Source organism: Diplotaxodon limnothrissa, linkage group LG7, assembly GCF_057381915.1.
Source record: "Diplotaxodon limnothrissa isolate DT_005_m linkage group LG7, D_limnothrissa_male_GT1.1, whole genome shotgun sequence".
NCBI classification, from domain to species: domain Eukaryota; kingdom Metazoa; phylum Chordata; class Actinopteri; order Cichliformes; family Cichlidae; genus Diplotaxodon; species Diplotaxodon limnothrissa.
In genome coordinates, this window is record NC_140602.1 from 67,260,008 (window position 1) to 67,403,638 (window position 143,631).

The following is a 143,631-nucleotide window of genomic DNA, read 5'->3' on the forward strand; positions in this document are numbered from 1 at the left end:
CAGGCAGGAATAGGACCCAAGGTGCAGACTCCGGAGACAGATGTGAACTCAAAACAACTTTAATGTTAAACTCAAATATAACATAACTGGAAAAATCAAAATAAACTTACACCGGAGGAATGACAGAACACACAGCTAGGAAAACGGTAGATCGCGACACGGACACAGAGAAACACAGGGCTTAAATACACAGAGGGAGTAATCAGGGAATGAATAACAGGAGGGAAATACAGCTGGGGCAAATCAGAACTGACGAGACAAAAGGAAGCGTAAACTGAACACACTAAGACAGAGACCTTCAAAGTAAAACAGGAAACACATAACATAGACTCACATGCAGGCACTACAGAGGGAACAGAGACGTGGGACCAGGGCAGACACAAACACTGACTGAACACGGGGATATAGGAACTAAGGATACATAGAGACGCGAACTAGACAAGGGGATGCAGGTGATAGGGGAGACAGAGCAACTAAAGAAGACAGAGACATAAGCCATAAGACGGAACTCAAAGAAACCAAAAACTAGAATTTATAAATAATAACATTAACTCAAAAACCCTGGGTCGACGACCCAGGCATCCTAACATTATTGGTAAATATTGACCCTTGAACCACATCTTCACACTTCAACAACACTGATACACACTGTGAATGTGTATGCCAGTGTTGGTGGTCATCTCAAGTTCACTGTACAGATAAATCCTGTGAGTCTTTGGCACACCTTTGCGTTCATTGAACGTCTTCTTCCTTTTGATCAACTGATGGTCAAGTGTGTGGTGTTCCTGTGGATAACCAATCCTCCTGACATCACCACCGCGTTGCTTTTATAGGAAAATATGTGAAAGGAAAAATGACACAACAGCAACAAAGACAAAACAATGTTTACAATTAAATACATGAAATACTTTTAGGTTCATGGTCATTCAGTTGGCCAAAGAACCCATCTACTTATACAAAAATCCATGAGCAACACAATGTTTGGAGTAAAGCACTTTTAAGCGGGGGTTAAATATACAAATAGATTAGTAAATAGTGACAAAGTAAATTTATGTTCATGTGTGTGTGTCAGTGTAATTCAATGTAGTCTGATATTTTCAACAAACTTCAGTGCTCTTTGAAAATTCCCCAAAGTATGCTTGTCATGGTCCCCGTGTCTCTCTGGCTGGCTCAAGCTGGCGACAGGTTTTTCTCTCTCTCTCCCTCGCTCCTGTCTGCCTGGGCGGAGCTCGTTACAGGCTCTTGCTCTTGGCCCACGCACCTGTGTGATTGTCACCACCTGTTGCTGGATCTGGCTGATTCTCTCAGTTGCTATTTAATGATTAAATAGCATTGATTTAATTACCCTGAACCCCCCCTTCCTGACCAGGTTACGGTCCTTTCCTGAGTTTCCGGTGTGTTGTGGCGTTTGTGCGGAGGAGCTGCGGCGGTCATTGTGCTGAAGAGAAAGCGTGTATGTTGATTCCCCCCTCTCCCTGGAGCCCTGGACCCCCACCCAACTAACTGTACATATCTATAGCACTGAGATGTTCCCCGTTGTAAATAAACTGTCTTCTTTTGTTTGCAAAGAACTCTGTCGAGTCCGTCCGGTAGCCATGACAGTGTTGTTCAGAAGAAAAAGGAAAAGATGAAATCTCTACATGGGCCAAATCTGAGTCAGGCTAGTTTGTTTATTAAGGATGTGCTTTGTTTCATACAGTAAAACAAAAACAGTTTATTATGCTTTATTTAGTGAGGAGGCAAAGATTTGGGTTTATGTTTAAAGGAGAAAAACGTTGCTAAAGTGAAGTAAAACAGACTGATAATCAAATAAAGACACAGTGCGGAAACGGAACATGGTAAATGGTAAATGGCCTGCATTTGTATAGCGCTTTTCTAGTCCATAGGACCCCAAAGCGCTTTACACTACATTCAGTCATTCACCCATTCACACACACATTCACAACATGATAAATGTCAGTGTTACACATTTAAAATATACCACCATTCGTCTGTGTTTAAGTATCCTAATATCTTAGACCGTATTTAAATTCACTGAGATATTAAATGAAAACGATCCAGCACTTACGTACACTTGTGTTAAACAGATCCTTTAATTTTAGTACAGGTTCTGTAATGTAAGTACAGAAAATTAAAAAGTAGCTCTTCTGATGACATTTCTGGGGTCTCCTCCTCCTGTGTGACCAAACATAACATGTATCAGCTGCTCGCTATCATAGATGGTGTCCAGAAACAATAGGGACTTTCTAAATAACTGCCAAACTTTCAATGGAAATCCTTTTCTTGGTGTGTCTGCGTGTGTATGAGACAAAGAGACAGTTAGAATCCATATTAATTTTATGTGAAATTAAATATTAAATTGAGTGCTTAGAGCAGTCTGAAGCCTCGGTATTTAGCTTAAAGGAAACACTTGTACAGACACAGACCTTTTATTGTTTTAGTGTGTGGCTAAAACACAGCTGACCACTTTTGCTACACTTGCTGAGAGACTGAAATCGTTATTAATCAGGAAGCCTCCATCCCCCACAGTGATTTCTACTTCTGCTTCCAGGATAAAGCAGAGTAATCCAGGCCTGTCAGAGGAGCACAGGGGACCAGGAAAGGCGTGTTTATCTGTCAGACAGAAACAGGAAGCAACGAGGAGCAGTGCCACAGTTCAAGGCGATAGAGGCGGTTTCATTTTCTTATAGCATTTAAACTCGGCACACACCTGCACAAAGACAGGAAGACAGGTAAACTAGCTTTCTGCTTTCTTCTTATCTTGCTCTCACAGCAGGTCTTTTCCCATTTGATGACTCTGTGAAGAAACAAGTTTAAACATTTACAGAAAAGCTGCACTTCCTGCTGTGTAGTGATTCTGTTGTGTGTACGTCAGGATGTGTGCGTACTCCAGGGTCGTTTTTTCTTGTTCTTTGATTTTGTTTAAACTGAACCCTCAGTGAGAATTTGAGGGAAATCTTCTCTGAGTGTCTGCTGCAGCACAGTTTTAACTCTTTCACAGAGGAAGAATGAGGGGGGAGTACATCAAAGTGTTGGACACCTGTTACTTTCAGATTTCTGTTTGAGACTGGATCAGTTTAAGAATAAACATCACGGTTCAGGTAAAAAAAAATCATTGGGTATTGTGTAAGAGCGGTCAAAACAGAGAAGTTAGAGAAATCCAGAGGGACTATATTTACAGGCGCATCTGTGGTTAAGTCTGAAAAAGTCTAAATTATTTCAGCTCTTTAATAGTTTTCATTAGCCATTTTTAAAACGATGGTTGGTTTCTTCATTTCAATTTAGTTTTAATTCATTCCAGACTCTGGAAATCGATGCATCACGTTTCTCTACAAAAACGATACTAATGCTTAAGGAAAAGAGCTATGATTCTAGATCGAAGTTAGACTTGTTTGATTTTTTCTTGTTACTTCAACTCATTAAAAATAAATAATATTGTACTCAGATTTTTTTTTCAGTTTCAGTTTATTCTGTATAAACTGTCCATCCTCTCTGTCTCTTTAGCTTGTCATGGACTTTGTAGATCCCATCCTGTCCATCGCCTCACAGATCTATGACCTGGTTGAGAATGTGAAGGCCAATAAAAAGCGCTGCCGACGTGTTTGTAACCGAGTCAAAGCCTTGGAGAAGCTGGTGAAGTCCATCAAACAGACGCCTCCAGGGGTAGAGAAACCTCTGAGAGAACTGTCCGTCACTCTTCAATCAGCACAGGAACTTATCAGAAAATATGCCTCAGCCAATTTGGTGGAGCGCATCCTAAACTCCAGCAACCATGGAGACGAGTTCAACAGTGTGAACGAACGGCTCAACGATGCCTTCCAGGTGCTGTCTGGAGCTTTGCAGGTGGAGCAGGGGAACATGCTGTATGAGGTATTTAAACAGACGACCAGAGAGAAAGAAGATCAGTTGGATGGGAGGGAGGACGACGCAGAACTGAAGACATGTGAGGGGAAACTGATTATGGATTTGCTTTTGTAGAGAGATTTGAGCAGAAACAATTAACTACTTGGTCTCAAATGTGATACTTGTCCATTGTTATGCAGGGATAAGTGGACCAAGAGAGCAGGATCTTTACCAGAAAGTTTCCTAATTTTGTTTACAGCTAACAAGTGTGTGTCTATGAAGAGGACTGAAAGTCAGACCCACAATCTTAAAATGAGTTCTTGAGTGAATTGGGAGCCAGTGCAGCTGGAGCAGCAACAGATTTGGTCAGAAGCCTTTCAGCAGAGATCTGAACAACCTGCAGACAATCCAGGGAGCTTTTGCTTAGACAAGTAAACAGTGAATTACAATAATCCAAACGTGATGAAATAAGTGCATTACTAACATTTCCCCATTCTAGAGTGATATAATGGGACTTAACATTGCAATATTTCTTACATGATATAAACAAGAGTGAACCAAAGATTTATAAAGAGAGCTGGGGATTTATAATTACTAATAATTAAATGCAGAGAGGTGTATAAACATTTAGTGAGTGAAAAAAAGTGACTGAAGAAGAAACACTCAATGCATCATGGGAATCTCCCAGCAGTCCACACCTATTGCAGAATAACTAAGGGAGGATTCAGGGTCACCTGGTCCAGCCCTGACTATATGCTTTAGCAAAAAGGAAAGGTTTAAGCCTGATCTTAAAAGTAGAGATAGTGTCTGTCTCCCGAATCCAAACTGGAAGCTGGTTCCACAGAAGAGGGGCCTGAAAACTGAAGGCTTTGCCTCCCATTCTACTTCTAAATACTCTAGGAACAACAAGTAGGCCTGCAGAGCGAGAGCGAAGTGCTCTAATAGGGTGATATGGTACTACAAGGTCATTAAGATATGATGGGGCCTGATTATTTAAGACCTTGTAAGTGAGGAGCAGGATTTTGAATTCTGGATTTAACAGGAAGCCAATGAAGGGGAAATCTGCTCTCTCTTTCTAGTCCCTGTCAGGACTAAAAAGTCCAGCCTGGAAGTAATAAATGCATGAACTAGTTTTTCAGCGTCACTCTGAGACAGGATATTTCTCATTTTAGAGATGTTGCGCAAATGGAAGAAAGCAGTCTTACATGTTTGTTTAATATGTGCATTGAAGGACATGTCCTGGTCAAAAGTGACTCCAAGGTTCCTCACAGTGTTACTGGAGGCCAAGGTAATGCCATCCAGAGCAAGAATCTGCTTAGATACCATATTTCTAAGACTTTCTGGGCCGAGTAAAATAACCTCAGTTTTATCTGGAATCAGAGGCAACAAATTAGAGGTCATCTATAATTAACCTTACTGTGTAAAGAAGAACTTATATGAACAAAGTTGAGCCTTTTAGATGGTTATAATTCAAATTGGCATGTGTCAGTTATACTGCATTTGTCCAAAACGGCTGTAAGCTGCTTAGCTACAGCCTTTTTATAAAATCTTAGCAATAAACTGTAATTTTGAGATTGGTCTTTATCTGCCAAGAAGTGAAGGACCAAGCTTGTTTGTTTTGGGGTTTTTTTTTTATCTGTGGATGACAGCATTCTTAAAATAAGGAGGGATTTGGCCAGAGAGCAGTAAGGTGCTGATTATAGTGAGCACTCAGGGACCACTAGCCTGAAAGACATTTTTCAACAAAGACACAGATAAAATGTTGAGAACAGGAAGTTGTTTTTTTCTTTCAAGAAAAAACATTTTCACAATATTTGAGGTAAAGCAGGAGTAACGATATCAGTAATGTTGTCAAATTAGATCCTAGAGTTTGGATGGGGAATCAGAGTATGGCTTTCTCTGTTTGCTCTTCAGTGCTCCTGGACTACATGAAGGATCAGCAAGAGAAAACCAACACCATGCTGAAACAGTTTGAGCATCTTAAAGTCAACGTGGAAAAAGTCGTGGAGATGTGTGAGTGCAGCACATATAGAGTTTCATTACGGATAGAAACAACTAAATCTGAAAAAACAAAGGCCCACCTGACCCCGTCAAAATCAGATGAATTTCACATCTACAGACCCTTAGAGTATATAGGGATGGGTCAGCCTCATAGGGTAACGTGAATTTATTTATTTAAAAGGGACAGCGCAGTTTAACATAGTTCAAGTGCAAGCCATGAAACTGATGTGCCGCACAGGTTTATAGCTACTGCTAATTTTCAACAATTGTCCCTTGTTGGGCTTACAATCTAAATAGATACATTTTACAATAAAACATACATTTTCATAAAACCAAATTACATCATAAATACAATTACAGCTACTCGACAATAATTTTAAATGAAATTAAAATCATTAGTTAAAATGACTACATCTTTGATTTCCCTTTAACCACACTTTAACCTTCAATGTAAAAGATCTAATGTCTGTAATCAATTTGATATCGGTTGGAAGTGTGCTCCACAGATGGCGAGCCTTTATAGAAAAAGCTGACTGACCGAATGTAGATCTGCGATATAATATCTTGCAGTTGCCGTTCACCTTACTCCTAGTAATACGAATACTTATGAAGTATTTAATTTACTTCATAAGTAAATTAAATATTCAGATGAAAAAGCCATTTAAGCTCTTTTAAAAAGAGTGATTAAAAACTTCACATCCATGTCACAAATTAACAACTTGTCCTGTATTCAGGACAATTTTTCCATAACTAACTTTGGCCATTGGGCTCTATCAGTGTCTGACTAAACTGCAGCAGTTTAATGTCTGTGATGCAGAGAAACAAAAACAACGACTGGGAATCTGGATTTTTAATCACTGGAGGAAACTCCCAAAAGGCTCATACCACCATGAATTTGGGCAAACAAAATAAACAAAATAAACAAACTGCTGAACTGTGAATGGTTTATGTTTTGGTTTTTTTGCCTGTTTTATATTGTCTGTTTTACCTTTTTATTATTTGTTATGTGTAGCACTTTGTGAATCTGTCTAGAAAGGTGCTACATAAATAAAAAAAATGCATTATTTATATAATTTACTGACAAGTTTTTTTTCTTCTTTTTACAGTGAATAAGCCCAGCATCACTAGTGTGGACATCCGAATGATTAAACCACAGGAGCTAAAGTACAAACATCCCAAAAAGCCCTTCATGGAAACAGCAACCTCAGAGGTCTACAAAGGAGAATATCGTGGATTCACAGTTGCCATCAAGAGATATATCGACCCTGTGAACACCAACCTAGGGTCTGTGCCACAGTTCAGCTGCATACTGAGAAAAAAAATGATTTTTTTTTTTTTACATAAAATAAGCAGTTCTATATAGTCAGAAGCCACCAATGAACTTAAATTCATTTGCAGACTTTGTTTATTCAGAAATACATTAAAACATTGGCTAGAAGAGAAATCTGTCTCCTAGAAACAAGGATTAAAGAATAATTTGATATGAAGGAGTTTAAACTAAACTTAAATTTGAGCTCAAACATTAGAATACTGTTTACGTGTATTTACATCGGTATGTATTCATTGACACCATAAAGGGTTTTTTTTTACCATTTGCAGAAAGGTGCAGTCCATTTTCAACAAAGAAGTCGACACCATGAAGAGATTTGAGTCGCCCAACATCCTGCGAATGTTTGGTATCAGTATCCTGGGTGAGAATGGTGAGTTGAATGTAGCCTGTCAGTAACGTTGCAGACAGACAGAGGTGGTAAAACTTAGAGTCTAAGTCTTTACTTTGTCCCAGCTGATGTTTGGGAATATATGGTCTCATACAAATGTTCTTATTGAAGGATTCTGGTGGCATCCTCTAGGTCATTTGGTGCCAGTAGGTACCCATGTCATTGCTATCTGTCAGAGCTGATGAGTCTCCTGCAGGGAACAGTGCCATGGAGCTTGCACAAGCACTTTGTAACAAAACCACAGCAGACCCGATGATGTTTGCGTGCTTTTTAGCATTAACTTTATTTACACAGTCGGTCACTGTTTGCAGGAACCTGAGGTGAAGAGACAACTATCTGACAAGGACTCAGGGAGAAGACGCAGACTATATACAGGAACAGGGATAACAAGGCATTCGTAAACTCAATCAAGACATTGTGCTTGTTTGGCAGAGCATATGATAAAGACTGAATCATTCTTGTGGTCCTGTGTCTGTTTAAAAAAACAACAACAAGAGACAAGGAACAATTGGACCGTCCAATTTCCTAATATGCCACAGTTCCTTGTAGCATGTTAAGACATTGGACGGTCAGTGGCTATACTAAAGTTATCTTATGTTATAATGTTTTTATTATAGCATGCTGATGTCAGTTTTCATGTCCCTGTATATTGTTGTGATATCTGGGTAAGGTAAAGTTTTTGCTGATTTTTGCATTTGGTGTGGCCTTGACCTGATTTTCATCTAAACAAATAGACAGACAGGCAAACAAATAAGGAAATAAGCCAATGGGACTGATTACATACCCCCTCCCTTTTGGGGGAGAACAAAAAATGAGAAGTAAAAACAAAGAAAGTCACATGAGAAGCTACAGTCCCCTTAAAAAACAAGTTTTCACAGAACTCTGTGCAGTCCTATAAAGACTTTCTGTAAAAATAAAACAGGAAGTAAAACAGGAAGTAAAATGAAGCAATTTTTCAAAATTATGAAGGAAGTGAAAATTAGAGATTACAACAAAAGATGGGGAAAAGTTTGCTATGAACTTGTAATAACTTGTCCTTGTGACTACCTGTAGGACCCAACCCTCAGTTCTTCATCATCATGGAGTACTGCGAGAAAGGAAGTCTTCGTCAGGTTCTGGACTCTGACTGCAGGCTGTCCTGGATCAGGAAAGCTCGTATGTGTTTCGATGCAGCACAAGGACTCTATCGGTCAGTGTTTCTGCTTTATTGACAAATTATTATATTATAAATAATTATTATAATTGCTTTTTTTTTAATCTTAGAAAGCACATTTAAAAAAGTCCAAACCAAACAGCAGGTGAGTCGCTGAGCCTGAGATGAGAATGTGTAGTTTATGCACTAATGTTTTTAACTGTCATATTTTAGACTACACAATACAGAAGAAAAATCTAAGGTGCACGGGTGCATCAACAGCAGCAAGTTCTTGGTGGCTGAAGGCTACACCGTCAAGGTACTGAGGGCAGTGCATGCTGGGATTCCTTGCAGTCCAAATTGAACAGCAGCAGCACTGATGATGTTGTTGTTCTTTTTAGCTCGGAGGTTTTGAGCTGGCAAAAACAGAGACGTCTCTGAAAAAGGTGAAGCAATCTACCAATGACGACGCAATCAGGTCCCTGTGCTACTACTCTCCCGAGAGGCTCAACAACATCAACCATCCTTACAGCAAAGAGTGTGAGATGTACAGGTGAGCACCAGCCTGGGATATACTTCCACTCACACCAGCATTAAATGAGTTTTTGTTCAGCTGAAATGATGTGAAAAAGTTTTAGCACACTTACTGATTTATTATTTTTGGAATATTTGTCACAATGGCATGTTTAAAATTTTATATTAGACAAAGATAAGTTGAGCAAATCCAAAATGGTGTTTAAGTATGTCACGGTCTTGGTTACGAATGACGGAAGAAGGGAGCGGGAGATCGACAGACAGTTTGGTGTTACGGCTGCAGTGAGGCAGACACTGTACCGGTCTGTCGTGGTGAAGAAAGAGCTGAGTATAAAAGCGAAGCTCTCAATTTACCGGTTGATCTACGTCCCTTCCCTCACCTATGGTCACAAGCTGTGGGTAGTGACCGAAAGAACTGTAGTAACTGGATACAAGCAGCAGAAATGGGCTTCCTCTGAAGGGTGTCTGGTCTCTCCCTGAGAGATTGGGTGAGAAGTTCAGCCATCTGGGAGGGGCTCAGAGTGGAGCTGCTGCTCCTCCACATTAAATAGAGCCAGTTGAGGTGGTTCAGGCATCTGACACAGATGCCTCCCGTGTGGCTCGTCGGCAGTGTTGGGCAAGTTACTCATAAAAAGTAATTAATTATAGTTACAAGTTACTTCTTCAAAAAAAGTAACTGAGTTACAATATTCTAAAAGTAATTAATTACTTGAAAAGTAACTATTGCGTTACTTTAAAAAACGTTTAACCCTCTGGGGTCCAGGGTATAATTGGCCATTTTTAACTACTTTTGATGTTCCCTCCACATTTTACTTTGTTTGGTGTCATCCTTTTCAGCACAACCTCACGTGTCTGAATTTACAGTTATGTTTTCATTGTGACATACTGTATTAACACAATTGATCTAAAATCAGACAAAAAACATAAACTCAGAGTAGAAAAAGTTATATTTTTACTGTAACAACCACAAACATGTTTAATGATCATATTTCATAACTTTAAATGCAAATATAAATGTCAATTTTAAAATCCTATGCACAAGTTTTGCAAACAACAAAGTTATTTGCAGCCATTTACCTTTTACCTTGATTTTTTTAATAACCATTTCAAACTATTTACAGAACAATCAGCTCTTCTTCAATAAGATGCCACAAATTATTTGTGCCACTCCAAAAATTTGTGTCCACTATAAAGGAGAACATCACAGCCTGATACCTGCAGGTCTGACAGCAGCAGGTGTATCACTCCTGTTTCTACCTGGAGACAGCAGTCGCCTCATTGTTCTGACACACAACACAAAACTATCCACAACACTACACACTAACTACACAAGACAACACATTAACTACACACCCCAAACACGCTAAACGTCACAGATTTCTCACATCTCAAAACTCGCTCTCTCTCTTTTTCTGCTCTCTCTCTCTCCGTCACTCCTAAAACTTCCCGTTTTTTTGTTTTTTAATTTTTGCTCATAAGCAGAGAGTGCTCGCCGCGCTGTCTTTAGACAGTAAACGTGACGAAACTATTGAGGAAAAAGCGCCGCGTATATCTTGTTTATCATGACTCTGGTTTTACGTGGCCGATCAATTTATAAACTGGTATAAATCACCTTGTTGCTTTGTCTTTAAGTGGTCATGTGATTGGCTCACCACGACTACTTTATTCTTCCTCAGTCAAACAGCAGCATTCATGCGAATGTTTTGCCCCCTTATGTCCAGCTGTTGTGCTAGACAGTGATCGTGATTACCGTCCGCGGGAGCGCGCAGCTGCTTAAAGCTGTAGCGCCCAGATTACTTACAGCTACTTCCGTGCAACTGATATAAGATGTGGTGAGCTGAACACAGCTTCAACCGTCTGTTTGTTGAAAAATAGTAACAGACCGCATTTTCTTGTTAGTAACTGTAACGGCGTTGTAACGATAGGAATAGTAATTAGTTAGATTACTCGTTATTGAAAAAAGTAACGCCGTTACTTGTAACGCCGTTATTCCCATCACTGCTTGTCGGTGAGGTGTTCCGGGCATGTCTCATGGGGAGGAGGCCCCGTGGCAGACCCAGGAAAAGCTGGAGAGCTTATATCTCTCGGCTGGCCTGGGAACAGCTTGGTGTTCCCCTGGAAGAGCTGGTGGAAGCGGTTGGGTAGAAGGAGGTCTGGGCTTCTCTGCTTAGGCTGCTGCCCCTGCAACCCAGCCTCAGATAAGCGAAAGGGGATGGATGGATGATAGAAACTAAACTGAAACTAAACATAAAAATTTGAAACTAAACTGAAACAAGCAAACTCACTCTGGAAACTAAATGAAATTAAACTGAACTAAATAGAAACCAAATAGAAAAACTATAATATCCCTGATTTACAAGGTGGACCTGCTGGTGTGTTTCCACAACATCATCCTGCTGCATAACCTGGGTGAGTTTTAGGGCATGAACTGATCATGCCCAAATGCTTTAGAAAACGTTCCTTCTAAAACGTTCCTATTTTCATTGTTGTCTTTCAGCTTTGGAATCGTCCTGTGGGAAGTCGCAACCCGTAAGAAACCCTTTGAAGGTTTGTATCTGCTGAAAATCAACTTGTATTATCCTGGTATTAAACACTTCAAATAAGGCAGGTGGACTTCATTTTCTTTTGGGAAGACATTTGAACTGTATTCCAAGACGCTTATTCTGCTCTAAAAGCTGATTGAGCTACTATCTTAATGTCTCTGTATTACTGTAAGGGCTTTACTTAAAAATATACAAGGTGAAGGTGATTGCTGTGGTAATTTGGAGCTATATAAATAAAATTTAATTGAATCGAATTGAATAAATAATGGCACGGCATGGTAATGTCTCACAGAGCTGTCACACCTTGGCACATGTGACAGCAGTGGCCCAGGCCTTGATTCATACCTTGGTTCATGTGAAGTTTAATGACTCACATGCATACAGAAGTGAAATGTCTTCGCAAACCAAAATGAAATCCCATCGACTTCATTTTGAGTGCCTAACACCAGAGGTGGGACCAAGTCATTGTTTTGCAAGTCTCAAGTAAGTCTCAAGTCTTTATCCTCAAGTCTCAAGTCAAGTCTCAAGTAATGTCAGGCAAGTCAGAGTCGAGTCTCAAGTCACTGGTGTAAAAGTCCGAGTCAAGTCACAAGTCTGAAACTTTGAATTTCAAGTCCTTTCGAGTCTTTAAAAAAAAAAAAACGAAAAAAGCATGTTGCAGTTATGCTAAATGTAAATATTAGACCATGTAATTTTTAAATCTGTGTTTTTCTCAACACATGACAAAATAGTGAACTTAGAAAATATACACAAATTGTGAAATTGCACCTCTTTAAAATGCAGCTCAATTAAACCTAGCTCCAAGAATAATTTTCACCGACAGTTCTGAGATAAGCTGCATGTTATTCTTGGATGCGGTTGTAGGACCGGCTTTAAAATCGCATGACAAAAATATCATACACATTAAAAAAAACTGTATCACCAACGTAGCCTGGACAACATTTGCTAGTTAGATGAAGTCAGCTATCTCATCTTAGCATATTTATATGCATATTTATAATTATACGGTTCTTGGAGTGAGTGCATACACTCATGAAGTTTAGTAACTTCAGGTCACTGCAACAAGCCCAGGTACAGTTTACCGACAGATGGGTGCAGGACCTTGAAATGCACCGTGTAGAACGAAAGACCATCGTACGTATCATAAGTTTACCAGTCTCACAAATCGTCGTCATAAATACACATTCCTTAACCGTTTATTAATAGGACCTTTGAGCTCAACGGTAATTAATTAGTAGTGGAAATAATTTCTGGTAGCATCACAGAAATGTAGCAGTGACAATAATATTGTATGCTGTAATCGTACTGGGCAATTAGTGATACAAAACAACTGTTTTATCCTGTGAATAAAAGTATATGTTTTTGTCAATGTACCATAATAACAGAGGCGAAACGCAATATTGTGTCAGGACAATTCACTATTTATGCACAATAAATAAAGGAGCATAGCGCGACAATTTCTGTTCAGCGCCAGACTTGCTTGTAACCTATATCACCAATTATGTTATGAAAATGACGTATTAACTACTAAAAAACACTGACCTTCGTGTAAATGCTTGGAGCAGACTAACCTGTGAGCTGGAGTGTTCTGGGACGTTATATTTGATCTTTGAATGGCTGCAATCCAGTCGCGTCTTTGTTACTTCGGAAACATGGCTCGAACAATTTCTCTTCAACGACGTAATCCGATAACAACCGATCTCTTTACTCGTCGGCTTCCCGTGGCTGTCATGCGACCGGCTATTGCAGTTAATAATACAACAGCTTCTTGACATTTTTGTGTCTCTTTTTATCGCTGTATAACTGATTTTAATTGAAAGCCTGCGTGCGCTAGTACCGCTTGCCACGAGTTCCCAGAATCCTTTGCGGTTCTACCCGTGAATGACGTCACATTTTCAATCTCTATATAATATGCATGTTAAATTTTATATTTGGGGTGAAATATCAAGTCTTTTCAAGTAAACCGGTTCAAGTCCAATTCAAGTCCCAAGTCATTGGTGTAAAAGTCCAAGTCAAGTCACAAGTCTTAGAACATTTTTTCAAGTCAAGTCTAAAGTCATAAAATTAATGACTCGAGTCTGACTCGAGTCCAAGTCATGTGACTCGAGTCCACACCTCTGCCTAACACTACCATGAACCTGAATCACTGAGAACTTGTGCAGTCAGGCATCCGTACCAAGTTGTCTGTACATGTTTTCCAGGTTTTTCAGATGAAGAAATTTATAGGAAGGTGTTAGAAGAGAAGTGCAAAGAGCCGCTTCCCGATGACTGTCCTGCAGAACTGGGCCAGCTAATAAACGAGTGCCGAGACTTCGATAGCTTCCAGAGGCCTTCAGCTGGAGGTGATAATAATAATAATGACTCCATCAGTATGTTCAGTTATCTTTCTGTGACTGTCGGGGTTCAGTTTACTAAATTTCTAACAATATTTTGTCTTCTGTAGTACTGGTGGATAGACTGCGCAGTGTGGTGGCACAGTTAGAGGACCAATGAAACTCTTCATCTGCCTTTCTGCTGGCCAGGCTCATCCTCAGGGGAGGAAATGCAGCTTTGAATAAAACTGGACTTGAACTTGTGGGCCACTAAATTGTATTTATATTCTACCTTTAGGGTACCTGGGTCGTTGACACAGTGATTTCAGTTTTGTACCTTTTTATTAGTGTTCTCATCTTAGTTTATTTTTGTGAAGATTTTGGTTTTTGTTTTGCATTTCTATTTTTTCCCCAGTTCTTCTTGGTGTGTGTTTATGTGGTTCTCAAGTTTTGGCTTCCTTATTCCCTCTATTCTGTGTCCAGTCAGGCTCTGTGTCTGCCCTGATCCCACGTCTCTGTTCCCTCTGTTGCAGTGCCTGCTTGTGAGTCTGTGTCTGTAAGTTCAGTCTGTGTTTCCTGTTTTACTTTGAAAGTCTGTGTCTCATGTTAATGTGTCTGGTTTTGCTTCCTTTGTCTCGTTAGGCCTGATTTGCCCCAGCTGTGTTTCCTTTCTGTTTCCCATTCCCTGATTGCTCCCTCTGTGTATTTAAGCCCTGTGTTTCTCTTTGTCCGGGTTGCGATCTACCCTCGTTTCATGCTGTGTGTTCCGTCCGTCCGTCCGCTCGCTCGAGCTAGCGTAGTGATGGGTAGATGAGGCCTTGTGAAGTGTTTCAGCACATTCCCCAAACTGTATCGATACTGTGTCGACACAGTGTTGCTATTTTGCTCCATACTGACACCTGCTGGACCTTAAATATCATTGCAGGCAACTTACTTGAGACTCACAACAGACACTGATTCAATGACCTAGTCATATTTGTATACACTGTCCATGGAATCATTTTATATCTTTTACATTGCAAATATTGTAGACATCTTTAAATATATTGTGAATCACATTAAGCGAAAATTAAAACGAAAGTATTATGAATGTAATGTTACCCATTTAAATGTAATTGACTCTTCAGAAAATTGACTATTCAGAAAAATAAGTTTATCCAATGTTTTTGCATTCAGTCTATTGCGTTTTTTGGACACCATCTCCCTAGCTTTGGAAAAACACGCTCACAGGGCACAGATAAAGCTGGGGTACACAAAAACTGTAAAGCCAGGTGGAAAAGGTTCAGATAAGATGTCCTCCTAGTCCCCCAGTACGTTAAAGGATCCTCTGATCTTGGAATGTTCCTCTCCAACATTCTCCACAATACTAAGGGGTTGGCTGTCCTTTATAATAAAATTCAGGACTGCCTGGTCAAAAACAGTCTTCCTAGATGCTTGATTTCAAAATAATAAAACACATATTTAAAAAATATATATATATGATGATAATGCTGCTCAATGTCTATATAGGACAACCTGTGTTCATTCTCGGTGTGTTTGTCTCCTCATTTTCATGTTTGGCTCTGTAATGCCTAAACATTGAGGAGGTGCTTTTGTTTGTGTAAGAAGCTCCGCAGAACAGATGCGACATTTAACCTGCATAAAATGAAGTAAATATTTTACACTGCAGGTCACATTGCTGTTTTTCCTGTTCTGATAGATTACACTGAAACAAAGACAGACAAACAGTTACCTTATTTGCAGTTAAAAGATCAAAATGACCCCACACAGCAGAAACATTTCTTTTTCTTTCGGGCTCCGTTTTTTTATGGAGAGATATGTTGTTGTTGTTTTTTACCCTTGCGAGAGTAATTTTGTGGGGTTTTTTGTTGGCGACTCATTCCGTTGGCAGATGCGGATGCGGTACCTTTTAAACACATTTTGGCGAGTTGGCAATGAGCGATACAGCAGCTGTATCGATCACGTGACTTTTTCTTAAAGTGACGCGCGCACCGATACAGGTTTGCTCTGTGAGCTTGATACAAGCGTCGGTGTGTCAGTGTTGCTAGACCCATCACTAGGTTATTGTTATTTTCAGTTTAGTATTTGTATTCTCAGTTTTGCTAGTTCTCTGTTTGCCATGTAGCAATAAATCTGAGTTTGAGTTTACTTTCTGCCTCTGTGTGTCTGTGCACTGGGTCCTCCTTACCACCACTCCTGCCTGCACACAGCCTTCAGTTGACAGCATAGCTGGACTGGCCATCGGGCATACCGGGCATTTGCCCGGTGGGCCGCTGGCGATTTTTTGTTTTTATGGGCGGATGGATTTATTTATTTATTTTATTTTATTTTTTTAGGAAGGGTATATATAATGAAAGGTGTTGGATTGGCCAATTGGTCATGATCGACTCTGGGCTGGACCAATTACAGCCGAGGAGGCTGGCTGCACCCTCCCCCTTCTTTAGCAATCACGTGATTTTCGCGCATTGCATGCCGGGAACTCGTGGCAAAACAATCCAAGTACCGCATCAAATGCAAACATTTGCAGCACCGCAAAACATTCATTCTCCGGTTCCAATACCTTCTTTTTTTTTTTCTTTGCCGCACAAAAAAGGAATGTACAAAACAAAAGGAGAACAATGCCGGTCCGTACAAAGACAGACTCGACGAAAAGACAAAGAAAAGATAGGAGGAAAAAATCAAAGGAGTGAAAGAGTGGACAAAAGACGTCAGCGTGCTGCCCAACTTTCACCACGCTCAGATTTATAATTATACGCTTCTTGGAGTGAGTGCATACACTCATGAACTTTAGTAACTTCAGGTCACTGCAACAAGCCCAGGTACAGTTTACCGACGGATGGGTACAGGACCTTGAAATGCACCGTGTAGAACGAAAGACTATTGTACGTATCATAAGTTTACCAGTCTCACAAATCGTCTTCATAAATACACATTCGTTAACCGTTTATTAATAGGACCTTTGAGCTCAACGGTAATTAATTAGTAGTGGAAATAATTTCTGGTAGTGTAACAGTGTTTATGTGGTATTATTCCACTTGCCACAAATATCAGTGTAATGGGGAAACAGCGCCCCCCCTCTCGGTGTGGCTGGCTGCAGTAATCGCTGCCAGTCTGCCGTAGCTATACGAGAGGTGAGTTGTATTGTTCCGCACACAATATAGCTAAGTAGTACAGACACATAAAACATGTTTGATTAGCTGAAGAGCACCGAGTGTAATAAGTGCTTAGTGGACACATGTCCAACACCAGTTTTATGTACTTTTCATTTGTTTATTAATGTGTGAAACTGTATGCTAAAGCGGAATGCTAATGAGATGTTCTGCCATAGTGTGCTGTGCGGAGTGGTGTGTGGCGAGCCTGTGCACTGATAATACACCGTTGTTTCCATTCAGGTACATCATTTGTTGTTGCTGTTATTTTATTGTATATTAGAAATTGTAATATTGCTGCAGTAATCGCTGCCAGTCTGCCGTAGCCATACGAGAGTGTGCTGTGCGGAGTGGTGTATGGCGAGCCTGTGCACTGATAATACACCGTTGTTTCCATTTAGGAAATAAAGTGGCAACGATCGATCAGAGACTCCTTGTCTTTTTAAAAACACAACGCAGAGTCGAGGAGTCTGTTTGGGCCGAACTGTTGCAGCGGGATGAAGCAGAAACCGGTTACAGTAGCATTACAGAAATGTAGCAGTGACAATAATATTGTATATTGTAATCGCAATGGACAATAAGTGATACAAAACAACTGTTTTATCCTGTGAATAAAAGTATATGTTTTTGTCAGTGTACCATGGTAATAACAGGAGTGAAACGCAATATTGTGTCAGGACAATTCACTATTTATGCACAATAAACAAAGGAGCATAGCGCGACAATTTCTGTTCAGCGCCAGACTTGCTTGTAACCTATATCACCAATTATGTTAAGAAAAATGACGTATTAACTACTACAAAACTCTGACCTTTGTGGGAATGCTTGGAGCAGACTAACATGTGAGCTGGAGTGTTCTGAGACGTTATATTTGGTATATCCAGACCATCCATCGGCTCTTACTTCGGAAACATGGCTTAAAAAATTTCACTTCAACGACGTAATCCGATAAAAAAAAAAAACGATCTCTTTACCCGTCGGCTTCCTGTGGCTGTCATGCGACCGGCTATTGCAGTTAATAATACAACAGCTTCTTGCCATTTTTTGGGTTTCTTTTTATCGCTGTGTAACTGAGTTCAATTGAAAGCCTGCGTGCGCTAGTACCTCTTGCCACAAGTTCCCAGAATCCTTTGCGGTTTTATCCCTGAATGACGTCACATTTTCAATCTTTATCCTGGTGGGCCGGTCTCTAGTCAAAATGCCCGGGCCGATTTTTTGTCCCAGTCCAGCCTTGGTTGACAGAAGATCGCGACCAGAACATGGACCCCCGCAGACATTTTCACCTCGGAGTACAACGCTGAGATGAAGCGGATGGTGAGCCTGCTCGACCGCATCGCCCAATCCCCAGATTTAAGGACCATGGCAGTCGGGCTGAGTGCAGTAGATGCCGTCATTTGACATAACGTCTGTTGTCCTGGTGCAGCCACAACAACTTGGTGTTGAACGCCCAGACGACAATGGAGAGACTGCAGCATGTTGTGCGCTCTGCTGAGAAGGTGATTGGCTCCAGACTCCCATCTGTGCAGGACCTGTATACCTCTAGGACACTGGGGCGTGCAGCTTCACAGCTGACCCTTCTCACCGTAGACACAGTCTGACCTGCTCCCCTCAGGCAGGAGGGTCCAGTCCATTCGGACCAGAACCTCTCGTCATAAGAACAATTTCTTCCCCTCTGCTGTTGGACTGATGAACAATAACCATAAGACTGTTCCCACCACAAACACATGACCCTATACTGTGTTCTCTGCATCTGTTCCATTTTTGCACTGATCACCACCTGCATTCATGTACGTATCAATCTGCTTAGCATTTTTTTTTATTTAAGTGTTTGTCTTATAGTATGTTTCACACAAGGTACCGCAGCAATTTCTTAATGTTGTAAGTCTGTTAAACATCTGGAAATAAAGCCTTTCTGATTCTGATTCAGCTGCACTTCTACACTAAAAGTTTTGGTAAAATGCTCCCACCTAGTGGTGAAAGTTCTCATCATCATTTACAGACAGTTTTAAAAAAATGCACCTTTTTAAATACAGAAAATATTTTGACCTTTGATAAGTTATATAACGGGACTCGCAGACGAATTACTAAAAAAAAGTAACTTAGAGAGAGATACTCCCATACAGCTTATGACAAAATTTAATCCGAAGTGATTGATGGCCCTAATCACGACCTTTTGACCTCCCCCCTCCCCCCCGGAAGTGTGTAATGAGCGTGACGAATTGCATCCGGAGAAGGGGGGGTGAACCCCGGAAGCGCGCCATCTGTTGCTAAGCGTGTCGAATTGCATCCTGAGAAGGGAGGGGGGAAACCTCCGGAAGAGCGCCATCTGTTGTTGGGAAAAAAAAGTTTTTAGAGGGAGGGAGTGCAGCGGGGGAGGAGAATAAAAAAGCAGAGAGGTGGAGTCCGTCACAATTTCTAAGGCACAGACGCAAGATGGATTTCCTTCTGCAGCCCAGCAGCGTTCCTGTGTCCGATGAGATCTGCTCTCCCAAAGAAGAAGGCTTTGAATATGACATATTCAAATACAGCATATTTACTATGGAAGGCCTCGATCCGGACCTTATGACCCTACCGGAAATACTCCGGAAGTGTCTAGTCATTTTCAGACCTGATGCGTCATGTTCCCTAAGCATGAGGGGAGGGGGGGGGGGGGGGGGGGGGTATGGTTCCTGAAGCACAGCGGTGATGCAGCAGATGATTCTGTGATGTATAGAGAGACAGAGCGGCAGTTAGTTTTCCGCAAACTCATAGTTTGAATTCTGTTTCGATATTATGACAATTTTCTCTGTTTTTTACAATAGCGGGTGTAATTTTACTTTCTTAAGCTGCACCGGCGTTTGTAATGGGAATAAAGAGTGACTTCCTGTAGAGATTTCAATAGTATTTTATTTTCCTATAATACAGACGCTGTAAAAAACCTTTAAGATACACCATAGCTTGTGATGAAAAGAAGAACTTTCTATCCGCTTGTAACCTACAGGCTGCCTATGTGTAAAAAATGAATAAATATCCCTTAGTGAATACTACTTTTCCTTTTGAGAGACTGAAAAACAAACCATAATTGCCGCGACAGGCGATCTTGTTTCACACACACACACACACACACACACACACACACACACACACACCGCGGGTCAAGGAGGAGTGAGACGGCGGAAGAGTTTTTTTTTTTTTCTTCATTACTTTTACAATGGGTTTTCTCAATAGATAGAAAATGTTGATCCGCTGAGGAGTCAACAGCCGATATTATCATTGCTTGTAACCCGGTAAATAATTTCGTACATCTCCCAATAAAATAAGCCTTAGCGGAAAAAAGCTAATTTTCGAACAAGTTTATTAAAGCACCCCCCTCTGTGGGAAAGAGTCAACCATGAGGCGAGTTTTGTCAACAGCAAGAACAAGGTCAGACAACTGTTGCCCATAAAGTAAAACAAATATCCGCCTCTAAGTCGTATTTTACCGTTGCAGAATGTGGAAAACAGACAGCCCTCACAGGAGGCACCATAGTTAAAATATTTAAATTTCAACTAAATTTGTAGTAATGATCGGATTTCCTCACTTATCTACACCACACTCCTTGTCCTTGATTTCTTATCGTTTCTTATCGTTCCTCTGTCCCTTAATAGAAACCACATATATAGAAACTATCCTCCCTTTCAGTTGTCTTTTGCACTTCCATATCGCAAAGCAGTTACTGTAGGTTATTTTCTGCTTATGCATTAATGTAATTAATTAACTTATTTATCCTTAAGTAAGGTAATGACTTGAGTTCTAATGCTTTTTGTCTCTTGAGTTAGCTGTCAATGTGGGATTTTTTTCCCCTTTTGTTCAGTTAAAGCTGCCTTTCATTCTTCAACACAGCTTAAACTCTAATAGGTAAGCTTTCTTGTAATTTCTTAGTTCTGCAGGCTTCTTGAAAGACATCCGAGACTCTTCTTTGGATGCTGGCTGCCTTTTGTTTTGTTTTCTGTCAAGATGATCCCACACTGCTTCGATTATCTTGAGGTTCGAACCCTGGAGAAATCAATCCATGACTGATGCGTTGTTTCATCCAGGCATACTTTGACTACATTGGCAGTATGTTTGCGATCATTGTCGTACTGAAAAATGAAGTTGAAGCCAATCAGACACTACGTGGTATTACATGGTCGATCAAAATCTGGTGGAACTTTTCTACATTCATAATTTGATTAATTTGGATAAGAGCTCCAACAACACTGGCTGAAATCCAGCCTCAAAGCACGGTAGAGTATCCACGCTGTGTTAAAGACGGCTATAGACATTCACTGTTGTATCTCTCTTCGGACCTCTTCCATGCATATTTCAAATTTGGATTCATTACTCCATAAGACATATTACAGCTGATTTCTTTTTCCAGTCAATTTCTTGTGTAATTTGGCACACCTCAGCCTTATTTTTCTCTGTTCTCCTTCCTTAAGAATGGCTTATTAACAGCCACCCTTCCAACTCAGATAACTTTTGATGAGGTTTCATGAAATGTTTACAGCACTTGAGTTACTCGCCACGGCCATCCTAAATGCTAAAAACACTAAACTTTAATTCTAAATTACGTAATTAACGTTAACCAGAAAAAACAAGCCAAAGTCGAAATGTTGCTGAGCTGACCTGTGGTATGCTATGTCTTCTAAAGCACGTATAATGTAAACAGAACTGGTCTTTGCACAGAAGCCTGTGGAGCTTCATAATTAACCTCAGTGTGTGAAGAGGACTCTCCATTTAATAATAGCTGTAATAAAATGTTCTGGCCGACGGTGTTAAACGCTGCACTTGGGTCTAGCAGGGAAGATTTCAACTTTTCAATACGAATGAAGGCTGCAAACTGATTAGATTAATGTCTGATGATCTTTTCCGTGCTTCTTCAAGTTTGTAACACCGAACATATTAAAGGATGATGTAAGGCTCACAGGAAGAGTTTAATTAGACACACATTTACTATTTTCTTTATACTCTTTCTTTCTTGACATGTTTAATATGATTACTATCAGAGGAGAAAATGAACCTTGTGTAGTCTAAAAACTTTTTTATTTAATCAAACTGTAATGTTGTTGAACTCTGACGGACGTGTCTTTTAATCTTGTCAACAAATCCTTAATCATCTAAATCTGCCATTTATCATCTTGTAAAATGTTCCCTCTGCTTCTGTTGCACATCTCCCCCGACACTCTCTGCTTCACCTGTCCTGTGCAGGTGGTCCAACCCCTGCCTGCCTCCTTAAACTGGGGTGTTTAAATCTCTTTACCTCTGTTGTGAACTTCACACAAAGTTTGTGGTAACAAAATCAAACTGACGAGGATCTCGTTTGAAAAACACACACACTCACGAGACAAAATAAAAACAGACTGCTCAAAGCAAAAGCAGAGCCCTCACAGCTGGTAGTACAAACACAGTGACAACATGCGTATTAGATACCCTCAGTGCCAAAAGCATAAATATGAAAAAAATGTGATCACCAAGAATATCCTAAAAATGGCATTGAGGTGGGTGTTACAGTAAAGAAAAAAAAAAGTAGCCAAATTTTCATCGGAAAATGTTGAATTTTAGTAAAACAATGCTCTGTAGTTTGATACTGTCGTTACAGACAAAGCAGATGTTTAAAGCCTTTGGACGCACATTTGAAACGCACTCATTCTCCTTATCAGCTGGAAACATTAAAGCCGTAAAATGACTTTTTCGAACGGATAAAAACTATTGAACAGCAGCAATGTTGAGCCTGTTCCAAAATTTGAATGTACATGTGTTGAAGGTGCGGGTCTTGTTGAATTATTAAACATACTTTCTTTAATTTTTCGAGCCACAAAAACAACAACTTTTAATTTTCTTCTGCTTGAGTATCGGCCTCGGGTAGCTCTACTTATCATTGCTCAGTAAGTTGTCTGTTTGTGCTACTTTTTTTCAAGGAGCAGTGGATTATTGGTAAGGGTGACTTTATGTGTTTAGTTACTTAAGTGGAAGTACTGTGGAAAGTTTTACCTTACATACATAGATCTACCAGTACAGCTTCTGAGGTATCTGTTTACAAAATGTTATAATCTATTCAAAGGTTCTTTGCAATTTTACATTGATAAACATTATCCTTAACACATTTGGCCCACATAAAGTACTATGGCCATCACACGGTCATTTAGAATTGTTTAAATAACTCGTGTCTTAAGTCCTTCCATCAAACAGAAAATTTAAAAAAAAAAAAAACATGGTTCACTTTTACATCACAAAATGTTAGAAATATAAGCCGTTCATAACAACCTGAAAGGCTGGGAGTTTAAAATGCAAACCGATGGAAGCAGAAGTAGAAGACTATAATGTCTCAGAGCACACGGTGTCTATTAATGTGTAGACATGTATAAATAAGAGCTTAATAAAGATGCTTAATTTCTTAAGAAATAAACAGGTGGAGTGATCTTTATCAAAAGTGGATGTTGCATCTGTGGCTAAACCACTGTACCCAAAAAAACTTTAAAAATCTACTGTGTGTGAGGCTGTGTAAGTAAAGCTTGCCCTTCACACCCGCGTGTAACAAACCATTTGTTGGGGGTTGTGGATTTGGCACCTCAGCATTGTGAAAGTGGGGAAACATGTTTCTGGCTGTGCATAAGATTCCTCCTTACAACTTAGAATCTCAGTTCTAAATGAAATTCAGATGTTTTTTTAAGTATGGCTAATGTATTATTTGACTTCTAAGGCACGCACACACACACACACACACACACACACACACACACGAACAACACAGAGAAGAAGAAGAGGGGGTCGTTTTACTACACATCATAAAAACGCAATCATTCATCTTCCAACTGTATCTTTCTGTTCTGGCTTTAGAATCATAGGTTGTTTACTGAGCCGTACTTTGGGAGTCATACTGTTGTGATACTGAGGAGAAAAGGGTAAGGTTTGATAGACTAAACCATTACACACACAAAACTTGAATAACCTAAAGAGTGTGTGAGACTGCTAGCTGTGTTGTTCAGCATTAAACTCATCTACAAATGTGTTAGTAAAGAGCGACTTGTACTTCTGTCCCATTAAGCAACGGTTTAACAAATTTCACTGCAAACTATAAAAGGAATCTGGATTTATATAGAACATAGTAGTGATGGATTAAGTGCAGGAAACACTAGTATAAGGTGTCTATTGAACAAATCTCCTTCAGCGTTCAAAATGACCAAAGTGAGGCCTACAGGCGTTTCTCTCGATTGGTTGTGTTTAGGGAAAAAGCAGCTAAATACACTGAGACTGCTCCGCATTGTTAGCGAGTTAACTCTGGATATCTGTAGGTTTTGTCAAACTTGGAGTGAACAAAAGCAGAAAAACAGTAAAAGATGCAGACAGTGAAAGTCTGGTTTATTTCATGAACACAATGAAACATTTTACAGTCCACAGAGCAAAGTAGCATACATGATAAATAGATACACATAACATGAGAAGTAAAACTCGTCGTCTTACCACATGTTATATTCTGTAAACTTAAAATAACCACAGAAATTAGAGTTTAGTGTTTTAAGTCATCTATTAAAAAACATGAGTCAACATTACTGAAGTGACGCTTTAACGATGCGTCTTATCACCGTGTTTATGATGATAAAACATGTTCTCTCGTTAGTAGATGTCAGCGCTGTCACTTGTCATGAAAATGTCCAGAGCCAGGGTTCCTCTTTAATTACCATTGATCATTAATAGGGTCACAAAAGATTTGTCACATTATCCCCATAAACAAAATTGCTTTTATAGAAATCATTGTGATACAAATATTTAGATTCTTGATTCACAATGTGCACGAACTCAAAATCTTTAGAGGTTCATATTTATAAAGTATCGCAAATAATACATTTATACCATTGTATGAGCTACACTTCTTGTAAAAAACTGATTGAAAAAAGCTCCTGTCGTGACCTTCCTTCTGTGAGGACACACACACACACAGAGAGAGAGAGAGAGAGAGAGAGGGGGAAGATCATTAGGATTGGAGGCGTTTTTGGATTTTCACTTATTGTTGGCTTTACAGTCACATAAAATTCATTCCAATTTTTTTGCCTTTGCTTCAATTAAGGTGTTTCTTTAAATCTACAGCAGCTTCCTTTTCAAAAAGTTTACTGACATAGTAAGGAAGTAGCTAGGGAACTCAGTAAGTATGAGCAACAACAGCTTAGGGACTGTTTCTACAATAAAGAGGAATTCATCATCATCCGCAGTTCATCAAAAAAAAAAAAAAAAAAAAAAAAGTGCCATTAAAAACAATTCAGCAGATCCTCAAAGTATGGATACAATCTGTTTTCAGCTGTAGAGGTACGCTTCACGTACTTATCAACATGCAGTTTAGAGGCTTGCATTAGAGTGCTTTGGTACTTGGGCCTCTTTTATTTAGCACGGTTATACCATTGTGTATTTAGCTATATAAATATGCTCAAGAGTCTATTGTATGTTTGTCATGCAATTAAAAATTCAAAAATATAATTTTTAAATCAGTAACTTTGCAAATTTAGCGCGGACCCTCACCCCTCCCTCCGGCTCCCACGGCCCCGCTGTCACCGTAAGACTCATACTCTTCCCCCACGTATGCTGCTATTTCCCCGCGCCCCAATAATTCTTGTCCTTTTTCTGTTGCAGCCTCCCACAGTCCCGTTTTCGGCGTTCCTGCGCGACTCATCTCCCGGTCCCTTGGTTTCTCGAGTTTCACGCGTGTTTTCCTTCTACCCTCCCGGGACACCTTCAGTTAAAATAAAGTTTATTTTCTCATACTCCTGTGTGTGTTGGCTCTGCTTCTGGGTCCAGCTTGTGCGCTGAACTTCGGTTCATGACACTAATAGTTTTAAATAGAGCACCACAAACAACAGGTATTCCTTTAGAAATAAACTTTTCTTGTGTTACTTCTAAAAACTACAGATTCTTAACTCTGCAACAGTTAGACAGAGTTGGTTACAGTTAGGCCCTCAACAGTCAGCAAAACAAGTCATAAAACAATAAAAGAGGCTGCCTTATCAAGAGCATCCCAGCACTGTAGTTCCATTACAATCAGTTTCCTTTATTTTATCTTATCATGTCAGAGGCCAACTGAAACCAAGTCCACCTATATAAAAACACCCCATCAGACACACAGTAGTTTCCTCAGCACTTCACAATTCCCCCCAAGGTATAGCGTTTTAACTTTTTATTTTTTCGGATCCCAGACACAGCGGTGTGAGGTAGTTAGCACACAGTTTGGACGTGTAGAAAACATTGCTTGTTTGGAACACATCAGCAGAGAGGTAGAGTTCATAGCTGTTCATAAGAGTTTAATTTAATCAAACCTCATTTTACGGATCTAAGTGGCTCCTCATCACTAGCCAATTCACCATTTTATTTAAATATCTGAATTTTCGGAATGAGGATCCAAGCGGGACACAGAGGCTGCTTTAACGCACCAGAATGCAAATATAAATAAAAGCCTGACTATCCTGAGAGCCTAGCTGCAGCGAGACCTTTCTTTCACACGGATTCCTGGATGTGCGTTGGATCCGACTTTGCTACCCACACAGAGCGTTTCTGACAGTCGGGCGCTGTTTATACAATAGAGAAAAGCAACAATACACCGTGTTTCTCTGCTCCAAGGTAAGGATGTCTCTGTTATACCCAGCGCATAAATGTCTCTGTGTTAACGCTGATTATTCAAACCCTGTTGAAAATGTGACACATTTGTTATCCAAAAACATTTCCTCTAAATTTGCAAAGTTACTGATTTAAAAATTATATTTTTGAATTTTTAATTGCATGACAAACATACAATAGACTCTTGAGCATATTTATATAGCTAAATACACAATGGTATAACCGTGCTAAATAAAAGAGGCCCAAGTACCAAAGCACTCTAATGCAAGCCTCTAAACTGCATGTTGATAAGTACGTGAAGCGTACCTCTACAGCTGAAAACAGATTGTATCCATACTTTGAGGATCTGCTGAATTGTTTTTAATGGCACTTTTTTTTTTTTTTTTTTTTTTTTTTTGATGAACTGCGGATGATGATGAATTCCTCTTTATTGTAGAAACAGTCCCTAAGCTGTTGTTGCTCATACTTACTGAGTTCCCTAGCTACTTCCTTACTATGTCAGTAAACTTTTTGAAAAGGAAGCTGCTGTAGATTTAAAGAAACACCTTAATTGAAGCAAAGGCAAAAAAATTGGAATGAATTTTATGTGACTGTAAAGCCAACAATAAGTGAAAATCCAAAAACGCCTCCAATCCTAATGATCTTCCCCCTCTCTCTCTCTCTCTCTCTCTCTGTGTGTGTGTCCTCACAGAAGGAAGGTCACGACAGGAGCTTTTTTCAATCAGTTTTTTACAAGAAGTGTAGCTCATACAATGGTATAAATGTATTATTTGCGATACTTTATAAATATGAACCTCTAAAGATTTTGAGTTCGTGCACATTGTGAATCAAGAATCTAAATATTTGTATCACAATGATTTCTATAAAAGCAATTTTGTTTATGGGGATAATGTGACAAATCTTTTGTGACCCTATTAATGATCAATGGTAATTAAAGAGGAACCCTGGCTCTGGACATTTTCATGACAAGTGACAGCGCTGACATCTACTAACGAGAGAACATGTTTTATCATCATAAACACGGTGATAAGACGCATCGTTAAAGCGTCACTTCAGTAATGTTGACTCATGTTTTTTAATAGATGACTTAAAACACTAAACTCTAATTTCTGTGGTTATTTTAAGTTTACAGAATATAACATGTGGTAAGACGACGAGTTTTACTTCTCATGTTATGTGTATCTATTTATCATGTATGCTACTTTGCTCTGTGGACTGTAAAATGTTTCATTGTGTTCATGAAATAAACCAGACTTTCACTGTCTGCATCTTTTACTGTTTTTCTGCTTTTGTTCACTCCAAGTTTGACAAAACCTACAGATATCCAGAGTTAACTCGCTAACAATGTGGAGCAGTCTCAGTGTATTTAGCTGCTTTTTCCCTGAACACAACCAATCGAGAGAAACGCCTGTAGGCCTCACTTTGGTCATTTTGAACGCTGAAGGAGATTTGTTCAATAGACACCTTATACTAGTGTTTCCTGCACTTAATCCATCACTACTATGTTCTATATAAATCCAGATTCCTTTTATAGTTTGCAGTGAAATTTGTTAAACCGTTGCTTAATGGGACAGAAGTACAAGTCGCTCTTTACTAACACATTTGTAGATGAGTTTAATGCTGAACAACACAGCTAGCAGTCTCACACACTCTTTAGGTTATTCAAGTTTTGTGTGTGTAATGGTTTAGTCTATCAAACCTTACCCTTTTCTCCTCAGTATCACAACAGTATGACTCCCAAAGTACGGCTCAGTAAACAACCTATGATTCTAAAGCCAGAACAGAAAGATACAGTTGGAAGATGAATGATTGCGTTTTTATGATGTGTAGTAAAACGACCCCCTCTTCTTCTTCTCTGTGTTGTGTGTGTTGTGTGTGTGTGTGTGTGTGTGTGTGTGTGTGTGTGTGTGTGTGTGTGCGTGCCTTAGAAGTCAAATAATACATTAGCCATACTTAAAAAAACATCTGAATTTCATTTAGAACTGAGATTCTAAGTTGTAAGGAGGAATCTTATGCACAGCCAGAAACATGTTTCCCCACTTTCACAATGCTGAGGTGCCAAATCCACAACCCCCAACAAATGGTTTGTTACACGCGGGTGTGAAGGGCAAGCTTTACTTACACAGCCTCACACACAGTAGATTTTTAAAGTTTTTTTGGGTACAGTGGTTTAGCCACAGATGCAACATCCACTTTTGATAAAGATCACTCCACCTGTTTATTTCTTAAGAAATTAAGCATCTTTATTAAGCTCTTATTTATACATGTCTACACATTAATAGACACCGTGTGCTCTGAGACATTATAGTCTTCTACTTCTGCTTCCATCGGTTTGCATTTTAAACTCCCAGCCTTTCAGGTTGTTATGAACGGCTTATATTTCTAACATTTTGTGATGTAAAAGTGAACCATGTTTTTTTTTTTTTTTTTAATCTTCTGTTTGATGGAAGGACTTAAGACACGAGTTATTTAAACAATTCTAAATGACCGTGTGATGGCCATAGTACTTTATGTGGGCCAAATGTGTTAAGGATAATGTTTATCAATGTAAAATTGCAAAGAACCTTTGAATAGATTATAACATTTTGTAAACAGATACCTCAGAAGCTGTACTGGTAGATCTATGTATGTAAGGTAAAACTTTCCGCAGTACTTCCACTTAAGTAACTAAACACATAAAGTCACCCTTACCAATAATCCACTGCTCCTTGAAAAAAAGTAGCACAAACAGACAACTTACTGAGCAATGATAAGTAGAGCTACCCGAGGCCGAGACTCAAGCAGAAGAAAATTAAAAGTTGTTGTTTTTGTGGCTCGAAAAATTAAAGAAAGTATGTTTAATAATTCAACAAGACCCGCACCTTCAACACATGTACATTCAAATTTTGGAACAGGCTCAACATTGCTGCTGTTCAATAGTTTTTATCCGTTCGAAAAAGTCATTTTACGGCTTTAATGTTTCCAGCTGATAAGGAGAATGAGTGCGTTTCAAATGTGCGTCCAAAGGCTTTAAACATCTGCTTTGTCTGTAACGACAGTATCAAACTACAGAGCATTGTTTTACTAAAATTCAACATTTTCCGATGAAAATTTGGCTACTTTTTTTTTTCTTTACTGTAACACCCACCTCAATGCCATTTTTAGGATATTCTTGGTGATCACATTTTTTTCATATTTATGCTTTTGGCACTGAGGGTATCTAATACGCATGTTGTCACTGTGTTTGTACTACCAGCTGTGAGGGCTCTGCTTTTGCTTTGAGCAGTCTGTTTTTATTTTGTCTCGTGAGTGTGTGTGTTTTTCAAACGAGATCCTCGTCAGTTTGATTTTGTTACCACAAACTTTGTGTGAAGTTCACAACAGAGGTAAAGAGATTTAAACACCCCAGTTTAAGGAGGCAGGCAGGGGTTGGACCACCTGCACAGGACAGGTGAAGCAGAGAGTGTCGGGGGAGATGTGCAACAGAAGCAGAGGGAACATTTTACAAGATGATAAATGGCAGATTTAGATGATTAAGGATTTGTTGACAAGATTAAAAGACACGTCCGTCAGAGTTCAACAACATTACAGTTTGATTAAATAAAAAAGTTTTTAGACTACACAAGGTTCATTTTCTCCTCTGATAGTAATCATATTAAACATGTCAAGAAAGAAAGAGTATAAAGAAAATAGTAAATGTGTGTCTAATTAAACTCTTCCTGTGAGCCTTACATCATCCTTTAATATGTTCGGTGTTACAAACTTGAAGAAGCACGGAAAAGATCATCAGACATTAATCTAATCAGTTTTCAGCCTTCATTCATATTGAAAAGTTGAAATCTTCCCTGCTAGACCCAAGTGCAGCGTTTAACACCGTCGGCCAGAACATTTTATTACAGCTATTATTAAATGGAGAGTCCTCTTCACACACTGAGGTTAATTATGAAGCTCCACAGGCTTCTGTGCAAAGACCAGTTCTGTTTACATTATACGTGCTTTAGAAGACATAGCATACCACAGGTCAGCTCAGCAACATTTCGACTTTGGCTTGTTTTTTCTGGTTAACGTTAATTACGTAATTTAGAATTAAAGTTTAGTGTTCTTAGCATTTAGGATGGCCGTGGCGAGTAACTCAAGTGCTGTAAACATTTCATGAAACCTCATCAAAAGTTATCTGAGTTGGAAGGGTGGCTGTTAATAAGCCATTCTTAAGGAAGGAGAACAGAGAAAAATAAGGCTGAGGTGTGCCAAATTACACAAGAAATTGACTGGAAAAAGAAATCAGCTGTAATATGTCTTATGGAGTAATGAATCCAAATTTGAAATATGCATGGAAGAGGTCCGAAGAGAGATACAACAGTGAATGTCTATAGCCGTCTTTAACACAGCGTGGATACTCTACCGTGCTTTGAGGCTGGATTTCAGCCAGTGTTGTTGGAGCTCTTATCCAAATTAATCAAATTATGAATGTAGAAAAGTTCCACCAGATTTTGATCGACCATGTAATACCACGTAGTGTCTGATTGGCTTCAACTTCATTTTTCAGTACGACAATGATCGCAAACATACTGCCAATGTAGTCAAAGTATGCCTGGATGAAACAACGCATCAGTCATGGATTGATCTCTCCAGGGTTCGAACCTCAAGATAATCGAAGCAGTGTGGGATCATCTTGACAGAAAACAAAACAAAAGGCAGCCAGCATCCAAAGAAGAGTCTCGGATGTCTTTCAAGAAGCCTGCAGAACTAAGAAATTACAAGAAAGCTTACCTATTAGAGTTTAAGCTGTGTTGAAGAATGAAAGGCAGCTTTAACTGAACAAAAGGGGAAAAAAATCCCACATTGACAGCTAACTCAAGAGACAAAAAGCATTAGAACTCAAGTCATTACCTTACTTAAGGATAAATAAGTTAATTAATTACATTAATGCATAAGCAGAAAATAACCTACAGTAACTGCTTTGCGATATGGAAGTGCAAAAGACAACTGAAAGGGAGGATAGTTTCTATATATGTGGTTTCTATTAAGGGACAGAGGAACGATAAGAAACGATAAGAAATCAAGGACAAGGAGTGTGGTGTAGATAAGTGAGGAAATCCGATCATTACTACAAATTTAGTTGAAATTTAAATATTTTAACTATGGTGCCTCCTGTGAGGGCTGTCTGTTTTCCACATTCTGCAACGGTAAAATACGACTTAGAGGCGGATATTTGTTTTACTTTATGGGCAACAGTTGTCTGACCTTGTTCTTGCTGTTGACAAAACTCGCCTCATGGTTGACTCTTTCCCACAGAGGGGGGTGCTTTAATAAACTTATTCGAAAATTAGCTTTTTTCCGCTAAGGCTTATTTTATTGGGAGATGTACGAAATTATTTACCGGGTTACAAGCAATGATAATATCGGCTGTTGACTCCTCAGCGGATCAACATTTTCTATCTATTGAGAAAACCCATTGTAAAAGTAATGAAGAAAAAAAAAAAAACTCTTCCGCCGTCTCACTCCTCCTTGACCCGCGGTGTGTGTGTGTGTGTGTGTGTGTGTGAAACAAGATCGCCTGTCGCTGCAATTATGGTTTGTTTTTCAGTCTCTCAAAAGGAAAAGTAGTATTCACTAAGGGATATTTATTCATTTTTTACACATAGGCAGCCTGTAGGTTACAAGCGGATAGAAAGTTCTTCTTTTCATCACAAGCTATGGTGTATCTTAAAGGTTTTTTACAGCGTCTGTATTATAGGAAAATAAAATACTATTGAAATCTCTACAGGAAGTCAGTCTTTATTCCCATTACAAACGCCGGTGCAGCTTAAGAAAGTAAAATTACACCCGCTATTGTAAAAAACAGAGAAAATTGTCATAATATCGAAACAGAATTCAAACTATGAGTTTGCGGAAAACTAACTGCCGCTCTGTCTCTCTATACATCACAGAATCATCTGCTGCATCACCGCTGTGCTTCAGGAACCATACACAGTAAAAATCGGAGTGTTAAAATAACACTTAAAGAGTTAAATTTAACACTGGTCCCGAGTCTATTTGGTCCCATTCGGAATTGGTGTTAAATCAACTCTTTCTATAGTGTTAAAATTTTAGAGTAAAATTAACTCTAAATAGAGTAAAAATTTAACACTGAGTAACACCGCAGAGTGTTAAATGAACCTAACACTACTAGTAGTGTCATATTATTTACTCTAACATAGTGATAAATTAACTCTATTTGAGTAAAATTCCACTGATTTCTAACACTGAATTGAGTTATTTCAAGTTAACACTGGGGGTTCAAATAACTCTGATGAGAGTTGATGTTACTCTATACTGTGTTATTCATACACTTTTTCTTGTGAAAAATTAGCTCTCATAGAGTAAAATTTTAAATTAATTTTACACCAAGTAGTGTTACTAAAACTCTTCCTCTTCCAGCATGAAAACCTGGTTTCTAATAATGCTTTAAAATATAAAACAAGTAAGCAAAAACCACAACTAGATAATACGTTTAACGGCTTTATTTTGATGTCAGGCTCAAAATATTAAAACATCTCATGTAGTGTACATAAAACACTACACACACAAAAACAGTCATAAAACACTTTAAAACAATGAATTTAGTTCGGCATAAAATGACAATATGGAACCACATACAGGGAGGAATCAGAAGTGCCATACTTCATTTGAAGATCAAATGGTTTGAAGTAACACAGCTCTTTTATGTTCAACACCTTCAGCACCATATTGGGGTGCATTCTGACCTTAAATGCATGATAATGGTCATCAAAACACAGGGTTTCCATCAGTTTTCCACAGAGCAATGCAATGTCATCTTTCACAACAATACTTTTGATCTTATAAAACACTGGAATCTCAGACACTACCTCTGTACAGATGATAAAGTCAGGGCGGTACTCTGTACCATGATGTTTTATCCACTTAGCTGAAAAAACACTGGTAGACAACGCAGCTCCAAATTTTAAAGCAATTTCTGGACCTTCTTTCAGCTCTCCAAGTGTCACCATCTTTCCTGGTCCTAAAGCTAATCTTTCGAGGCTAAAAGACTCCCAATACATGGCCATACAACTTTGGTGTTTCTTGGCCAATGTCATTGTAATGTTTTTAAAGCTTTTTAATTGCTTCTTAAAGAAGTTATGTTTGGCTTCGTAACGCATGCACCACATGTGCAGAATTGGGCCAATATTTCGTATACTGCGAGGGTAATGTATCATGAAGTGATGCTTTGGTAGGAGACTGAGTGTAGGAAATAACTGCTTAAAGAGCTGATGATGATCAATAATTAAATGTTTGAGGTAGATGGTCATACCTTCTGACAGCACTGGTGAAAACACAATATTGACAATTTGTAGAAGCAGAAGTAGAAGATGCCAGTAGCTATCACCCACCTGTACCAAATCGCCAAACATCAAAGGTACATTACGCAATAAGCACCAAGATTGAATTGCATTTAGTCCTAAATCATTACTGCCATCAAACAACTTTACCCTTGGTGGGCGATTTCGCTGCTGATTGAAGCCATAGTCAAAGGCATGTATTCTACCAGCAAGTTGTTCAGCACTTAGGAAGTTCTCCTGAATGTACTGCAGCACAAGTTTCACCTCTAACTGAGCAACTCCCTCCAAAATGTCATGCATGATATCTACAGAAAAATTGTTGGCTGTGTTGAAATATTTAAGTGAATTCAAGAGACAAGTGCGTTTCACACCACATACATGAGGTAGCGTAGGATCTCTTTGTACACTTTCACAGTGCTGCTTATGCATATCAAGAGTTCTTAGTGCAACACCAGAATCATCTTCACAGAACACACTTTGAAAACAATCCTTCTCAAGCAGACAAAAACGACAACAATATCGAGCTGCAAATGACACCACGAACCCAAACAGACTATGCAAGCCAAGATTGTCCCCAGTGACCTGGATTACAGTGCCATGAACCAAGTGTTTAAACATGGGAAGTTTCAGTCCCTCTGTCTCAAGAACTTTCAGATCATTGACAAGTGGCTCAAGGATTGAATTAAAGCCATAACGCTTTGAGTCTTGTGCATGAAAAAGAGCACACAAATGAATATTGACCAACAACGAATTAAAGATTGGAGGAAAATTCCTTAGTGTAAAGTATATTGCACCTAATTTATGTACACCCTTTTTAGAGCCCAGGGGATTTGCAGTTTCAAAGTCATCATAAAACAGTTGAATTTGTAAGGCATCTTTTTCTGCAGAAAATAGGGGACATCTTTTAACATAGGCAGCATCGATTAAGTCTGCATACACACCTTCTCTGGACATATTCCTCGACTTGAACATGTCGACAACATGGTGGTTTTGAAAGATAGTTTTCAGTGTTTCCAAAATAGGAACATATGCAAACCTATCGGTTACAATGACTTGATCAAAAGTCCCTGTGATCTTGTTTCTTCTACTGTCAAATCTTGTGCCAAGCACCATTTCAACAGGTTCAACAGTTGCCCATTTTTGTTTAAAGTGCCTATTTCGTTTAGCTTCTGAATTTAACAGTGTGAATGGGTTTTCAAAGTTTTTGAATGACTGCTCTAATTTCTTTTTACTTGAAGTGTCCTGTGAAGGTAAGCTCTGTAAAGCTGCATCTTTAGCCTGAGTATGAATCTCAAAAAACACTTCCTCCATTGAGGAGACAAAACTATTCACAGTAGATTGGCTTAATCCAGCTGCCCTGAGCTGTGCAACAGTAGAGGCACACATATCCAAAGTGCTCTTATTTGAACTTTTCAACATTTCAGATGTTGTGGGTGTTTCTTCTACATTAGTTGACACCACCTGCCCTGTAGTGATAACTTCTTTAATTGCCACATCAGGCTGTAAATTAACATCAGTGTCAGCCTGTTGGTCGAAATAGTTAAGGTGTTTGGTATTTAAATGTTTTCTAAAACCTGAAAAAGTGCCAAACACACAGCCACAGTCACGCTGGGCACATTTAAGGCGAAGATTTCTTACGGGTAAGTAACCATGGACTAACCGTAAATGCCTAACAAGCATGTTTGAACCAGTAAACTCAGCCTGACAGACAAAACACTTCATGATGGAGAATTAACCTTCAAGCCCTAACGAAGCAACCTTGTCCTTATTTCAGCAACTCTGGGACTTTCTTTGATTTTGCCAACATCTATATTGTACACAGTGGTTTGGATGAATGTGTACATGTTGTGAAGCATGGTGTTGTAAGATGTGCCAAACACAAAATGTGCTTTAAACAGTTCATCAAAAGCACCAAGTGAAGAGGTAGACTTGCATGGTATGGCATTCTTGTCAAGAATAATGAAGAACTGGTGGATGTCATGCTTTTTCACCCCAACAGCCAGGAGGTAGGGTTGAGTGCTGGTAGTGATGGCATCAAGGTGCTCTTGGATATTTGTTCCAGTCTGAAAAGACAAATACAGACAGGCAATAAGAATCAAGTGTTTCTTAAACTGGTAATTCATACCATAAAAATAGAAAAGAAACAAACCTTCTTGAAGACCACAAGATGCCTTTCTGCTTGAGAAGCTGACACCTTTCCTGGTCTCTTCCGACCCTGACCAGATGGTGGAATCAAATGTAATAGCAATAGAATCGCTGAGAGGTCACTGTCCCAGCCTGAAAAAAAAAAAATTGGTTTTATAATAAAGTTGAATCATCCTCATCAATAACAAATTTCAATGCATCTGCATTGACAAAATGTTTGAGTAGACCCAAAATACAAAAGGACAGCTGTTCTGTGACAAACATTATATATCCTGTGAATGTTCTAATTAAAGAAATAACAGCTCACCAATGTCAGCATTAACTTCAGTGGCATCCTCAGGAGAGTCAGCTGCCAGCAAGAGTTCTTCCAGGTCACTGGTAGAAGGAAGCTTTCTGCCTTGTTGGATAATCTTTCTTTTGAATGTTGTTGGCCACCTCTCCAGCAACCTGCCTGATACATCCTCACCAAACATCAGTACAAAATCCTGTTCGATCTGTAACAGGGATAGAGAACAGAGAATTATATCTGCTATCTGCAAAAAATAAAATGTGTTTACATTGTCAACGTAATGAAAAATATTCACCAAGCCTTTGATATCTTTGAAACGTGGAAACACAGACAGTATGTTGCTTGACAGCAGGGGGTCAAGGACCATGTTGTGTCGATAAACAAATGTCAACTTCATCTTCTTCTTGACTGTGTCTTCATCAGCTGAATGTTTCATCAGAGAGATTGCTTCCTTGCACTCATCCTCACTCAGCACGTTCTCTGTAACAAACTGCAACTCTCGTCTGACAGTTGGTCCACCACACTGGTCTTCACCCGATGATCCATCTCCTGGTGCTAGACAATATGAAATACAACTTTATCAAAACTAATAATAACATTTGATAACCATTATTAATACAGAACCACAATTTGGAACTGTATTATACGTTTCCACTGAATTATAAGTGTTACCTCCAGATGTTAATCGCCTCTCTTTAGCAGTGCATCTCTGTATGGTTTTAATCCTCCAGGCCAAGTACCCAGTGCCACTCTCGCCATCATAATAATGTTCCTTGGAGAGTGACATATACAGACATTTTGTTTATTAATTTATCAGTAAGTTATGTGACCATGAACAGTTGATAAGGACATACATTTTGGCAGGATTTAAAATTTTGATTTTAGTTGTATCAGTTATTGCTGTTAGCTACTTACATAGCCATTTTTTGAGTACAGGTCACTGAGGTAAGGGAAGAAGGTTACAATTCCTCTGGCATACATTTCTTTTACCTGCCGTGGTGGTGATGTACTGCAAGATCAAAAGGAAAAGAACTAGTCAGCTTCGCTGGAATTAATAGAGATTTAAAATAATTTGAAAATGATAGTAAAAATCACAGGGCCAGAAATAAATTACCCATTTTTTTCTGTCATGTCAGCTACCAGTATGTTGACCATTTTTCTTCTGGTTTCATCCACCAGGGACTTGGTCCAATTGTACTCATTTATTATACGTTCTCCACCAGGTTTGCTTGTGAGAATGGATTCCACCAACTGGAAAACACAATAAAAACATTCTACATGTTGATATAACCACCACAGACACTTCTGCAACAGATGTTTCCAGACCTTAAAAATAGGAGCAAAACAAATCAGTTTACATGGTCCCTCCATAGACTCATTTTATACACTCTTTGATTAAACAATGTAATAATGACACCAAAAAAAAAAAAAAAAAAGACATCCAATGAAACACAAATCACTCAAACAAACCTGTTTCATATTTGATGGTTAGTACCCCGGTTGAGGGATCTGTTACTATATCCTCAAAAACATCCTCATCCAACTCAGTCCCTGAACTATCAAAAACTTTCACTCCTTCTGTTACGGCTGGCGCACCAAACTTTGCAAATGCTGGAAACAAGCACACAAGTTTGTGTAAACAAAAAGACATGACATTTAATGTTTTGTAGCTTAAAATGAAGATCATTTCAAGATACTCTTTCAAAAATGAGTCAGATAAACAAAGCCTAAATTATTAAGCGCCTCTAACATGCTTGATAAGTGGTAGATTAAAAGGAGTGACACTCACATTATGCAGTTTTTCCCCCCACTAAATATACATTCATAACTAAGATGCTTCCAAAACACAGATCATTTTCAATTAATCATAAAATGCAGTTTGAAGAGACTAAATAACAAAATGAACTTAAAGCCTCTTGTACACCTTTTTAATACAATGTTGGTTTCTTACCGGCAATCAAAAACTCCTTAAGGCTTGGCTCAGATACTCTAACAAATTTCTGCACACCTCCGAGTTTTGCTTTAAGCAGCATGCTTCCTGTAGACAGTAATTTCTTATAGTCAGTGCTCTTCATTGAACTACAGTAAACAGAAAATGTGAATATTAAAACAGTCCCATAAACAGCCTTGCAATGTGATTTCTTACACTGTATGTTACTTTTATGTCAGTGTAACAAGGTGTCAAGATATAATCCTCAATACAAAACTAAAATAATAACTACTACTTTTTACCATTTGTCTGACCTAACTTAGCACTAGGGAGCCAGTATTTTGTTCATCTTTAGTTTAACATACTGAACAGTCTGGTAACCAAAATGGAAAAAGCAGCAGGGTAACTTTTGTCAATACCATCAACTCACAATAAATACAAACGCTGTCATCTTAAATTCAAACTACTAAAAAAATGCATTAAAAACTGAATCCTGGACATTTTGGATATTTTATCAAGCTTATAACACCTGCTGGTTGTAATCCTGTAACTGTAAAATCGCTGAAGACAGCCGAGTTAAAATAAGACAATAACCTTACTAAAAACGACCTCTATATCTGGTACCTAGGTATCAAAAAAAAGAAAAAAAGAAAGATGTAACATTTAGTGTACAATTTTAATTAGTTAATGCTTGAGTTAGGTAATTTAAAATTTAACGCTAACTAGCGAATTGCCCGCGCACTGAGGTTAGCCAAAATGCTAGTTAGCTAGCTAATGTTAATATATAGATCCCAACACATGGAGGGTTTCATTTAATGGAATTTCGAACATGCTAGAACACAACACAATCACCACTACACACTGAAATAAATTTTGATAACAAGCCTTACAGTCCAACACTGATATCAGTCAACTTTTTAGCTAATTAACAACCTTACATTAGCATACAGATAGTGTCACATTTGCTTCTGGTACAAAATGAAATATATAATAAACATGGACAAAAGGAATGTAACCTTATTTTAACGTGCTACCTGTGCTTAAAATGTCGAATTGTTGGTTTAATAAGTAAATATGAACAACTTACCCTGCAACTGATGTGAAGAAAATGGCGTCGTGAAAAATCCTCTTGGTTTGAAAACCAGTCTGTGGTGGGAGGAGCTTTCTAGAGTAACGTTGACACTGTCTCTTTTAACTCCAGGAATCATCACCCACACTGGGGGGCGTTTTGCTCCAGCTGTTGTTATAATGACTCTATTAGAGTAAATACACTTTAACACTGCTGATTTAACACTGGGAAATTTACTGTGTACCCCCCCCCTCCCCTCATGCTTAGGGAACATGACGCATCAGGTCTGAAAATGACTAGACACTTCCGGAGTATTTCCGGTAGGGTCATAAGGTCCGGATCGAGGCCTTCCATAGTAAATATGCTGTATTTGAATATGTCATATTCAAAGCCTTCTTCTTTGGGAGAGCAGATCTCATCGGACACAGGAACGCTGCTGGGCTGCAGAAGGAAATCCATCTTGCGTCTGTGCCTTAGAAATTGTGACGGACTCCACCTCTCTGCTTTTTTATTCTCCTCCCCCGCTGCACTCCCTCCCTCTAAAAACTTTTTTTTCCCAACAACAGATGGCGCTCTTCCGGAGGTTTCCCCCCTCCCTTCTCAGGATGCAATTCGACACGCTTAGCAACAGATGGCGCGCTTCCGGGGTTCACCCCCCCTTCTCCGGATGCAATTCGTCACGCTCATTACACACTTCCGGGGGGGAGGGGGGAGGTCAAAAGGTCGTGATTAGGGCCATCAATCACTTCGGATTAAATTTTGTCATAAGCTGTATGGGAGTATCTCTCTACTTAGTATTACTTTTAGTGACAAAAAGCAATAGTTATTTGTTTTTTTTTCATGTCACGCGGATGTTGATGTACTCGGAGCTGCTCAGTCCTGCAGTTTGTCAAAGCCGGGCCTTCAGGCACACAAGATTTGTAATGTGTTTTTCTGACCCAAGACACCTGCAGTCCCTTCAAACAGTAAGCATGTCTATTAATGCTCACTCTTTCTAAATATTTAGCAGCAATGATATTTTAAGCCGTGTTTAAAACTTTTATTTAGTTCACTCCTGAGTGTTTTGCATTTAATAAAGATCTTTTTAGATTTTTAGCTCGATACCAGTTTCAATCTTTGAAATAAGAAGGATACTTAAGCGTATCACCCCAGTCACCCCTCAGGCGTTCTCGTACCCGTTAGTGCATGAACTTGCATTAGAGAACTCTACTTTTCCTACCACAGTCTGTATGTGTCATCTACAACTTTATGTACTTTATGCGCTTTCACAGTGGTCACACTATCTTGCAAATTTCTAAGACTTTGTTCAACATTGACAGTGTCTTTTAACTCAAACAGGTAGACTTCTGCCACTCCTCTGGAGTGAAGCCCTCCAAATGCAGAATCTTCTGTGCTGCAGGTATAAAAACACCCATTCCAGTCTTTTTGTCAGCTATGAAAAAGTAATATTTTTCAAGTGGAGAACGGCATGAATGTTTCATTTTACACCTTACGCAAATATCTTGGTGGTGCATTGGATAATTGCATTTAGAACGGAGGTGAGTTTGATAAGCTCCAAAATTGCTGTGTGCAACAGGCTGTCTGTCTCGTCGTGGTGCTGAAAAGTTGGTTCCTGGGGCTGGAGATTCAAGGGACCGCAGACTTTTTTAAGTGCTATTTGTCCAGAGTTTTGGCAACCCAGTCGAGATCCGCTGGCTCTCAGACATTGGTACAGAAGACATTACTTCTTTTTTTTTTTTTCTCCTCCAGAGAATCTCCAGAAACCTGATGTTTTTTTTTTTCTTTTCAGAAATGTAGATCTATCTAGTCTTTTATATCACTTGAGTGTATGAGGAATATGTAGTTTCATTTAATAATGGATTCTTTGAATTGTACATAAATATGAATTTTACTCATGGCTGGTAAAAATGATTTGTATGCATATGCAGAATAAAATGTTCTTATGGATACTTTTATTAAAGCTGTACCGGGCACCAAACATAACTACCAAAAAGACAAAAACAAAACAAGTCACGGATTTATTCAAAATCTGAGTAGTGGTATGCTTTTAATCCGTTTTTTGACAATTTGACTCTGTTTCACATACCATCAACTTAAAAATGACTTTCCTGGCTCTTTGAACACTCTCTAACATGGGCTATTGTTTGCAAAGACCAAAAGTTTTTCGGTGTGTGACATGATTTCCTTTACGGAAAGACATGAAAATTAAGGAAGATACATGAAAAATACACACTCCTTGTTTTTTGACTTCTGAGTCATGACTTACATCCTGAAAGATCTGTTTAAACTGTAAGGATCCAGGGAGGTTCCTCTAATTCACAGAATAGGGGTGAAAACTTCACATTCTTTTTCTTGTTGATGTAAAAACAAATGAGAATTAAAACCCTGTGTTGCCTCGGGGCTTTTGAGTCACCGAGATATTTGAAAATATTCCTTCACACACTCCCCTGCTGCCGATACTGTAGTAATACAGCGAGATGATTGTTTATCTTATTGTCATCTGTGTTTCAAAGACATTATGTTCTGATTTTATGGAGTTGCATTTTGCCCTACCCTTTCAAGAGTATTGTTAAAGTTTATAGTTATAGTATGTTTTTATAAATATATTTATAAAAGACCTGGGCTGCTTGCTGAAAAATGGGACCAGGGTTTCCCCCACACTGAGGTGTGGCTTGTAGTAAACAACAGGTTCAGCTTGATTCACATAACGGGGGTTGAAAACATTCTTTGTCTTACCGATGTAACAGACAAAAACAATGAATACTAAGGACCTTGATGAGCAGAGCTTTTGAATGGAGTCCTTTAATGCAGTTTCATTACACACATAAGATAAGATAAAGATGTTTTAAGATGTGTGGTTATCTGCAGAGACCACGTTGTAGAGCAGGGGTCCCCAATCCCAGTCCACGAGGGCCGATGTCCCTGCAGGTTTTAGCTCTCACCCTGGGTCAATACACCTGAATCACATGATTAGCTCATTACCAGGCCTCTGGAGAACTGCAAGACATGTTGAGAAGGTAATTTATCCATTTAAATCAGCTGTGGTGGGACACATCTAAAACCTGCAGGGACACTGGCCCTTGTAGACTGGGATTGGGGACTCCTATTTGGACAAAGAAGACAGATGGTATGAAAGAGGAGTGAAAGAAGCCATCTATGTCCACTGTGAACACAATCTTTGGACAGAGATGGTGGTTTACCACACCAACTGTCTGCCATCTACAATCCAGTTTTGAGATGCCTTCCCAGGTGCCACTCACATTCTGAGCCTTTTGACCTCAGGAAATCACATGATCGGGTGGATCTAGGTCACACAGAAGGTTTCCCCCAAAACCTTGGCTGATTGTGACCTACACACATTTTCACACCTTGGCTCATGTGATTAGGTAAACAGACCATCAGGGGGTCCATGTCTCTCTCCACCATTTGACCTTAGAACTGAAGAAGCTTCTGGGATGAGAGGTGAAACTATGTATTAGGTGCTTTTTTTCCTGAACACCAGCAGGAGACTGACTGAGAGAAATGCCTTTAGTCATCCACTTTGAGCATTCTGAACATTGAACATGGAATGTTCAAATCCATACTTTATTATTTTTTATAAATAAGTTAGAAACGATCTTCGTTTTATATTTTCATTTTGCTTTTCTTACTACATTAGTATAACCACTGAATCGCTGATTCCACACGCTGACGCACGTGTGCAGGTGAAGAAGCCGAAACTTTCCTATTACTACTTTTAAATGCAAAATTTTTCCACATAATAATATAATACAGCGTTTCGTTATCTTTTGCTTTTTTATTTTCTATTTTCATTTAAATTTGGAAAACAATTTCAGGTCAGAAGGATAAAATTTGATACTCTGAAATCACACATCGACGATCCTCTGTTGACCGGAAGATAATCGTCTTATTTACAAACGATCTTCGGCAGTGACGTCGCGGCAGGCTGGAGCGGGCGGAGCGGACTGGCGCCGGGAGATTCGAGCTCTGAAGGCGGGTCTGCCTGACTGCATTAACCGCTGTGAGAAGAAGTAGTAACTCGTCAACACAGCAGCTGGACCCTCTAGATTTGCTTCTTCGACTTGCTTCTGCCATGTTGCTAACTACTGTGGAAGTTGAGACCGGGATCGGCAGCTGTTAAACCCTCACAGGTAGGTAGGGTTCGATCCTAACCGCGCCGCGACGACTACCCGAGCACAGCACAGCCAAGCTGGCTAACAGCGCTAATAACGAGCCTACTAACGTTTACTTTTCTTTTTTGTGTACGTACAATGGTTACCATTACCTTTGGTAATACGCCAATATGTTTAAGCACTAAGCATAAGAGTAAATTTACATTAAAGCGTTTTTACTGAATCGCTCCACTCCAATGCTAGCTAACTTTAGCTCCGTGGTTATCTGGAGGTAAAACGGAAATCACAGAAAACAACAGGTGTTCTCTCCAGATTGTAAAACGTTGCTCTTGTGCCGATAAGTAACAGTCAAGGTGAAGCTGAGTGGAGTTTGAATAGCAGTGACTGTTGGCGGTTTTCTTGCTCCGAGGCCTCTATGACCTCGGGCTTTAGTTCGGGGCTCAACCGAAGAAGGCGCCTGCGTCTCCCGGGGAGCGCAGCGAAGAGTATCCGCTGGAACGACATGGTAGAGACTTTTCAGGAATGGTTTTTCAGCTGTTTGTTGATAATGACTGCTTTAACTGTAGGTTATCCATATTTTAGCTTAGTGATGCTTTTAAAATCAGACCTAACGCGTTGTTCCAATCCTCCTCATGTCCACAACCGACTTTAAGTTTTTGCCAGGTTAGGATGCAGATAGATCTTTTTGCGTTACCTAAGTTTCCCACCACAGTCTTGTAGTCTTCCTCATCACTCTTTCTGTTACATCCCACTGCTGCAGAATAATCAGACAATTTCTGAAGGTGGCAGGTCTCTGTGCAGTAGCTGAAGTCTGTGGTGGAGAGGCGCTGGTCCCTGCAGGGACCAGGGTTGCTGACTAGGGCTGGGCCATATTATACCGTTCACGGTAATACCGGTATAATGTTAGGCAACGATAGGAAAATGAAATATCGCGATAGAATGGGAGTAAAACGCGCATGCGCAGTGCCTTTGTTTTCATACGCACATGGCCGATTGTTGAGTGAAACAGATGAACCAGAATTGGTTTGTAAAAATGGTGCAACTTCCGTGATGTGGAACTGGTTTGGTGTTTGTCCGTCAGATACACAACAAAGCACATTTTTTTGCAGAACATGCAAGCGGCTGTTGTTATTGTCATATTTGTCGGACTAAGATGCTCTTAAATCTGGGAGTAATCTGGGTCCTAAACTCCGTATACTTCAGGTCAAACAACACTGCAGCATCACTTAGAGTTAAAAACTGTCTAAATTCTTTCATCTTTAATAAAACGATCAGCATTGCTGCTTTACCAGGTGTAACTATAAAGTTTAACTTCCAGGCATCCATGAAAACAAAAGTTATTACATTTAACGGAGTTAGAAGTTAGCAGGAAGCTAGCGGAAGTTAGCTCGCTAGTTTCGCTAGTTACCTAAGCATGATATTGCATGTTCTGACTGAGAGATTTCTGAAAAAAATCAAACGTACAGCTCTGCTATCACTTCCAACATAAATGAAGACAGGAAACTAAACAGCAGTGACGTTTGTAGGGTTACTGAAGTTGGGCTAGCTGGTATATAATGATGTGCTACGTGATCGCTAGCGACACAGCTATGTTAGCATAACATAAACAGTGAAGCTGGAGGACGAACACTAACACTTTTCCACTTATAAAAGTTAACGTGAAGGTTCTTCATGGTTAGAGACAAATGCAATCGCATGGCAGGATGCTGTAAACGGACCAAACTTCAGTCAGGAGAACAACTGAGATAATCCATCCACAATACGAGGTTAGTCATTAATATACTGCAACAACATGGGAATAGAGCAGCTGCAGAGAATTCAACATTAATGAATCAAGGGTACAGAAGTGGAGGAAGCAAGAAGAATGAGTTTAATAAAGTTTGATTTATCTGACTGCTTTGTTTCGCTTAATGTGCCTTATAATCCCGTGCACCTTATGGTCCGAAAAATGCGTACTGCACACTGCAGTTTAATGTTGCAAAGCACCTCTTTTTAACCATATAACCATATTATACGTGGTTATGCTCAGGATATGTCAGCCCATTTCTACTGGAAATGCCTTTTGGTTAAACTTTCAGCAAGGAATTTGCATTTGCACTGTTACATTTTTATAAAGCTTTAATGTACATAAAAACCAGCTTCTTGTTTAAGTGAAAATAAATGGAAGGTTGTCTTTTTGCGCTAGTAATGTTGTGGAGTTGTATTTTGTCTCGCATCAATTATATCGTCGGTTATATCGTTATCGCAAATTTTCAAATATATATCGTGATAAATATTTTTGGCCATATCACCCTGCTCTATTGCTGACCACACTGTCTCTCACATACTGTATGTGTCCACCTCCCTCATCTAAGCTTATCGCCTAGTAGAGTTGGACAGATGGTGTTAAAGTCACTGGAGAAGTTAAAAAATATTATTTAAAAAAACAAACTTTTTTTTTCTTGAACTGTGCTTGTTAGCTTGTCCAGGTGGGTGTAGAGATAGTTGAGCAGGTAGAGACTGGCTGAAGGGGGTCATAAACGGGCTGATCATGGACCTGAGCTGATTTGTGCTGATAGTGCCACAGGTCTGTCTTGGGCAAAGCCACAAGGTATGTGACCTCTGTGACCTCTTCCACTGCATGGGGACCTTTTCCATATTCGGGCTTGTCCTAAAGATGCAATGGAACCACATAACTGGGTAGCGCAAGCTCTGAGGACTACTGGCCCCATCTGACTCTGCATCTGGTCAGCAGTGTGGTGACAGATGGGGGGAGGAGTTGTAAAATTCGGAAAACACAGTGAGCCTGTGAGGAGGGGCAAAAATGGGGGAGGGTTGAAGGTGTATGGGAGGAAGGCTCAGTGTGGGGAAGGAGGGAGCTGCAGCCACAGGTTTTAAGCTGTTAAAGAGCAGAATTGGTTCACAGATTTGGTTTGGCTCACACCACTACTCCTGGGTAGCCTCTCCACTCCAGACTTCACTCATGATGTGCTGCTTCCACTCCATATTCTTTCTGTAGTTTCTGTTGGCATGCATTTGTTTTCACTTCCCTTTGACTTGTTCATACGTTCTCCCTGCTGAAGGCTATATTCTTTGTTTTAAGCAGGACATTTGTTACCCCCCCCCTTCCTTGTTTGGATAAAACTTGACAGTCTCTGTAGTTGAGATCTCCTCATTCCAAGTTATCGCAGGCAGCCTCTGTGTTTTTATTTTTTATTTTTTATTAATTCTTTCCTTCTTTTTCTGTGCCTCTTTAAGGTGGCCCCCAGAGACAAAGCACATACAAACTCCAAAAAGCACGTGCAAACTCCAAAACACAACGGAAGTGCTCCAGAACGCTAGGGACAGTGTTGAGCTCGATTTGTAAAATAAAGTGCAAGTTTGTTGCAAACGCTTGGAGTTGGATACCGGCAGAAAACACCTGCAAGAATAGAACAACCACGCTTTATAAGAAAGGTAATGTGCAAACTGTTGTTTGTTTGATATGTTTTTAATTACTATGAACACTTGGTTTATGGTGGAGTCAAATCTGACGTTAGCTAACAGTCACTGTGCTTTGCTCAGAGAGAAGCTCAACACTGCCCCTAGCGTCCTGGAGCACTTCCGCTTTGTTTTGGAGTTTGTACGTGCTTTGTCTCTAGGGGCCACCGTACCTCTTGACTAGCGGGACGTACCTGAGGGTGAGGAGAACCGAGCTGTGATCTGTTTCCAATGGACAACCTGGTCAGGTGCACGAGAGGCACTAGAGATTTGCTTGTTTACTGTCCAGTGTGCAGGGATGAGTCAGATTAAACATGTGAAAGGTTTTGTTGTGGAATTTGGCTTTTTAGGGTTTTATAAAGAATAAAGTTTGCAGGGATCACCCAGTGGAAACTTCTATAGCAGAAGGGAAATAAGGATTATTGTTTAAAGCCGGTGGGTTTAATGAGCCACACAGCGCAAACTAGGGCTGATATATATTAGGGGTGCAACGATACTCGTATCGATATTGAACCGTTCGATACAGTGCTTTCGGTTCGGTACGCATATGTATCGAACAATACAAAAGTTTTTATTTATTTTATCAACTTTTCTTCTGATGATGCTGTCTCTGTTGAGTGCTCAGTGGATCTGCGTTTGACTACTCCACCTAGGCTGCACTGTCGAGTGCAGATCCACTGAGCGCAGCGCAAGCTAGCAAGACAGAAGCTAAGCTCGTTGCAACATGGCAACTGCCTCAATGCTACCCGAAATTGAACCTCCCCCACCCTCATTCAGATCTGGCCTTTGGAACTATCTTGGTCTTTATGTGAAGCATGACCCTGAAGGTAAGCACGTCATGGACAAAAGTAAAACAGTATGTCGGATGTGCCATGCAATGCTCAATTGGTGGGAACTAGTACATTAGCGCAGTTTGCTTGTTAACGTGTTGACGCCGTCCAGCCCCATGCATGTGGCGATCCGCGGTAACTCGTTAACGGAGTTTTGCGGCGTTATGGCGTTAATGTCATTTTAACGAGATTAACGTTGACAGCACAACGAATATGACTGCACATTTACTCCGACAGCATCCTAGTGCAAAGACAAGCAGACAAAAACAACAAGCACGCATGCTACAAACTTTACCCGAGTCATTTAGACAGCCGTTAGCACAGGATTCTCCTTATGGGGACCTGATATGTTTAATATGCTGCTGAGAATATAGCCCAGAAGAAGCGTATAGTGTAGCTTTTATTTTGGAAAGGGCCATTTCTCTGTAATAAACTCTTTTCCAAAGATGAGATAAATCTATCTCGATCAGATAGATTTATTTATTTTTAATTATTTTGTTGTTTCAGCAACATTAAATTTAAAAACTGTACTTTTGAGTTAAAATATATATTTATAATTTTAATAAATGAGAAATTAAAAAGGCATGAACATCGAAAAACTGAAAGTTTGTGGAAGGCGCAGTTTTTGGCTTTCCTCATATTCCAAAACGTGCTTAGTTTTGAGGTGATAAAACAAATGACTTGTATTCCCTTTCTTCGCTATTACTGTCGCCCGGCATAATTTGCAAATGATATTTTTCTGCTCAACCTCTGACTGCTTAAACCCAAACCAGGTCCATGTGACCAACGTTGCACCGGTCTTCTTTATGCGCACCACCTCCTCCACCCCACCTGTAAGCTCCATGATAGCTTGCAGCCACTGCGATGCTTTCAACCAAAACAGGCGCATCAACATGAGCTATCGCGGTACAGCGATACAGTAAAAATCTCTACCATTGGCCAAATTCATATAGTTTCTACTGTATACCGTTTACCCTACACTTAGCCGTTTGGACGAGTTTACACATCAGCCATGATTAGTCTGCATGTAGTTGCTGAACAGAAAATAATGTAGTTTCCTGTCTTGTTTTTTTGGCTTTTTGATACACATAATGCTACCCTGCAGATGGAGGCCATGGAGGTAGACTCTCCTGTGGAGCTGCAGGGGATTGGGCAGCCAGAGGGTGGCGTTGCAGCTCCTGCAGGCGATGCTGAGAATGCCAACGCTGCTCTCGTCATGTCCGACTCTGGCAGCAGCACTGAAGTAGATGACGATGATGATGATGGCAGCGCCGAGGGACAGGCAGCAGCTTATACTCCTCCAAGGCTTCCTGCCACTTGGGCGTTTAGTCAGAGGGCGGTGGGCGGGGCTACATCTACGCCGCCAATACGAAGGAGAGTCAGGTAAGCTGGACAGCACAGAAGAAACATCACATGTGCTTTGTGTGCTTCATCAAGGTGATAAACCTGTGTTTGTGGTGCAGGCAGGGCCTCAGAGTGCACTATCCGAGCCAGACTGCAGCGCCTTCTAGAGGCTTTCCAGACTTCCTGCTGCGAGCGCCGGCTGCCAGCACAGCAGAGCCAGAGTCGGGCAGCGCCACTGAGATAAGTGAGTCTGAGGATGAGGCAGAGGGTGAAGAAGAGAGCACGGCTGCTGCTGCAGAGCCCATCGACCCTGTGCCACCTGCTGGGTCTGACCTCAGCGTCACTGTCCAACCTGCTCAACCACAGGAAGCCGCTACGACCAGTGAGTTTCAGCTGAATCCATTTCAAGAAATCACCCTGATTAAAGCTTTATCATAAAGCTGCAGCTGGGCTTATGATACATGAAGGTAACCAATGAGTGTCCACGATGATTTTTATCTCCGTTCAGACTCCAGTGGCACGGCAGAAGCCGAGAGGGCAGAAGCTCAAGTCCAGGGTGTTCAGGTAGCTTTCAGACATTTTTCTTTTGTGCTTTCTTGTGCTTTTTACACATGTAAAACTATTTTTTTTATATATTTTAAAATTGTTTTTAGGATAACTTTATTAAAAAATTCTTTGGTTGTAAAAAAAGAAAAATCTCAGCATTAGTATGCAGTTACTGCTGAAGAAAAGTTGCTTTCCTTATGTTTGCTGTGATGTTTGGTGTCTTCTTAAAGTGTGCTTGGCTTTACCACACACAGAGTGAGTTGGTCCTCAGTTGGTGGAGGGGCCTGGTCTGGTCACAGACCATGGGGTACCAGCCCTCGCTTCATCCTCTCTTAATTGGGTTCACAAGCTCTGTGAACTTGTAGTTATCATCTGCAGTGACCTATAACCACCATGACACGGATGGATTACGCTAAATTGTGTCTTTTAGCTGTTTTCCAAAGTGGTCTCACTGTCTTCATTCTAGCACCCACAAAAACCAGGGTTTCTTTATTGCATCAAAAACAAAACAAGAAAAATATGTTTACCATCATCATTTTGTAACAAGTGTAGTCTTGTACAGTATTCCTTGACTGGAAATTGTCCTCGGAGAAGACCAGCTCCGTACAACACCAAGTCACTGATGCGTTCTTTGATAAGTGTGCAGTTGGTGTTAAATTTCCTTCCACAACAGTAAAGTCTTACAAATCCAACTTCTGCTTAAATATTAATAATTAATTAATTAAAGGAAGACATAATGTCAAGAATTTATGTCAAAACTATTTATGCATTATGTGGAAAATATATCAACTCAAGCCTCACATGGGTGCTGATGCGTTTCTGTAATGCCACTTTCCACAACAAGGTGGTGCAACAAGTCAGTGTAACCTTACTTTGAGCCTTTGAAACACATCGACAGGCTAAAAAGAACTCGCATTCACTGATAAAACGCTGTCCCCAGTTTGTTTGTTTGTTTTTGGTTTTTTTAGGATATTTACAAAAACGATCATTAACTGTTGATCCTCCCTGCTTCCAGGTGTCCTCAGCAGTTCTGTCTCCCAGTGACGAGAATGAAGGTGACACCTGCACCATCTGCTTCGAAGCGTGGACGACGGCCGGCGAGCACAGACTCGCCGCTCTGCGGTGTGGTCACCTCTTCGGTTACACCTGTATCCAGCGCTGGCTGAAAGCTCAGAGCCCTTCTGCTAAATGTCCGCAGGTGAGAAGGAAGAAAAATCCCATCGACCACCGGTGGAAGATTGAAGGTTAAAATATATTTGGGGGTTGTTTTTCTTTTCTTTTTTTGTGATTTTAGTGCAACAAGAAAGCAAAGCGTTCCGACATCGTGCTCCTGTATGCTCCAAAACTGAGAGCGCTTGACAACACGGAGCAAGAGAGCTTAAAGAAGTGAGTGATCGCCTTCTCTGCTCTCTGCACCATATCCGTTTAGCTGTGCTAACGAGGAACGCTGCTCTCCTCCAGCGGGACGAATCCTGAGTGAACTCTGTTTATAAACTGTTAAATATTTGCTTAAGAAATGAAAGATAAACCATTAAAGAATCATCACTTGAAATTGACAACATACCTGCAGGTGCAAGTAAATTCTATATGTATTAATATTTAAAAGGATAATGTCTTACATTGGACACTGATAGATCAAATGAAAGAATCTGTAATCTGCAAACAGGGACTCTAAAAGATCTCTAGGTAGAGTGGTCGCCCCATGATCGGAAGGTCGGGGGTTCAAATCCACTGAGCTACTCTGAGGTACCCCTGAGCACGGTACCATCCCTACACACTGCTCCCCGGGCGCCTGCTTAGTGGCTGCCCACTGCTTCACTGAGTGACTGGGTCAAATGCAGAGAAAGTAATTTCCCCACGGGATCAATAAAGTATACATTATTATTGTTATTATCTTATTGGGTCATTCCTCCACCCGACCCCCACAAAACTGGGATGCTGAACACAATGTCACGTCTGTCACTGTTATGGTTTCACTTCGGCTGTAAGACCACCTCTCGATTAAGTCACAGATTGTTCATTGAGAGATGTTGCAACAGTTTGAAAAACATGAGAATTTGTGGAAAACACTCGGATTTTGACTTCTTCTCTTCCTGTATCAGCGCTGTAGTGGCCACACCTGTTGTTCAGGAGAACACTGCAGTGCCTACCTGCAGGTTAGCAGCTAGCATAAACAAGCGACTGTAAGATGATGTTGCGGTGGCATGCAAAGCGAACAGTGCAGAGGGTGTACTGGATTCTTAATGGCATCAGCAGAAAAGTTGCTTTACCATCATGTTAAAAAAAATCTAATTACAGTGACGGATCACAGAACCTGCAGCCAGCTCACAGTTGCCTGTTTGACAAGCCTGAAAATGAAACTTAGGTCACGATGACAAAGCAAAAGAATGAATCTTTCAGTTTTTTCTTGCACACTTTTTCCCAGTCTGCATTCACAGGCCTGCTGTCAAAATGGCAAAAATTATGAATAATTGTCTAAAGCCAGCTTCAGCTGTCCTTGTTTGTGCTGTTCTTGTTAGATTTCAGTAGATCAGGATCAGTAACAATATAGTGACATGTTAGGTGGATTTAGTCTGTGGGTTGTTAGTCCCATGACTGATTCCCAACAACGTGTTTGTAGGTCTCTGGAGCAGGAGCAGTCGCTGAGGAGGAAGGCTGAACTGGAGTCGGCTCAGTACAAAATCAAACTGCAGGTCGTCACCAACAAATACGGACAAGCACAGCAGGAGCTGCAGGTATTTCATGTGTTTTTGTTTAAACACAATCAAAGTGCGCAAGTCTCCCTCTGCTTTAGTTTAGTGAAGAATGTGATGCTAATAATCTGCCTTCTCTCCCTCGTACAGGAGCTGAGAGCCCTCATAACCGAGACGAGCAGGAACCTCTTTTCTTCCACGTCCTCGTCCTCCTCCCATGTCCTGAGCCTGTCTCAGAGGGCGGACGGCTCCAGGTCAGCTCAGTACAGCTTCTCCAAAGCGGTGCTGGTGTCTCAGGCCGGAGGCTGCAGGGTTTTATCGTACTGTGAACCTTTGAGCTGCCTGCTGGCCTCTCAGCCGTCGCCTCACACCACGCTGGTGCCCGGTGAGACATCCTTCTTTCCACTTGACAAGTGTGATTCTTTATCGCTCACACCAGACACGAAGAACAGTTTCACCCCGCATTAGTTGTGTAAATGTAGTCGCGTTAGACATGCACACATAATGAGAGAAGTTCCACTAATAGATCACCCGAGTTAGTGTGTGTGTGTGCGTGTGTGTGTGTTTTGAATCACTCAACTTCCCCTTTTTCCTCTTTTCCTCCATTCAGGGTGCGGGGTAAAGAAGGTCAGTGTGGTGAACATGAGGGCGAGTCAGTACGTTCCCATCCACAGCAAACAGATCCGAGGTCTGTCCTTCAACAGGCAGAACGACAGCCTGCTGCTGTCTGCTGCATTGGACAACACTATCAAACTGACCAGGTACGAGCACGTCAGCATCTCCAGCCTCACAGAGGGTTGAGTCGTGCGCGCCTGTGAGTTAATGTGTTGTTGTTTTGTTCCAGCCTGCTGACCAACACGGTGGTTCAGACCTATAATGCGGGTAAACCAGTGTGGAGCTGCTGCTGGTGTTTGGACAACAGTAACTACATCTACGCCGGCCTGAGCAACGGCTCTGTGCTCATCTACGACACGAGAGACACCAGCACGCACGTGCAGGAGCTCGTGCCGCTGCGCTCCAGGTACGCAAAAAACATACGAAGGCAGAGCGAGCAAGACCAAAAGTTTTATTAAACCACAGTTTCACAAATTCACTCAACTTAAAAACTTTGAATTGTGGGTGTGTGATGTTTCCAGATGTCCGGTGGCATCTCTGTGTTACGTCCCGAGGGCAGCGTCCAGCTCGTTCCCATGTGGGGGGCTCCTTGCTGGCTCTCTGGAGGGCGGGTGTTTCTGGGAGCAGGTGAACGAGGCCACCTACAGGCCCCACGTCCTGCCCCTGGAGACCTCTGGCTGCACCGACATCCAGGTGGAGACGGAGAGTCGACACTGTCTCGTCACCTATAGGCCCGGTAAGACCCTGACCCCTCAGTTCCTGATAGAACACCACGTATGTAGGTAAAAGATGGAGGCGGTGTCACGTGATCTAAACTTTACACCCTCTCATGGCACCTTTTGAGTAACCATCGTCTGTCCTGCAGGACGCTCCAATCCGTCTCTGCGCTGTGTCCTCATGGCGCTGACTCGAACCCCTCAGCAGGAGTCGAGTGAGCTGCCCAGCTGTTCCTGCGAGCCGGTGCAGACGTTCAATGCCGGCTCGTCCTGCAAACTGCTCACCAAGAACGCCGTCTTCAGGAGTCCGGACGGAGGCGGGACGCTGGTCTGCGCCGGGGACGAGGCCTCCAACTCCACTATGGTCAGTCCTTTTACATTTGTCTGTTATTTGAAAGAGCAAATTATTATTTTATATTTTGATAAATGATCAGCTTTTATTTTAATGAATTTAGTATTTTTTATTCATATTTGTTTTATATAAAATATTTGTGGTTTGCTTCGTTAAATTATTTTTGCATTCTAAATTAATTGAAATGTATAAATATAAATACCATATCATTTTTGTTGGTTTTTTTTGTGTAATTTCAATTATTTTAAATATAATTTAATAATTACATGTATTAAATGATGTATTAAAATAAATAAATGTATTAAATTAAAGAAATATATTAAATGGTTTTATTTATTAAATGTAATAATTATTCAATTCCCAATTACATTTTGTAATATTTAGTAACATCAAGTGTCCGAGAGTTTATGTTCTTTAACCCTTTAAAGCCGGTCGGAGCAGCACGCTCCGTTTTGCGTAACTATTTTTAAATCCTGGTAGCTCTGCAACCGCGTAAGCTAGCGCAATCATTTTTTTTTTGCATATGAAACCGGAGGAGTTGTACTTGCATCTTATGCCATCAGCTTGTCCTAGGTCACGATTTCCTTCCACATAAAGCTTTGCAAAAACTGCATAAAAAGCACTTGCAGCAACAAAAACATAATATTCCAGATGCTTTGCTGATCGGATCAGCTGTTCATAAGAACGTATTCCTACGTTAGAATAGACGTCAGCGTGAACTATTGCATGTCCGCCATGACCTGCCCGAAACCGGAAGTGACGTCATTTTCGCGGAAATGTAGTTTTGTTTTTGTTTTTTTTGTTTTTTACCATCAGGGCCTTGTGAGCCTACACTGGTGTTTTTAAAAGTTATGTTTGAGTTTATGACTTTCTGTGTCGTTTCTGGGATGCTTAGGACTCAAATTGCACTGCTGGAAATAGTTTATTTTGATGCATATGCTGTTTTTTTTGCAAATATGCATTATAATATTTATATTTGTTTTTCCTGCAGTATATAAAAATTGGTGTATTTCAAAAATAAAACTATGAAGACACTTAAAATAAATTTCCTGTGGTAGGAAACTATTTTGTGCAACTTTTTTGTATTTACAGTTTTGAGGGTTAAGCCTCTTAAATTTCTCTAACTAGAAATATATGTTAAAAAAGCAAAAACGATTTTCAATTTTTTGTAGTTTATTGCACTTTATTGCAATTTATGTAATACACTTAATGCATACATATTATTAAAATTTAGGCTGTAATGATTGTATAGCAACTTGAAATGCTCCCAAAAATGGCTCCACAGCATGTAAAAATATAATATAAGCTCTGGCGGACTTGGTTCTATGGTAGGTCTTAAAGGGTTAAATATTCCTTAAAAATTAAGGAAAATCAGTGATTCTCTTTTAACCCAGATTTTTTTTTTTGATTGAATAATTTTTAAATTTTATTTTTATGAAATATTAGCCCAAATTCTTTTTAATTGTGCTCGTATTTTGAGCACAGTTATTTTAATTGCTTGGTAAAGGTGTGCAAACTGTGGGTGTTCACAACAACCTGCTAAGAACTAAAGAAATCACAAAGGAGGTTTTTGGTGCAACGCCTTCTTTAGATCCCATTTCACCTCCACAGGCCAGAGGTTGCCACAGCGTCTCTGACTGACACTGAGGCCTTAGCTAATCACTCACTCACTTAACACTTTACTTATGTGCTTGCATATTTAGTTACTGACCTACTTACACAATTAATTATTTACTTAATGACTCACAGTCACACTTACTGAGACTTGCTTATTTGATAGTTTAGATAATTTTTTTTCTTGAATGTTTCTTTTTAAACTTTATATATGATCATTTCTGATGAGTCAGTTTCCAGTTTTGACTTTGCCAAAGGTGTTCTGATGTTGTCTTTAGATTTTAAAATTGTATTAATATTCTTATTTTTTTCTTGAATATTAAGCTTGAAGCTTAAATGTTTCCTTCTGTCTGATTTGTCATCTCGTTCTCCTTTTCCTCCTCAGGTGTGGGACGCCAGCAGCGGCGGTCTGCGCCAGAAGCTTCCGGCCGACCTCCCGGTGCTGGACATCAGCCCGTTTTCTGTGAACGGCGAGCACTTTTTGGCATCGCTTACGGAGAAAATGCTGAAGCTCTACAAGTGGGAGTGAAGTGGGAGGAGTGGGTGAATGCGACAAGAGCAGAAAACCAAGAGACAAACCTCAGTCCCACGAGGAAAGGACGCCATCTGTGAGGAACTGTGGGAAATGTAATGCTGCTAAACTTTTACCTGTGCGTTTACACCGCTGAACAGGTTACCGCGAGTGATCGGACTGAGGAAGCGTTTCACACTCATCGCTTCTTCTTTTTGAAGTGATTCAAATTACGCAGGCGGATCATTTCTGTTCACCATATGAGTGTGATTTCAGGAGCCAAAGATCAGATTGATAATGTCTGTGTGTGAAAGAAAACATGAATGTAGGCCAAACTCGTCTATCTTTGTCATGAAAGTGAGTTCGGTTAGTTCAAGCAGGACTTTCCAACACTTGATGCTAAATTTATCAGATTTTCAGAGTTTCCCCAAAAATTCAACATAAGCCCCCCTTTTCTTTTCTTTTTTTGTCCACCTTTTAAAAATTTCAGGTTTTCATTTCTGTCAAACTCTGTCCATCTCTGTGGCTCGTTATCGGAGTCAGATTTTATTTAGCCCTCTGACACGGATCACAAAGTGCCAAAGTAATCTGCTGTCGTTTAAAAGTTTACTTTCTTTGTCTTTTTAAAGGAAGTTGTATATATGTATATTTGCCACCAGTTGTTTGTGTACGCCTTCAAAAGTTAATAATAAAAATGTGTTATTTTTAAATAAAGTCAAAATGTTGGATTTAAACTGCTGTGTAATTCATTTATTTTTTTTAACGTGTGTTCATATGTAGTATTTTTATTTTTTTCCCCCCAAATAATCTCAAGGGATTATCAGATGTAGAAAAATTTCTTCTCCATTGGATTATCAGAGAACAGATCAGCTAAAATTATGATCTAGACTGATTTATGCTGAGGATCAAAGATGGATGCTGAACAGAAACTAGATTTAGTTTCAGATTGTGAGACTTTGAGTGTAAAATTGACCTGTGAATAGGTGTTGGTAGTTTCTACTGTTTCCCTGCTCTTTGACATTTGGTCTCTCAGCGTGACTATGGCGCTTACGATGGAGACTGACCACCAGATCAGTTGTTAGAGCCTCCTACATGAGATTAATGTGCTGACTAGAACTCTGTGGCCTGTCACTGTGGGATGGTTCAGTCTAGAAACTTTCAGTTTTTCTGCCAGCTGAGCAAATCAGCTAGATGCTGCCTTCATGGACTGCTCGTACATCTTATCTTCTTAAAAGCTTTTTGTTGGGGGAAAAAAAAAAAAAAAAAACTCCGACAAACGCTCCTCTTTTAAGGGATTTTTCTTTCTGTTTTTTTTTATTGTTTAAAAAAAAAACTGGCCACTTCAAAACTATGACAATATACATAATTTGTCAGTTTTGAACCAAAAGTCTTGCAAACTGTAAAAAACTGGCTACATATAACCAGTGTTGGGACTAACCATTATTAAGTAATGTGTTACAGTAACTACGTTATTATTGTGGTAACGAGCACGGTAACTAGTTGTTATGCCAAAATTAGGAACGCGTTAGTCGTTACTGGGATTACCGCGATAGTCACCACACGACTATCGTGGAGCTTCCACAGATTAGCCACAAGTAGTGGAGGAGGGAAAGGGGAGGCAAGAGGAGAGTCGCCGGTCCAAGTGTGAACTGAACTTCAGGTAAGAAGTTATGACCTGCAGTCTCTCTGGGTCAGATATAAACCAAGTTTAGGTGGAGTTTATTTTCATTATGCTGACTTTTTTGTACTGCATACTAGCTAGCATGACAGAGTTTCTATACAGCTGGGTGGGTGCTATGATGTTACTGATGTTGAACTTTATTTTGTTCATAAGGTTAATTATTAGAGTTTCCAACCGTCCTGTAAAAAACAGAATCGTCTGGTATTCAGAGAAAATATGCATTCCTATTGAGCTGAAAAGGAACAGTTTGTCCCGTAATTCAGCTACAATGAAAAAGACACAAAGCTGGTGTTATTCTGTGTCTTTGCTGCACAGCTGCCTCTTCTTCTCTCATTCTCTCCCCTCTCTCTCCTGTTGCTACTTCAATCATGAAAACTGATCAATGATCAGCTGATCGGCTTTTCTCTCTTGTTTGTTTATCGACCACTTTGCGCCAGAAAGAGGAAACCAGCGGATGTCGCGCTAAACAACAGCAGCACGTTTAAGTTTAATAAGCTGCTGTTAGAATATATTTAATATTAATTTCTAGTATCAGCTGATGTTTGCTGGAGCCACAGCTGTAAACCTGCTGGTCATGATATCGGTTTGAATATGTGATGAGAGGGAAACATGAAGATGAAACCAGGAGATGTCCTTACTGAATCATCAGAGATGGGCAGGTGATGGAGAAACAGGTTTACCTTTTAGGTGACATGAATGAGTTGAAGGAAAGTTATCAACTGTTTCTGAGAGACAAATAACACCAGGATCCTTTTCTAAGCAGCTGACAGCTGGTAACTGTGCAGGGGCGGGTCTAGCAAAGTGTTGCCAGGGGTCCATGTAGGGCATTAACAGGGAGAGGGGGGCACAAAGACATACTTTTCTTTGTTATTCTCATTTAAAATGTCTCACTTTTAAAAAATAATTATCTGAATCTTACAAACGATTGATAGATTGATGCATATATACCATCAAAACAGTGAACATCACTGTCACAACAGTCAGTGTTTATTATCATTCAAAGGCTTTATGATTTTTCTAATAATGGCGGCCGGTCTCTAGTCAAAATGTCCGGGCCAATTTTCTGTCCCAGTCCAGCCCTGTATGCAGCTCATCTGCAGTCTGGTGTTACCTACATCTTCCTATTCAGAAGGCAGAATTTCTGAGTTCTGAGTACAGTCAAAGCACCACGACTGCAGTTTTTGCGTTAGATGTAAAAAAGAGCACATGACGCTGTGACGTAGGCTAGAATCATGGCGGTGGTCAACGACGGTCCAAGCGTGGGATTTCTCTCGTGGAAATATGCACATAATTTTTTTTTTCTATTGGTAGGTGGCACAGTGCACTTGTGGCAAGTAAGCAAGCTAGAAGACTGGCAAAGCTATGGAAGCAACACATTAACAAGAGAATTCTGAGTAAAACCAAACTTACTTTCCCTAGTAACTAGTTACTTTGAAAGTAACAAGTAACTTGAAGTAACTGAGTTACTTTTGATAGAAGTAACTAGTAATGTAACTAAGTTACTCATTTAAAGTAACTTACCCAACACTGCATATAACAGTTCCTTTGTTTTGAAGAAAGTACACTGAACTACACCTACATTCTGCTTCAGACATTTATCAACCACAAGACGAGACCACATCATTCTGCTTTCAGTCATCCTAAATCCACGCTCATTTATCTGTGACTTATTGATTTATATTGCACAGACAGTAAGAACGGCATGCATGCAACATCATTTCAATGCACGTTTGACTACTGTTTGTCCTTGTGTTATTCCTAAAATCTTAACTTTCTTATTAAAAAATATCCAGTCTGAACTCAGAGCTTGATTGATCCTGGGTGCCACATCACTTAAGTTTAAGTGGTTTCTTGTGTGCAGTACCACAGCTTTGGACACAGCTTATAATTTTTACATGTTTTCAGCTGTTCTTAAAGGTGCATGTAATAAGAAAACAACATTAAAAAAAAAACCTCTGCCACTAGCATTTTAGTTGAAATTCCTACTCTAATTATTTAATTATTCTTTAATTATTTTTGAATTACCGGCTTAAGCTTATCATTTCTAATTAGTTAATGTTTTTATGTGTTTACCTTAAAGGAAACCGCAGAGTCGCTGTGTCGCGCTATCCTTAGCACAGGGATAGGGTAAAATGGAGGCAGATGATCGTATATGGTGACCCTTAAACGGAGCAGCCAAAAGAAGAGTTCTGTTAATAAAGAGATCCACCATACCACTCCTGAGGGCTGAAAATGCCCAGCTGATGATATTTAATGATATTTGAGAAACACTGAGGTTTTGTTTCCGTTTCAATGCACACTTCGAAAAGTCTGCATGAAAATACCAATTACAATTATTTATTTCCATAACATCCAATATAACACTTTCATTTTAAGACATGAATCAGTTGAAAGTCCAAACTTACCATTACATGTGTGTTTCAGGTTCACACATCAGAGTGACTGAGAACGTCGTGCTGTGTTCTTTCCTGAAATAAAAAGCATCCCCTGAAAACAGCCTGGATCCATCTCCGTTCTCAGGCTGATATGAATTTGAAATCAAATAAGTTATTGTGAGCTTAACAAATGCAGCAGTCTTGTGACTGAAAGGTCTTTAATCATAACATACTTCCAGGCAGAGGAAACATGACCAAATGTGCAGCTTTAATCCGGACTGGGAGGTGTAAACAGATCTCACCAATTAAACTGGAACAGTAGTAACTGAACTGCTCTGAACCACACTGTATGATGTTCACAGGTTTTAATTTAACTAATTAACTTTATAAAAGATTAAACTTTACACTAAACTAATATCATAAAGAATGCCAGGAAGAGACATTTCCATGGCTGGATGACTCACAGCATGAACACACGAGGACTTATTAAATATTTATGAACTATTCACTAGAAGAAAACAATTTGTCTGGAACTTTATCCTCAGTGCCCATATTTCCGACAGCTCCTGAAAGCAGCAGCAGGCTGACTGGCTCTGTGAAGATGGCGGACTGCATACGTGTTCCTCTGCTCCTGCTCTTGATGTGCATCTTTTTGTTTGTACATCCGATTCAAGCTCAAAACAAAGCTATTTCCAAACTTATTGCCGGTGTCGATAAAATGCAGAACCCAGTTGGAGGTCCGGGGCTCGCGGCGGGGAACCCTGGAGTCGATGAGAGGAACCAAGGCGCCGGGGCCTCGCTGTCTCGGAGGCGCTCTACCGGCTGGAAGTTGGCTGAGGAGGCGGTGTGCAGAGACGACCTGACCCGGCTTTGCCCCAAACACTCCTGGAACAATAACCTGGCGGTGTTGGAGTGTCTCCAGGACAGGAAAGAGGTATATTCGCGGGAATGGTAGCTTTAATCCCGGAGAAAGAGGCAGGGTGTGCCTGCAGAACGAGCTAAAGCTAGCTGCTAGCAACCAGACAACGTCACGCCAAACGCCAGGCAAAATTACAGCAATTTATGATTTTTTGTATCGTTTTTAATGTAACACCCAGTGCATGAGAGGACTCAAAACATTTTCATAGTCGTTGAAGTTTAGTTTTCAATTCGGCGTGCTACAGTGCCAGGAATGCAAGGAACTGTGTCTCAACTGAATGCTTCAAATTGGAAAAGTGAGACGTGGATAAGAAAAAAAGAAACTGGTTACCATTTAAATAAAAGTTGGACTATTAACAGGCCGAATTTATCTGAATATATTACCGACTCAGATTAACTATAAACTTGGATCAGAGTACCTATAGGGATTTAATATTGGGCTAAAACTGGTGGATTGTTGGTGCTCTACGGAGTAGTTAAAACACCACGTATGTTTCGGATTAGCTAGCGGTTAAATGTCAAATTATCAAAGAAAAATGCTCCTTTGCTGGTATAACAGTCCGCAGAAACCCAGCGGCACTCTGGCGTGGACAGATGGGTAACCGAGTAACTTTTTAAACCGAGTGACTTTACATTAAAGCTGTTAACTGTTCGGCAGCAGTTGTCGCTAGCTCTGGTAGCCTTGGCGAAATGCTAACCCAGATAACGTTACCAAACCTGCTGCTGGGTGATTTTAAGCTTTTTTTACTTTTAATTTCAGACCCCGATGGTGATTGATAGGGGTGTTGTCCACCTAGTGTGCGGTTGTTATGTGTTAAAGATTGATGTGAGACAGACTGAAGTGTTAGGACTTATTTTGTCTGATGGTTTCCCCCCTGGGGAAGGCTGTTGGTGGCCTCTCTGTGCAGCCCCGTTATTCTCTGTGGGTTTGGGGGTTGTGAGTGTTGACTTGGCGCTGTTAAAGGTACCTTTTGTAATTACCCCCTGGAAATGTGATTTCAGCTTTGACCACAAGAGGCAGCGTTTTATGTTGGGATGTTCTTAGATGTGCACCAATCTAAGAATAAACTTTTTTTGTTTTTTTGTTGTTGTTTTTTTTACAGTAAGTCATTTAAATCTAACCTTGTACTCTTGCAGTAGCAGAGGAAGCTTGTGCTGAAAAGGAACCCAAAAATGCTTTACAGTACAGTGAGATATTAAATTGTGATGTTATCTTTAGTTCTAATAGAAATAAAAGTATATGTATTTTTATATATGTGTATCAATATGAAGATAACAAAACGGTTAATAAAACTCTGTAAGAAAGGTTTTCTTTTAGATTATCACAGTGGCTGGAATTATGTACATCTGATGACTTTAATGACTGGCCTGGTTAAACAGGGAAGGTACCTGGTTTGACTAGCTGCACTGATGTCTAATCAGAGCAACACATTGACATTATGGATAGACGGTAGGATGATAGTTTTAGTAAAATTAGGATAAATAATAGGGCTGCCACAAACGATTATTTTGATAGTCGACTAGTCACCGATTATTTTTGCGATTAGTCGACTAATCAGATCATCATCCATTGAACGTAAAAGTACAGCTTATTGCACCAGCAGCATCTGCTCTTATATAACTATCATTACCTTACAGCTTTAAGTGTTTAAGGTCTGTGCTAACTAAAAATAAAGACAAGATGATAGTTAATTGAATTCTAATTAAATGTGCAGATTGTTTCGGTGGAGTTTAATAAACTCAGCCGATTTACTCAGGAACAAATAAAATACTGAAAAAAGCCAAACAATAACATTTTTAAGTTATCTAAGTGACTTGTATATGTTTAACCTGAGTAGGGCGGTGGGTTTGAAAACGATCTGCCGGGAGTCCGGTGCTCTCATGGCCCCCGGCTAGCTATCGAGCTAGTGGGTAACAGACGCCTCCAAAAACGTCGGAGCGCTTTTGAAAATATGTGGTGTCTTGATAAACTGAGCAGATATTTGAGGTTTACACAGCTACATTCTCGCCTGAAAATATGTTAAACGTTTATTTTGTGACCCAGAAAGAATAATAAGAGCAATATTAAAACTAACTAGCTGCCACCATTGTTGGAAACTGCGCTGGGCTGCGCTATGAATTCTGGGACGCTGCTTCTTCTTCTTCGGGGTTTAACGGCAGCTGGTATCCTTGTACATGCAGTGCTGCCATCTTCTGTTTCAGTCCGTTATTACACTCTTAAATCCTGCTACTTATTCCTGCTTTTGGGATCTTACAAAGCTTCAAATGACGCGTCGACTATTAAATCAGTCGTCGACGATTTTGATAGTCGACGTAATCGTGACTAGTCGACTAATCGTGGCAGCCCTAATAAATAATAAATCTCCTCATCTTTGGTCTTTGAGAAAATGTGGGCATCTTACCACAGCTGTTTATGTCCTGCAAATAAATCCCTCTTTCATTCTCAGGAAGCTGTATGCCTTTATAAAACAATATGTAGAAAAAAAGTAATGAGCTTTTTAACTTTATAATGCATTTTCACTTTCCAGGCAGTTGTTGGCTCTGGTTGTACATAATTTAAAGCATTTTACAAAAGGGGCATAAGAACTATTCATTACAGTGGACATTACGAGGCCCTAATTTGCGAACCTATTCACCTATGAAATTAACTTAACTGGAGATCTACCAATACATTCTTTTCATCCATCCATCCATTCGCTTCCGCTTATCCTTTTCAGGGTCGCGGGGGCGCTGGAGCCCATCTCAGCTGTCATAGGGCGAAAGGCGGAGTACACCCTGGACAGGTCGCCAGTCTGTCGCAGGGCTAACACATAGGGACAGACAACCATTCACACTCACATTCACACCTAGTGGCAATTTGAATTATCCAATTAACCTATCCCCACAAGCTGCATGTCTTTGGACGGTGGGAGGAAGCCGGAGTACCCGGAGAGAACCCACGCAAACACGGGGAGAACATGCAAACTCCACACAGAAAGACCCCGGCCTGATGGTGGAATTGAACTCAGGACCTTCTTGCTGTGACGCAACAGTGCTAACCACCGTGCCACCGTGCTGCCCCACATTCTTTTCAAGTCCAGTTAAAAATATGGATATCTTGCCTTTGTGTACCTTGTCATACTGAGTACCAGACACCCTTCAGAGGAAACTCATTTCAGCTGCTTGTGTCCTCTGTCTCATCCTTTTAGTCTTTACCCACAGCTCGTGGCTGTAAAGAGTAGGAAGATAATCAGTAAATCCAGAGCTTTGCCTTCACAAAGATATTTGTTCCTCTGCATGGAGCCTGACTGTGTACACCACTGTAAAAAATGAAGCATCTGAGAATACACATTTATTTTTATTAGTAAATGGTAGAGCTGGGCGATAGAACGATAACGATATGTATCGCAATATAACTTTTACTCGATAGAGAAATTAAGCTATCGCGATAGACCTCGCCGCTCTTGTCCTCTTAAAAAAAAAAAAGGTCAGCCAATCCAAATCAAGTAGCGCAGAGCCGAACCAATCACAGCCGAAGCGTCACGTCGCGTGACTTGTTACGTACAGCACAAGTGCCAAGCCGCACGTGTGTTTGTTTGGGAAGCAGCCAGCGGGTAATGGAGGAAATGAGTGTGCCGACTAGAAAAATCAACCGAGCGTGACCGAAGAGAAAACAGATGATGGTTCCAATGCCGGAGAGATTGTCGAACGGAAGAGCCATAGAAGTTCCGTAGTGTGAAGGTATTTCGGCTATTTCAAGTCTGACAAAAAACAGAGTAGCGTGCACTGTAAATTGTGCCGAAAGCAAGTCTGGAAATACAATAAACTGGTGCATGCGTCACACTGTGCGCCACGTTATTGTTTCGGTGAAATGAATTTCTACAATACTGTTAATTCTACTCTCTGCAGTGTTTACATGCTCACATATACACACAGTTACTGTCCCTCCACACATACGACTCGGTTCTGCTTCTATGCCCCAGCTTTGTTTACTTTTTCCCACTGAGGCTTCTAGACTTCTGATTGGCCAACATTTCTGCACAGTTAGGAATCTAGCGCCACCTGCTGCTTTGGCATGTTCATAGCAGCGTTTTCCTTCATTTCTGCCTTTATGTGTGGACGGGATTATTTTTTAAAACGAAAACGGAAAATCTCCGTTTTCAAAAATACCCGTGTACGTGTGGACGTAGCCTCAGTCTCTGACTGGAAGCGCTAATTCGTCATTCGGCTTTTGTCAGACTAAAGTAACTGTTAAAACTGTTTGAAAAGCTCAGCTATACAACAAGGAGAGATTGAGAATTTCCTTTTAGTTCTCAGTTTATTTGATATTGACAAAAGTTAGTCAGTTTTGTCTGTTCTTCTGTAAAACAAACTAAGATTTATTTTTAGAATTAATATTTTGTTTCTAAGTGGAATTGACAATTTAGTCGTCTGTTTCGTTTGTTCTATTTTGAAACTTAAACGCTTTAGCGGCTGCCTTTTGTGTAGTTTGCAATATTTGCCTTTATTTATCTGAAAAAGTCTCATGTTCCTTAAGTACATCTACCCTGTTGAACTTATTATGGGAAATAAATATTTAAATAAAAACAAGCTGCTGATTATTTCACATTTTACTTGTGAGCAACAGCACATTTAAATCTTACAAATATAGTTATTTGGCTTATATCGTGATAGATATCGTTATCGCCTGAAATGAAAAAAACATATCGTGATATGAAAAAATCTCATATCGCCCAGCTCTAGTAAATGGTAAATAGCACAGCTCTCAGGTCTCTTTTCAGCTCAGTGTGAGAGCCTCTCACTGTCCTTGTTTCCTTTCCTTGTATCCTCATGCATCGATCAGTGCATGAGCACATTCAGCATCTAATACTGAAAAGCGTGTTTGTGTGTGTTTGTCTTTTGGATAATGCCAAGCAAAGACCACAGTCCAAGCATCACTATTTCTTTATGTTACCACCCACATTTTGATTTCTGAAGGACATTAATGCAGAAACATTTACCTCACAAATATCACTTTTTTATCATTGCTGTCACAAATCCCTCCCCCAAATAATTAGATAATAAAAAAGTATAAAAATAACAACAACATAGAATTGATTTGAATCGACTGGTCTGTTGTCGTGATGCTCAGTCGATTCTTTTGAGCTGGGATCAGATTGATGTCAGATATAAATAAATGTTGGATCGGTTAAATATTCAGTCAGGGGGAGATTTCAGGCCGGAGGAGGTAAGAGGTGGAGAAGGCTGAACTGTGGATGAAGGAGAGTGGCCGTAGGTCTGATGCAATTGGAGGCAGAGGTCGGACGGCTCGACGAACATGAAATGTGTTGGAGCTGTGTGGTCAGTTTGAAAATGTAGGTGCTGCCCTGTTCAGTCTGTTCGTCCTTCTTTATTTTAGTGCAGCTGAAGCAACATCCTAATTAAACTTTCCCTAATACTCAACTTCTGTAATAATGAAGTTATTTACAGTTGGGTCTGTAATTTTGGGCACATTTGACACATTTTTCGTAAAGCAAGCAATCAAAATGTGATTATATTGTGATTATATATTATATTGAACGTTTTACAGTCTCTAATGAGTCTGAATCATTTATAAAACTCATAAAACCTCTAAAATTGCCTCTTAAATGTTCATTATTTTTAGAAATCTTACTGGTTATCATAAAAATTATATGCACATTAAAAATATCTTTAATAAATGAGATCTTTAGCTTTGCTGCCAGTGGTGCAGCAGATGGTTTAAACGTAATCAGGTTGATGTAGTTGAACTTGTGGTGGCTTCAGATTGATTTGGGAGACTGTTAGCACTGAGTCACGTTCATGGTCGCTTTTATTCATCTTCATCCAGATGTGTTCCAGAGAGAGTTGTTTTAAGGAATGTGTACTTCAGCTGCTTTGTTTAAGCTCATTCGACAGCTCCTTATGAGAGACCTGTTGGTGTGGCAGCTTCTGGCTGCTCGCTCTCTCAGTTAAGCTCATTAGCTGTTTGTCTTCAGCAGATCTGCAGCAGACAGAGGCCTCTCTCTGTACGCCACAACAGCAGCTTAGAGCAGCTAAGACGGGTCCTCTCGCTGTGCCCATTATCTGCTTACTCACAATCACAAGACTGCGCCCTCTCGGCTGGTAAAAGTCATCCTGAAATCCTTTGTTTGTAGCCTGCTTATGAAAAATGTAGGGCAGTGAGCTGCTTATAGGTAGATTTTTAAGTGGACAGGATTTGGGAGGTGGTAAAAAATGAATTTATGAAGGCGTTTTAATATTGAGTGTCAGTACAGATGGCCTGCATTCACCCAGAAGGCTGTGGTATTGTTGTCTTCTTGTTACTCATGTTCATCTACTGTTAAGGCCATTTACATGTAAAAATGTTCCAGTTCTAGCTTCTCTAAAGGGCTGCTTTTCACTGCAAATAATCTCTTTTGGGGTTTTAGACCCTGGGCATGAATTACCACATCACCAGGTTAGTAATTGTTTGTGGTCATTTTTCAAGAAAAAAATGTGAAAAATTCAGAGTTGAACCTTTTACTCCTGTTTATCTTTTGGCTTTTGACTCTTTTCTGACAGAACAAAATGTCAGATTGCTCCTCGTTTCGAAATAATAAAAGTTATGGATAGCACTTTCTTAACGTTTTCAGACAGAAATTTAAAAGTATGTTAAGAAATACCAGAAATTTTAAAACGTGTTTAAAAAAAATAAGTAAAAAGAGAAGAGATGAGAACGACACGAGAAGTGAGGAAGGAATGAAAACGAGCCCTCGCTGTTCTAAATGGCGGCAGGTTGATGATATTTTCTGTCTCGGCGCCATCTGCAGCGATTTCCGGAGGATTTTATTTAATTTGCATCAAGACCTTTCCATTCCTTTTTAATGTCACTGAGAACAGTGTTTAAGGTCATGACTTAAATTAATGTGATAGATGAAACAGTTTGTGTTTGTAGTGGGTGGAAAAAGACAAACTCGCACAGTCAGAGGATTAGACGCTTGTTTGATCTCAGCTGAAGTCTTTTGTTTTGTTTGCTCTGACTTCCTGTGAATGTTAATACCCATCTTTGCTTGGAATAATTTCTTTGTGCATCTGGACCAGCTGATTGGTTCTTCACTTCTTCTGTTTTGGAGTGGGTGGGGGTTGTTTTTGTCAAATTAATGCTCAGAACTCAATCTGTGGGCTAAGACAGTTTATGGAGGTTTACTTGTGTAGAAAATGTTATTTTTAGGCCTAAATTTCCCCACTGTTGCTGTACAGGATGTTTGATTCACTGTAAAATATGAAGCTTGTTGGGCCTTACATGTTTACTACTGCAGTATTTTTGCAGTTTAACAGGGAAAAGGGAGAAAATCATTAAGTGATTGACCTAAGATTCAGAGATTAAAAAAGTAAGCATTAAGACATAAAATACTGCAGGCTTTGGGGCATTAACACAGTACTATCATGAAAAATCAGTGAGTGCTACCCGTCCCCCTTGGAATCAGAAGCAAAATGCAAAATTTTACCTTCACAGTATTTGGTGCTGTTTATTTGTTTCTATCATGTTTGAACACTCATAGCTTCATAAGGACAGGAGGTATCTACATGAGATTTTCAGGGCTGAAAAACAAATTTAATCTCTTTAAAATCCGCAAACAAATCAGTTTTGGTTCAGCACAGTTTGTGCTGTAAATATGACCCTCTTTGGTCAGCTGGGATATTGTGATAGACTTTGGGTTTCCCAGTCATTTCTTGCAGGGATATTTTTGTCCCGTTCTCACTCCGCTGAGCGGACAAAGCAAATGACAGGAGGGGAAGTCGGCCTCCCGAACCCTCAGTGAGTCTCAGTTCTGCTGTTTTCACGCTATGAGATGAACGCAGTCAGAACGAGCTTTTTTGGGGGCGGTGACAGCGGTGGAGAGGGGTTCTGATATCTTGCCTCTCTACGCCCACTCTGCATGCCCTGTAGCCTGCCCACATCATGTGTATAAGGCCCAGCTGGCACTCTGCAGGTGTGAGAGTGAGATTGAGAGCTGCTTTTAGACTCGGTGCATTTTTGTGTCTCCGTCCTGCCCACTGTCAGGGCTGCTGCTGGTGGTTGTGGTTTTGTGTACGTGGTGCAGAGGGAGTCCAGAGGGCGGAGGCCCCAGAGAGCGAAGGCTCTGCTCCGGCCTGTCCGCTGAGCCTCGTCTTGTTCCTCCGCCCAGCTCCATAATTACTAATTGGCACATTAAGGCTGCAGGAGCTGTGTTTACAACTGGAGTGCTGTGTTTGATGAGTTGGCAAAGATCAGAAGCTCCACAGAATCCAATCAGTGCATTTTTGAATTTATTAATTAAAAAACTAAAATTATTGTCAGGATTAGATGTTATTAGCAGTGATGCAAACACTGTACTACAGAGCTGTCCACTTTCCTATCCTCACATCAGAGAGCAGTTTTTGTTTCTTTCCATAAAATCAAATTTATAGAACTGTAACAATATTTCCCCCTTTAATAATCTTTGAACCATTCATCTTCCATACTGACATATCATTTAAACAACGGTAAAACACTTGTGTCTTTAACCCGGCTGTGGTGGCACAACACAAGTAAATAAAGCAAATAAAGCAGTGATACCTCAGCATCTCTGAAACTGAATTACCGCCTCTGTGCAGCTACTTTAATCTGATCTTTGATTATCCTAAACAAAGCGTGCAGGTATTTACTTTGTGTGAACACTACGTTATAAATACTGAGAAGGTACTCAACTGGCAGATAAAACAACGTCGTCAGCTTGACATCAAAGTTAGAGCCAGTGCTCCTCCATATTAAAGCTGGGGTCTGACTCGGGTATCTCCCAGGTGTATTTCTGGCATATTCTACTGAGAGGAGGCTCCAGGGTGGATCCAGGGCATGCTGGTTAGATTACATCTCTTGCCTGGTTTGGGAACACCTTGTCCTCCACCTAGAATAGCTGGAGATAAATAGCTGAGGTAGCTGTGGGTGTGTCTGCATGGACCTGGATATGCAGCCGAAGATGAAAATGTCGATTTAATATCAATAAGTAGAAAAATGCTGAATATTGGCCCCAATAATTGGCCTAACAGTACCACTAGCTTTATCTGATTTAGATATCCATTTACTTCCAGGGTTTTATAATGCAGCACAAATAAAAAGCAGACTAATGGAATAAAGTTCACCGATGTTCTTGGAGCTGGTCTGTAATTGGACCTGTCGGATAAATAAAGCAGCAATACCTCAGCATCTCTGAAACTGAATTACCGCCTCTGTGCAGCGACTTTAATGTGATCTTTGATTATCCCAAACAAAGCGGGCAGGTTTTACTTTGTGTGGATATTTTGTTCCTCAGCCAAGAAGGAGGAAAAAGGTTGCTAAGAAACATCATCCGGTGTTTCTGCGACGCTACTTTCAGGTTCAGCATTGACATTTGTCTAAAAATGATATTTCCTACTGTTGTGTTCACACCAACAGTGATAATATCTTTATGAACGCACGCGTGCATGTGTAGGCAGCGAGCACTCTGCTTGTTATCAGAAGCTTTGCGGTTTCCTACTGTTGTCTGCATTAGGATGTCATATTTAAGTAGACGTGATGAATGTTGGTGTTTATGAGGGATCACGCCTCTGCCACATGCTTTATGACAAATATAATGGAGCGACGGGGCTGCGCAGTTTATTTAAAATCAAAATTTAAAGAAAAGGATGACTTTGTGCTCTTGTTTCGTCGTTTACTTTTGGATTTCCTTTACAGCTGTATGGTTTTGCTTAGCCCCGCCCCCCTCCCATCAGCTACGGTGGGTTTATTTCAGCTCAAGACAACATGACAGGAAGAGAGAACGATATGTGTTTAGTGTAAGCAGCTAATGTGGCCAACAATAACATCTGTTGGCTTCTCTTCTACTTTCTGTGGTCACATGAATGACATTTTAATGCAACCAGATTCACAATAAAGCCATTCTCACTTTGTGTGTTTCTTATCCAACAACAGTGCTTAGCATGAAATAATGGCAGTCACCTCCTGTCAACACTAGAATGACTATTTGGATAAAAAGTTTGAAGTCACATGAGGCTAAAGTTTCCTGTTCTTTAAGCAGTGTTTATGAATACTTCTCCAGGCTTCTTAAAGGACATTCAAAGCTTTTTTTTTTTTTGTTTTGGATGCTGGCTTTTGTTCTGTTCTCTGTCAAAATGATCCCACACAGTGCTTTAATATTGTTGAGGTCCAGGCTCTGGGAAGGCCAATCCATGACTGTTCCACTTTGCAATTTTATCCAGGTATACTCCATTGACAGTGTGTTTGGGATCATTGTGATGTTTAAAAATGTAGCTGTGACCAATCGCAAGCGTTCCTGATGGTATTGCTTAGAGTCTGCATCGTGTTTTATAGATAGCTGTAAACCGGGGGTGGCCAACTCCAGGCCTCGAGGGTCGGTGTCCTGCAGGTTTTAGATGTGTCCTCGAAATAAATGCAAAAGAACCAAGTTTTGTGTAAATACTGTGGTGTTATTCTGGCTTTTGGAATATAATTTAGAAAACTAATTGTTCAACAGTTATGGCTGAAGCATGACAAAGGAAATTTTAATAGGTGCAATTTCCTGTTTTTTAAAGCTCCTCACTGTGTGATGAGGTGTCAGTGTGTGAAATTGGAGGTAGTGGTAACGCACACATCAGTCACACTCCTGGCCCAAATACTCTCCGACTGCCTGTTTGGTCTAGACAAAAACAAGAGTGCACATCCTCTGCAGATAGCCATTTTAAAAATGTGAGAGAAGAAGCTAAAGCTTTAAAGTGGTTGTTTGCACTGGTTAATCTTTAACTGGCCAATAAAAATCCACCACACACAGCTTACAGGATGCAGTTCCTTGTTTGCTCAGGCTGACTGTTTCGATCTGTTTGCTTTTCTTCTTGGTTGGCTCATGTCCACTGAAGGGTTTCGTTTGTAACACTTCCTCCTGCTGCGCTTTCTTCACGCACAGCCTGCTTTTGCTGATTCTTGTTTTCTCTCAGGAGTGTATGCAAATGTGTTGAGTTTTAGTTAAACATTAATTTTTTCTTGTTTCCAGTAAACAGACTACTTTCCTCCCCTCCCCTGTTGTCTATATTTTAAGCTAAATAACTGAGAAGGTGTCAGAAATGGCCATGTCCCCCCTCCGGATTCTCCTTTTCTCTCACATGATGTCATTTTTCTCCTATCTTTTCCTCTCACCCGTTTCCAATTATAGCTCAGCCTCACACCAGCTTCCCCAAGACAAAGGAGGAGAGCTGATTAAGTTTAATTTAGCTGCAGCTGTTAAATGGGAAGGCAGCTTTAGCAGATTGTTCACATTTGGCGAGCGGAGCCTTAAAGCTGGCAAACAAAAAGGCTGAACATCTCAAATATGTGAATGGGTGTGTCTGAGGAGTGAGAGGGTTTATTTACTCTGGTGTTAGATCACAGTTGTAATGCGTGTTCAGCGAGTCTGCAAACTCAGAGATGGATTCGTGGAACAATCGGGATTCAGGTCAGCTGCATGTGAACAGTTTGGCTTTTTGAAGCGATCAGATCCTGAGATAAAGCTGCGCAGATGTCCACATGACTCACATTTTGTTCTGCAACAGTGTGATGGGATACTTAGCTGTTCACTCCACCTTTGGACTGAGCGTGTGCAAATGAGGGTTTTTTTTTCCTGTAGGCTAGAAATGGAGGGGGAAAAGTGGAAAAACAAAAGTCCAGCAGTGTTTGATGTGGCGTCAGGCTGTCCAACTCCCTCCAGGTTTCTCCACCCAGCTTTGTACTGCTGTATGTTGACACACTCAACTTTCCAACAAAGCACTGATGGTCAGGAAGTGGGAGAAATATTGAAGTCTTAAGGGCTCAAAAAAGAAGGCAGCTGGACTGCTTCAGGGTGACTTCACAAGACTGCCACGACCTGGATGACTGAGCAGCTCCAAAGACGAGAAATATTAAACTAAACTATTTTCTTTTCTTTCTAGTTTGGCAGCATTCATAACATATAGATAAATTAAACTCAGCTGCTTGTAAAGCTAATTTCTTGCGTGTGCTTTCACTATTATGATCTGACAACAAGAACTGTAAGCTCTTACATCGTTCTGTTGTGTCCAAAACAAAAATGGATATAGATTTAAAGAAAATCATGTACTCTCTGGGCAATATTTACTTTAATTTTGTATATATTCATTTTGTTTTCTTTTTTTCCTTTAAAAACTTTAGTGCTGTAAAAATGAGAACAGTAGCATTTTGAGACTTTGATCTTGGTAATACTTTATTTAAAGATGGAGCAGGTTTTGGGTTTAACATGAAACAAAGGCAGATATGAAATGTAAAAGTGAGATCAGAGATCAGATGTGACATATTTGGATGCAAACTGTAATGTGATATTTGGTTTTGTCATATATCACAGTCATTTCCTAAATGCTGACAATACAACGGCAGTTTAACTCGAACCCTTTATGTGAACCGCACATCTCGGCAGAGGGGATTTTTCGGCCTGTGTTCAGACTGCAGTACGTTGTGAATGGTTTGCGTTACTGTGATACGCCGAGTATCCCCGAAAAGCTCATTTTCACTTCCTTCTGAAAACCAATTTAATTTTGTCTCTACCAGAGAGGGTAACAGAGGTACAGTCGTTTAAAAAGGGTTTGTGAAATGAGCCCGCTGACGGGTTCAAAAAAAAAAAAAAAAAAGGGTTAAGCATAGTTTTAAAGATAAGACATTTTGCGAAAGTTTGACCTTATTTGACCTTGAAGAAGAGGTCAGACGTCCAAAGTAATGTGGTATTTAGGATCGCCACATATCATTCCCTGTATCCCCAATCTGATTTACCAAAAAAATACAAAGTAGAAAAGTGGCATGTGTGGGCTTCTTTAAAACATGTATTTTAAGGGCAAACACTGTGATAAATGGCTAACAGCATGGCTGACAAGGCAGTAACCAGCGCGGTTTCACAGTCATTTTCCTCCTCACGAGACGAGCATTAACTCTGCGCTGGCGATAATGCTCATCTCAGCCGTCCGAAATGAGCCTCCAGAAAGCAGCGGGTGATGTCACCGTAGCCTCATCCATCTTTCCCCTCTCTGGGGACTGAACTCTGCGATGTGAGAGAGAGGGGGGGACATCGCTCTCACTTAGCTTTTTTTAATTGGTGTCAGTTTGTAGATGCTGCTTGTTTTTCTCGTCCTGCTGTTCTGCGTCAGTCTGGTTCCCATTTACAAACGGAGTCCTCCCAGTGCTCTTTAAAACTCAACGGTACTATCGTGTACCGTCTCCCCCTCCCCCTCTTCACACTGCACTGTTTTTGTGAAGAGCATTGTCACACCAGTGTGTAAAATACGTTGTAAAAAGAGCACACAAACACACTGGCAGTTTATTCCTAGCTGACTGTGGCTACCATGTGGTAAATGGTCAGAAAGTCTTTGGTCATCTGCAGAGCTGTTATTTCACAGACCCACACAGTGAGTTTTCCTCTGGTCGAGGGTGGGGGCAGGAAGTCGGGGGAGGGGTCATCTCGGGTCAAAGCAGAGCTGCAGGAAAATGCCTCGGTGACCGCACTGAAGCAAGAAGCTGAATGCCTGAACGCACCATCCCACAACACACAAGACTGCAGTGGATTATGGGATGTTATAGATTGCAAAATTTCAGTAATTAGGTGTCCTCTCTGTTTAGTCTCAAATATTCAGACCCAATAATTAAACTTTCTGAAGAAGCTAAACTTTTTTTTTTTTCTCTTCCTCTTTCAGGACTCTGAAATCGCTACAGATTGCAACCATGTAAGTGTGTGGGGTTTTTTTTTCTTCTCTCTCTACCCTCACACTCCACCTCCTAGCATGCACTATGATGTCTTATAATTTTATGACGCAATGATTTTCCACTAAAAGTATGCACAAGTTTTGTAATGATTCATATAAACAACCGATAGCCAACATCGGTACTACTGCTTTTTTTTCCCCCCCCGCTATCCAGAAGTTTGTCTCATTAATGAATGTCTGTCACATTAAATAACAGAAAGACTTTATAATATAAAATGATTGACATGTTAAAATGTTGTTTTTATTTTTTATTTGTCCTGTTTTTCTTTCTTGGGTTTTTTCTCCACTCTGTCCTTATTGGTGTAATTGTCATACCTCGTATCTTCTCTCCCCCAGCTGCTGTGGAACTATAAGCTGAACCTGACCACAGACCCAAAGTTTGAGTCTGTAGCGGTGGAGGTCTGCAAGACGACCATCTCTGAGGTCAGTCGCTAAAAACAAATCTCTGCAGCTCAACTTGATGGTCTTCATTCAAGCCTCCAAACGGTTAAAAGAACATCAGATAAACTGGCAAATTTAGAAGTTTTAAGACTGCTGTGATTTTGGAGTAGACTTTAAAATCAGGAACTAGAGCTGTCAGCACAATGTTAAGAAACTGCAGCCAGTTTTTATGTCCAAAATGTCGAAGAGATGTCAGAGGAGCCGGGGCTGGTCGGTACTTATGTGTAATACTACAAGGTGGTGGAGTTAGTCAGTGTAACCTTTATTGACCAGTTAAGTCATTAACCCTTTAAAACCGGTCGGAGCGGGCACGCTCTGTTTTGCGTTACTATTTTTAAATCCTTGTAGAACTGGAACCACGTAAGCTAGCGCAATAATTTTTTTGCATATGAAACCGGAGGAGTTGTACTTACATCTTATGGCATCAGCTTGTCCTCGGTCACGGTTTCCTTCCACATATGGCTTTGCAAAAACTGCATAAAAAGCACTTGCAGCAACAAAAATATAATATTCCAGAAACACGCTTTGCCGATCCGATCAGCTGTTCATAACACTTCCTACGTTGGAATAGACGTCAGCGCGATCTATCGCATTTCCGCCATTACTTGCCAGAAACCGGAAGTGATGTCATTTTCGCGGAAAATGTAGGTTTTTTTTTTTTTTTTTTAACCTTCGGGGCATTATAAGCCTATACTGGTGTTTTTAAAAGGTATGTTTGACTTTATGCTTTTCTGAATAGTTTCTGGGATGTTTAGAACTCATATTGCACTGCTGGAAATAGTTTATTTTGATGCATATGCTGTTTTTTTTTTTTTTTTTGCAAATTTGCATTATAATATTTATTTTCGTTTTTCCTGCAGTATATAAAAATTGGTGTATCTCAAAAATAAAACTATGAAGACCATCAAAGTAAATTTCCTGTTGTTGGAAACTATTTTGTGCAACTTTTTTGTATTTACAGTTTTGAGGGATAAACCTCTTAAATTTCTCTAACTAGAAATATATGGTAAAAAACCAAAAACGATTTTCAATTTTTTGTACTTTATTGCCCTTTTTTTGCACTTTATGTAGTTTCTATGGACTTAATGCATACATATTCTTAAAATTTGGGCTATAACGGTTGTATTGATGTATTGCAACTTGAAATGCTCCCACAAATGGCTCCACAGCATGTAAAAATATAAAGATAAGTTCTGGCAGACTTGGTTCTATGGTAGGTCTTAAAGGGTTAAAGCCGCTTTTCCAGATTAGTACCTACTCGGATCGGCAGGTTTTCACTTACAATTGAGTAACACGTAATGTGAGTGGTCGTCATGGCAACGCTGCCGAGCGTCCTATGACGTAATTAGTATGTGACACGAACGCTACAACATAGGTGGACGTTGACGATATCCCTGCTGCTCGGTCTGTGGCTTTCCGTCAGACTCGGGGAGCACGGTGTGTTGCCGGGTTTCAAAAATGGCAGTTTTGATTTTCGTGAACGAGGCGTCACTCGATGAGTTCAGCCAATCGGTGGACTCAAACGAAAGCAAATGTGTGAATCCATTTTTTTTTTTTTTCTTGCTCCTTTCATCGTCTGCTCGTGTTCAATGCTTTCATTGCCATCGCAGTAGTTTTGTGTTTGTTGGTCTCTGTGCTTTGGGACAAAATCATAGATCATAAAATTTCAGCTGGTTCCTGATCTGGAAGTGATGGGCATGTTGGAAAATATGAGTGGTTAATTGGATTTTATTTATTTAGTTTTAATTAATGGCTGCAGAGGGACAAACACATTTTTCTGCCATTGAAAAGTTGTCACACAGCACTGAGGAAAAACTGCTTACAGATATTTCTTTTCAGTCCGGGTGGTTTTCCTATGGAAGGGCAAAATCTGTTCACGACCCTCACCAATGTAAACCTTTAGCATGAATTACAGTAAAAGGTCCAAATCTAGAAACGATTGGAGTGCAGTACCAGGTAGCACGAAGAAAAGCGCACAGATACAAATGGAGAACTTTTAAAAATGTATTTATTTTTTTCAATGAAAATCACAATTTCTAGATTTTTGTAGGAAAAAGGACATTGGTACATTCAAGTGTAAAAATAAAGCTGAGTTAATCAGAAGTGTTCAGACCTCGTTGTTCTGGACAGGTGACACGAGGTGCTTTTAAAGGCAGGTTTATGTTTCAGCTCTCACCGAAGTGTCGCCTTCGCTTTTCTCCATTCAGATTAAAGAATGTGCCGCGGAGGAGCTGGGGAAAGGTTACCTGGTTTCCTGCCTTGTAGATCACCGTGGCAACATCACCGACTACCAGTGCAACCAGTACATCACCAAGATGACCACCATTGTTTTCAGTGACTACCGGCTGATCTGCGGCTTCATGGGCAAGTGTCGCGATGACATCAACACGCTGAAATGTGGCAGCATCAGCACCGGAGAGAAGGTGAGGAGAAGGGATGTCGGACTTCAGAGAAAGAAGCTTGTTGTGTTTGACTAGTGCTGCTTGGTTATTGGTGGAGTAACATCTGTGTCGCTGACTCGTTGTTTTTGGCTCTTATTTACACTCATGTTGTTAGATGTATAAATAATGGGTTTGTATTCAGAACATTTGCTTGATTAGATAATTCTCTACTTTATTTTTCTTCTATTTTTTTTTAGGAGATGGAGATGAGATTGTAGTCAGTAATGTTCTGCACATTGTTATATTGCCCATTAACTTGAGTCAATACCTACGAACCAATAATCTGCCATGTTTGTTGTTGTTTTTTTGGGGGGGGCGGGGGGAAATCATGCATTTCATTTGTATGAGCTGTTAAAAATGAATGTTATTAGTTTTTAATGTTTATTTCAACTTGTTTTTTCAGTTTGTACCCAACAGGTGCTTGCTTAGGATACTAATGTGAACCTATATCGTGACAATTATTGAAAACATTCAATACAATACAAAAAAGTTAAAATATTGACGCGAGCTCTAGTCGCAGGTTCATATAAATCGAAGCCCTAACTGTTATAAATTTGGTTGAATTAGACAAGATCTTGCAGGAGAAACTATAGCTGGTTGTCAGGAATCTTATGTTGATGTGTCCAAAGAAACTGCAGCACCAAATGGACTGCTGCACACACCACAGTTGAAGTAGTTTGTGCTGAATGAGCGCTCCCAGATGCCTCAGGATGTGTTTCTGATGCTGGAGGGTGAATTTGTGGTGCACGACTTGATGAATGTTTCAAATGGAAATCTCACAGTTGTTGCAGGTTTACAGCAGAGGTTTAAAAATGGCGGCCTCTCTGGAGGTGTGTCGATGTGTCAGAGAAGATGACATGAGATCTAACTACGCCGTAGCTGTACATCGAAGATTGTTTATAGTGCTGCTCATATTCTTACTGACCTGCTGGATTTTGGTCGGAGAGCAGATAAAACTCAAAGTGGACTGAGCTCAAATGAGAGAAGAGGAGTTTGTAGCAGCTTGTCAGCGAGCAGAGCGAATCGATCTTCCACTTAACGTGTTTCCCTGCCGCAGAGCTCCATAAGCTCCTCAGACACACACTTATTATCACGTTGGCACGATTAGAGCTCAGAGAGGATGATTTATCTGTGGGCGGGAGTGCTTTTAGTTTCATTATCAGAAATTTGTCACAGTGGCTCTGAGTGGAAATCGGACAGACCATGTTGGCGCTTTAACTTCTCGCACACTGAAACGACACGAGGCAGGATTGTTTATGAACTGATTCTCAAAATGAGAAAATGTGTTATTAACTCAGCTTTAACTTGATGTTAAACTTTAAAATCAAGCTTCAGCTCTCTACTTTGTGAAATTAATCAGAAATTTGTCTTCCACCTGTTGTTAAAACTAGATGGTTGAGATGAAACGACTGTTTGCACTCTCCTAGATTCCTGAATATAAAAAGATAAAGCCCATCTGGACTCTTATCTAGTCCTTGATCTCACAGGCTTAAAAGACAAAGGAGGAAACAAAAACTGAGGAAAAGGAGCGCGCGCAGTAGCGAGTAAAGCCATTGTTTTATAGATGAGGTGTTTATGTGGATTTGGACGGGAAAGCAAACCCTGAGCCTCCTGAGCATTTAGCTGACAAAGAACAAATGTTTTCCAAGAGCAGAAGCACAAAAGGTCGCTGAAACTGTGTTTAATTTATTTATTTTCTGCAGCTGACCTCTGTATTTGGTGATATCTCACTATACGAAGCGGCCCGGCTTCTTGTAGATAGCTTGTTGATATCATTTCTTGGCTTATCTGTAGAACTGACAAAGGAGATGAGGTTGGTGTGTGTCATTGAGAACTGCATGACCCAATGTGCATGTTCTCTTTGACACATTACATAATAGATGGAATAAATAAAAATAAACTGGTGCTGTTCAATTCAGTTTACACCAACTCCAATCAACTTTGAATAAGTATAAAGGAGACGTTTCAAATGCACCAACTTGTTTTGACCACCCACCTTTCCCACTGACTGATATGAGCCTTTACCCACAATGCATTTCTTTAAGTTGCATTGTGAGTTTCTGTTCCTCACAGGCAGGAAACTGCTGCACTTGTAATAATTCATGATATTGGGGCACAAAGCTGGAAAAAGTGTAGATATCTGCTGGACTAATGAAGTGATAATGTTAAAATAGCTGCTGTCTGGAAACGAATCCTTGTCGTACCGGAGCTGAGCCACACCGGCAGTAGTAACTGTGGTACCTTTGCCCTCCTCACAGGACGTCCACTCTCAGGGCGAGGTGATCGCCTGTTTGGAAAAAGGTTTGGTTCGTGAAGTCGAGGACCAGGCGGGGGCGCACGTCATCAGGGAGGAATGTAAAAAGGCCATCATGAGAGTCGCCGAGCTCTCCTCCGACGACTTCCACCTGGACCGCTACCTCTACTTCTCCTGCAGAGACGACAGAGAACGCTTCTGTGAAAACGTAAGAATCCTTTATTCTAGAGCTCAGAGGATTCTTTTATTCAATTATTTTAAATTGATCAGTAATACTCTTAAATGTCACATTCTGGAAACACTTTCTAACGTTCTCTTCTCCCGATCTACCTTTTTTAAAATATTCTATATCCTATTTTAAAAAAAAAACTGCTAAATTTGTATTATTTGTAAGCTGAAGTACCATCCAACTAGGGTCTTCTCAAATTAACGTCCCTTTGTTTCAAGATGAGCTAAAATGTGTTTCTCTGAATGTGCAGATTAGCCGAGACTATATGACGTTAGCACGAGAAGTTAACGATCAGAAAAATCCAGATGTTTTTATTTACTTTGAAAGTTAGAAGACAAACCTTTAAACTGTGAGGGAGAAATTACTTTGTGAACATTCAAATTAAAATGAACTAACAGTACCTGACAGTATCAACTACCCAACTACATTATTAAATATTATAATGGAAGACATTATTCATTTGTTACTCGCTCAAAAAAAAAGTTCTTCAGTGGATCCAAAGTGATAAACTATAAAGAAAGATTGCGGTTTTCCCACGTTGGTTTCTTTTCACTGACTCCTGAACTGAATTGAAAGTTCACGTTAAAGACGTCATAGTTATCTCTGACTGCAGGCTCGTTTGTGGTTCCTGGGAGATTTAAAATTAGAATGTGAGGTAGAGCCTTCAGCTTTCAGGCCCGTGTGCTCCGAACCCAGCTCCCAGTTTGGATTCAGCTGCTCTACTTTTTAAGATTAACCTTCAGTCTTTCTGTTTTTTGGTAAAGCCTATAGTTGGTTAGTTAGTTGCTGCCTTCTGTGTCACATGGGATAAAGAGAAGTTGTAGTTGTTACCTAACATTAGTAAAGCACCTTAAAATGACTGAATTTGAAAGTTGATGAACTTTTTCCTTTTTTTTTTTTTTTTTCCAGACTCTGGCTGGGGAAGGAAGAGTTTACAAATGCCTCTTCAATCACAAGTTTGAGGATTCCATGTCTGAGAGGGTGAGTGCCATTTACTGTGTCCACATTTTATTTATAGAGATTTTTTTTCCTCTACAAAATACTTAAAATGAACCTTTTCCATCTCCTGGTGATGGGGAAAAAGTCTTATAGTGATGATGGTTACAGAACAATGAAGTGTACAAATTGTGATGGATACGGCCTTCCTGCAGATTAAAAATCAGACTCGTTGAGCATTCAGTTGTGTAATAAGTGTCTGTGTATGTTGTGTGTCATCAGTGCCGCGAGGCGCTGACCACCAGACAGAAACTGATTGCTCAGGACTACAAGGTCAGCTACTCGCTGGCCAAAGCCTGCAAGTCGGACCTGAGGAAGTACCACTGCAACGTGGACACCAGCATGCCCCGAGCGAGGGAAGCTCGCCTGTCCTACCTTCTGCTGTGTCTGGAGTCAGCCGTCCATCGAGGTGAGCAGACCTTTATCTGTCGCTCTTGGCTCCAGCAACTAATTAATGTCCCTTTTTGTTTGTGTGGCACTCAGAGGCCACTGAGAGCTCAATTACATGTCAGTCATTGCTCTGTTTCTCCACTACGAACCCGCTCCTGTTTATTTTGCTGAAGACTAGTCTGAGGCAGACAAAGTAAAACTGTCGAGTTTGTGTGAGGGTAGAAGGTTAGTTTCATTTAACCTCAGAAGTCAGTTTCCAGGTTGGTTCCTCGAGTTGTTTTTGTGAAATGTGTTTGAATATTTTGTGCTTAAACGAGATACCACAGCTACAGTGTGTGTGTGTTTTTCAGGTCGTGTGGTCAGCGGCGAGTGTCAGGGTGAGATGATGGATTACAGGCGGATGCTGATGGAGGATTTCTCTCTGAGTCCTGAGATCGTGCTGCACTGTCGCAGTGAGATTGAGAGTCACTGCTCCGGTCTGCACCGCAAAGGACGAACGCTGCACTGCCTAATGAGGGTTGGCCGAGGAGACATGGGCGCCATCGATCCCAGCTGTCAGAAGGCGGTGAGATGGCATTTATAATATTCACTGTATGGTTACAGAAACATTTACATAGATATCACTGTACAGATTTACCTGCATGAACACAACTGTTTGACCGTCCCACAGCCATATTCCTACATGTCCCAGAATGTCGTGTAATGTCTTGCGCTCACTTTTTGATTTTATTATGATATTTTTTCCGTCCACAGCTGCAAACGTTGATCCAGGAAGCCGACCCCGGGGCCGACTACCGCATCGATCGGGCGCTTAACGAGGCCTGTGAGTCCGTCATCCAGACCGCATGCAAACACATCCGCAGCGGCGACCCCATGTGAGTCCTCGTGGAGGGAGAGGGATCCAGCAAATAGAAATCCTAAAATTTGACACAGTAGAAAGTGCAATGATCCCACCTGCTGTATGATCATGTGGATAAAAACCTGAAGAAGAACCGACCGTTCAAGGTCTTATGGCTGCTGCGCCGTGTGGCTGAGATGTGAATGCGTTTGTGTTTCCTGATCCTGCAGGATCCTGTCGTGTCTCATGGAACATCTGTACACTGAGAAGATGGTGGAGGACTGCGAGCACAGACTGCTGGAGCTGCAGTACTTCATCGCCAGAGACTGGAAGTAAGTCCTGCCGACAGGCTGAAGAAAGTCTGTTTTCGACATTAATGAGGTTCAGATGATCATCTTCAATTTAGTATATCAGTTTATTGGTATTTGGTAATTGATCATTTTAGTTGTATTGCTTTTTAACAAGGCTGCTGTAAAAGTATTCTTGGTTAGTTGATTGCCTCCATTTAATACTGCAACCATAGATGGTATAAAAACACTTGTTAGTAAAGTGCTGATTGGAAGCCTTGAGAGTTTTGCTGTTGCCATCTGCTTTGAAGTGAAAGTTGACAAGTGAGGATCTGAAGTGAACCTGAACTTAGGGAGGCATTTAGACGGGGTGGTTTTTCTCATAGATGTCTGTGGGACTGGAAGGATTTTTACAACCACAAGCACCGCCCCCCTGGTGGTTTTTTTTTTTTTTTTTTTTTAAAGTAGGTTTAAGACAGTTCTGCATTGGTTTTACGTTTCAGAGCCAGGATCTTCGTCTATCTTTTATTCTGTCTGTGCTTTAGTCCCAAAGAGACAGCTGCAGGTATTAATCTGCCTGTTACATCCTGTGTCGCTGCTTAGGTTGGATCCGATCCTGTACAAGAAATGTCAGTCCGATGCATCCCGACTCTGCCACACTCACGGCTGGAATGAGACCAGCGAGTTGATGCCACCTGGTGCCATTTTCTCATGCCTGTACCGCCACGCCTACCGCTCTCTGGAGCAGGGACGAAGGGTGAGTCTCTGCCGTTGATTTAATCTAATGATTAAATGTGAAGGTTACAGCACTTGGAGATCTCCAAGTGCTGTTTTAGATTTGTTAATAGAACAGTTTGTTTCAGGAGAGGTAACTGTAAAGCACAAAAACCTGGCTTATAGGGCATTCATGCAGCCATAGGAGCTCTATTTACATTAGGAAAGTAGACTAATTTTATAAAGAGACTGTGCACTGTGGCTCAGTGAAGTGTTGCCTTAATTGTGTGACTGCTTACAGTATTGCAATTAGTACAGTGTACATTTTGTTTTCAAATGACCACTGCAGTTTTTTGGACTAATTTGGACATTTTTATGCCAAATAAGCGATTTACAGGGGGAACGTTTTGTATACTCTCAGTGGCTTGAAAGGCCTCTGAATTCAAATTAGTTAAAGTGCATTTTTCTACAGTTTAGGCTTTTTAAATAAAAGGTCATTTAAATGTTCCTTGCTTTAAGTTTTCTGTGTCTGCACAGTTGTTTCTGTTTTTGTTCTCAAGGTTGTGACTTATCTGTAGGCTCAGCCTAAAAGTGCAGATACAGAAGTTAAACCCTTGTTTAGTCTGATGAATTTCTGCCAAATGTGAAAAATACTGGAAATGTTTGCAGTTTGAAGGAGGTGAAGACAGCTGTGACGAATTCAGATGAAGTGACTTTAATCTTTATTTAATATAAACACACAAAGTTGCTTTAAGCCTGAACTGACAACAACTTGCATGTGTGAAGAGGTAAATATAAGGTGCCAAATATATACAGGAAGTCTCTGACCACAGAATGCTCTCGTAGTTCCCCAGTGGGGAGTCTGAAGCGGAAAACCATGGTTCGATGGTGAGTACCTCTTACTGCTGCTGATCTCATGATGCTGCTCACAGAATCGCATCTTGGATGATTACTGGTGGTTTGTAGAGGAGAAGTGATTGTGTTGGATAATTCCCACCCACTCTCAGTGCATGTGGGAGCTGGCTTTTAATTGCTGAAGTGAGCTGCTGAACCCTGAAGTGAAGAATCAATATGACAATCCACTTACGGAAAACTTGGTGATGCTGATGATTCAGCTGCAGCAAAATTAAGCCTTTGATTTAAACAAGCAGTGTAGGAAACGCTGGCTGTGTTTAAGGTGATACTCCACCCAAAATGTGTTTTTTCCAGTCCTGCTGAGGCTTGTAACAAGTTGTGTGAAATTAGTTAAACACCCTATGATGTTACAGAGAGAACCTTGCTAATCTAATTATCCTCTGTGTAGCATCTGGCAGTGGTGGGGAGGAAGAATTCCCTTTTGACAGGAAGAAACGTCCATGAAAACCAGGAAGTTGTAAAACGCTGCAGTACCTGGAATGTCCACTTGAGGCTTGAGTGTAGAGTCGGTCCCCATAGACTAAACATGTTGTAAACATGTTTACAGCCTGCTGCAAAAAATGTTTTGGCCTATATGGGAAGTTTCACACACCTTGAGCAGGTGTCTGTGCTCCAGCGGTCATTAATATCAATGCATTTTAGTAACCTGGGAATGTGCAGCTGCATTACAAGTACAGACTGGAGAAATACAGTGTGACAAAATCATTAATAGCTTTTTAAAGAGCTCAAAAATCGCAAAGACCTGTATACAGTGCAACGCTGATAATGAAGACTTGATTAGTAGAAAGGCAATGCTGCTCTCCGCCATTGTCGTCTTTGTTAATGAGAAATAAATGGCGAAAAACAAGTGCCACAAAAGTATTAACGTTTAATGTCAATATCACACTCACATTTTATCTGTTAATACTGAATTAAACGTACAAATCTAAAGGCTTTTGAGGATTAAATGTGAAGGACAGACACACTGAAAATCTTGGGTGGAGTATCATTTTACAGTGTCCGTGATTAACAGCAGCCGATACTTTGGTGGGTAATTTGATGACGATGTCGTCATCGTCGTCCCCCTGCAGCTCTCCCGGGACTGCAAGGTGGAGGTGCAGAGGATTCTCCACCAGAGGGCGCTGGATGTGAAGCTGGACCCTGAGCTGCAGAGGCGCTGCATGACTGACCTGGGAAAGTGGTGCAGCGAGAAAACGGACGCCGGGCAGGAGCTGGAGTGCCTGCAGGACCACCTGGACGACCTGGTTGCTGACTGCAAGGAGGTGGTGGGAAACCTGACCGAGCTGGAGTCAGAGGTTAGCTTGTCTCCGCACACTGCAGTTTCTTTAAAGCGTGCAACGTGCAAAACATTAGGCACAAACATGAGACAACTGATGTTTCCAAGGTTCCTTTGAGGCATTAAAGGTATTAAAATCAAAGGAAGTAAGGGCTTGAAATGAGTTTTGCATAAATTTTCTGTATGTAGTTAAAGATGATTAAGGATGATTAAAAAAAAGACTTGGCCCTTTTTTATAGGTGTTTACAAACCAGTTTCCAGTTGTCTGAAAAGTTGTATTATTTGCACTGAATTACTGGCAGGCAGCAGGTGGGGCATCAACCTGATAATTAACTTCTCAGTATAGTACGCAGACATTTGGACTGAAATAGTGAGTTTGAGCCGTCCCACTCTGATAAAAGCAGGTAAACCTGAACTGGCTGAAGTCATTTTGAGTTTGTGATTTCCGTCTGCAGGATATTCAGATTGAGGCGCTGCTGATGAGAGCTTGTGATCCCATCATTCAGGCCCACTGCCATGTAAGTATGAACTGATGAGCACATCTTCCTTCAAACTTCAATTCTTTGGACATTTTCTGTGTTTTGGTTGAATATACTAAGTTTGGTTGAGACTCTACAACAGCCTCCAAGCAAACTGATGTTCCTGTGACTGAAGCTGCGACGCGTAACGTTTTTCCTTAGCAGGTCAGAGACGCCATATACTCAACAATGGAATTGAAGCATGATGCACAAAAAGCTGAAGGCCTGCCAAGGAGGATATTTTGCAGTCTAGTTAAATTAAAAAAAATTCATCTGTAACAGCAAAATCAAATTTTCTCTTGTGGACAGTCCCCATGCTCTTATTTTGAAAATTCTCTGCAAACCAGCAGTCCTTTCACAGCTCATGTTTTCCTTCCAGTAGGTTCATCTTTTCACAGTTGTGAGACAGTCATTTCCAAAGCTGCCCTCTTATTTATTGCCACAGTGTTGTCTGGTTTATTAATATATATGTGCTTCTCCTTTTGTGCCCCCCTGAAGTTACAACTTCTGAGGGGTTATTTGTTTGTTTTTAGGATGTTGGGGGCTGGACTGAAATGGTCCCTGACCTGGGTTTTCCCATGTGTGGTCTAAGTTCTTGACCACAAAACAAAATTTCAAAGTTTCTGTGTTTGGTCAAAGCTGGCGCCACACGAAGAGCTCGCTGTACTTTGCTAAAATGCTCATGAACAAGTTCTCGTCACACTGAGAGGTTATTTTTGATCAGATGAATAAGACGGTGACTTTTATTTTTTAACTCACTTGAACCATCTTGCATCTATGCAGTGTGCAGGAAATTATTAAGGCACTTTAGAGGAGAAGCACATTTTTCACAGCTCTTTCAAAGCATCTTCTGCTAAATACAGCATGTTGATTACTTTTGTCAGTTTCAACATATTTCAGAGGAAGTTGTCGATGAGTTCAGTCTTCCTTCTCCTTTTCTCTGTGCGCCTGGCAGGAGGTGGCTGATAACCAGATCGACTCTGGTGATCTGATGGAGTGTTTGGTTCAGAACAAACACCAGAAGGAGATGAATGAGAAGTGTGCCGTGGGAGTGACACACTTCCAGCTGGTGAGCAGACTGATGGAAATGTGTTGGTGCAGGAGTAGAAGAAGAATGAGCTCCTAATGTTTTGTTATGCAAAATCTTATCAGTTTAGAAAGGCTGTAATATTCCTGCAGCTTCTTGAAATCATTAATAACCAACTGCTCTGACTGCCCTTCCGCCTGTCCACAGATTCAGGTTAAAGATTTCCGTTTTTCCTACAAGTTCAAGACAGCCTGCAAGGAAGACGTCCTCAAACTGTGTCCCAACATCAAGAAGAAGTAAGACAAATACAGACTTGAGCAAAATCAGCCATAGAAGATATCACAAATACAAAAAGCACCAGTATGTCCAACAGTTGATTGGATATGTGACCATACAATCTGAATCTACTGTCTGATTGGGTTGTTTTTCTAAACATACCCTCAGTTTTTAGGTGTTCGTGTTAGTGGTGTCCAGTCAGATACAGTCCTGTTAGACCTGCTGAGGTTTCCAGCTCTCTGTGTTTCAGAGTGTGACTGATGGCTGAATTATACTGTGAGCTGCCAGCAGCCTTTTTCCATCCAGCAGTCCAAACACTGAGGACAGTTTCACATGTAGGATATTTTTTAAAGGAAATTATCTGGACTCACAAGCCTTAGAACTCCGCACTGCTCTGTGATCACTTCTAAGTTGTTGTTTCTGGGTTTGAGAATGTAAATGTTGTAGAAACCTAAGATTGTAACACTGCAGTTGGTGGAAATGTATATTTATGCATTGATGTTGACCACTCAAAGCTCCTTGAACTGCATGCTACATTCACACAGATCTTTATTCTATGCATTGGAGAAATTTATCTGCATTGCATAATTAGCTATGGTGATACTCGTGTCCATTGGATGTCTGTGAAAATCATAACTCCCAAGTTATGATGATGGAAAAAGAGCTTTTCAGGTTTGCAAGCATGAACCTGTGGATGGATCTTTACTGGTTTCCTGTAGTTTAAGTCTGCAGATCACTGAGGGTCTCTCAAGCAGTCCGCTGCTTACTGGGCCTTCTCACCTCTGTCACCTGGCAGGCATGCTGCAGGCCAGCAGGGGTCTGCAGTTAATATTGAAAGATGGGTTTTAGACAGGCTAATCTGAACCTAGTGCTGGATTTGCAGACCACTTCAGGGTCTGTTGCATAGTTTTTCTTTCTACATACAATACAGGTTGAAAAGTGGGCTTCAACAGGAAGTTCACCGAGGGGGAAAATTACAGCACTAGATTGCAGCGAACTGAATTCTGTCATCTTACTCCTCCTGACTGAAGTATGTAGTCTAGCTATGGTGGCTGCTGTAGGACAAATAGCTTTGGCTGCCATCCATCTGTAGTGAGTGTCGGCTGCCAGTTTGCTGTTTACATCAACTGGTGTCTATTCACTCTGGAGGAGGCTGTAGAACGAGTGTGTGTAAGATCGGTCGATGAGTAAGAGAAGCTCTCTTCTGACCGATAACAGCGACACTGAGGTGAACTGTTGAGCTTACTCCTCTGTGGGTAAGCTCAGCCGGTGTTAGTGAAGTTGTGGAGTGGATCTAACATTGTTGGATGTGGACACTTGTAATTAGACATGAATGTTTTTTATTTTGCTTTTTTTTTTTTAAATAAACTCAGAAAATGACTGACTGCACCTTTTAAAGATGAAAGAAGCACTAAGAGAAGTACAGGCAGCAGCTGCAGTGGAAAACTAATTATTTAAACCTCTGTTTCACTTTGAAGCTGCTGAAGCCCACTTTGGTTGTTCTAAATATGTTGACACTGCCCCCTGGTGACAGTGCATAGCTACAACATGTAGCTGTAGCTTGGTGTGTAAGCTTTGGGTCAGATGAATTCACACCCATGCTGGCCACTAAACTCCACTCTGTCCATCTCCAGCTGTGGTTTTCCCCAAAAATGTATTTGGTGTAATTTGCTTAATCGAGCTTCACTGTTACTCAGCAGTTTATCCTAAGACAGATCTTTCTACTTCATTTTTTTCTTTAATTAAAACTTTGAATTGGACACTTTCTGCTTTTCCTGCTTTACTTTTTTCTCATCTGCTGATCATACTGAATCTGACTGGTCGGGTGAACCTCTGTGACTTCCTGTCGTTGTCAGGGTGGATGTCGTGATCTGCCTCAGCACCACGGTGAGAAACGACACCCTGCAGGACGCCAAGGAGCAGCGAGTGTCTGTCAAGTGTCGTAAACAGCTGCGGGTGGAGGAGGTGGAGATGGTATGTTCTCTGACTCTCTGTCGGGCAGTGTAACGTCCTCAGGTTTGCTGTTGGTTAGCGAGAAACCGCCCAGAAACGTATGAAACAGCCCAACATGCTGTTAAAAGAAAATGATTTTAGAACCTTTATTTTTAGGCTAAGTATGTTTGGTTTTCTGTGAGTTTATAAAAGAGATTTAACCCGTGTTTGTAAAAACAGTTAAAATATATTTCTTTATCAGGACGCATGTGCAGATGGTTCTAGTTCACAGCAACAGCAGCTGCAGTTTTATAACACCTTTTTGTGCAGTTCACAGCACATCACACATGACTGACAAACCCAATAAGACACAAGAAAATGAACAAAAATGGATTAGAAGCAGTTAAAAAGAAATCAAATATAAAGTAATGCTTGGAAAAAGTGTTACGAAAAGAAAACGCTAATATATAATGATAGAAAACATGCAGCACAAAGACTTAAGAAGTCAAAATATTAAGATGGAATAACACTTGGATACCCTGATGTCAGTAGGTGCGTATTGAAATGTAAATAGAGTAAACTGAGATGAGCGGATCTAGTTTATGTTCCTTTCACTTTTCCAAACCTGGAGTAAAAAGTAGCAGCAAACGGCATCGTCTAAGGTTCCTCCTGGGAGCATCTGGTGTTTTTTATCTTTTCTGGTGTGCTTTGTTGAAGCGAGCAGAGATCCTTCGTGTCTTTAAAGTTTTTATTTTGTGTCTGTTTCCTTTAAATTCTCCAAATCTGCCTCAAACGTCTGCAGTCAGAGGACATCCGTCTGGAACCGGAGCTGTACGACTCCTGCAAGACCGACATCAACAGGCTGTGTCAGAACGTGGCCTTTGGGAATGCACAGGTCAACACACACACACACACACACACACACACACACACTAGTTAATGAGTATGAAGGATCCTCCTGAGTTGAACCCAGAACGTTATTTTTGCCGTTCGCATCTCTTCTGATATAATTAAAAACAACCTGTAAACACTCTGTGGACCATGTTAGAACCAAACTTTAGCCGCCACCGCCACAGTGCAGACAAAAGTGTTTCCTTAACACTGAACGAATGAAGTGTTAAGAAAGAGCCGGCAGCTTTAAAACCTAAAACAATTTTACTGCCAGTAGATTTTACCTGTAACTTTGTTGATAAATCGGTAAAATACAAAGTACGAATGTAAGGAGTTGAAGAAAATTTTTAAACAGTCTGAACTGTACAAAAAAGAATTTATTTATTCATTTATGTCTTTATTGGCTTCATCTCTGCAGGTTATCGAGTGTCTGAAGGAGAACAAGCGTAAGCTGAGTTCGCAATGCCACCAGAAGGTCTTCAAGCTGCAGGAGGTGGAGATGGTTGATTCTGAACTTGACTATCAGCTGATGAGAGTCTGCAAGAACATGATCAGAGTAAGCAAGAGAAGAAAAACAAGATCAGTTTCCTTCACTCTGAATTGTGGACATGAATCTTAGGATCAGGATTATTTCTTAGCGAGTAATTCAGACCATGTAGCAGCGTGTTAATGGCTAACCTTATGTTGTGGATGGATCATCTCAGACCTTCTCTTGGCTGAAGTCTTTTCATCATCACAATCTTGTTTCTGGGTTATGATGGTGTTTGTCTCTGCCCATTGGGAACGCTTATCCTCCATCTTCTCTGTGCTGTTTTGTAATTTGACGAAAAATAAAACAGTTTTTCATCAAATGACCAGAAACATCACAGACTCGTTATATTATCCTCTGGTGTCGGTGGCCCCACGGAGGATTTCTTTTGATTAAATATGGGCCTGGGGGGGTGGGCGTTTCTTTAATTGTGGGTCCACGAGGGTTTGATGTTTGTTATTGTGATTGAGCCGAATGTAACGGGCTGTTTGATGTGTTCAGCGCTTCTGTACAGAGTCAGAGGGGAAGAACGTTCTTCAGTGTTTGAAGCAGAACAAGAACAGCGAGATGATGGATCCCAAATGCAAGCAGATGATAACCAAGCGGCAGATCACCCAGAACACAGGTACGCACACACACACACACACACGAAATGGAAAGATTAATTAGAATAAAGCAGCTCAAGTCTAAATAAGCCGAGGTGAGAGAACAGATGAAGTGTTGCTTGTTAGCATGAGATCAGATTTTCATCTCTTATGCGTTTGTTTCCAGACTACAGGCTGAACCCGGTGCTGAGGAAGGCCTGCAAAGCCGACATCCCGAAGTTCTGTGACTCCATCCTAAAAAAGGCCAAGGATGAAACCGAGCTGGAGGGTCAGGTCATCTCCTGCCTCAAACTTAAATACGCTGACCAGGTGAGAGCCACGGCTGACTTTACCAAACCACAGTGTTAGATTAGTTTCACACCTCACATCCAGGTTTTACTGGCTCTAGGGACGCTGCTTCACTGAGCAAAAACATTCAAACTGATTTTATTTCAACAAATATGGACCTGTAATTTATTTGTTTCATCTGTTAGGTGTTGATCATACACTTACAGCTAAGAATAGTTGGGTCGGGGGTTATTCTGCTCATTTCCAGATCTGTACTTTTATTCTTTGTCTCCAGTGAAGTAGCTTTAGTGCAGCTCCTCAGTTCATCCTCTGACTGAGACTAGCTGTTTAAGTCCCTCCCCCTTACATTGTCTTTATCTTGGACAGCATCCGCCTCTCCAAGGTGGTGTCGGAGAGGCGGATGCTGTCCAAGATAAAGACAATGTTGGATAACACCTCCCACCCACTCCATGACATGTTGGTCAGTCACAGGAGCTCGTTCAGTGAGAGACTGAGATTACCGAAAAGCACCACTGAACGACACAGGAAATCATTCCTGCCTGTGGCCATCTCCCTGTACAACGCATCCACTTAACACACTGTTTGCTGCTACAACTACACATGTTTCTTTTCCAAATATTTATTTATAAGTGACTTATGTATGTATGTATATATATGTATATATTGTACTATTCTTAGTTAGCGTATTGTCTGTCTTGTCTTAATGTTGGTTTAAAATGGAGCACTGTAACAAAAAATAATTTCCCCCAGGGATCAATAAAGTATTCTGATTCTGATTCTGAAATCAGCTTTCTTCTTATTGGTTGCCCATTGTAAACAGAAGGTTTGAACAACCTCTATACCTGTGACATTATTTCTGATATGTCCTCATTGTCTGGGATCATTAGGATCCCAGAGAAGACAAAAGACTCTGAGCTTTTGGCTGCTGAATAATTATTTGAAACTTCAGAAATGTTTAATTTGAGCAACCCCGGATCTGCAAGAGAGTGTTGCTCTCTATCCACACAACTTTTAATCAATCACAATAAGATGAGAAGCGTTGGTGAGTCCGCCTGTAGATGGTGAAGGAGTTATTTGTGGAATAAAAGTTTATTTTTGTGTGTGTGGCAGCGTTTGTCTCCTGACTGCGAGGATCAGATCCGGGTCATCCTGCAGGAGTCGGCGTTGGACTACAGACTGGACCCTCAGCTGCAGATCCAGTGTGCAGAAGAGGTTTGCTGCTCTCCACTTTCACTGTGACACACACAGTTTATTCTTCCCATCACTCCATCCTAACTCAGGTGTTCATTTTGTGCCCGAGCACATGCGTCATAATTATTCTTATTGGGTAAATATTAAGGAATAAAAACGGCTGACATTCACTGTGATGTAGTCATGTCTCCAGCAGGAGGTGCCAGCTGCTTGGTAATAAATTACTGCACAGATATCAGCTGTACTTTTACGTTCTACTTGCTTCTGGGTTCTTTTGGATCATTTAGAGGGGGGAAACATGGATATGACCTTCCTGTGCACCTTTACATTTGAAGGCATGCATGCAAAAAGCAGCTAAATATGTTCATGAAAACAACACAAGTGCTAAAATTAAACAAAGAGTAAAAATATGAATGTCTTTCATGCACACGTGTTGCTCCTACGCTTCGTTCTGTCAGAAGATGTCGAACAAAAGATGACTGGATCGTGACTGAGGCAACAGATTTAAGAGAGAAATATCATCAGAGTTTAAAAATATGGATTATTGAAGCGCTGCTGAGAAGCCAGAATGTGACTCACAGTGAGCAGGCAGGAGCTCAGAGGGGCTCTGACAGCATTAATGGCTTTTTATTGATTATTGTGTGTTTGCAGATCTCCAGTCTGTGTACAGAGGAGGCAGCAGCTCAGGAGCAGACAGGACAGGTGGAGGAATGTCTGAAAATCAACCTGCTGAAGCTCAAGAAGGAAGGATGTAAGAAGGTAAAACGAGCTCACCGCTGCCTTCACTGACCACTCAGACAAACAGACCATCATTTGGATTTCAGTTTCAGCTGTAGACGCAAAGTAACCGTTTCTTTTATTGTTTCATTTTCATTTACAAACTCTTATTCTTATGATAGAAATCAAGCGTACCTCTTTGAGTTACAGTGATGTAACTGTGGCTATTTTCTGGCATCAATGTTTAAATGAATCTTTTATAAAGAAAAGGAGGAATCGCACTACAGAATCAACTCATGATCCTTTCTTTCTAGAAGCTTTTCTAACAACACATTTATGCTCCTCCTCTCCCGCTCCCTCCTCTCCCACGCTGACCCCGCAGGAGGTGTTGAACATGCTGAAGGAGAGTAAGGCGGACATCTATGTCGACCCTGTCCTTCACACGGCCTGCGCTCTGGACATCAAACACCACTGTGCTGCCATCCCACCCGGCAAAGGACGCCGTGAGTCAAACTCACTCAGAAGTCATGTGACTCAGACACGAAAAACAAACGTCCCACTTTTTATTTCAACGACTGGCTGCTATTCAGCGGCCGTCAGAACAAAAGAAGGGCAAACTTTAATTTTGCTGACTCCTGCAATGCAATGTTATTTATTTTTAATCAGGTAGAGAAAAGGTAGCAGAAACAAACTGCTTCTTCTGCATAATACACAGAAACTACAATCCATCCATCCAAATTCTGTTTGTCTTTCAGTTTATTTATATCTAATGGAAGTTTTGTGTCCCATCAGAAATGTCGTGCCTGATGGAAGCGCTGCAGGACAAACGTATCCGTCTGCAGCCCGAGTGCAAGAAGAGACTTCAGGATCGCATTGATATGTGGAGCTACGCTGCCAAGGTACACGCACCGAGCAGGGAAACACCTGTGACACACGTGCGCACATTTGAGGAGGGTGGAGGTCTGCAGGTGCTATCAATCAAGTTCAGCATAACAAGGACCGAGTTACATGATTTGGCTTCACTTAATCTATCGCAGGATCTTCCAAGAGTGGGAGTGCTATTTTCCAGAGCTCTGACTGGTGGTGATTTTGTATGTCTTGCTCTCTTATCGTCACATTACCTGCTCCAGAGTAAGTTAGGCCTGCAGCATAGGTTGCTATGTTAGTGGTCATTAAAACCAGCTTTAAACCTGCTTTAAACCTGAAAACACAAGATTAAACCTGAAGTTGTCGCCTTTGACCTTTTTGAGTCAGTTTTAAGAGACTTTTATTTTGAAATTGATTACTTTAATTCAACATGCTTTTACCTCATAATTGGGCGATTGAACACATTTTTATTTTTTATTGAAATATTTTTGAATAAGTAATTTGCACAAAAGTTTAAAGGTGCTTTTATTTTTCCTCTGAAATGACGCAGGCTTTTAATTCTTTCTCTCTGCCGTCCACCAGGTGGCGCCTGCTGAGGGACTTGGGGACTTGGCCATGCAGGTGATGACATCGCCGTCCAAGAACTACATCCTGACCGTGATCTGTGCCGGTGTGGCGCTGCTCTTCATGATGGGGCTGTTCTGCGGCAGGTTCACCAAGCGAGTCACTCAGGAGCTCAAGGACAGGTAGACTCCGCCCCCCCCTCTGGGGTCAGGACATATTTAACGACCGCAACTGAAAAAGACCTCCTCGCCATTTCACCCCTGATGCTCCTGAAAGTCCGCCGCATCGTCTTTACTTTCCTCCTGCAAGCTTTTTCACCCTCTCTCACAGCTGGGGCCATCTACATGGGAATGACATTACCCACAATCCTAGCTGTCAGAGATTTTCACACATTCTTATCTGATATATCTGGAGGGTTTTTTTTGTTTGTTTTTTAACTCTTTCTCTTTTTGCTGTTGGTTTAAGGGGCAAGGATAGGGAGGGGAATTGGTAAGAATGTGGGGTCGGAGGTCAACGGTTATAAGTCAAGGTGAAAAAATGAAATGCGTAGGTGTAAATGTGTAGAATGCAGGGTGGGCAAATGCTCATGTGTAATAGAGCAGTTTAATGACTCCAGTATTTTATTGATAAGAGTGTGTGTTGCTGTGAAGGTATGTGTGTGTGAGCGCGAGTGTGTGTTGCTGTGAGGGTGTGTGTGAGATCCAAACTGTCTTTATGCCGCCAGATTGTTTTCTCCTTCTGCTTGAACAGGTTTTTGGAGTTTATTACACTTTTTTCCCCCCTTCTTTTTTTTGTGCTGATTCATATTAGATTTTATCGCCAAGGGACTGCCAAGTGGGCGGTGCCAGCCAGCCCTCGACCGAGCCACAGATAAAGAGGCGAGGGTGGGGCCACAGAGTTGCACCTCACACACTTTGGCCAACTCGCTACAACCGGAATCGCTTGTGGTTATTTTACTTGGGTTTTTTTGTTTGTTTTCTCCAGATGGAGAAACCTCATCAATCCGGTGTCTTATTTTCCCACAGCACAGCCTGTGTCATAAATGCACCGTGTGTGTCCACCTGCTGCTCCCATCATTGCCATCTCGGGTGGGATTTTTTTTTTTTTAAAACATCACTCTGCTCAGACTGGGATGGAAACCAGACGTTTTGATTGCCGCCCATCGCCGCGCAGAGTGGCTGTCGGTTTTGTGCTGGTTGGCACGAAAAAGCTGAGAAGCAATGCAGGAAAAAAATAAAGACAAAAAAGAAACAATTCTAGATTACTATAGAGATGTGAACATTTTTGTGTAAAAATGATACTGGAATCATTGCATTCTTTTTTTTTTTTTTTTTTTAAATATCTATAAATATATATATATTGTTTTGTCATAGCCTTATTTATTTGTTTACTTTTTTTTTTTTTTTTCATCTATTATTTGAATGTTCTCTGGTTGCCTTTTCTCCAGCGAGACTCCCTTCTTCCTGCAGGGGGGGTGGGAGGAGGGAGAGGAGAGGCAGGGCGGGGGGAGGCAGCAAAGGTGTGAACACCTCCAGGTGTCGAACTCCTTGAGGAACTAGTGGATTTTCACGTGGGACAGTGCGGATTTTGAAATGCTGCATGCCTCCAGCTCCGTGTTTTTATTCTTGGGCTTGACCAGAGTCACTTTGCATGATTCCTGGTTCCAAATAATCTTTATTTGCTTCCTACTGGTTGACTGTTCCTCCTAAGAAAGAGGTCTGAGCAGCAGATGGGGGTAAGGCTTGTGTGCCTGAGATGACCGGATTAAGGATATCTTCTCTTTTTTCTCTCTCTCATCATACAGATCCAGGATGTAGAGCAGCCTGAAGCCTGAGCTTTCCAGTTATTGTACATACACTGGCCTCGTTATTAGAAACATTGTAATTTTTTTTTTTTTTTTTTAATTTTAACATGAACATCCATCAGTTCAACAGAAGTTGTGTAGGTTCACCTGAGGCAGTGTCGAGCAGCAGAATGCAGTTCTGCCATTGTCAACTTGATGCCGACTCCAGCATGAGTCAGTGTTCAAGGTTACCGCAGAAATAAAAATGTTTAAAGCTTGTCACAAAAATCATTTTGATCTCTGTAGATGGTTTCTCCTTCATAGCTGCACTCTGGGTAAATTCATTCGTAGCTCACCTGGTCCAACTTTGTGAAGACTTAAAGTTGGGTGAGGGTGCTTTGAGGGTGTGCCGACACTGGCAACTAATTGGAATCACTGAGCTCTGGAACGTGTTTCGGGTGTCTTCTCCTTTGATGATGATGATGATGATGATGATGATAATGAATATGACTTTGACGTGCAGGTAATTCTTCTAACAAACCATCCAACAGGTCTCTGCTTTAGTAATCGTGGCATTGTCTTTATTTTTTCGCTTGTTACTTGCCACTAATGACTCTGTTACTGTAAAGTTGTCTCAACAGCATTTAACAAAGCATGAGATATTGCCAGGTGCATACCAGTTTTTACCACGAGATGGGGCAACAAGGCAAGAGATTAAGAGCATGTTCTTAGTCTCTTAAGGGAAGGCAGAAATATTTCAGTACACCCCCTGGAAGAATTCTGCCCCCTGGTGGTGAAAGTGTTACAAATGTTACCTTTAACACTAACTGGCAGGTTATGCACACTCACACAGTTTACAACTCTCCCCTCTCGTCCAGATACGGTCACTCTGGCTCTGTAAAAGCATATACACAGACATATATAGTCTGTGGTTCTGTAGAGGAGGACGGATTGCTCGGAGGGCGTGTTTGCGACGCTCAGCCTGCAGGTCGATGCCCGAGGAGGCGTTCAGTCTCATATAAACACGTGTGAGCAAACACTAAATCGAGGGCCTCTCCTCTCCCTGCGTGAGCTGATCACATGTACATGTGTATGATACTGAGTGACGATAACTTACTGTAAACTACATGTACCGTTCCCCTTCTAACTGTTGAAGCTTGGCGTGGTGAGCGCTGCCCTCTCTGCTTGTAAATGAGACGTTCTGCTTCATTGAAATGCCTTTTTTCCATCAGATTTTGTTTGTTTTTAAATCGAAGTGTGCCTAACCGCCGTCCCGCTGTACAGGACATCCCAGACGACCTGTTGCACCCAACAGAGGGTGACGTGTGGCGTATTTGACCGATCTTTTTGTAAAACTCTCTTGTTTGTTTGTTTGAATCCATTGAGCTCCTGATTGGTTTGGGGTTTTTTTTGTCCACTTTTTTTCTTTTGTTGTTGTTGTACAGATGAAAAATTGGACAGTTTGTTAATGATAATAATAAAGTCTGCAAGGTTTCTACTCCACTGTTTCTTTATTTCAAATCCGGCTCAACCAGAATTTACGCTGTGAAATGTAATATCTGTACATGTGGTAATACTTGAGCCCTGCACTAAATGTAGTGCTTTTTTTTTTTTTGTGCATCTATATAAACTTTGAGGAAATGTTTGATTCCAAGTGGGACAGATGTTTGTTTCTACAGTGAGGTATTTGTGTGACATCTGGATGTAAATGAATAGGAGCCAGAGCGGGTGTCCATGTATATGGCATATGTATATGTGTCTGCTTTTATAATATGGAAAAATTGAGATTTGCTAAAAATGCACTTCGGTTGCTGAAGTGATATTTATGTGGCATCAATGAGTAAGTTTAAGATGCCTTCAGAACAGACCCTTACATTTAGGAAATAAGTTTCCTATTCTTTAGGTAATTATGGTAAAACTTTTCTTTGTTTTCACATCAGTTTGTGAGGCTTCAGCTCAGTTTTTTTGAAGCTTAAAAAAAAATCCCAATTTAATTTTGAAAGGTTAAAAGTTCTCATCTTAAGAAACCGCTGTGTCGAAAAATCTGCGTGTAGTGTTGGAAGAGACCAGCTCGAGCAAAGTGTGGATCGGGCTGTACTTGCATGTAGTTCCAATTTGTACCACAAGGTGGCCCAACTATTTAAACTAGTGTTTGTGTAACCAGGCACATCATTAAAAACACTTTATATACCACACTGCCTCGGAGACAAATCAAAGCCTCGTGAGACTAAAACTGTCCTCCGTGGTTGAAAGTTTGAGTTTGCAGTGGGCGATCACAAAAAATCAAAACCCTGTGGTGGCGTCCTTCGTTGTCAGACTGCAGCTCTCAAGCAAAATCCCGTCAGTGGCCTCAAACATCAACATCCAGACAGTTGCAGTGCTGTGGCTTCACTCTCATCTCCAACTATAGACTCTCTCGGTTGCTCGCTGCACAATGCAGTACAAAGTTAAGCCCCAAAACGTGAATGAATGCAGTGAAACTTCCTCTGAATTAAAGGACATGTTTTGCAGTTGTGCAAACTAAATCACACACAGTACCTTTTACGTTACAGCCCACCATTGTTTTAGGCGTTTTGCTGTAATCTGGCTTCCCCTCTGCAGCCTGCGGCTCCAGTGTTTTTCACTCTGGTCTTTCCTGCTTCTATTTGTGAACAGCACTCGCTCCATTATCCAGAACAATAGACCTTCACTCACAGAATGAAATGGTGCACAAAAGCCGGAGCGCCCAACAGTGATGCAGCCATGAATCCACCCGCTTTCCCTTCAAACTGGGTGGGGCCGAGCACTGTCTAAACTGAAATACTGGGTGACATCACCTGTGTGTGCATCAGTGAAGGCCTGAACGAACACATCCAGGTGCTTTGATACACTCTCACAACTGAGAGTAGATCTTTACTTCCCCTAAGAACAGTTTTCTTCTGACTTTCACACTAAGCTTTATTAGGTAGGGCAACGTTTTAGGCGGACATGGATGTACCTGAACCATGAAAACAAAGTATTTTGAGTGCCTAACTCTATCCTGCAGATGAACCTGGAAGCAAAGAGCATAAAGGTCAGAGTGGGATGTGAATAAGCGTGATAGCCTTAAACTTGCTCTGCCTAGTTTCCCTCCCTGACACAGGCTTGTGAGTCGTCAGTGGTGGACCACTTTTCCTGAAACACTGATATCTTTTCTAAATCTCCTGAACAAACCTGGCTGATGTGAGGTGCGTGACTCTCGAGCTTGGCGGTGTTTTGATTCGTGGTGACTTCCTTGTTGTTGCTAAGCAGCATTTATCTGGCCATTGCTGCAAAGACTAACAGAATTTCCACGAGGACGATAAATGTGATTTACGTATTTTCTCAATTTACTGAGCATTTCCTCATCTTTGCATTAAACTTGCTAAAACTACAATAACCAACTGCTTTGAATTAATGAGACCTTTAAAACCGCCTGCATATTTCTGGAGAGTTTTTGATACGTTACTAAGCTGAGACCACAACAAGGTACTTAAAGATGTGAACGTATGAAGTGATTCCAATTAAACTAAAGGGGGGAAAATAATCAAATGCAGGGAACGTTGTATTCCATCATGATATTCCCCTTGTCTCATGGTGGGGCTGATCTGGCAGTGTGGATGCTTCTCCTCAAACATCTGTGTTCTGCGCTGTGCTCTCTGTACTCTGTGAGACTCTCTGCAGGCATGCAGGGTAAACATACATGTCTGCGTTTGTGCTGCCTGTTTTTATGTGTTCTGTCTGACCCGTGGAGGCTTCGGGCCGTCTCGCAGAGCCGTGTTAAATTCTTCAGCCCTGCAGACCGAAACGCATGGAAGTCATATACTGCACAAAAGACAAACTACAGTTTATGTTTTTAACATTTCAAGACAAAAAACATACCTTCCATTATTTACAGCTTTTAACTCGGCACATGTTAAAGGCTGACGCGATGTCGAGGTAAATGTGTTTATTCTGTAGTTTGGGGAAAATCACAATACAAAGTTTGCGAACAGTATCAGCAAAGACCTTGAAGTTTTAATACAGAGTAAAAATGCTGAGCCTGCACAGCCACGGTGTATCAGCACCTCTGATGACGTTATCATCAGGTAAATCACCGCAGGTTTTTCCAGAATCCTTCACCTTGCAAAGCCTGATGAATCATGAAATAATTGCCATATAAAATTATTTTACTTTATTCCATTCAGCGTTTTGGGGCAATTTATTTAGGAACAAAAATCGTCACACTGATGATGTAGAGGTCTCAAAAACTCATGTCAAATACGTTACAGGGTTAAATGCTTCTCAGTATTTGAATCATTGGAAAATCCAATAAAACGATTGCTTAGACAATTTACAGACGGTTCGATGTGCTAAGCTGTGTTCGGGGTTAAATGATGTCTTTTCATTATGCTGGATACATTTTTATGGTCTTACAGAGCTTCAAAAATGTTTTATGAAGGGAACATTTAACTAACTCGTTCCCAGAAGACAATATCTCGTTCCAGGTGTTCTCATTTCCCACAAGAGGATAACTTCTTTTCACAATACAATTACCCTTAAAAACAAAATCACACCAATACCTCCTGAGAACATTCAACATTATGCACTCCACACTGTATATAAATGCCACTTGTTTTGCACATATTCAACTCTGTATATTTTATATATTTTATTATTATTATTATTATTATTATTATTATTTTTTTATTATTATTATTATTATTTTTTACTATTTAATTTGTAAAAATGTGTATACACACACACACACACGTAGGAAAATATTTAGTATACACATCCAGAAATGCATACACTATTATATATTGTACATATATTTATTAGTTTCAGGTTGGCCATTCTTGTATTTTGCTCGTTTGTGTTGTTGTGTTTGCACATCTCTGTTGCTTGTGGGGCTCGCACACAAGAATTTCACTCGCATGTGCTGTGCCAGTGTGCCTGCACATGTGATGTGACAATAAAAGTGATTTGATTTGATTTGATAACAAAGATAATGAACTTGTTCCTGGAATTCATTTAACTTGTTCAAATGGCGGATAAAAGTTTCTTATCTCCTGCACACAGCTGGTTCCCAGAAGTAGTTTGATTCCTGCACACGAGTGAAGCTTGAGGTTTAGTTTGTCATCGCTGAAGTCAAGGTTGCTATCATGTGGTTAAAGTTAGGAAACAGAGTCACTGTTTTCATGAGATCCACAACATCCTCAGCACAAGAAAATATTAAAACACAAAATGCCTCATTTTTCTTACAGAGTTTGAGAAAACAGAACTTTTGAATAAGTGATGATATCAGCTTCAGTTGTTTGAACATGTTACAGAAACCTTTGTGCTTCCTTTCATGTTCATTTAACTCAACTAGCTGGAACTAGCTCCTGACCTGAATCAGTGGAAGTAAGATGATGGATGGTTGAATGGATGCGTTGTTTATGGTTTTTATTGTTCCAGTGAATGGACTGGAAAACAATAACCACAGTTGTAAACATAAAAAAACAAATGTGGGCGACACATCCCTGCATGTGTTTTAAAATTGAAAGTGACATGAACTTTGACCTGTAGTTTTTCAGAGGTGATGGAAGGACTTTCTCAAACATATAATTTGCGCAACCTTTAATTAACTGGTTTGGCTGAATTTGTGCTCCAGTTCGCTGACTTTTGTTTTGCGTCCAGGGTCACTGAATTTCCTCATTTCCAGCTCCATATTTTAATGATGGCATCCGTAGAGTAGCTCTATATGACTGAAGGAAGGTTTTGTATAAACATGTGTGTAAAAAGCAGTATTAAACCTTTTAATATGAACTAAACCAATAAGGAGAATGTACAGGTTGTACTCTAACATCCATACTTAGAATGGTGCACTAAGTAGTGCCAGTGTAGCGTAGCATCCTAGCAGTCTAAGTCCAAGTTAGTGTTAGCTTTCTACAGAAGTGACTTTGGTAGAGAACAGACTCTTAAAAACGAACATGTAACAAACATTAGATTAGTTAGAATGTTTTTTGTTTTTTTTTAAAGATTGTTTTTCAATACAAAATAATTTAAAATATTGAAGAATGTGATGCTAGGTGGGACCCAACAGAGTCAAGGTCTTTATAAAAACAAACAAACAACAACTTTAATTTATTCCTGTCAGTTCATGTTTCTTATTAAGGCAACTGTCTCTGATTGGCTGTCCTTCCCAAAAACAAAAGTGTATGGGAGGGACTTAAGATGACCATATTAGGAATATCTACTACTTGGTAACATCATTCCAACAGTAGAAAAAAAACAACTTTGTGAAGCCTGAGCTTTTGTCTCACAAGGTTTACTTCTACATGTGCTCACCTCATTATCTGAAACTTATCTGGTTGTGTTCAAAAACAACATATTACACATATGTCAAGAAAATGATGTAAGGCAGAGCAGGCCCACTTCAAAATCCTAAATACTAACTATTAGGTCTTCTTGGATCTGGCTATGTTATGCTCTATATACAAAATTCATATTTTTGAAAAGAACTAGAAAATTACAGTTAGTCACCTACAAAGAGGTCAAAAACACTCAGTGGTTCCACGTCCACTCTTCATCCTGCCCTGAAACGTCTTCATCAGTACAGTCAGAGTTCAGCTTATCTCCTTCTACAAACCCCGGGTAACCGTCATCGCTTCCTTTCTAAAACTCGTACGGAGACACGAACAGGGTGACCTTGGTGAGGTAGCGGCCCAGCAGGGTGTTGTGCTCCAGCTCGCTCATCTCCACCTCGGCTTCTAGCGTGGCCGGCCCCTTGATGGGCGTCACCAGGAGGAGGGTGCCCGTCTGTCTGCCCGAGCGCTGCACACTAAAGTGGCTCCGGCCGCGACCGCCGGCGAGGCCGAATCGCAGCGTGTCGCCCAGCACGCGAGCGGCAGACACCCGGAAGAGGATGCGCGGGGCGGACATGTTGGACACTACAGAAAGGAAGTGGAAGGAGATGGAGTTTGGTGCCTGAGTGCATGGCTTGTCTCCCAGCATGCACGGGTTCCTCTCACACCGCCTGAAAGAACACAAAGAGGGTAAATATTATTGGTTTTCAGTTATTCACAGGTTTTAGTCATTCTTATGGAACAACCGGCCTGCTCTCTGTCCTAATCTAAGATGAACAAGTACAAAAAACAGCAGACCGAGGCCTCAGGGCTTCAGCTGCCCTCAGCAGCACTGAATTGGATAAATGGAAGAACAAGATTTCAACATACTCAATTACAGAAGGACAACTAACTAACATGTGATCAAAAAGATTTTCTAAAACTGGCTCACTTCTCCTTAAGACCATCTTTTTGGACATGTCCAGACAGCTTTCAGAGTAGCGTCTACTTTTAAAGCACTACATGGACCCTGTGATGTCACCTCACACTTGAGGGTTATTGCAATCATAAAGAGTCCACCGTTCCCAAGCCTGAATGTGGCCTCATACATTCACATGCACTGCTTAAAAAATCAAAGATCCAAATCAAATCAGTTTTATTTATATAGCACTTTGGTCCACAGTTGTTGTTTTTAAAAGTACTGTACAATAGAATAATCAGGTAACATTTAAAAGGAAAGGAAAATAATAAGAATAAAATAATGACAGACTCCTACAGAATTAAAAGCCAAGGAGTAAAAATGGGTCTTTAAAATGCACGAAAACCCAGGAATGTCCTGATGTGCCTTCCTGAAGGAGTCGGATTACCTGTGAAACCTCTGTGAGGTCCACGTATCGCCTCAAGCTAAACCATTCCTGTTTTCGAGTTTTCTCATGGTTGCCCCTCTACTGCACCTGTCGTTAAAGCAACTGACACAACCAGCGTTTCTTAACTGACTAGATCGAGCTCACAGAAGGACTTGATGCTAAACTCTAATAAAAAAGTGTCATGTGTTAGTGCTACTTATATGATAAGTTAGCTGATACAAATTTCAAAACTCATCATTTAATTTGTTTTTGATTTAAATTGAATATTACTTAAACTCTCTTAAATTGACTTCCAATAAAAAAGGTTTATCATTGATTGAAATTCATTCAGAAATAATCCTTCTTACTTCATTGTACTGTATATTGTTACTGTTATTTGCCCTGTATGTCTACTGTACAAACTGAACTGGAATGACTGACTGTTCGCTTTATCATTTCAAATAAAGTTCGAAAAAAAAGTTAGCTGATACAGCAAACCAGACAAAACATGATGATTAGAACGAGAGAGCGAGAGAGAAGAAACCTGTTTGGATGCTTGACATGATCTGAAAAAGGTGATTTAGCTGTAATTTGAGAGAAGTGCAGATTATTAGTTAGAGAAAATTAATCAAACTTTTCAAGCTATCGTTCTGTCTTTGTGATGACTCTTTTGAGGGCACCCATTGGTTTTGAATAACTCTTTTCACTTCCTGTAAAATGCTTTTATATTCATCACTCTGTGACGTATATCTTTTTAATCCAGTTTAATCTGATTATCTTCAGCATGCTAATGCCTCCTACCACCTAAAGCTACACTTCATGGTTAGCTTGTGAGTCATAGTTAGCAAAAAAACATCTGAGGTCAGTCTTGGGTCAAAAACATCTTCTACATCTCCAACAAAGTGTGGTTGCGGGTTGGAACGCATTCTTGTATTCTTCATCTTCATCGACTTCCTGTCTCCTCTATAGTAGAATCCAGTCTGATTGTTTATGGTTCTCCAGAGACGCCATGATTGTTTAGTCATCCCCAGAGTAATCTGTTAAAATCCTGAAATGATCCTAGTCTCCTGAAATGATACCCTGCTCTTGTACTCATGGGTAAGGACCTGCTTTTCTCAGAAATTGACACAAACACTGAAAGTGAACACATGATTTTGTTTGTTATATGCTGGAGAGAGTGCAGGCGTACTCTGCACCCTCCCAGATTCAGAGTTAGGTTTGGGACGGTGTTTTTTAGACATACATGGCTGAAATGTTTGACAGAGTTAGTGTTTTCTGTCATATATGTTCTGTCCCAGTAGTGAACGTTCATATTAAACATAACAAAAGTTGAGTGATAATAACTCAGCATATGTACAAGTAACCTCTGTGAGCCAAAAGCTCAGATGGTCTGAAACATGGACTGCCACTAAACTCACAGTTTATATGTATATTTTTTCTCTAAGTGGTCAGAGAGAGTTATCCTAGGAGTTCAATTTTCAATTATATTTTGATAGAGCGCCAAATCACAAAAACAATTGCCTTAATGCGCTTTATATTGTAAAGGTAAAGACCCTACAATAATACATACAGAGAAAACACCAACAATCATATGACCCTATGAGCAAGCGCTTTGGTGACAGTGGGAAGGAAAAACTCCCTTTTAACAGGAAGAAACCTCCGACAGGAATAGGCTCAGGAAGGGGCGGGGCCATCTTCTGCAGCCGGTTGGGGGTTGGGGTGAGTTAAAACAGCTCATTTCAGACAGAGCGTGAATGAATGAAAGATTTATTTTGAACTGTGAATCATGCAAATCTTAAAAAAATATTTTAGATAAGATTTGACCTCGAGAGGCTTTTGTTAATGTTAATATTTGACGCATTTGTAAAATGGTATCAAGGGTTGATATTTGTTAAAGGTTTTGTATCAAAGTTAGAAATTCTTTTGTGATGGCACTAATGTGAGGAATTTCACTACATACAGTCTTTTATCCTTCCTCTGCTGCCTTTTGTTCTAGTCTTATGCAAAATGATTCTTAGTTTTTAATTGATGTGTTAAAATTTTATAGTTAAAATACTTCAGAGTAACGTTTCCACTGCAAATCTTCTCAGAAAATATTTTGCAGAACCCTTGAACTAAGCCAAACACCCTGGAGAGCCTGTGTGCCTGCAATTTTCATGTTTTTTGTGACCAAAATACAGGAAACAGATGATACAACAGCTGTTTTCTGCAAACGTTTGTGTTGAATTTGTGGCTTGCTAAATCATCTTTATCCAAGTCCCTCTTTAGCTAGTGAGTCCAACAAAAGGCTCGCTCAGATTACATGCCTTTGACATCCTCTTTCAAATCGAAGATGAATGATGGGCAACTTTTACAGTAAGTTCTCCCAATAGTTTATTTTTTCTTTTGGTGGTTTTCCCCACAAAGAAGTGATCAGGTCAATCCTCATATTATTTGCTTTTCATGCAATTACTGTATTGACTGTATTTGTCTTGCAGTTTCTTGGGTTTGACTGGGGGAATTTTTGCAATTTGGCATCTCCGTGATTCCAGGTGTGGAAAAAGTACTTGAACAATCTGCTGTGGTAAACACGTCCAGTGCTGTAAACACGTTTCAAGGTTCTTGACCGATCAGCTAACTGGAGCCTGAAAACTTAGCAGTTCATCTGAGGCCAAACCTCAGCCTGACTCTCAGCCCAGATTCTGCCAGAGCTAAGAGATGGGTGGAGGAGGGAAGTGGTTAACTGTGAGGTCGAGGTCATTGTTTGTCAAATATTTCTTTATCGCTGTCCCTGTCATTGACTTTATGTCTGATTCTTTTTCTTCTGAGGTGACAGGTTTATGGTTTTGATTGTGTCTTTGTGTTTCTGGGTGCTGTTTAATTGCACTCTCGATGTGTGATTTAAATTGAGTGTAGTTCAGGGCAGTCATTCTTTTGACTGCTTGTTCGCTAGTTTCAAATTCAGACTGTCAGTTTTGTTTTCATCCACAGTTGTTGGACAAATAGACAAAGTCCATAGAACTTGGAGAGTTTCCAGATGTTTTGCAACTCTCTGGATTGCCTCAAACAGCATGTGGACTGATTTTTGACCAATGGGACAAATATCACACCACTGAGCTCATTTGAATCACAGACAGATTGTTTTGGTTTTGGGGATCAAATCACACTCTAACCTTTCTTTATTCGAGTTAATATTAGTGAGTCCCACTCACACAGACTTAGAGACTGGTTGGCAATCATTTGGCAACCATCGGTTGATAGGAAAAAGTGTCTAGCACTCGACCCACTGCTGAGTGGTTGCTTCTAGTGTGAAACTGGTTGCAAACAGGTATTTGGTGCTGTACCAAAAACCTTTTTATTATTGTTAAGGCACCACAGGTTGCCATGGTCACCAGTACTTTGCATGGAAGATGCCAGTTTGTCTGTCCACCATCAAAAACTACTTGCCAAGTAGTGCTGAAACTGTGAAAAGTGAGCTGCAAACTGGAAACTCAGACTGTTTGCCTTTAAAGTAAATAGTGAGATTCGCAAACTTTCAGATTGTACAAACTAAAGGTTTATGTGGAGATATGGAGACACAAACGGGACACAGAAGGTAAGATAGAAGAGAACAGCTCAGAGGAAGGTTGAGGAGAAAAAGGTCGGTAAGTACTCTTACATGAACGATGTTTTGATGTACGTGGCGTTTTTCAAGCGAGGACACTCCACCGTCACGCACTGGAAACCTCCGTAGGTGTTCACACACAGCTGGTCTGCTGTGCAGTTGTGCATCCGGTTTTCACACTCGTCAATGTCTGAATGCGAAAGGTCAAAGGTGAGAGGTACAACTACAAGGGCGCAGCCATCTTAAACATTCCCCAAATAGAACAGGATGACCTCTGAACTCTGACCTGTGCAGCTGCGGCCGTCTCTGGTCAGGTCGTACCCGGACGGACAGATGCAGTGGAAGCTGCCGGGTGTGTTCACGCACTGATGGACGCAGAGCAGGCCAGGCTGACCGAGGGGAAACAGATGGCACTCGTCGATATCTGAAACAGACACAAGCAAAATTCTAGTTGATTAATCGGTCGGTTGATTGAAAGAAAATTTACATCCAACAATTTTGGTTCTCAAGCGAAGACATTGAAAATCGATTTTTTTAACTGCTGAGAATGATCAGCGTTTTGTTAATGTGGTGGTTATTGGTATGGACTGATCACCTGTGCAGATGTTGTTGTCACGGCCTGATATGGTGAAGCCCACGTCACAGGTGCAGCGGGTGGAGCCCAGGAAGTGTGTGCAGTGAGAGGGTCGTACTGAAGAGGAGGGAGAGGATGACGTGGGTGACTGGTGAGAAAGTGAAGTTGCTGAAGAGGATGCTGACAGAGCAGCAGAAGCAGGAAATGATGACGAAGAGGAGGCGGAGGAGGAGGGAGAAGCGGGAGAGAAGGAGGGGAGGGAGTTGGCGGTGCTGTTGAGGTCTGAAAAGAAAAACCAGGTTTAAAAAAACAGAAGCACAAAACTTTGAAGCAGAACTGTGATTGACCTCCGGAGACTCACGTCTGCACATGGGCTGCTGACCGCTCCACTTCAGAGACTCCAGACACACTCGGGTCCGAGGACCAATCAGCTCATAGCCGGACTTGCACAGGAAGTGGACCTCGTGTCCGATGCCAAATACCCTGCCCAGTCTGCGGCCGTGAGCGGGGGGATCCGGTTTGGGGCAGGATGCTGCAAGGCAAAACATTTCTGTCTGAGATAATCTTAATCCACCTGCTGGACCTCAGAAAAGTTATACACCAGCTCAAACCCTGTGGTCATCTGGAACAGACACCAGGAACTGACGGTGCTCCAGTGTGTCAGCCTCCCCTGCAGCTCCGCCACAAACCATGCCCCGCCACAGGGACACTACACCAAAAACTCCTCCCACTTTTACCATTTATTTTTTTACCTATTTTAAAGACGGCCATGGTGCTGTTGTGCAGGGTGGTAATCTTCTTCTTTAGGGAGCGCAGGCTCTGCTGGTAGGACATCTCATGGACCGCCAGCATCTTCTCCACCTGCCGCAGCGAGTTCAGCAGATCGTGAGTGGATGGACACTCCTGTGGGGGCGGGACGAGGAGGGGTTAGAGAAGGCCTTCCTCCATCTAATCTTTGTCTTTTTTGGCACTTTTATAATAAGCTGAGTAAATTCTGGGGCCAGAACACCAAAACCATGAGCTGACTCAAGCTCAAATGTCAGCTGTGGATGTGGGTGTATACTTCTAAATGCCTCCTATCACAATAAATATTCATTAATTACTATTAATTCTATCTTTAGGCCCAAATATGAAAACACAAAGTTTTTCCAAGGTTGTAATAATTTGTTTGGCTAGAGGCAGAAGATGACCATCACATTCTGTTTGCAGGTGTGAGGTCTGCACACAGAGGTGAGGTTTTTCAGAGCTGCATTTAAGCCTGGGTGAAAACTGAACCAGAAGCGGCCGCTCGCCTCACAATCACTGTTGAAACACAGCTTAACTCGGCGCTGCTGCCACACAGCGAACCTGTGGTTTGTGTTTTCGGTGTTTGGAGGCGTTCCTTTGGTTTCTTACAGGCAGTGAAGACTAAGGAGGGTGAACCTGAGCTCTGCGTGCTGAGCTGCAGCTACTATGTATTTAAACAGACTTTGGTGTTGGTGTGAGTAATCAAACTCTAATGACAATAAAAACAAGAATTTGTTCGTGCACTTTGATTGATTTGACCAGGGCTAAGGGTGTGTCATAGTCGTTGAATTTCTTTTTTTTAATTTTAGTTTTTTGGACATTATTTAACGGTACACAAGATTAAAAAGTTCAAAGAGCTCCACTTGATTTAAATTTACCTGAATCAAATTCAAGGTCATGCTCCTGTGCACCTTTGCTCTGAGCAGAACTCCTAATGTGTCGTCTTATACTTTCTGCTTCTAGCTGGACCTTCTCCAACATGTCAGAAAGATGAATCTTCAATTTGATCTTAATTTTTTGAAGCACACAAAGCTACAGTTTGAAGATATGTGTTTGTGATGCCTGAAATTCCAGGTCAGGTCATTTCTGCTGAATGTTCTGACTCAGAAACATCTGGATATTACAGATGCTGAGAAACATGTGTCCCTGCTGCTCTTTGCCTTCAGGTTGGAAAACTGGATTCTTGAAAACTGCTCAGTCTTAGTTGGAGACCGAGCTCTCATCATCAGCGATGATTGTCTGCATAAATGTTTAATTGAGTTTGAAAAACGAGTTGATGTTTATGTTTAGCATAGAAGAATCTAAAAATATCAGCCATGCTTGAAGCTCTCAGGACTTGCAAGAGAAGATGATTATGAACATCATATGGCCAAATTTACAGAGCTAAATGGATTTTTCTTTGTTATATCTATAATCATAGTGTGTGGTACTGCACTATGCTTCAATAAATAATCTCAAATATATTTTTAATATAAAAAAGATCACGATCTTTCTCTTGATCAGATCATGTTCCAACTTTTTTGACTCTCTAAGAAATAAAACCTGGATATAAAATCATTTTGATGTCAACTTTTACTCAAAAAACATTTAGACCCAAAATGCTGACTTAAGTAATTAGATTACATGTAAATCTACCATGAAATTTTGTTACATGAGTACAATGTAAAAAAAAAAATTAAACTTACTTCATTTTGCTTGATTTTTTTTATTTGAACTTTATATGAACTTTTGATTTCATATATTTCATTTTCATTTTACTCAAAATTGTTCCTTCAGTGTCCTACTAATTAGAGAGGGGTCAGCTGACATGTTAAACATGCATTATTTTAGCTTTAGGGGATGACTTTTTTTTTCAGGAATATCATCTCCAAGACTGGGAACATTAAAGTGTTATAGCCTAAAAGCTATAAAAGTAAAATGCAAACATGATAAGAACTATTCTTATGTATTTTATTTAAGAAAAACAGTCGTAATTTTTTTAATTACATTGAATTCGATTGAATACATACATTATATTGAATTAGTCTTATGAGACCTTCGGTCCAAATATAGATGATTTCACGTTTTTCTTATTTTTTTAAAAAGCATGACCAGGTCAGACACCGGTACCAACCTGAGCAGAAGAAGAATAAATCTGATGAAGGCTGATCATCATCATCGTCAGCGTAATGACCCCAGCAGCCTTCATCCTGGAAAAAAACTCCATCCTCATGATGATCCGTCTTCAGCTCCTCTGCTGCGTCCTCAGAACTGAACCATCTCTTCTCCTGCTCTTTCTTTTCAAGGGCACTTGCCAAATTTCTCCTGCGCTCCCTCACAACCCTCCCTCCACCTCCACCTTCACCTCCACCCACCTCCCTGTCAGGCATGTTGGAGGTGGAAGCTGAAGCCAGAGGAGGAGGAGGAGGAGAAGAAGGAGGGCCCACATCTGGAACATGCTGTCCCTTCTTTCTTTTTTTTTATAAACCATCAGCAAATCCAGAAATAGACTTAAATTATAAGGAGAAGTCAGCTGGCAGTGGTGTCTTTTAATCATCCCCCGTTGTTGGGGAGTATTTCAGATTCGCTCTCCAGCTCAGGAATGTGGCTCTTGCTCCAATTACAGTCACTATAAAGCCCCGCTTTTTTTGAAACCCCAAACTTGCCTCGTTGCAGCATAATGTCATGTTGCTCCTAAATGACAAGGCAGCGATATCTGAGGCAGAAGCCCCCGCCTCGGTTATCCCCCACTCAGAAAGAGAAAAAAAAGAGGTGTAGAGATCCTGGAAGAGATGTTAGAAAAGACCCTGCAGCTGCTACAAGTCCAAACTTCAACTTAAACTCAGAGTCATATATAAGGTATGATAATGGCAGAGTATGCATGCACACTATAATCTCCTATACAGCACCCTAAACACATGAAAATCCCCAAAAGGAAAAACACATCTGCTGAATTTGGAATTATAACGTTTAATTGGAAGTAAATAAAAAAGATGATTGAACTCCATCAAACAAGGCCTTGAATTTCCTTGAAGAGCCTGGAATTTCATGTGCAGTGAGCGCAGAGGGACACACACTCTTTCACGCATTTGTTAAAAACACAAAAGAACCATTTGCACAGCTAAAAACTGTCTTTATGGAAGATTATTGGAAAAACAAAAAGAAGCACATTTTGATTTTTAACATGCCTAAAATTAGAACACTGAGTCCACACAAGATATGTGCTTAAATAACAGATATGTCATCATAAGTAAACTAACAGAATACAAACCCCAAAAAGGGGGTTGGGTATTCATACCAGATACCAGCTGGTATGAAATAGAGATGCTTTAGTTTTATTCTCTTATTAGAGTTATTCTTGAATTATCATAATTAATGTTGGTCCAAGTTCAGCATTGCAAGTGAGCATATTGTTATGATGTCATAGTTTTGTGACGTGTAAAAAAACAAAAACGGCCAATGAGCACTCAGGAAAACATTGTAAATAAAAGGCTGTTAGGATTGGGGCTGGGGGTTGGGATGTGATCGTGCTTAGGGTTGTAGCGCTATAGTTAGGGTTAAGCTCTTCTGGTTAGGGTTTAGTGTGTGGTGTAACGGTGTGTCCACATCACAAAAGTATGACATCACAGAAATGTGAGTGGTCACTTGCAATGTGGAATGTGGACCAAGATTAAGTCTGATTATGCGGGAACAACACCCACATGGAGCTATCAGATTGTGCTTTGCTCATCAGCCAGTATCACCAAAGACAGCCTGAGACCTCCTGGAAAACAGGTGGAGCTGTGAAGCACTCACCGGAATGAAGTGAAAGGCTCATATTGTCATCTTTTTTCCAGGTTTTAAAACTTTTAACAGATTTTTTTTTATTACAGCAAGAAATTTGTTAAAATATTAATTTCATTGGTTTTCTGTATTGCTCTTACAAAACGGAGCATCTGAGTGGAGAGGTGTTGTTTTGTAATTTTGTCTGTCTTTTAGGTGTTTTGTGGTGATCCTGATGTAGCTATAGCTGACTTCAGTTCTTAAGCGTTATAATCTTAAACTTTTAAAAACTAAACATATGTTGGCATTTTCGACTAGAACAAATGATGATGATCATCATGCAACAACATCAAAGTGTTATATTTCTGACACCACAGGAAATACATGCTTTTATTCTGGGACTTTTCTAGAACAGCTTGATTCTTATGATTATGAAAATAATCCTTCATCTTTTTTTGGGCTTTAAAGCAGTCCCTCAGGTTTTTCACATTAGCTGAAAAAACATTTGTTTTAGCACCTTTCTCTGTTAATAAGATATCATTCCTCTAATTGTTTAATATCAGGATTCGCCTTGGTTACACTTTATGACAGAAAGTAAAGAGAAGAAAAGTGATGAAAAAAAAAAGTAAGTTATCCTGAATGTCGTGCTTGTGCCAATGAAAACTTTTACTACTGTTGGCAAACGACAAAGGAAGAGGAGAGGGGGAAGGCATGTTAGAAAGCAGTGAGAGAGCAGGAAAGTGTAGTGAGAGTAGGGACTGGATGTATCGTCTATGAGCAGTAAAGGGAGAGAGCTGGCTGATATTATATTGGAGCATACTTCATTGGACATGTAGCTGAAGGGAACAGGTGATAAGGAGATGTTGTGTAGTAGCTGATACAGGCTCTGGGTGGTGGGGAGAATTGCTAGATGGCTGGATAAGAATGGCTGTAGTGATGACGGAAACTGCAAAGAAGGTGTTTGATGTGACCTTTGGACAGAGGAAAGGGGACAAGGAGACTTGGTTTTGGACTGAGGACATACAGGATCACTTAGGAAGAAGTTAGCAGAGAAAGAGCAGGATAGTCAGGGATTCAAAGAAAGTAGACAGGAGTACTGGGAGGTGATGTGTACAGTGAGGAAAGATTGAAGAAAGCATAGGCAGCAGGTTAGGGTGGTTAATGATAGAGACAGAAATGTGCTAACGAGAGAAGAGAAGAAAGTTAGAGAGAAGTAGATGGGTGGAAGACAGTTAGAGAATCAGGAACTGCAGAGGGTTGGTAACAAGGAAATGAGGGCGGCTATGGAAAGGATAAAGAGTGGAAAATTATCCATATGACATACCTGTGGAGTGGTGGAGAAATCTAGGAGAGAGGGGAATCATCTTTTTGACCTGATTGTTTAAAACAACCTTGGAGTACGAGAGGATGTCTGAGGAATGTAGAAGTGTACTCGTACTGATTTTCAGAGACAAGCGTGATGTGCAGAGCTGTAGTAACTACAGAGGGATAAAGCTGATGAGCCATGGCATGTGGAAGGAAAAGAGTTGTTGAGGTTAGGTTAAGAAGAGATGTGATCCATTTTAAAATCCTTTTATTTGTTTTTAAGTGTCTTAATGGTCTTGCCCTTTCTTATTTGTTTGATCTGCTTCAGACAAATAAGAAAGGACAGCACTGCGGTCAGCTGTTATGTTGTTTTTAAAGTGCTTTAGAAATAAAGTGAAAGTGAAAGTAAAGTGAAAGTGATGATCAGTGAGCAGTAGTATGGCTTCATGCTGAGAAGAGCGCTACAGATGGCATGTTTGCATACATATTATTAGGTGCTAAGAAAGATGTGGTGCTGCATCAGGAAGTCGGGAGTGGCAGAGAAGTCTAAGGCTGGTGGAGGACAATCTGCCGTGCAGAAGGAAGAGAAGAAGACCACAGAGAAGATTGATGCATGTTTTGATGCATTTGTACATTTGAACTTTGTGTTCACACGTGGCAAGATGGCGCCGGTGTGTGTGGCTGCTCGTCTGTCACTGCCAAGTTTGTTCCTGTTTATGTTATTTTTAATTTGTGTCATCCATGAAACAAAGTCTCTGCTGAGGTATGATCGCCAGACACTATTGGACCTCAAACCTGTGGTCCAAAATATTGTGTCCTTTGGAGCTGGTGGGCAGCAACCCCTGCCCCCATTTGCATCGGAAACCCCGGGTTACCTGTACCGGGTTCCCACGCTACCTTCCCGTCGAAAGCGTCCTCGACGCCGGGGTAAACGAAGCGGTCGCCTGGTGAAGCTAAAGGTTTACCTAAAGAATTATTCTGCTGTTTTCCGACCAGTACATGGATTCTTGCCAAGGCTGTTTGCGTCTCGGTGTTTTCTGGATCCTGTTGATGCCTGTTTGGTGCCTGTGGTCGGCTTTGATGATGATGCTCCTCGGCCTCGCTGCCCATGCCCTCCCAGGCTAAACCTCCGCTGTCAACATTATCGGAATCTGAGATCGCTGCGGCGGGTTTCTGGACCCCCTGAACCCCGAGCGCCAACTCCAGCTCCCGCTAGGATTGGCCTGGTGAACGCCAGATCACTTTTAAACAAAACTTTTATTCTTCGGGACTTCTTCAGTTCCCGTGATCTGGATTTTCTGTGTGTGACTGAGACGTGGCTGAGTGTTGGTGAGTCCAGTGTTCTATCTGAACTTTTACCTGTGGATTGTTGCTATTTAACTCGCCACGGACGTCAGGCAGAGGTGGAGGCACAGTGACTGTTTACAAAAAGGATTTTAAATGTAAGCAGTGTTTTCTACAGCCTTCGTTCTCCAGCTTTGAACTTACCTCATTTGAGGTGAGTCGTACAAACCCGATTTTCTGCGCTGTCATCTATCGCCCCCCGAAATACAATAAGAACTTCATAAACGACTTTTCTGATTTTTTAGCTGGGATTATGCCCAACTATGATAGTGTTCTTATTGTTGGAGATTTTAATATACATGTATGCTGTCCTGATAAGCCACTGGTAAAGGACTTTTTAAGCCTTATTGACTCTTTTAGCCTGGTACAGTCCGTACGTGGCCCTACACATGAGCACGGACACACACTGGACCTTGTTCTGTCATATGGTCTGCCTGTCACTGACTTGGAGATTTGTGACTGTGCACTCTCAGATCATATGCCTGTGTTATTCAACGTTGGTTTGACATATACCGCAGTTAAACCTGGCGCTGCTACTCGGTGCTGTCGGGTTATTAACCCCGCCACTGCTGCGCAGTTTTCTGCTGCTTTTAATCAGCTCGGCGGGCCTTCTGACTTTGTTTCCTCTGACACAGAAGACCTACATTCCTGGTTTAATTCTTGCTGTCAAAAAATCATGGACCCTGTGGCTCCTTTAAAAACCAGGCAGCTTAAGGCTAAACCTGAGCCTTGGTTTAATGAGAGCAGTCGTGCTGTTAAGAGGGAATGTCGTCGAGCAGAACGGAGGTGGAAAAAGGATAAACTGCATGTATCATTTCAAATTCTCAAAGACTGCTGGCATCGCTACCAGAACACTGTTAAAGAGGCAAAAAGGGAATATTTTGCAAATATTATTTCTTCCAACTGTCATAACCCACGTGTGTTATTTAGGACCATTGACACTGTTCTTAATACTCCTGTTAACCATTCCTCGCCGTCAGTCCCCTGACCGTGGTCGGGAGACACGAGGGGAGATGCTTCCTCCAGGGCCGAAGTTTGTCCTCCTTCGGGGTTAACTCCCTTCACTTTTGTGGAGTAGTGAGGCAGACAGAAATCAGCCGAGGCACCGGAGAGTACTGAAGAGATGAGGCTTTAATAACAGTACTGCACACTTTGGAAACACACTGCATAGCCTGTAGCCCGTTAGAACGCTGCTCCCGGTCGCCCTCTACCCATGACACACTCTCTCACTCTCTTTTTCCTCTTTCGCTCCCCGCGTTTCCTTCACGCGCATGCTCACACACACATTACATACACTCCTTACTGCACCCAGTCACACACAAGACAGCAATTCCTGCAACACTCCTTTGAATGTCTGTTTGGAAGTTTCTCCTGAGATTTGCAATGATTTTCTGAACTTTTTTATTGAAAAGGTTGTCACCATCAGGGCTCTTATCACAGCTCCTGACTCTGACCCCTCTGTCTCTGTCCCTTGCGCTGCTGTTTTCACTCAGTTTGAGCTTGTGACGCTCTCCTCTTTAGAGGATGTGGTTCGCCATATTAAGCCCACAGGTTCCCCACGGGATCCTGTCCCTCCACAATTCTTTAAAGAAATTTTTCCTAGTATACAACAGTATGTCCTTGACATTATTAACAGCAGTCTGTCTTCTGGTGTGGTTCCTGCAAATTTCAAACATGCAGTAGTACAGCCACTGCTTAAGAAACCTGGCCTTGATCACACAGTTTTAGCGAACTATAGGCCTATTTCCAAGCTGCCTTTAGTCTCCAAGGTTTTAGAGAAAATTGTTTTTAGTCAACTGAAAGATTTTCTAGATGAAAATGGAATCTTTGAGGTTTTTCAGTCAGGTTTTAAAACCCTTCACAGCACAGAATCTGCATTACTAAGGGTTTTTAATGACATCCTTCTGGCATGTGATTCTGGTAACCATGTTGTTCTTGTCTTGCTTGACCTAACTGCTGCCTTTGACACAGTAGACCACAATATTTTAATTTCTCGATTACATGATGTAGTGGGTATTGGTGGCACTGCACTCAATTGGTTTAGGTCTTATTTGTCAGATAGAACTTTCTCTGTCAGCCTTCTCGGTTACGAATCGTCTTCTGCTCCTCTGTCATGTGGTGTCCCACAGGGCTCAATTTTAGGGCCACTGCTCTTTTCTCTGTATCTACTGCCTCTGGGTTCTATCCTTAGAAGGCATGGGATCTCATTTCACTGTTATGCCGATGACTGCCAAATTTATTTGACACTAAAACGCAAGGATGCCATCTCCATAAAACCTCTCTTGACATGTCTAGATGACATTAAAGCTTGGTTGGCTCGAAACTTTTTAAATTTTAATAAAAAGAAAACAGAAGTGTTGGTGTTTGGACCCAGTGGTCCCTGTGAGTCCTCCTCTGTTGTTTTAGGATCCCTGGAAGTCTATTTTAAACCTGTTGTTACTGACCTTGGTTTTAAGTTGGACAGTGATTTTAAATTGGACAACCAAATCAGAGCAGTGGTGAAGTCCAGTTTTTATCATTTAAGGCGACTGGCAAGACTAAAATCTTTTCTTTCGAGGCAGCACCTTGAAACAGTGATCCATGCTTTTATTTCTTCCCGCCTGGACGACTGTAACTCACTTTATGTGGGGGTCAGTCAGTCATTGCTCTCACGTCTGCAGCTGGTTCAAAATGCGGCTGCACGACTCCTAACAGGAACTCGAAAAAGAGAGCATATAACCCCTGTGCTGGCCTCTCTGCACTGGCTGCCTGTGTCTTTTAGAGTTAATTTTAAAATTCTTATGTTTGTTTTTAAATGCCTACACAGTCTTGCCCCGCCTTACCTCTCTGAGCTTCTTCATCCCCACATACCCTGTCGGTCTCTCAGGTCAGCTGACCAGCTGCTCCTGGAGGTACCGAGATCCAGGAGGAAGCTCAGAGGGGACAGGGCCTTCTCTATTGTGGCTCCAAAATTATGGAATAATTTGCCCATGCATGTTAGAGAGGCCCCTTCACTGTCCACTTTTAAATCACGTCTTAAAACCCACTTTTATTCCTTGGCTTTTAACCTCAGTGAGACTTAGTTTCTTTTTTTAATGCAGTAGTTATTTAATTAATGATTTCACTCTTCTTTTATTTGTTTTTTATTTATATCTCATGTAATTTTATTTTACAGTTCCAATGTACAGCACTTTGTGTCAGCTGTGGTTGTTTTAAAGTGCTTTATAAATAAAGTTGATGATGATGATGATGATGATATACAGAGGGTTGGTGTGACAGAGGATGATGGTACAGATGGAGTGAGATGGAGGCAGATGATCCAATGTGGTAATCCTTAACTGGAACAGCTAAAACAAGAGGAAGAAACAGTCTGGCTTGACAAATTATGGATGTTGGTTGGTGTCCACCAGGTGGAGCTTGAGTCTTTTCAGAAAACCAAAGAATTCAGGTCTCTTCACAAACATGTGGCACCACCGCACTTTGGAAAATGATAATTTACTTTGGCAAAGTTGCTGATTATAGTTTGATGCTTTGATCCAAACCACATGAGAACTGAGAGTTCTGAAAACAAAGATGATTTACTCACGTTTGTCTTTTCAGGCAGAAGCAAACTGACGGATGGTTTTCTGTGTTTCTGATGTTTGTTTGAGGTTTTTGCTGTTGTTTCCTTATTGGTTCTGGATACATTTTGCAATCAGTCAGTTTCTGGCCTGTAATTTTTTAATACAGCTTGCAGGGACTCAGTGGAAATAAATTGTGTTTAACCAGGATTATATGAGTTATGACATCTGCTTTCCAAGTGTGTCCTGCCCAAGACAGGAAACAGTGGTGAATTATATGAACAGAAATTCACACGTAATGAGTTTACAAATGTGGATGACTAAAAGAGTAAGATAAAAAAACACTTCAAATGAGGGAATGTAATTGAGAATTGTTTTTGATTTGAGGCTACAGATTGTTTTTATGTGTTTGAAGCTACCTGGTACCTAGACCTGAATCTTGTTCCATTTTAAAAACTTCTAGGCTGGGCTGTGCCTTTGGAGGTGGTCCTGAGGGTCTTGATCCACACTGTAATGATGTGAGTCATTAAGGGTCACATCATGAGCCAAGACGTTAAATATTTGCGAGACATCTCTTTACCCTGACATCATGTGAGTTATTGAGGTCCAGAGATGGGCGTTACAGTAACGCGTTACTTGTAACGCGTTACTGTAATCTGATTACTTTTTTCAAGTAACGAGTAAAGTAAGGGATTACTATTGCAAAAACGGTAATTAGATTACCGTTACTTTCCTGTAGGAACGCTGCGTTACTGCGTTACTAAAACCGTGATTTTTTTGCGAGAATGTCTCATGACAGTGACGTAAGCGAGTGCGACGTTCGTGACAACAGCTGTGTGCAGATCAACAATGGATCACATATCGATTGTGGGAGAGAGTATGAGCGTGCAGTGTTTAAAGCGTGGAAGTACTGACCTTACTTTGAGTTTGATTCCATAAAAAGTGACAAAAACATCAGGGTCCGTTGTGCGTGGGAAGAAAACTTCTTTTTACAGCAAAAAAACCCCCTAAACTTCCAAGCAAGCACCGAGTAGCTGCGACGTAATGGGAAACTCACAGAGAAACTCGTGGATAAACACAAAAAATATTTTATTTTATGTGCTGGAATGTGCAGAAAATAGGTTTAAATGTTAAACAAATTTCTTCAAGTCAGAGAATGTTGCATATAATTTTATTTTTGCTTGATGCATAAAGTTAAAAGATTAAAACTGGTAAAACAAGTTTAAAAAAAAGAGACTTTTCCATTTGATTACATTTTGTATGATGGATTATGTAGAAAAAGTAGAACTGGGCTGAAAGATCTATCGCTTTATCACCTCTTCAGGTTGTAAATCGTGTTTTTAAAAAGTAACTAAGCAACTAAGTAATTAATTACTTTTGAAAATAAGTAATCAGTAAAGTAACAGGATTACTTTTGGGGGGAAGTAATCAGTAATTAGTTACTGATTACTTTTTTCAAGTAACTTGACCAACACTGTTGAGGTCACATGGGTCAGGATAGGTGCAGATGTGGAGCTGGGTCTTATCCTGCTGAGGTGGTTCTCCTGTGTTGTGCCGCGTGCTTGTGGAGTGGTTGTTTGGTTTCTCCTTTGCAAATGTTTTAGTATTACTTACTGCACTACATTGTTCAGCTTGTGCTTGGATGTTTCATCCTTGGGTTTTTGTCTGAGTTGTTGCTGGGTCTGAAGTGCACTGGGATTTTGGAAGTTCCTCCTCAAAAAGGTCAAAAGAAATTGATGGCATTAGGCCAGCGGTCCCCAACTTTGTCGCTCCACGGACCGGTTTAATGTCAGACAATATTTCCACGGACCGGCCTTTAAGGTGTCGCGGATAAATGCAACAAAATAAAATGATACGACCAAGACAAAAACTGTGGTATTTTGTAAGTACAATAATAAACATGAATTCACTGTGTAATTGTGCAACTTTATTAGCAGCATCCACCTGAAATGCGCCAACAATATTGAGAGTAACATCCTCCTCTCTGCCCCTTAATGCTCTCTGGTCACTATAGTAACGCGTAAATATTTCTTTCAAAGTAAGACACACAACTACAACACGGTAAAAGACCCAGGGCAACCAAGTTAACGATAAAAACCCTAAAAACCAACTCTTGCTCAGTTCTGTTTTTACCCCCTAAAGTTGGGACTGTAAATTAAAATTCAGCTTCTAGGCTCCTTATTTAAGTTTCAAGACATAAGATCCGGTTCACCCAACAGTGCCAAAGTGGTGATTAAACTCCAGAAGTGTTGACCCACACGATGACTGTCACAGTGGCCTTCAGATAAATCAGTGGGGAATGCAGCCCAGAATACATGCACTAATCAAGGAATCCAAACACATAGTTTCTTTTTGCCATTTTTGTAGTTAAATGCCAACTCATAAAACATTGTGCCATGAAAAGAAACAAACCAGCCCCACCAACATTTCTTTTTTAATTTTTACATGAATGGTGGAGTAAGTTTGTTGGACATCTACCAGGTCCCCATCAATCTACCAGAGGTTGGTAATGGCTTTTGTTTGCCACAAGCCTAAATAGGTACATTTTCAAAAACTGGATAATATTAGCTCGCAAATGGCTTTTCATTGATTCAATTAAGATGACAGTTTTTCCATTACTGGGGCTCCAAACAAGCAAAACTTCTTTAAAAAGGATTGAACTTAAACTAAACAAACCTTAAATAGATGGGTTGCTAATGATTCGAGAGATGTTAATGGCTGGGGACTTACGGTGGAATTTCTTACAATAGTTTGTGTTAATTTTAATAAAACTAACACTATCCCATCATTGATACCTGTGAAGTGTAACCCTTCACAGATGAAAACATGTTATGATCTCTCTGTACATTTTGGTTTATTTCTGTTACATTTCAGATTTCTAAAAACATTTCTAAACTCTGTAAGTAGAATCAAATAATTTATGGATTTAGGGTTTTGTTTGGATACTTTATCTTTTGTTGCAGATTCCCTCCTGCATGCTGACTGTGTGTGTGTGTGTGTGTGTGTGTGTGTGTGTGTGTGTGTGTGTGTGTGTGTGTGTGTGTGTGTGTGTGTGCGTGTGTGTGTGTGCGTGTGTGTGTGAGAGAGAGAGAGAGAAAAGCTTTGCAGGTGTGATTTTGCATATTTTCTATTTGGCTCCACTCAGCAGAGAGATTAGCAGCAGGTAGAGTGACAGGTGGATTAAAATGGACTGCATCTCTGGCTCGAGTAAAAAAAAAAAAAATTAATTAGACCTTCATCATAGAGCAGTTACTTGAATTGTCATTGCAGCAGTGCTGAGGGTTTAACTCCTGTGTTGATGTTGTTCTGTTCATGCTATTAACTGCAATAAATGCCGTTATTAGACAGCAAAATATTAAATGAAACTTTAAATGAAATGAAAACAAAAACTTAAATTGAAGTGTTCCAGGTATTTCCTACTGGAAGGAAGACCATGAGGCAGTTCCAGAAATGCTGGAAAGATTATGTCTTTTGGCTTGCCCATCCATCCATCCATCCATCCATTGAGACTGGTGCGCCCAGGATGGATGGATGGAAAATTTTACACATCTATTCATGCATCCATTTTCTGCTGCTTATCCAATGGAGCAGCAGTTTCTAAGAAATGCCCAGCGCTGGCTTTCCTGGCTGCCTCCTCCGGCTCTTCTGGCAGAACACTGAGGTTTTCCAAAGCCAGCTGAGAGACATCATCTGCCTGGTTCTGCCCCTGATTTACTTTCATTTAAACATACCTGAAACACCTCACCTGGAAGACATTCTAGTCAGATGAAGAAGCAGCTGAACTGAATCCTTTCAGTGTAGGAGCACCTCCACTCAGAGGTCCTCATTGACTGAGCTCCTCACCCCGAGCCTGGCCACCCTTCAGAGCGAGCTCCGCTGCTTGTTTCTGAAAATGTCTCGTTCCTTCATTCACTGCCCAGAGTTTCTGTCTAAAGCTGAGTGTAGGAAGGTAGAATGAGTTTTTACTCCGCCAACCTTCGACCTTGAGCTACTTGAACTCCTCCACTTGGGACAGCAACTCATCTCTAACCTATAGTGGGGCTTCATCCCATTCCGGCCAAGAATCACAGCTACAAAATGAATAAAACTGCTCCAGCTGAGCGTCAATCCAACAGATTTTTTTTAAATCTGCAGCTTCTCTACAGACAAACACATTTGATTTTTCAAATTAGTCCATAAAATTAGCCTTTCTTGTGTGTTATCCCACACCTCTTGTGGTCTGATGGGTAATTGCTCATTGAAATGCATGTGGGGAGGCCGTTAGCCAGCTGCTGACATGAGGCTGACTCCAAGATAAATAAAGCTGCCCAGGAGACAGCCCTGCTCTCCTCATCATCATATCTTAATTGGAAAGGACAGCTTTAATTAAAATGAAACCATTTAATGTATTTTGTAATTAAAGATGAGTTAGATGGCGACTGCTGGGTTGGGCCAGCAGGGCTGCTGAAACAGAAGCAGGCTTTGATTTCATCAACACATTAGAGTTAAATCTCCTATTTATTCTTTTCTTAGATAAATATCATCCTGTTAGGAATTTAAAGACATTGAACTCTGAGATGGATTATGGCTTGAAACATTAATTCAGAAGAACATTGGAAGAAGCAAAAACTGCAGTTCCCCTAATTTCCACTTGAAGCTCCAGCAGTGGGTTGTTCCCCTCGACTCCCATTAACCATCTTTAACCTGGCTACAAAAAACAGCTTAGTTTGCATTATTAGGGGTGTGGCCTCTTTGATTGACATGTGGATGGTGACCCAGCTGCTAACTGCAAGGCGTCACCTCAGCTAATTGGAGCCCCTGGAACCTCTGGAACATCTTTTTATGTGGATATCATCTGGAGGTTAAAATAGTGACTTCTGGTTTCCAAAACACAAAACATGATGTCAGCCAAAACGCTGATGTTGAAAAATGGGTGATGTTACATTTATTAGTCCCTGAATCCTCCCTTCGTTATGCTGCAATAGACGTAGGCTGCTGGGGGATTCCCATAATGCATTGAGTATTTCTTTTCACCCACTATGTGTTAACAGACCTCTCTGCATTGAATCATACTTGTTATTAACCTCTGTCTCTCTTCCACAGCATGTCTTTATCCTGTTTTCCTTCTCCCACCCCAACCGGTCGCAGCAGATGGCCCCGCCCCTCCCTGAGCCTGGTTCTGCTGGAGGTTTCTTCCTGTTAAAAGGGAGTTTTTCCTTCCCACTGTCACCAAAGTGCTGCTCATAGGGGGTCATTTGATTGTTGGGTTTTTCTCACCTTGAGGTGACTTATGTTGTGATTTGGTGCTGTATAAATAAATTGAATTGAATCTTTCAGTTTACTATCAAACTGTAATTAATACAGCTCTCCAGCTGCACTCTGGCTCAGGATAATCATATTTGTTCTGTCTAGAAAATTAATTCTCTATATATGTGGGGGAATAATTACAAAACTCAAATAACAATTCTCCCTTTTGGTTTGCGATCACCTCCTCCCAGAATGCAGTAGTGTTGCAGAACAGTGGGTTTTGCTTTAACAGGCAGAAAAGCATGCACTTCAATTTCTGCTAGCCTTCAACAACCTTGCTTTCATCCACTAGGTGGTGTGACACCTCCATCAGCCAAACACTGAGGCTCACCTGCCTGCTGTTACAGCTAAAGGTACACAACAAATGGAAATACATCTTAAACTTTAAAGTACAAGTTAAGTGAAATGTGCCTTTGAATAATATTTCATTCCACTGATTCTGTGTGTCCTTCTCTACAACACTTGAAGCGGTGATTTCACATTTTTCTCTTTTGCATGCACACTCACTCTTCCTCCCCACTTTCCCGCAGACAAATAATTTGGTCCTGCCTCCTCCATCCCTCTGCTGTTAGGTGGTACAGCCCACTGCCATACTCAGCAGTCAGCCTCTCTCTCGGAGGAGGAGGATTCACACTCTGGTTTTATTTCTCTCCTCCTCTCCTTCTCCTCTTGCTATGACCCATTTGACAAGCGGCTGCCACCAAGACCGATGTGAGTAACAGACACACGCAGACACAGAGTTACATGAGTGTGTTTTTGAGAGAGTGAAGAACGATGTGGTTAGGGTTCACCGGGAGTGCAGTGATGTGCAGGTGTGCATCTCAGGTGTGACCAAGTGTTCATGTGATGGAAACAACTCATGGAGCAAGAGCTGGGCTGAAACTAGATGCTTTGCCCTTTACACTGATGTGAGGAGTGGGCTGAAAGAGCTTTAGCTGTGGCTCAGGAGGTTTAGCAGATCATCTACTGATCAGAAGGTTGAAGGTTTGATTCCTGTCTGCTTCGGTCTGCATGTTAAAGTATCCGTGGGTAAGATACTGAAACCTGAGTTGCTTCTGATGTGTTCATTGGAGTGTGAAAGATAGATAGAAATAAAGCACTTAGACATAGAAAAAATGCTTGAATGAATGTGTGTGTGAAGCAGTGAATGTGACATGTTGTGTAAAAGTGCTTTGACTGCTCGAGTAGAAAAGTGACATGTAAAAACCAGTCCATTCACATGAGGAACAGTGGTCTCAGCGTGTGAGTGTGTTGATGGACATGAAATACGTGTGTTTGATCTCATTCTTCACTGAAAGACTAAATTGTGCCTCTTCATCGCTCTAAAGTGAGATGCTGTCACATCACTTGTCTGAATGGGTGTCTGTGCAGGTGTTAGACAGCATTCAGAAACACAGTGCTGTTTCTCAAAAGCAGGAATCAGTCATTTACAGCTTTTTTAAGCCAGGATGTGTTTTTTGTGCCCATGTGAACTTATTCAAGAAGTATGGTGGATATGTTCTGCTGCTGATTTCAGCTTCCGAACATGCTTTGTTGGTGCAGAACGTTTTTGACACGGCACAGACAGAAACTAGGTTACTTTTAAAATAACGTGAACATGTTAAAAATAACATTTTTTTATGTAAGCATCATAATCTTTAAGGATTGGTATGACTAAAGGCGGCACAGCAGTGATGAATCTCAGCTTGTCTGAGCCTCTTCTTGTCCACATGTCAAAGAAAACAAACTCAAATACCTCCTGATGGTACTCAAAGTGTTTGTGTGAGTCTAAAATATATCAAATACTATCAACATTCACCTTAGAAGAGACACAAAAAGACATGAAAATGACCAACATGTTCTGATCTCAGGACCTCAGATGCTGTTGTTCTGTCAGATGTCTCCGGTGTCTCTGACTCACAGGTAGGGCGTCCTTTGGTGTTTCTGTTTTGACACACCCACCCAGCGATAACAGGTTAATTTATATTAAGAGGGTTTAAATCAAACTTTCTTTTCTATAATCGGACTTTGGCTAGGTTTAAGACCTGAAAACTACTTGCTTAGATTCAGGAAATGGTCACTGTTTGGGTTAAAATGTTCTCCTTCTCAGCATTAACCATGCATGTAATACCTGAAACGATCAAAAGAAAATCAACATTATTTATGCAAGATAATTCATAATTTTATTGGGGAGGGGGTTCGTGGCTCAAAGAGTTGGCAGTTCGTCTTGTAACCGGAAGGTTGCCGGTTCGAGCTCCAGCTTGGACAGTCTCGGCCGTTGTGTCCTTGGGCAAGACACTTCACCTGCTGCCTACTGGTGATGGCCAGAGAGGCTGATGGCGCGATATGGCAGCCTCGCTTCTGTCAGGGCAGCTGTGGCTACAACTGTAGCTGCCTCCACCAGTGTGTGAATGTGAGAGTGAATGAATAGTGGAATTGTACAGCGCTTTGAGGGCCCCGAAAAGCGCTTATATAAAATGCAATCCATTATTATATTGGTTGGGTTTGATTATTGGGGGGGTCATAAACCCCCTAATCCCCCTGGAAATCACGCCCCTGAGCTGCACCTCTGTCTGGTCCTTGTGGGTCCCCTTTGAGTCTTTGTTTTTCTGACTTCTTTCCAGCAATAAGAACAAAGCTCTAACTACAGCAGCACAGGGACAGTGACTCTGAGGTCCTTTTCTTTGTTAAACACTCATCTAATCATAACAGATCCAATCATGTTGTCTCCTCTTGGGACTCAAAACTAATTAATGAGAGTTAAGCTCATGGTTGTGCTTATGCATCCTTGAAAAACATGTAACATCCTCACCATCCACACTGACAGATCAGTGTCACAGTTTGTAAAAGTGGTGTGAACATGGCTGAAGAGGCATCTCTAAAATATTTGGGACTCAGTAACACTTTTAAACAGATGCTGAAGGCATTAAATAAAATATAAAAATTCCAAAATAAAGCAGAAGTCAGGACACATGAAGTTTAAGTTTAACACAGGGTGGAGAACACGACGACAATGTGACTTTTTCAGTTTTGATAAATGATTTTAAGACGTCAACCATCTTCTGAAAGCCTGAGCTGTGACACTGAATTTTTAGTGCAGCAGGATGAACATCAGAGACATAAAGTCACAAACTAATGAAAGCAGGATGCAGAGGAGATAAGGAGATCGCTGCAACAGGAAACTGAATGGATCTGTAATCGGCACACCGATCATCCAGACTGACGCTGTGGATGAGAAGCTCCTGTTTTATTTCTTCCTGGAGACATTAAGGAGCTGACAGATGGGCGCTGATGGCTGCGTTTGTCTGTCACGTATAGAATGAGGATGTTTTTCTAATGTATGTAGACAGTAATGTACGCATATTGTCACTTTAAGGTAATTCATGTGGCAGTACGATAGCAATATACTGCAGAATAGTCAGCAATTCAACACTGTATATGATCACACAGATTACACTAAACATCAAAGTCAGCTTGGTATGTGTCAGCCATTCCCACCATATTTTCCTAATCTCTCATAAACTGACATCTTTATGACGGATAACAGTTACATAAATTGATTTATTTCTATTCGAAATCAGTTCATCTTCTTCCAGTGGCTTGAAAGATGTGAAAAACTAAATACACTGAAAATATGAAACTATCTAAAGTTTGATATATTTCAAGGAGTTACCCTGAGTTATAAATGTTTGCAGTGGGTGCATCCACAGATGAGGTCAACTAAAACCAAAAACCAGCTCCGTTTTTTGTCCTAAAACACGAGTTGCTTCACTGGATTCACACTTGTCTTTATGCTGGGCCTTGGTGCAGCAAGAAGTGGCTCTTCACTTCCAGTCACTAAAAATATGAACAGAAGCTTCATCAAGTCACAAAATAAAAGACCCCGTGCAGACTAAACACGGCACTTTAGAAATGCTCTTGGTGTGATTTAAAGTCGTGTGAAGAAAAAAGTATCCCAGAGACATTGCATCCTGGGGTACCATCCTCTCTTTAATCTTTTGATTGGCTGACCCTTGCAGATTAAAGGCTTGGACATTTGGAGGGTGGGGTCTCTCTGCTCGGAGCCAAAGCTCTGCTCCTGAGATGACCATATTAGGTACTTCCCCTTTTTGTGACATCCAAGAGTCAATTAAATAAAATACCAGTCTGCAGCCCGAGTTTTTGACTCAAAGAGATCACTCTACATACACTGACCTCATTGGGCATATTTAATATGAACAGCCAACTTGTAGTTTTACAAGATGGTAGTGAGATCTACTAGGATATATGGCTTGGACAAAGACAGTTTTCAAGCTGGAGATGTTAAGATCTTCACTGGGATGATCAGGATGGACAAGATTAAAAATGAGTACATCAGAGGGACAGCTGAGGTTGAGCGGTTTCGAGAGAAAGTTGGAGAGGAGGGGCAGCAGAAGTGTTGGACAATGGATGAGAAGATTTATAAATGTAGTGAAGGAGGACATGTAGAGGGTGGTGAGGCAGAGGAGGATGCTAGGGATAGGATGAGACAGAGACAGATGAATTGGCTCTGGCAACCACTAAAGGCAGCAATCGAAAGACAAAGAAGAGAACAGCGCTGGAACATGAGATGACAGGAAATAACCAGAAGCAATAGGCCCCTTTAAAGACTTGATTCGACCTGATGAGTAAAGTTTTAAGGCAGAAACAGTTCCAATTTTATTCATATAAAACCAAATCACAACAACAGTTGCCTCAAGGTGCTTTATCCTCCTAGGACAGGGGTGGGCAATCTCAGTCCACGAGGGTCGGTGTCCCTGCAGGTTTTAGATGTGTCCTCGAACCAACACAGCTGATTTAAATGGCTAAATTAGCTCCTCAACATGTCCTGAAGTTCTCCAGAGGCCTGGTAACGAACTAATCATGTGATTCAGGTGTGTTGACCCAAGGTGAGATCTAAAGCCTGCAGGACACCGGCCCTCGTGAACTGAGATTGCCCACCCCTGTCCTAGGACCTGGCGTCCACATATGTGGACATCACATTTTGGGTTATTTAGACCAAAATATTCAATTTTGCTCCACAAGGGCCTGATATCCACTTATGAAGACGTTATACTGCTACTGTTCTATCGAAATTTTAAATGAATATCCTCATATGTGGCTCTCATTTTTCTTAAAAACAAAAATTAGGTAAAAAAAATCTGCTAATTCTTTGTTTTTACATTCATCGGGTTCCAATCAGGCCAAATATCAAAGAGAAATTAAAAATGCATGCTGTGGAAGAGTTCGGGTCTTGGGAGGTTAAGATAAGTTAACGTTTATTAGTCCTACATGTGGGAAATTTGTTACATTTACATCGTAAGCTAAGGATCCTAAAATTACACAAGAAAGAAAGTAGAGAAAACCCCAACAATCAGATGACCCCCTATGAGCAAACACTTTGGCAACAGTGGAAGGGAAGAACTGCCTTTTAACAGGAAGAAACATCTGGCTTCCCTTGCCCCCAACCAGCTGCAGCAATCATGCTGTGGAAGAGAACCAGAGATTAAGAATAAATAATGATTAAATGCAGAGAGATGTATAAACACAAAGCGAGTGAAAATGAGTAAAATAATAATAATATTAAAAGTGGCTATTGATCCCAAGAGTTCAACGATGTGAATCTCATTCCAACTTTAAAAAGTAATTTTATGCGCTTTTCCTCACCAAAAATCATGTCTGTAATCCTCATTTTCTCTTAGAATTATATTAAAACCTTTTATTACTAAGTTTGAAGCATTTTATAAAAAGTATTAAGTTGTGTTTTGCCTCAGACTGTTTTAAAAGCAACACACAAGCTTCTGATTAATGTTGATTGCAATACAAGTGGCCAGTTGATTCATCAGTGCAAAATGCAGATACAGGTATTCTGCCGATAAAGGGTCATAAACTGATTTAACTGCTGAAGCAGCCATCCACATTCCACAGAAAATGTCGGCGTTACTTAGCCTAGTATACATTTTTCACAGCCTTTTTTGCTGTTGCTATTTTGATAAATGTTGTGTTTTTCATGAATCTGATGGAGGCGGACAGACCATCATCATCACTGCAGAGCGAACGGACGCTCTCTGACAGCTCTTTAAAAACTTAGACAGATAGACAGAGAGAAGTAGCCTTATTGGCCTCATCCAAACGCCAGCACCCGCCCTCTGCTCTGCTCTGGATTTCCTGCCAAACTCTGAAAAGCTCGTCCCTTAAAACCAATAACCAGGAGGGTGTGAAATTATCTTGTCATCGCTCTCTTCTATCCCTCGTCTCGCATTTCTCCTCTTCTTCTCTGTCTCCACCCTATAAAGCTTATGTGCCAGCCAAACAATGCAATGCAATATAAGCAATGAAACAGCTGTAATCACTCAGTCACCCGTTCAGCGCGCTGCAGGCACTGTGGCGACCTGGCAGGCTTATCGATCTCTGGTGGCGGGAACGATTAAAGGCACCCCGGCAGTTAACAGATGGTGAGTGACGGCACTCATAAACCTCGCACTAAAAGACTAATGTCCTACAAGCTGCATCCGGCGTGCCAGCAATAAACAACCCTGCCGCAGACTGTCAGCGATACGAGCAGGGAGAGAGGGATGAAGGGAGGCGACGGGCCACCTGCTGTCCCACCAAACATGGTTTGACATGCGGGGGGTCCTCGGAGCCGAATATGGAGCGCTGATGGAGGTCGTGAGAGACAGTCTGCTCTCAGCTTTCAATTACAAAACCCAAATGGTGCCTGAATGGTTCAAATCTGAAGGAAAGAGGACAGAAAGAAACCCAGAGGAATACTTTGGAAGGAAGATACTTTACAAAAATACAGCAACAGATATAAGCTTGACAATGGCGTAGAAACAATGGCGTAGAAACAATGGCGTAGCTCCATGTATGCTAATGTTGGTCAAGCTGACCACCTCTTAAGTTTAGTTTGAAAAATCTCAACAATTAATATCTTGCATCTAACAACTTAGACTAGATTCACACTTAGGTGTCTTTAGTTAATTGTCATGACAACAGCAACTAATCATGGAAAGATAAGCTTCAGTTAGCAGTTAGCATGAGCCAAGCTGCCTCCATGTTACTGTCTTTGTTCATGTAAAACAGTCTGATTTCACAACACAGTGATAGCTTCTCCTAGATTTTAATGCCAAACTACATGAGCCAGAGTATGTAGAGTATGTAGTCTAGCAGAATATTTACATTCTGAGTAGGATTTGACAGACTGATGCCTGCAGTGGCTTTCAAAGAATGTCTGTCTTCCATGCAAACTATAGGACACCATGACTATCTGCTAGCGACCAATGCAAGTGCAAGGAGGCGTTCAGTTTAGCAAACTTTACTTCTTTGCAACCGATATCACGCTATCGACTGCCAGCAACCTCTTGCAACCAATCACCAACCAGTCTTAGAATATACGTTTTCCCCTAGACTGCTGGTTTTCAGGGGGTCACTGAACATTGTCTAAGCCTAAATAAGTATATACAGTAAATGTGGCTTTAGCACTTAATTTCATGTTAGCTGCCAACTGGCTGGGGAACACACATTTTTCTCTCCTGATCAGTGATTGCCAGATGGTCACCACCTCATCATAAATGCCGAGACCAAATCTGAACTTGGGGGGAATGAAAAAAAAAATTAATTCCAAGTGACACATCAAAAACTTCACATTTGTTTCAAAATGCCAGTTGTGCCTTTCTCACAAACATAGGGTTAGGGTCATGTACAGCCTTAGATAAAACGTCATTTATTATACTACTCATTCTAATATTAATCCAGAGAGCACTCCACTGTGATCACCACACTGATTCTACTGTAGAAATAAGGCTGCTCATCACTGCTTTGTTACCTACTGAAAATCAGGCTCTGGCTCCTGGGCTGGAGACTGCATACACCACTCTGGGTTCTTCACAACTAGCTTTGTGTGCTTTGCAGCTGTCTCTGCAATTTAGCTTCTCGTTAGTGTCCTGTCATGCAATAAATAAATAAAAGTCCACATCTCTACTCCTAAGCTGTAAATCACTCTAAAATTTCCCACCTCACAGCACATGAACAAAAAGCCAGCTGACTGTAGCACGTTTGCAGAAAAAAAAGGCATTTATGTAAAGAGCATAAGCTCAATAACTGAGTTACTATGTTACATAAATATATATGGCCACACAATGCATATAATATATAGAGTTTGAACCATTTTGGTGCATACATGTAAATTTCGTTATGGTGAACTTGTCGTACATTAGCTTGCTTGTTCTGATGCATTATAAACTTGTGGTTTCTGAGTTAGCTTAGCATTCAGATGTGAAATGGGTTTCAGCGGACGAGGATTGGAGTTTAAATTGTTCTCAGCACAGCTGATTTCAGTGGCTAGATTACCTCCTCAACTTGTCTTGATGCTCTCCAGAGGCCTGGTAATGAACTAATCATTTGATTCAGGTGTTTTGACCCAGGGTGAGATCTAAAACCTGCAGGGCACCGGCACTCGAGGCCTGGAGTTCCCCACCCCTGGTCTAGATGATGACAATGCTGCATCTCCAACTTTGAGATAAATAAAATAAAATATACCCGACTAGATAAAATAGATGCTAGTCGGGTATATTTTAGCATCTTTTCAGCCAGTGAGTCTTGTTTGAGAAACTTTCTCTCATGAGGTAGATGTAAACCAAAGCATACCTGCATGGTTACAGATAGCTTTTTGGATGTTAAGAAGTGAAATGGAAGTGAAACTTTCAGTGACCCCAGAGATTGCAACTTTTTAACTCAAAGTCATACTTGGTAATAAGTCTGGGCAGTTGTTTGGGGAGCTCCCATCTAAATGGATGAAGACAGAGCCTCAGTATCAACTTCTGTGGTCAGAGCGACATAAAAACTGTGCGTGTCCTGTATGTATGAATAAACAAATCCATGAAAAACATTTAACAAATTGGAGGACTTTGCCCCAGGATAAGGTTTCAATTTTTTCCCCTTTGCAGATTTATGTCTACTTTCAGTTTATGAAACTTGCTCAGGAGAGTAATTCTCTCATTTTTCTGGAGCCCGTTCTCTTTGCTGTAACTTCCAGACACAACCTCAGAGATTTATCACGGCAGCATAACGTAACAGCCCGGCACAAGAGTTTACAGGGGTTTCTGAAATCAAATTTTCTGCTTCCCTTTTGTTAGGGCATACCCCATTTTTGTGCTCTCTTTGGCTGACAGACATGCTTGTTGTTGATAGGAGGAAAGCAGCATGAATGTGAGAGAAAATTAATTCCAGTCTGACAGATGGAAGCCAATTAGTTGCTCTGGCCACTCGTTAGGGCCGCCGGCTGAGCCCGCTGGGGCTGTGTGTGTGTGTTTGTGTACAGGGAGGGTGTGTAGCTGTGCACTTTGTTTGTGGTACAGTTTTTCTTTATTAATTTACTTTTGGGAGTCGTGCAAGTGCTGTGTGAGAGCTGTGTGTGGCTTATGGCTTTAGTTAGTGTTTGTAGACTTGCTTTAAGGCCAAAGTAAGAGTGAGTCTCTAGGAAAGTATGTCAGTGTAATGCCACGTAACGTGATGGATAGTGTACTGTCAGTAATACAGGTGTGTGTGTGTGTGTGTCAGCTGTGGGTTCAGGCAGTGTTTTATGTCTAACTCCATTACCGTCTTCCTCGCGTCAGGTGCTGAGACACCAGGCCTCAGTGTCTAACTTAATTTGACGGTTTGTTTTCCAGACGCCAGGATGAACGGTAAACTGAGAGCCGGTCGGACCACGACAGCCAAGAGAGGAAGCAGCGCCATTGACAGGTGCGTCTGCATATCTACCACTCCACCTGAGTTACAGATATTGCTTCTGTGGTTACATTTATAGAAACTTCAATTTAAAAATAATGAAAAAGATCATGACTTGCACCCTCACAACACTATGAAATAAGCTTAAAAATAATGAAAGTTTGACTAAAGAGTGTCCTAAAGAGGAATTCTATTCACTATCTTCAGCTGGAAATTGTTTTATGCTGGTTCTATGTTGACATTTAAACACATTTGGAGGGAAATCTTGGAGGAAACTTCCAGCATGAAGTTTAGGGATTGCTTGGAAATGGGCTTTGCAGTTGTCACTATGCATTGTTGATAATTTAGAGATCTGCCTTAGAGACATGATAAGATGAAGAGAAGCAGTAGCATCTCATAATCTCAGTGCAGGTGGAAGTGGTACATCATCAAGGTAGAGAAAAGGCGGTTTTAGGAAGACACTTTGATTGCTTTGGAGTAGAAAGTTTGCACGTTTGTACATTATCTTGCACCGGTTACTGAAAAGTGTGCATAATTTAATACGTTTATTATTATAAATACCAATAAATCTTAAAGAACTCAAAAGAAGTAATGTGGAAATGTTAAAAAAACAACTAAAGATAAAGAATATCCAAACAAACAAGCCAGCAGCCTTTCTTGATAGCTTGAGCTTGATAGTTGAGATGATTATTTATCAATCTTAAACATCATCTAGATGTCCTCCTTAGACTTTCCAGAAAACAAAGCTTGTGTTCAGAAGCTGTCTCATATTTTTCCATCGAGAAATTAGTATTAATGTCAAAAATACTGCTCCCTAACAGTAAGTTAACGACCAAATCTCCTTCTTTCTCATCCTTCTGAGTTAATTAATTAAAGCATCATTAGCGTCCATCACAGGTTTACAATGATAACATCAGGTGGCAGAGTTGATGAGTGTGACAATAAAGACGTGAAGTTTGCCATGAAAGAAATCAGACAGTTTACATGCAGACACATGTAACTGACTTAAAAGTGTTTTATTGCTTCATTCACAGCTGTTTAGTAACCAAATGTGAATCAGACGCCACTGCATTAAAAACAACAACAAAAATATATGCAGTTCTTGATTTTATCATCATCACTCTTTAGAAGCTGCTCTTCTTAGAATTTCTAATGAAATTTTGACGAGGAAAGATGAACATTTTTGATTTAACAGCATCATCCAAATCCTCACATTGATCATTGCTGAAAACTTTGGGTTCTCCTCTGTTATCTTGTCCTGTCGTGTGTCTCAAGGTTCTGTTTTGGGCATTTTTAAAGGTGTCACATATCTTACATATGACATGATATCCAGTTATACGTTTTATTTCTTCACAGAATGTTGCAAAAATAATTATCAGTTATCATTATCATTATAAGTTCTTGTTTGTGCTCTTGACAGCTTTGTTGCCACTGTGATCAACAATCTTGGCCATCATTGGTTCAATCAAAAGTCAGAAATGTACTTATTACATTGGACCAGGCTCTTAGCTTTGATAACCATGTTAATAGTCTGTCATACTACTTTGTCCATGTTTTGTGCCTCAGTTGAATGGTGTCAATTCAATTCAATTTTATTTATATAGCGCCAAATCACAACAAAAGTCGCCTCAAGGCGCTTCATAGATACAGAGAAAAACCCAGCAATCATATGACCCCCTATGAGCAGCACTTTGGTGACAGTAGGAAGGAAAATCTTCCTTTTAACAGGAAGAAACCTCCAACAGAACCAGGCTCAGGGAGGGGCGGGGCCATCTGCTGCGACCGGTTGGGGTGAGAGAGGGAAGACAGGATAAAAGACATGCTGTGGAAGAGAGACAGAGGTTAATAACAGATATGATTCAATGCAGAGAGGTCTGTTAACACATAGTGAGTGAGAAAGGTGACTGGAAAGGAAAAACTCAATGCATCATGGGAATCCCCCGGCAGCCTACGTCTATTGCAGCATAACTAAGGGAGGATTCAGGGTCACCTGGTCCAGCCCTAACTATATGCTTTAGCAAAAAGGAAAGTTTTAAGCCTAATCTCGAAAGTAGAGATAGTGTCTGTCTCCCGAATCCAAACTGGAAGCTGGTTCCACAGAAGAGGGGCCTGAAAACTGAAGGCTCTGCCTCCCATTCCCCCGTGTCCAATTGTAATTCACTGTAAACTAGTCTCAGTAAGTCACTTATAAATGGTCCAAAGTGGTGATTACTTTGAGAGCTCTGCATAGTCACGTCTGCTGACATTAGTGAACTCCTGCATTAATAAATATCATGCAGGTCATTGAGGTCATCCGACTAAAACCTTTCAATGGTTCTTTGTTCTAGAATGAAAACTAACAGAGACGTATATGTAGATACATTTTGCTTACTTGCTTAATTTCCTTCACTGCAGTAATCTGATGGATACTGAACCTTTATTACAAATAGAAACATTAATATCTAACAGACACGTTTGATGAGTAGACAGCATAACAAATCAAGGTGATGCTTATACACACAACCTACCTGACTATTTAAATATGACACCTGAAAAGTCTATTTGGATGAAAATCTGTATCTAAGAAAATGTGCTGTTCCCAGTGTCTCCATACAAGTGCAAACTTATGTTTTGTAATTCTGGAAATTCAGACCAAACTTCCCTCCCTGTTTTTAGAAGTGTAATCCAGGGAAGGAAGAAGGCCAGTAATAGTGTTTTGTGTTGTGTTGATGAGCCTTTGCTGAGGCCCCGTTTTTCAGCCTTGTATCATTCTATCAAAATAGCTTTGACACATAATCTGTTAAAACTTTACAATACGACATGCGACTCCCCTGCATTTCATTTATAATTATAAAGGTATTTTATTTTGAATTACAATGTAATTACATTTACCTACAAATACTTAAAGGTAGGTACACTAGAATAAGGGGCTAACAAGTCTGATTTTTACAGGAATCAAAGAAAGAATTATTATCAAATTAAATGTATTTAATGCTTAATGTTATTTAAGGCTATTACTTCATAGTATGGATATAGATAAACACTACACTAAGTAAAGCAATGCGTACCTTTAGGTAGAGCACAATTTAATAGGAATTTTGTGGAAAAACAAAGGAGGAGCGAGGCCCGTATTACTGAGTGTTCAATCTTGCACTTTTACATCTCTATCATCATTATGTTTATGTACATGATGTTCTATTATTCAATTTCCCTCACTTTTTAGTAATTATTTAGCAGAGATTTGAAACAGTTTATTGATAATTTAGTGTTTAAAGTTAAAATAAATAAATAAACATTAGTCTTGTGCATGATATGGCCCCTGACCAAAAGCTACAGCAGACCTATGAGGTGAGATGGAGAAACATTGTTTTTCTGCAAAATTACCATGAAATTACAGACTTTAATTTATTTACACTGCAGTTAAAATTATGTACAGAATAATTTCTGTCTGCTTTCCTGTAAAATATCTGAAGTTACACACTACATAAATGTATTTAGAGTATAAATATTTCTTTGTTTCCTGTAAAAACTTGACTCCCTACCCCCTTATTCTAGTGAACCAACCTTTATGTATTTGTAGGTAAATATAATTGTAATTTAAACGTAATTAAATTATAATTCCATTTAATTACAGGGAATTATACCATAATCCAAATTATCCAAAAAACAAGTACAACTAGTGTTGCTTCAGTAAATCCATTTACATTAGAAGACATCCATGAGCGGTTCACAGAGACAGCATTCCTCTGCGATACAGGGACGTGCATTTGAATCTTTGAGTGTTCGAGATCCTTTATGTCGTTTAAATTCTTTGGAGTAATTTTGCTAACATTACATGTTAAACTTGTGTTTTTATAGTAGTACCACCAGAACAGCAGCTCTATCAATGCTGGTTTTCTGTGGTTGTTAGTGCTGCAGTTGGCATTTTGTTTGAGGCTGAAAGTGAATGACGGTCCAGCTGTCCCCAGCTTTAACCTCATTCTCTGTTTACATGGAAGCTAAAGCCAAACTGTCCTCCAAATCCCACCACCGCACGCCGCTGGACGGATTAAAGCCGGGACGAACACGACTCAGCGACGGCAAGAGTTGGGATTTACAGCCAGGCAGCCGCACAGCCAACCCCCAGAGAGGCTGTGAGGATCTGTGGAGGGAGCCAGTGGGAACAGTTCACTGTGCGTGAACCCTCGTTGCTCAGGATTTCACATAATTCACTTACCACAGCCTGCAAAAGGCGGCAGGCTTAAATAAGCTTTACTTCTTAAACCTCTACCATCATGAGAAACTAAGGTGGAGAGTCAGAGCTCAGCCCAAACATCCAGAGAATGTTTGTGGATGCTAGAATTAACAATACGTCCACAAACACAGAAAAATGGACAAAGCTTGTTCCCACTTTGTCTTTTTTTATATAATTTGACCTCGAGAAATCTCCCGCCAAATTACATTTGATTTGTCTTTCAAATGTGCTAATTGTTTTTTAAAAAAGTTTCAGCCTTTTGGCCACATGGAGAGCAGGTACACAGACTTTTATTCATCAGTGTGTGTTTTCTGCGACATTTTTCCGTCTGAACACCCCAGCTTGTCTTCCAGATGGGTTCGGCCTCCTTCTCCGTGTCCTAATCAAAACTAACAACACCAAACCTGCTTTGAGCAGCAGAGCTCTCGCCTGAGGTACAAACACACAGCAGCTCATTGTAGCTACAACATTTATCACTGACAGAATTATTCACAGGTAGCAAGCCAAGAAAGTTCACGTGATGATGCAAAAACCGGCAGCGTGTCGACCCAAGTTCAGTAATGTTTACTCATCAGAGGAAAATAGTAGTTTGGCGAGTCTGTCACAGCTGCTGCGGAAGCCCCAAACTTCCTGAGAATTCTTCTGTAATCAAAAACGTGGTGTAATTTCAGGGGGTCTTGGAGGGGTTTTACAAGGAGTCTTAATGGGAACCATGTGCACAACTGTCTCATTAGCTTGCAGTGCCTAAAAACAGTATTCCCATTTGCATAGGTATATAGATATACACATATAGGTATACACAGCCAGCAGCACCTGGACCACTGATACAAAGCAGGACAGATCCATGGTGTCGTGTTGTTTACATAAAAAGTCTGAGCCTACCATCTCAGTGTTGGATAAGTAACTGAGACTAATCAGACCAGGCAATATTTTTTTCCAAACCTCTATTGTAATCACACTGTTAGCACAGATAGGAGAGTTCAGTCAAGAAAAACCCGCAAAGTGGACTTCAAATTCTTTACACTCAAGTTTTGCATGACAAAAGTACTGCAGGTACTGCACGTTTCAAAGTACAAAGTTGAGTCAAATGAAATAAAAATGCAGCATTCAAGCTGAAAGTAAAAATCCAAGCAAAGTGCAAAACACAAATGTCTCAATGGAAGGCAAACAATGTTTTCCAGGCTGTTAACCCTCCAAATTACACTGTCGCTTTGCACATCTCTGAAATGGGAGCGTCATCTCGCAGCAGCCAATTTTGGAGTGCATCAGAGCACCGACCCCAGTGCAGGAAGCATCCCGAGAAAAGAAATTTCATTACAATATGATGACAGGGTGACTAAGAATATTTGAGTTTTCTCTAAAGCTACTTTGATTTAACAGTAATCAAAAGGTACACGTAGATTAATCATCATACTTAAACTGTTTTAAATGTTGCCCATAGTGAAAGTATTTTCAGGTTAATTAAAAACACGCCGTGCTTTAGCATGTTTTTTCTTGTTTTAGCTTCCAGCTCTGTTGCCCTGGATACGAGGTAAACTTGTGTCTGAGGTTTTTGGCAAACTGAATGATGCCACACGTTGCTTTCTCTGTAGCTCAATCTATCATTATCCTAGTTTCAAAATTTATAATTTTGTTACTTTTGGGTTTTCTTTTTGAAAAATTCAACTATTATGACAGTTTTCTTGCAAGATAACATAAAGAACATTAGAAAAATAAACTTCCTAACTGCGATGCTTAGGTGTATAATCACTGATAAATGTGTGATCGTCTGAATAATTATTTACGCTCTGATTCTCAGCTCTGTCCCTCATCCTCTAAAGGTCTGTCTCACAGTTTGAAGCCCTCTGAGAGGTTCTAGTTGCTCCATCCTGCATTTTAAATCTCTTTCCTCGCTGCAGACGTCCTTTCATGTTAGCAAGAAAGACTTTTTAAAAGCAGCGTATGCATCTCTAAGCTTCAGAGACCGAGACTCTGGGGGAAGGCTCTGAGCTCCAGTCTGAGGTGAAGGAAGTGGGGCTGTGTGGCGTGACTTATACATTATCAATACTTCACTGCACCGGTGATGTTAAACAGTGCAGAGGAAAAAACATGGCTCTCTCTGGGATGCTGAGAGCTGAGCACGACCGCAGGTGGCATTGTGTTTTTTAATTGTTTGATGATCGTTAATCAAAGGGCACGATTAACTGCTCAGATGCCTCCACACAGTGTAGTGCACAGTTTACTCTTATATCAGTAATACAGGATTGATTCAAATCCAGTTACTGTTTGATCTGCATCAGAAAGCTCACTGTAACCTATAGGACATCCTGATTTTGCCAAGTGGTTGTTGTTAACATTGTTATGATAGCCTAACACGCTGTTTGTGTTGTCATAAGGGAGATGCTGGCAAAAATAATACCAAAAATACCACGTGTCACCTGTTATTACTGCAAAGAAGTGGAAGAAGCATCGCACAGCACGGTTTATGGTGCTTCTGTAGGGATCAAGGCTTGTGGACAGTGCAAGTTGGCCGATGTGGGTAAATGACTGGAAAGTATTGAGAGGACTGGCTGGTGATAGGGGTGGAAAGCATGGCTGATTGTTGGGAGCTGAGAGGATGACAGGGTGAGGAATGATGTGGGACTGGTGGGCTTAAGGTAAGCTCAGCTAGAGAGTCATCAGCTAATTCTAGCACCGGAGCTGATTAGCTGGGTTAGGAAAGTGAGTCCCTAATTCTTATCTTATTGTATATTTTTATTCTATTTTATTCTACTGTATATAGTATATTATTTTATTCTATTCTGTACAGCTGTGTACTGTATTTATTCTTATTGTATTCTAATTTTTGCGTCATAACTTTTGCACTGTCCACTTCCTGCTGTGACAAAACAAATTTCCCACGTGTGGGACTAATAAAGGTTATCTTATCTTATCTTATCTTATCTTAATTCAGTGTGATCGTAAGTGAGCCCACCTACTGCAACTTTTATTTACCTCACGCAGTTTAAATGCAAGAGATAAATGTGTAAAACTGCAACATTATCTATAAAAATCAATTTTGTTTTTTGTAGAAGGCTGTGAACATGGTTATTTGTGCTGTAACATTGAAGTCTGACTTACTGCTGGAGCCTCTAGTGGACATTAGAGGAACTGCATTGACATCATTGTTCCCATAAGGAGGTTTCTGCTTGAATGTAACTCAAATAAAAGCTGATATGATTAGAAAACAGGTGGAGAAGTGATGCCATTTGGGTTTTTCATTCACCTTCTTCTTGCTGCTTTGTACTAAGTCCGTTTCTATTGGACTGCCACATTTTTTGATGTGTTAATTCTGTGTTAATAGTTCTAAAAGTAGCTGTGGAAACTTCCACAGCTGTGGAAAACCCAAATGAACTGTAATTGCTCTAGTTTTTTAGTCTCGCTCCAAATCTTTGTTTATTTTGAGTGCATGTCAGTGTGAGGCGAGGGTGTTTGTCATCATGGTGGATGAGCCGTGTGACAAAGTCCAGCAGCTGCTGGCTTACATGACATGACAGTCACACACACACACACACACACAGAGGGACTGTTGTGCGATTACGCCGCCTCTCACAGAAGCTTTACTGAATCTCTCAGATATGATCGATGGCTGCATCCTCTGTGTTTGGGACTCATGCAGACACACAAATACTTTTGTACTTCTGAGGACCCTGAATTTTTTTGGTCACTTCTAACTATTGTGACTTTTTTCCAGTAAGCACAAAACTACTAAGTGGAATATCAGAAACCTGATGTCTTCTGGAGAACAGAATCATTTTTCCAAACATCCTAGTTTTATTTTGAAAGCTTGGATTATTTTACTTTTCACAAAAAACAAGAACCACCAGGGTAAAACTGTTATATCCTCTGATGTCAGTACTTAACCTTTTTGTATCCTTTCTGTGGGATAAAAAAAAAAGCCACCAGTCACGGAAGTTGGCTACTCCTCCCTGAGCTCAGTTCTTCCTGTTAAATTGGAGTTTTTCCATCCTATTGTCGCCAGGTGTTTCCTCATGCGGGACTCTTATGGTGTTTTCTGTCTATTATTTTAGGGCCTTTACCTTAAAATATAAAGCACCTGGAGGCAACTGTTGTTGTAATTTTGGCACTCAATTAATAAAGCTGAATTGAATGGATAACAGCCTGCAGTCATTTGTTGTAGTTTTCAGCGAGTCTCTCATGCGTCTCCTGAGCGATCCCAGCGGATTCTTCTTTGGAAAATTTCTTGAGCTTCTCCAGATTTGATGGTCGTCTGGCTTCAGTTCACCCCTCACATTTTCAATGGGATTCAAGTCAGGCTTTGTGCAGGCCAGTCAATAACATTCACTTTGGTGTTGGAAGAGAAAAAAAACAATTCAGACTGAATTTGTTGCTGACTGCTTGAGGGTTTTACGGTTTTTAAGATTGGATAAGTGGAAGAGAATGGATGGATCATGGTTGTTAGCTTTTTCGTGCGACTCTTGTGTCAAACGATATGTGTTAATTATCCTTAATGCTGAGTGTGTTCTCAGTGCTGTTCTTCATAACTCCACCTCTTAAAAAGTGGGGACAGGGTGTAAGATGTAAATAAAAATAGAACACAATGATTTGCAACTCTCACAAACCCATTTATTTATTTTATTTAGTCAAAATGAGCTAATATTCTTCCTAAAATGGTAACTTTTCTCAATTTAAACATTTATGTGTTCTCTTTGTGTTCTGTCGATGTCCTGCACTTCGGCCTGTTTAGCACTTTCGCTAAATCCTAATGGCTAATCAACAGCCTAAAACTAATTGTGCTCTTCTTCTAAAATCAAGTCTCCTGAAAAATTTTAGGTCTCCAAA

The 143,631-nt window shown here is 40.7% G+C and overlaps 6 protein-coding genes across 14 annotated transcripts in view; 4 read left to right on the plus strand and 2 right to left on the minus strand.

Annotated features, from left to right (window-relative positions):
• Positions 1-3,510: 3,510 nt before the first annotated feature.
• On the plus strand, positions 3,511-14,264 carry LOC146629651 (mixed lineage kinase domain-like protein). 2 transcript variants are annotated; one of them, XM_085358778.1, is made up of 10 exons: positions 3,511-3,943; positions 5,758-5,856; positions 6,951-7,132; positions 7,448-7,544; positions 8,616-8,751; positions 8,929-9,013; positions 9,096-9,247; positions 11,726-11,775; positions 13,973-14,113; positions 14,215-14,264. In XM_085358778.1, the coding sequence occupies exons 1-10, from the start codon at positions 3,511-3,513 to the stop codon at positions 14,262-14,264; spliced, it is 1,425 nt and encodes a 474-aa protein (XP_085214904.1). The 2 variants fall into 2 exon arrangements, with proteins under 2 accessions (XP_085214904.1, XP_085214903.1); XM_085358777.1 differs by having other exon boundaries at positions 6,951-7,128; positions 7,444-7,544.
• Positions 14,265-35,896: 21,632 nt separating this feature from the next.
• Positions 35,897-37,781, minus strand: LOC146629652 (uncharacterized). Of its 3 annotated transcripts, none has more exons than XM_085358781.1 (7): positions 37,700-37,781; positions 37,501-37,594; positions 37,258-37,357; positions 36,881-37,113; positions 36,604-36,790; positions 36,301-36,428; positions 35,897-36,214 (listed from the first exon to the last, which is right to left on the minus strand). In XM_085358781.1, the coding sequence occupies exons 1-7, from the start codon at positions 37,738-37,740 to the stop codon at positions 35,897-35,899; spliced, it is 1,101 nt and encodes a 366-aa protein (XP_085214907.1). In that variant the 5' UTR covers positions 37,741-37,781. The 3 variants fall into 3 exon arrangements, with proteins under 3 accessions (XP_085214907.1, XP_085214906.1, XP_085214905.1); XM_085358780.1 differs by having other exon boundaries at positions 36,881-37,131; XM_085358779.1 differs by having other exon boundaries at positions 36,881-37,140; positions 37,700-37,756.
• Positions 37,782-43,570: 5,789 nt separating this feature from the next.
• On the plus strand, positions 43,571-57,065 carry rfwd3 (ring finger and WD repeat domain 3). Its single transcript, XM_085358782.1, has 13 exons — positions 43,571-43,735; positions 49,112-49,389; positions 49,470-49,732; positions 49,859-49,914; positions 50,912-51,094; positions 51,191-51,282; positions 52,517-52,631; positions 52,740-52,974; positions 53,200-53,350; positions 53,434-53,610; positions 53,726-53,940; positions 54,070-54,284; positions 56,272-57,065. Exons 2-13 carry the CDS (start codon positions 49,112-49,114, stop codon positions 56,413-56,415), a joined length of 2,124 nt encoding a protein of 707 aa, XP_085214908.1. The 5' UTR covers positions 43,571-43,735; the 3' UTR covers positions 56,416-57,065.
• A 3,981-nt stretch (positions 57,066-61,046) lies between these two features.
• Positions 61,047-98,573, plus strand: LOC146629654 (Golgi apparatus protein 1-like). 5 transcript variants are annotated; one of them, XM_085360164.1, is made up of 28 exons: positions 61,047-61,387; positions 75,049-75,078; positions 75,454-75,540; positions 77,766-77,981; positions 80,258-80,461; positions 81,392-81,463; positions 81,701-81,887; positions 82,219-82,433; positions 82,622-82,743; positions 82,937-83,038; positions 83,597-83,750; positions 84,554-84,595; positions 85,693-85,917; positions 86,354-86,416; positions 87,372-87,485; positions 87,651-87,739; positions 89,576-89,693; positions 90,454-90,546; positions 90,961-91,098; positions 91,573-91,696; positions 91,843-91,985; positions 93,075-93,176; positions 93,807-93,914; positions 94,255-94,375; positions 94,665-94,771; positions 95,322-95,485; positions 96,114-96,187; positions 96,288-96,602. In XM_085360164.1, exons 1-27 carry the CDS (start codon positions 61,055-61,057, stop codon positions 96,175-96,177), a joined length of 3,537 nt encoding a protein of 1,178 aa, XP_085216290.1. In that variant the 5' UTR covers positions 61,047-61,054; the 3' UTR covers positions 96,178-96,187; positions 96,288-96,602. The 5 variants fall into 5 exon arrangements, with proteins under 5 accessions (XP_085216290.1, XP_085216292.1, XP_085216289.1 ...); XM_085360166.1 differs by lacking the exons at positions 96,114-96,187; positions 96,288-96,602 and adding an exon at positions 97,108-98,573; XM_085360163.1 differs by having other exon boundaries at positions 96,114-96,602.
• A 4,627-nt stretch (positions 98,574-103,200) lies between these two features.
• On the minus strand, positions 103,201-111,892 carry LOC146629655 (fibulin-7-like). Of its 2 annotated transcripts, none has more exons than XM_085358784.1 (7): positions 111,794-111,892; positions 109,647-109,797; positions 109,256-109,426; positions 108,916-109,176; positions 108,607-108,744; positions 108,375-108,510; positions 103,201-104,083 (listed from the first exon to the last, which is right to left on the minus strand). In XM_085358784.1, the coding sequence occupies exons 1-7, from the start codon at positions 111,890-111,892 to the stop codon at positions 103,723-103,725; spliced, it is 1,317 nt and encodes a 438-aa protein (XP_085214910.1). In that variant the 3' UTR covers positions 103,201-103,722. The 2 variants fall into 2 exon arrangements, with proteins under 2 accessions (XP_085214910.1, XP_085214909.1); XM_085358783.1 differs by having other exon boundaries at positions 109,632-109,797.
• A 13,579-nt stretch (positions 111,893-125,471) lies between these two features.
• Positions 125,472-143,631, plus strand: part of LOC146629656 (RNA-binding protein Raly-like) — an 88,365-nt gene continuing 70,205 nt past the window's right edge. The window contains exons 1-2 of the mRNA XM_085358786.1: positions 125,472-125,606; positions 134,540-134,612. Coding sequence (XP_085214912.1) covers positions 125,570-125,606; positions 134,540-134,612 — 110 coding nt within the window. The 5' untranslated portion in view covers positions 125,472-125,569. The remainder of the gene's footprint in view (positions 125,607-134,539; positions 134,613-143,631) is intronic.

Coding starts and splice junctions, on each gene's coding strand:
- LOC146629652 (XM_085358779.1), bottom strand. CDS start 37,740: ATGGTCAACATACTGGTAGCTGACATGACAGAAAAAAATGG. Junction 37,595..37,699: donor GACATGACAGAAAAAAATGG/GTAATTTATTTC, acceptor TTGATCTTGCAG/TACATCACCACCACGGCAGG. Junction 36,215..36,300: donor ATCTTGTGGTCTTCAAGAAG/GTTTGTTTCTTT, acceptor TTGTCTTTTCAG/ACTGGAACAAATATCCAAGA.
- rfwd3 (XM_085358782.1), top strand. CDS start 49,112: ATGGAGGCCATGGAGGTAGACTCTCCTGTGGAGCTGCAGGGGATTGGG. Junction 52,632..52,739: donor AAGCACAGCAGGAGCTGCAG/GTATTTCATGTG, acceptor TCCCTCGTACAG/GAGCTGAGAGCCCTCATAAC. Junction 52,975..53,199: donor TCACACCACGCTGGTGCCCG/GTGAGACATCCT, acceptor TCCTCCATTCAG/GGTGCGGGGTAAAGAAGGTC.
- LOC146629651 (XM_085358778.1), top strand. CDS start 3,511: ATGGACTTTGTAGATCCCATCCTGTCCATCGCCTCACAGATCTATGAC. Junction 5,857..6,950: donor GGAAAAAGTCGTGGAGATGT/GTGAGTGCAGCA, acceptor TTCTTTTTACAG/TGAATAAGCCCAGCATCACT. Junction 9,248..11,725: donor AAAGAGTGTGAGATGTACAG/GTGAGCACCAGC, acceptor GTTGTCTTTCAG/CTTTGGAATCGTCCTGTGGG.
- LOC146629655 (XM_085358783.1), bottom strand. CDS start 111,892: ATGAGGATGGAGTTTTTTTCCAGGATGAAGGCTGCTGGGGTCATTACG. Junction 109,427..109,631: donor AATAGGTAAAAAAATAAATG/GTAAAAGTGGGA, acceptor TTTGCCTTGCAG/CATCCTGCCCCAAACCGGAT. Junction 104,084..108,374: donor TACATCAAAACATCGTTCAT/GTAAGAGTACTT, acceptor GTGTTCTTTCAG/GCGGTGTGAGAGGAACCCGT.
- LOC146629654 (XM_085360163.1), top strand. CDS start 61,055: ATGGCGGACTGCATACGTGTTCCTCTGCTCCTGCTCTTGATGTGCATC. Junction 80,462..81,391: donor GAGAACGCTTCTGTGAAAAC/GTAAGAATCCTT, acceptor TTTTTTTTCCAG/ACTCTGGCTGGGGAAGGAAG. Junction 93,177..93,806: donor AGATCCAGTGTGCAGAAGAG/GTTTGCTGCTCT, acceptor GTGTGTTTGCAG/ATCTCCAGTCTGTGTACAGA.